We start from the raw sequence: 144179 nt of genomic DNA on the forward strand, positions 1-144179 counted from the left end.
ACATGGTCGCTAATGGTCGAAAGATTATGACAAAAAAAGAAGTGTATGAATGAACAAGCTAGCAAGGACGATTAAAAATATTTGTCACAGGATGAATGTGCAGGGTCGACTAGAGCAGCCGCATGCTCGATCAGCCATTTGGTGTGTTCGTTCATTCTCTTGGTCGTCACATGCTCTTAACCTACTCGATCATTTTACTGGTTGTGAGACGAACGTACGTTGAGCCCAACAGGGTATTCATCTACTGGAAAATTTTGTCGCAGACTTACGTCACGTTCGCAACCTAGACCTAAGTTTGTATGCAGAAAGAAAGGGTGGAGAAAGGAGCGAACGAATGTTAGGGTTTATATGCAAAAAGTAAAGAGAGCAACGAACAGCGGCACTTACCGTAAACGCTCATGCTGATCTGATCCTGCTCTACTGGTATGAGCACCTCTGCTGGCGATGACTCTTCTCGTGTTAACGCTGTCAACAAAGACGGGATTCACTTAGGGTTCGAACGAATTCCCAAAACTATGGGAGCAACACGAGCGATTGAAGCTAACGCTCGCAAAAAAAGATAGGAAGGAATGAAGAGACTCTTACCTTGCTATCGGCGGACGATCAGTGACGAAGCTGCTAATGGTGGTTGTGAACGAACACCAGTTGCTACAGACGAAGCAATGACGAGCAAAAGAAGAGACAGGGTCGATGCCCTTTTTATACACGCTTTGAAGAGTCCTAATGAGGGAAGGATTCCTTCCTTGTTTCGGACATGAAGAAGGAATGATGGTCCCGCCGCACCATGCCCCATGGCCGTACCAATGCCGTTCAACAAGGCCTCGTCACCGACGGTTAACTCTTCCCGGTGAGTTCATCTCTTCCGTCCCTATTCCGTCTCATATGTCACCATCCATTGCTTACCTCGCAACAATGTCACTGTTACGTGCTAAGCAGGGGACTTAATGTTGAAGGTGGTTTTTAGTACAGGGTCAAAATTGTAAAACCCTGTATTTAAATCTGTTGTCATCCTGCAAAGGAACATAAGCTATTTGAAAATGACGAGTGCTAAAACCTCTTTACTTACATATGTATTGAACAACTCAGTATATATATATGCGCGTAGTAGCAATCCCAAATACTCTGTGAATTCTATCTTATGCCAGCATTCTTAATTAATGCCTGATTTTCCCGTGCTATGTTCCCAGCCGAACTCTTATTACTGACATGACATGACGATGAAGTGTTCACTCTCAACAGATTAGCATGAATCTCCCGAAGTGCCAGTATTGAGATCTGCATAAAATATTCATACGGCAAAGAGATCAATGCGTCCACACACTTTAGTTAAAGATAGCATGATGGAACACATATTTATTCTTAAAGAAAATCTAGACTGTTAATGTCATTCTCAGAACCAATCACGGTCATGCAACTTGGCTGCATGATTTAACAAACATAGCTTACTCCTAGCAGGATCAGGCGATCACCGCAACAACCACCGGCGGGCACACCAGTCCTCTAGTTGATCGATCCCCATGTTGCTCATTCACGAGCACTTCAAACCTTGATCCAAACGTGAGCGACTGCGCTGCGTAAACCAAGCTCTAACGAGCCAAGACCGTAGAAAGCGGTCTCAAAAGCTATCATACCCGTCCAACTTCGCCAGCCTGGTTGGACGGATTAGATCATCCCTTGAATGATTGGAAAAGCGCTAATACACACGTTGGCAGGCCTACTCTACCCTTACTCAATCGATTTGCTCACGGCATGGTCATGGAGCAATGAACGTTTGCTCAAAACATGGCAAGCATGATGCTTTCAAGGGTCGCGGAAGTCCACTAGTGTCTTAAATCGATCACAACCATCCAACTTAGCCAGCATATTTGGATGGCTTAGATCGCTCCTAGGACCATCAGGAAGGTGCATATGTTCACCGTCAGCCCGATGTGGACCCCACACGATCGGTCTCTCCAAAGGAGAAGCACAGCTCGCCAAACCGTTTGGCCAAAGTCACGTGTACGTGACTGTTTCAAGAAGGGGAGGCTTGCACGACGGAGAGCCATCTTCACGCATGCCCAAACGATCCACCCAAAATTGGCGCCCATGTGTGGATTCGGTCAAGCCAAAGAGGGATGTTTGCGCACCTCTTAAAAACCCTAAAATTCCATCAACAGTCGCAAATATATGCCGTAAACCATCTCGTCCGTCCAACTTTGCCAGCTTGGTCGGACAACCTAGGTTAAAAACTAGGAAACCGATGAAGCACCTCAATGATCATCGTCCACCACTCTTCCACAGGGAGTAATCGACCAGGGGATGGCTCGTCCATGTGGCCCACAAACGATCACTCGGAGATGGTTGGACATGATGTTGTTTTAAGACGCTTAATCCACGACTTATTCAGTCAAGCTTTAAAACAGCGATGCTTCATGCATATCGATTGTTTTGATCTGCGTGCTTGAAAACTATGCCTTACATGCATCGAGCATACACGATATTTCATGAATATTGATTCCTTAAATAACTTAGTTATTTAACTTAATAGCGCCGTATGCTATTCCCTGCGGTGGGTCCCACGATCCGCTCGTTCGAGACGTCAAGCATGTCACAAGCTGGGGGATACTTACTGGGGTATTGGTCTGGCGGTTTACAGCGTGCAACGCGCCATTACGAGAACGTGTCTGGAAAAGGTGGACAGTTAACAGTGATAAGGGAAGTGGTAAAATATGTGATCGTTTGACAATCATCATACACGACCCCACTACTCCATCACTTCACCTCCTACACTTTCTACGAGATGAGGGTTGCGCTCAATGACTTGTATAAATAGGTTCTCCGACCTATTTTCAAACAACACAGAGAAACCAAGTGTTGTCACAGTATCTAGAAAACACCCAGAACAGATAGCTTACATTGTGCAAGCCATTTCAACATTATGATACAAGTCATAAACAACCAACACCTTCACAATCTCAACACCTTCTTCGCTTCCCCCCCTAAGATCAACCCTTCTCCTTCACCTTGTGACCGAATTCAATCTGGAACGACCATTTCTTGGTTTAGGACAGAGTCTTACAGATTGATTTCTCGAACCTAAAAGCATTCCCGTGCAATGCATTTGTTTAGGGTTTGAACTCGTTTCTCATCAACACACCCCAAATTACCAAAAAATAGCAGTATCAGTTTTCACCCATAAACAATGACTTATTCATAAGTTGGAGGCGTGGGAATACAGACGGAACTAGGAGAACTATAGGTTTAGTTGCTTGGTCTCAACTATACGAAGTTAGTTTTAATTTTGTGTAGCGGCTTAATCATGAGAGTATTCAATTCTGGACAAGGTCCCAGAGTTTTTCTGCATTTGCGGTTTCCTTGTTAACAAAATCTTGTTGTGTCATTTACTTTTATTTTCCGCATTATAATTATTTTATTATAATTAAAGTAAATTACACAAAACGTTAAGTCCTATTTACTTGATAAGTGATCCCATTGTGTTTGGTTAAGTCCGAACCTTTTTATCAAGTAAACATACTTCGTTGTTGTATTGTATCGATCTCGTATCCATAGACGATCACACGAAGTGTGAGCCGATTAGTTGCATTGTCTCAACTCAGTCCATAGACAATCACTTTCGGAGAAAGGACTTATAGGTAGGAAAAGTTTTAAATTGAGGTATATTTGGGTACCCTCGTCTTTTCAATTGGTATCAAAGCAGGCAAACACGAAAAGATCTAACAATCTGTGTTTGGTGCGATCCAACCTATAAGAATGAACTCGAGTTCTCATGAATCAACTTCAATTAACGTACCGCCAAGATTTGACGGAACAAACTATCTATGGTGGAAATCTGCTATGATATCTTTTCTTCAATCACGAGACTTTAATACATGGCTATTAGTCAACGATGATTATATTCGTCCAAAGATAGAAAATTCGGAAACTGAGTTTAAACGCTTAGTAGATTTTTCGAACGAAGAAAAGGCACTTGCAAAGCAGAATTCAGATGGTTTGAATGCTATAATACATGTTGTAAGTCGTGATCTTAAACATCATGTATCAATATGTCAAACTTCAAAGGAGGCTTGGGATAATATTCAGATAGTATTCGAAGGAAATTCATCAGAGAAAGAAGCTAGACTTCAAACTCTTGAATGAGTGAAAGCACAGACTAAGGGGGAGTAACATATCATTAATTGATATAACAAAGACGTGCAGATTGAAAATCTACCTATCTAACCTTTAGGGGGAGTATTAGCTTTGTTATTATAATGTCAAAAATGACATTTTTAAGGATTGAATGTATGCAGATTACCGTGCTGTTGAATTCGGGAATCAAGCGTATGTGTAATGAATTCTTATAATTTGTTTATCCATATGATGTAAGAGTTTTGTCACTAAAATTGACAAAGGGGGATATTGTTAGAGCATATATCGGTTGAACCCACCAAGCGTTGATATGTCAATTTTGGTTGTCATATTTTAGTGAATCAAAACTCATGTTAAGAGTCGCTTGATTATGTACTAGAGTCAACTTCGTATAGGTTAGCTTGAAAGTATTAGGATATGAGACTTTACAAGTATTGCGAAGACTTGAAGATGTGAATAAGCAAGGAGCTACAACGACAACATCATCCTTCCACTTGAGGTTAGTGATATTTGACTTGAACTGTCTCATTCCCTAACGTATCTTTCAAGTCGTGCATATTGAAAACAAAACTGCGAAGCATGATTGAACTCTAGATAGACATAGTATAAAGGAATACAATACGAGGTTTATTGCTTAACCATTAAACTTTTTAGATAAGACATCGAAATAATCGTTTAAATGCTATTGTGATTATGTATGGGTATGAGGTGAGGATTTCATCATAGGGAATAATGTTTTACATGTGTTCTAAGGAAGTAAATTCATTAACTTGGTTTGTGAATCGAAAAGTAAATTTACAGGTGTTATTGGTATTGTTATTCATTGCATATCTTTTGAACAACCAATATGTGTGATTAGTATAACCGTTCATGACTTGTTTGTGTTCTTGGTAAAACTATTCACAAGGGCCTAACTTATGTATTGGTATTACTTTTATTAGTGAAACCGATCTTAAGTAATCACATGAGATGGTATGATCGAGTTTGTGATTTTATGTCTGACCAAATCTGGGTAAAGGGGAACCGATCCTAGTAAGAGGTGCAGTACATCACAAAGGGGAATCGATCCCTATATAAGGTGCAGCAAGTTAATAGCTGAAAAAGTTGGGGTACAACAACCACACCCAATATTTCGCTTAGCAATCTGTATGGACAAACTCCAATATATTTTCTAGAGAATCAACTAGACAGTCAGACTCAATCTAGATAAAAATTATATCAAAGAGTTTATATCTCAATCTCTCGATTTGATTTATACTCAAGCAAATAGAAATCTGCGAGTCTTTATCAAATACTAGAGAGATAACTTGAACGGTACCAAAGACCAATGTTCAAGTATCAAATCAATTTCAATCAACAACCAATGGTCGTATTTCCAATTGATTGATTCTAACGCACAACCTGTGATATTTCAATTATAAAGATAAACAATATAATGCGGAAATAGAAATAACACAGACACCAGAATTTTGTTAACGAGGAAACCGCAAATGCAAAAAAAACCCGGGACCTAGTCTAGATTGAACACACACTGTATTAAGCCGCTACATACACTAGCCTACTACAAACTAACTTTGGTATGGACTGTAGTTGAACCCCAACCAATCTCACACTGATCCAAGTTACAGTTATGCTCCCACGTCTCTGATCCCAGCAGGATGCTACGCACTTGATTCCCTTAGCTGATCTCACCCACAACTAAGAGTTGCTACGACCCAAAGTCGAAGACTTTAATAAACAAATCTGTCTCACAGAGAAAAGTCTATAGAATTGAATAAATCTGTCTCCCACAGAAATACCCAAGAGTTTTTGTTCCGTCTTTTGATAAATCAAGTTGAACAGGAACCAATTGATAACCCGGACTTATATTCCCGAAGAACATCCTAATATTATCAATCACCTCACAATAATCTTAATCGACACGGCGAAATAAGATATTGTGGAATCAAAAACGATGAGACGAAGATGTTTGTGACTACTTATATATCTTACTTATCGGAGATATCAATCTCAAGCCAATCCTTACGATTGCACTCGTACGATAGAATATGCAAGATCAGATCACACAACTACGAGAAAGTAGTATCGGTCTGGATTCACAATCCCAATGAAGTTTTTAAGTCGTTAACCTGGTTTAGAAGAATAAACCAAAGGTTAAAGAAGAATCGACTCTATCTTACACAACTAGTATCACACGTAAGGTGTGGGGATTGGGTTTCCCAGTTGCTAGAATTCTCCCTTATATAATCTTTCAAATCAGGGTTTGCAATCAATGTTAGCTTGGTAACAAAGCATTCAATATTCACCGTTAGATGAAAACCTGATTAGATTCAAGCTAATATCTTTCAACCGTTAGATCGAAAACTTAGCTTGTTACACACAAATGAAATGCACGTTTCTAGGTTTGTGTAACCGTACCCAAGTATGTACGTTTGTTGGTTTAACAATAATTAACTAAATGGTTAGCCATATGAGCATTCATATCAACCATATTCTTCTTCACCATAACTAGTTCAAGTGACTCAAATGAACTAGTTAGAGAGTTGTTCAATTGCAAGGAAATCTTATGTAACTACACAAGACACAATCGAAGAAAAAACGATTTGATTCACTCGAATCGGTTCATGAATTTTATATCCACGGTTTGCAATTAGCATTCCTTAGTTTATATAAACATGAGTTCACAAACAATCTTCTTTAGATATAAACTAACTCAAGTTCGCGGACTGGGTTCGCGGACTTAAGTTCTCGGAAGGAGTTCTCAAACTCCAGCAGATTTTCTCGGGTCGAGAACTTCCGCCAGTTCGCAGACTTAGTTCATGGCTCTTGTTCTTGATCAACAAAGTTCGCAAACTTCGGTTTAACGAATAAGGACTTATACATATATGCGTTTCCACAACAATGCTTATATCCATCATTGGTTATATAATCTGAACTCTCATTTCAATCATTGAAACATTCTCAGAGGACGTTATATAATTGTTATTCACGAACCATTTTTGGTCAGAGCAATTTTCAAAGTGATTGAAACATGACATGACTTTCGTCACTAAGTAAAGATGAACTTGGTTAAAGTGAAAGCTTACCAACACATATTTCGAGAAATAGATAGGCGAGATTATCTCGGCTCGAAATACCAAATGTGTATAACCAAAGTCTATATGTCAAAACGAGTTTTGTCTCAAGATAGGAGATAGAGTAGATAGACTTTTGAGTGATAGATAAGTTCAAGTCTCCACATACCTTTTTGTCGACGAAGTTCCACCAGTTCCTTGAGTAGTTCTTCGTCTTGTATGATAATCCTCCATGGAGTTCTTGAGCTCAACTACACTTTATATCCTAGTCCGAGACTTAGCTATAGTAGACTAGAAATCAAGACTTATAGTTTTGATCACTAACATTGACAAACATGCTTGAGATAGCAAAGCATGCGAGTTCGACCGAGCAATACTCTAACAATCTCCCCCTTTGTCAATTTTAGTGACAAAACTATCAATACATATGGAATACAAAAAAGATAAAGATACTTAAGTAGCTCCTATTGTTAGAACATTGCTCGGTCGAACCCGCATACGTTGCTATCTCAAGCATATTTGTCAATGTTAGTGATCAAAACTATAAGTCTTGATTTCTAGTCTATTATAGCTAAGTCTCGGACTAGGATAGAAAGTGTAGTTGAGCTCAAGGAATTCATGAAGATTCATCATACAAGTAGAAGAACTACTCAAGGAACCGGTGGAACTTTTCGACAAAAAGGTATGTGAAGACTTGAACTTATCTAACACTCAAAAGTCTATCTACCCTATCTCCTAATCTTCGAGACAAGAAGTCGTACGCTATATATATAGACTTTGATTATACACATTTGGTATTTCGAGCCGAGTATACCTCGTCTATCTATATCTCGAAATATGAGTTGGTAAGCTTTTCGCTTTAACCAAGTTTATCTTTACCATGTGACGAAAGTCATGATATGTTTCAATCATCTTGAAAATTTCTTTGACGAGAAATGGTGTAACAATTGTATAACGTCCTCTAAGAATGTTTCAATGATTGAAATGAGAGTTTAGATTACATAACCAATGGTGGACATAAACATTGTTGTGGAAATACATTTATGTAAAAGTCCTATTCCTTGAACCAAAGTGTTTATGGTGGTTTTTAGCTTAGGTTTAAAATCGTAAAACCTTAGTCAGACAGTGACGTCACACTTGAGTAATAATGTCGCCACTAGCACATTTATTGAACCATTCAAAATATCTGCGTAAAATTATCGGGGTACCTTTTTTATATGCCATGCTCCACGGCAGAGCCCTCGGTACTGAATGGCATCATCTCTGCACATGTCAGCCGCGCATGCTAGCCAAACATTCCAATCACGCGTGCCACATATTTTAAACAAGGGTTTCGACACGCTAAACCCTAATAGCCATATATCCGCGCCAAAGGCATGCCAACCATGCCATCCGCACCACCGTGCCAATGACATGCCATGCCATCCACATCTCCGCGCCAAAGGCATGCCAACCATGCCATCCGCACCGCCGTGCCAATGACATGCCATGCCAGCCACATCTCCGCGCCAAAGGGATGCCTACCATGCCAGCCGCACCATCGTGACAATGGCATGCCATGCCAGCCACATCTCTGCACCAAAGGCATGCCAACCATGCCAGCCACACTACTGTGCCAATGGCATGCCATGCCAGCCACATCTCCGCGCCAAATGCATGCCAACCATGCCAGCCGCACCATCGTGCCAATGGCATGCCATTCCAGCCACATCTCTGCGCCAAAGGCATGCCAACCATGCCAGCCACACCACCATGCCAATGGCATGCCATGTCAGCCACATCTCCGCGCCAAAGACATGTCAACCATGCCAGCCGCACCACCGTGCCAATGGCATGCCATGCCAGCCACATCTCCGCGCCAAAGGCATACCAACCATGACAGCCTCACCGTAAATCCAATGGCATGCCATGCCAGCCACACCTCCGCACCAAAGCCATGCCTCCATGACGCTGGCTTCCAAACGAAGGGTTGCAACAATCAACGGCCGCCCTTTCTTCTGAGTTGCAAATCTCAGCCGTCCAAATTCGCCACCAAACGCGTGGCAACTTTTGGACCAATGCCAAGACCAAATTTTGGCCGCGCCTAAACTATGCCAAAACCCTAATTTTGGTCGCGCCTAAAACTATGCCAACATCCTAGCTTGGCCGCGCCTAAACCATGCCAAAAGCCACGTCGGCCATGCCTCCATGCCGCTGGCTGCCAAATGAAGGGTTGCAAAAATCAACGACCACCCTTCCTTCTGAGATGCAAATATCAGCAGTTCAAGTTCGCCACCAAATGCATGGCAACTTTTGGCCGAATGCCAAGCCCTAATTTTGGCCGCGCCTAAACTATGCCAAAACCCTAATTTTGGCCGCGCCTAAAACTATGCCAAAATCCTAGCTTGGATGCGCCTAAACCACGCCAAAGCCATGCCGGCCATGCCTCCATGCCGCTGGCTGCCAAACGAAGGGTTGCAACAATCAACAACCACCCTTCCTTCTGAGATGCAAATCTCAGCCGTCCAGGTTCGCCACCAAACGCGTGGAAACTTTTGGCCCAATGCCAAGCACTAATTTTCGCCGCGCCTAAACTATGCCAAAACCTTAATTTTGGCCGCGCCTAAAATTATGCCAAAATCATAGCTTGGCCACGCCTAAACTATGCCAAAATCCACGCCGACCATGCCTCCATGCCGCTGGTTGCCAAACGAAGGGTTGCAACAATCAACGGCCACCCTTCCTTCTAAGATGCAAATCTCAGCCGTCCAAGTTCTCCACCAAACGCGTGGCAACCTTTATCCCAATGCCAAGCCCTAATTTTGGTCGCGCCTAAACTACGCCAAAACCCTAATTTTGGCCGCGCCTAAGACTATGCCAAAATCCTAGCTTGGCCGCACCTAAACCATGCCAAAGCTATGCCGGACATGCCTCCATGCCGATGGATGTCAAACGAAGGGTTGCAACAATCAACGACCACCCTTCCTTCTGAGATGCAAACCTCAGTCGTACAAACTTGCCACCAAACGACTTGTGGCAATCTATTGGCTACGGTGCCAACTCTTGGCCATGGTGCCAAAACCCTAATTTGGCCACGGTGCCAAAGCCCTAATTTAGCCACGCTAAAGCCATGCCGGCCATGCCTCCATGCCGCTGGCTGCCAAACGGGGGGTTGCAACAATCAACGGCTACCCTTCCCTCTGAGATGCAAATCTCAGCCGTACAAGCTTGCCATCAAACGACTTGTGGGAATCTCTTGGCTTTGGTGCCAACTCTTAGCCACGGTGCCAAAACCCTGATTTGGCCACGGTGCCAAAGCCCTAATTTATCCACGGCGCCAAATCCCTAATTTGGCCATCCTAAACCATGCCGTCCATGCCTCCATGCCACTGGATGCCAAACGGAAGGTTACAACAATCAACGGCTATCCTTCCTTCTGAGATGCAAATCTCATCCGTACAAGCTCGCCACTAAACCAAACGACTTGTGGCAACCTTTGGCTACGTTGCCACACTAGTACAAATCTTCACATTCGCCACGCTTAATCACCGTGTCCATAGGCGTTTGGTCATGGATTTTTTTCACTCCAAAAATGTGGCATCAGGTGTCGTGACAAACAAGTACCTTTATGGCTACAGACATTTTGAGTGGCTATAAAATATGATTTACCATGGTCATAACTCTAAAACCGTGTTTATATGGTACTCATTATTTTATTATTGTAGTTAAGCATTTTCACTATCACCATGGCCATAGGATCCTTATAGACACACAATTTGATTATATGTGACTAAAGTTTACCTTAAAGTCACGTGAATTTTATTTTAGCCGTGGCCTTTGTCGTCAATTGGACACGCAAAATTCATTTTATCATGGCCAATTCATGAGTTGCAGTTACCTTAGAACCACACTAATTTTTCTTAACCATGGCCATCTCTATCATTTGGACACACGAAAAATAATTGAACATGGCCAATACATGACTTGTAGTCACGTTTAATCTATAGTACCATGGTCATCCATATTTTCGGACACGTGATAAATATTTTACATGACCAATTAATAAGTTATGGCCACTAAAATTTTGTAGCACCGTGACTAAAAACTTTCCAAAAACACATCAAATGTTTTCAATGTAGCTGTTGTTCACCTTTGCGACACAAAAACTACGACAAACCATGGCGATAAACTTTATAAAATGACACAAAACGTATTCAACGTGGCAAGTATTTTTTTTTGCCACTCGAAAATTGCAATTTTCATTACTCAATTTATTCTTTGGCCATTGTTTAAAATCTAAATAGTGGCCGTATTTTATATTCAACCCCAGTATTTGCCACTATATCAAGACTTCAGGGACATGTCGACCACTTCTTTCTATCATGTGTAGCAAAACTCACCTTAATCACACTACAATTAGAATTGAACCAAAATAATTAATCACACTACAATTAGAATTGAACCAAAATAATTTTTATTAACCATATGATAAACTCTCAATATCTGACCAATCGTGCAATAACCTTAAGATAACAAAATTTCAAAGGGAGATTTACAAGTTTAAACATCCAAATTCTACAGTCTATTTCTCTTAATAATTAGGCTGCAGTCTTGAGTCTTTTGCTGGATCTCCGAGACTTCAGTTCCCCACTCTTTGTATCTGAAGGTTTCTTGTTCTTTATCTTCTTAGTGTTTGAGTCAGCATCATGTTCATCAGGGTCTGAAAGTGGCTGGCCTTGCAGCAAGCAAGTGGATGTATAATTAGGGAACAAACCATGTTAACAGTTATATGCTCAGGATGCATAAGGTAATAACTTAAATGTTCTCTGTTAACTGCCTCAAAACATATAAATAGTATTATGCTAACAGTTATATGCTCATGTGCGAATTGTGGGAAAATATGTGCAGCGGGGACAAAATACAGTTATCTCATATTTGCTAGTGTTGGTTTCAAGCCAAAGCTAGAATACAGAAAAATAAGTAATTGGACCCAGGTATCACACAACACACAGCATTATAGCATTAAGCTACATTACAACAAGCATGTACATGGTTCCACATATTTGTTATAACAGGTAGACTAAATTAAGGAATAAAGATCACAAACTCTGTAGGCCAAGCTCAGTGCCTGCTTTTTTCGTCAAAGTTCCATCTTCCACTTCCAGCTGCTTATCAAACTCCTCCTGCACAAAAAAATTAGGGGATTAATAGTGTTAATCAATTAAAACAAACTTATTTGCACATTTACTCAAGCACAAGACAAATATCTAGGTAGTTTCAGTCGTGTTACAAGCTGTGCTGCCTTTTCCCTAACATCATCGCCATCGTATTCTCCATTTTTGTTTTGATGTGCCTTCCTCCACAGTAAAGACCGTGAAAGATTTTCATCTTTCACGAATCTCTTTTTCTTTAATCTAGTAATTAGCAAATACACAAGCCAAATATTAGATACATACTCTTCATATCGTTAGATGTACTCTTTAATTAAGCATACAAGCTAGTTAGATATATTCTTTAATTAAGCATACAAGCTAGTGAGATGTATTCATATGGAAATAATACTAATTTTTGATAAGAAACTGGACTTACTAATTTTTCCAACAGCTATCACCAGCGGAACTGGTGCCACTACCATCGCTATCTTCGTCTTCATCCTCTGACTCTCCTATATTCTGCAAGGCTTGAGCCTCCATGGCTGCAGTCTCATTGTCAGCATACTCATCATCATCATACTCTGGCTCCCATGGCTGTAGACATATCAGAAAACTGCATATACATATATGATTCAATCAAAGATGGTCTGAATTGAAGCACAGCTTCTTTTCAATCAAAAGTCAAAAGTTATTATTATTAAACTATAACAATCCCATGTAACCTAAGTTCAATTCTGTTTTAGTACCACTTACTCTTCGCCATTTGGCTATGGGAATAAGGAATAAGGATAGTTTACCTTGCAAACACAAATCGATAAAACATAACCCGCAATAACCAACCGATAGGGTATTAAGTGCTAAGGACAGAAATAAGCAACTTGACCACTAAACAGTCCCATGGAACAAAATCGTTTTTCATGTTCATTCTATATTAACTTCTCAAGTATGATGGTATTTATCTCCAATTCATAACTTCAGCGCACTTGACAAATATAATCAGAATAAAACATTCAAAGGAGGAAGCTTGAGTTTTTTAGATCAAAGAAACTGAAAAGCATGAGCCTGAGAATGAAGCCCTACGAATTAAATTAGCTGAGGGAAATTCAAAAGCATCACCACAATCCATTTTAGTACAGCTTACTAATTGCCTAGGGATTAAAGTAACAATGCTTCTGGAGATGTTAGGCTAAGCATCAAAGCACAAATGATAAAATGCAACCCACAAAATTCACCACCGTCAGGTAGGTTATGAATGAATTCATTCAATGATGGTCTGATTTGAAACCCATGCATCACAAGATTGTACACAAGTTCAGGTTCAATTACAGCACTGTAAAACAAATAAAAAGATAATCATACATTTCCTTGGGATATTATTACATTACGCATGTAAGCACAATGAGGCCAGGCCTTAGATTGAAAAGAACCACTTGATTTGAAACAGGGTATGCGACAAAACCCATATAGTAAAATTAGACATAGAGCAAATTTAAAATTGAAAGAGATAATAATGCTACATTGTTACAGAACCCACAAAATATAGGAGAGCCTGAGATAAAAAAGCACATGCAAGTATGAACGCAACATGGCATCTTAGCATTTGAAATAAGAAATGAAATATCTAGTAAAAATCATACAAAGATATCAACCTCTAAATGAACAATATGGAAGGTTTTAGATTGAACCCATTCTCCACAGGCAATAGATCATGAAGCCTATTTAACCCAAGTTCAGATTCAATCAAAAGTATGAACTTATGCATCTTTCCAATCAAAAATAATAGAACTAAAAAGGATATACCTTGGATGTTTTTGATATCTGAACTGATAATACCCCAAAACAGATATATCTCTTCACATCTCTGAACTGATTTTAGGATTGAACTCAAAAGAATTTTCTTTTGATTTCATCCCCACAAATTGAGATTGTTAGGGTTCAAATCGAAAAAAGAATTGACCGAGATTATTACCGCTAGATGTTCTTCTTCCATTCCTTGTCAAGATATTCTTGTTTACATCAGATTTTCATCCTACGACGATTCTGAAACATTTCCAAATTTGCAGACCAAATCTTCTCTGAATAACAACTAATTTTCTGCCAACATATCAGATTTCGAAGAATTTTTTTTTACCAAAGATAAACATAGTGATAAAGTGAGGAAGATACGCTAGAATAACCCCTAATTTTCTGCCAAAATATCAGATTCTGAAGAAATTTTTTTACTTAAGATAGAGATGGGAATGAATAGAGGAAGATAGAGATAGGAATGAAGATACGCTAGATCTTCTTTACATCGTTGACATCGTCTTTGTTTTTTTTAGTAGGCGTACACGCCATAAGTCCACGACTTAATAGCAAGAAAAAAAAGAAAAAAAAGTTTTAAGCAGCTCTGACTAGGGTTGACCGACCCCGATAAAAAAGTGTAACGAATTTTTGGCAAATTATTTTGTGAGTATAATAAAATTATTTTTTTTATATCAAAGCTAAAGATTTAATTTATTTTAAGTAACATTTTTTTAATGATATTGGACACGAGATTGTTTTATTTAAAAATCATACAAAATTTTTGTTGGTAGCCGAGCAACAAGCTGAGTCACAACTCCCTTTTGAATAGCGACACACAAATTATATCGCCACACAAATTTTATTAAAAGTAGAGTCTTGTAATATTTTGTAGTCATTGGGATAATTCCTGGTCTCGCGCTGCACAATCAAGGCGGTCTTTGGTCACGTAATATTTTCTAGTGGAATTGCAGTGAGATGTTGTCGGTAATCAAAATAGCACAATTTGTATTAAAAATTTATTATAGTTAAATGGCATTCACAATCAAAACAATTTAGCTAAATGGCATTTTTCAGTTGTCTGGGTAATTTTCGAGCTTCCAACATACTTTCATTATTAATATGATAGTAATGAAAACTCGTCTTTTAATTATATTAAATTGATAATTATTTGAGTATTTATAATGCAATTGAAAATTTAATTACATAATCAAGATTCGACACTTCAATTGAAAATTTGATCGAGTTGGAATGAGTTCGAGTAAGACTGAAGAAACTGGAACTTCATCCTTTCGAATTCATGCGATTTGCGTCAAAATTTAGTTACGCAATCAAGACTCGACACTTTAAAAATTAAAATTTTCATCGAGTTGGAATGAGTTCCAATAAAACTGAAGAAACTGGAACTTCATCCTTTCGAATTCAGGCGATTTGGGTCAAAATTTAGTTACCTAATCAAGACTCGACACATCGATTGAAAACTTGATCGAGTGAAAACAAGTTCGAGTAAGACTGGAGAAACTAGAACTTCATCCTTTCGAATTTAGGCAATTTGCGCCAAAATTTAGTTAAATAATCAAGATTCGACACTTCAATTGAAAATTTGATCGAGTTGGAACGAGTTCGAGTAAAACTGAAGAAACTAGAACTTCATCCTTTCGGATTCAGGCGATTTGCATCAAAATTTAATTACGTAATCAAGACTCGACACTTCAATTGAAAATTTGATCGAGTTAGAACGAGTTCGAGTAAAACTGAAGAAACTGGAACTTCATCCTTTCGAATTCAAGCGATTTAGGTAAAAATTTAGTTACCTAATCAAGACTCGACACATCGATTGAAAATTTGATCTAGTGGAAACGAGTTCGAGTAAAACTGAAGAAGCTAGAACTTCATCCTTTCGAATTTAGGTGATTTGCGTCAAAATTTAGTTACATAATCAAGATTCGACACTTCAATTGAAAATTTGATCGGGTTGGAACGAGTTTGAGTAAAAGTGAAGAAACTGGAACTTGATCCTTTCAAATTCATGCGATATGGGTCAAAATTTAGTTACATAATCAAGATTCGACACTTCAATAGAAAATTTGATCGGGTTGGAACGAGTTTGAGTAAAAGTGAAGAAACTGGAACTTGATCGTTTCAAATTCAGGCGATATGGGTTAAAATTTAGTTACAAGATCAAGACTCGACATTTCAACTGAAAATTTGATCGAGTTGGAACGAGTTTGAGAAAAATTGAAGAAACTGGAACTTGATCCTTTCAAATTCGGCTATTTTGGTCAAAATTTAGCTACAAGATCAAGACTCGACACTTCAATTGAAAATTTGCTCGAGTTGGAAGGAGTTTGAATAAAATTGAAGAAACTGAAACTTCATCCTTTCGAATTCGGGCGATTTGCGTCATGATTTAGTTACATGATCAAGACTCGACAATTCAATTGAAAATTTGATCGAGTTGGAACGAGTTCGAGTAAAACTGAAGAAACTAGAACTTCATCCTTTCGGATTCAGGCGATTTGCATCAAAATTTAATTACGTAATCAAGACTCGACACTTCAATTGAAAATTTGATCGAGTTGGAACGAGTTCGAGTAAAACTGAAGAAACTGGAACTTCATCCTTTCGAATTCAAGCGATTTGGGTAAAAACTTAGTTACCTAATCAAGACTCGACACATCGATTGAAAATTTGATCTAGTGGAAACGAGTTCGAGTAAAACTGAAGAAACTAGAACTTCATCCTTTCGAATTTAGGTGATTTGCGTCAAAATTTAGTTACATAATCAAGATTCGACATTTCAATTGAAAATTTGATCGGGTTGGAACGAGTTTGAGTAAAAGTGAAGAAACTGGAACTTGATCCTTTCAAATTCAGGCGATATGGGCCAAAATTTAGTTACATAATCAAGATTCGACACTTCAATTGAAAATTTGACCGGGTTGGAACGAGTTTGAGTAAAAGTGAAGAAACTGGAACTTGATCCTTTCAAATTCAGGCGATATGGGTTAAAATTTAGTTACAAGATCAAGACTCGACATTTCAATTGAAAATTTGATCGAGTTGGAACGAGTTTGAGAAAAATTGAAGAAACTGGAACTTGATCCTTTCAAATTCGGCTATTTTGGTCAAAATTTAGCTACAAGATCAAGACTCGACACTTCAATTGAAAATTTGCTCGAGTTGGAAGGAGTTTGAGTAAAATTGAAGAAACTGAAACTTCATCCTTTCGAATTCGGGCGATTTGCGTCATGATTTAGTTACATGATCAAGACTCGACAATTCAATTGAAAATTTGATCGAGTTGGAACGAGTTCGAGTAAAACTGAAGAAACTTGAACTTCATCCTTTCGAATTCTGGCGATTTGCGTCAAAATTTAGTTACATAATCAAGACTCGACACTTTAATTGATTATTTGATCGAGTTGGAATGAGTTCGAGTAAAATTGAAGAAACTGGAACTTCATCCTTTCGAATTCAGGTGACATTGGTCAAATTTTAGTTACATAATCAAGACTCGACCCTTCAATTAAAAATTTGATCGAGTTGAAACGAGATCGAGTAAAACTGAAGAAATTAGAACTTCATCCTTTTGAATTCAGGCGATTTGGGTCAAAATTTAGTTACATAACCAAATGAAAAATTCCTCTCAAAAATCACTAAATCATAGTCATTATAGGTGATTATACTCACCATGTGTGTTTCCATCTAGTTCACTCGACCAGAAATGTTAAATAAAAAAAAATCAAATTTCTTTACTTAAATTATTAGTTTATAAATATATTTTTTCGGCTTTTTTTTCTAATAAAAATCAAGTTGCTTTTCTTAAATTATCATTTTATAATTTTTTTTTTGTTTTTTTAAAAAGAAATTAAATAAAAAGAATTTATTTTCTTTTCTAAATTATTAGTTTATAAATATATTTTTAATAATAAAATTATCACTTCTATAACAGAAAAATAAATAAAAAAATATAAATTTTAAAAAATTTAAGCTTGTTTTTAGTCTGCCAACCAAAATCTTGTACGATTTTGCAGATTGATTTTCTTAATCATAAATATGTTTATATAAATTTCTTTTTTTTTTTTTAGAAAATATCACTTTTTTTTTAATAATGAAATTGTCCCTTCTGAAATGCACCAGCGACACGGTCTCTTTTTGTTTCCTTAACGCTAAACCAGAAACAAACCGGAAACAGTCCCCTCTTCGTTTAACAATGGAGAAAAAACACCAAACCTAACCTAAAACCCCTTTTACACGCAAAAAATTTCACTCTCTCGCTCTAGATTTCTCTCTTCTTTCTCGATCACCATTGCGAATCTTCATTATCAACTGTGTAAGAGTCATTCTTAATTTTAAAATTCAACAACATCTGAATCTTCAATATTTGTTGATTAATGTATATTTTATCTGCAGGGACTAAAATTAAAGAAAGAAAAGTTGAAGAAATTGTTGATAATCAATTAGATTCAACCAAAATTTCGGGAAAAAAGGTAAATTTAGTTTTTGATTTACAACTTTGTATTCGATTTCAATCAATTTCTCTGCAAAATCCTGTTAAAAAGTTAATTATTTTGTAGCGCTGTATTAGAAGCTCATAGACTATTCATCTGGGAACAACCAGTAATACAGACATACTCAGCTAAGCTCAACAGCATTATTACCCCTATTCTTTGAGTCATCTGCAGACCAAATGTACAGTTATAAGTGATAGCCATTAGCTAGATAGTTTAGTTATAATATGAGTTTACATGACTGAATATATTAGATAATGTTATGCCTCTTATGTGTTAGAAATTGATTCGAGTCAACTCTTAAGGTTAAATTTGAACTGGAGCTTCTCTTATGTCTCTGGTGTTAGTTGATACTCTATGATAAGTTAGTTCTAGAGCATGGAGATTTAACTAACTTGTTGGATATACTCTTGCAGGAAAATCACATGCTATTATTCATAAGTGGTTTGGACAGATTTGCACAAGAGCAGTCAATTGCGCTTAACTGAAAAGTATAACAAAGGTGGTTCTTTATCGACTCAATAATACTCATGTTACTGTTGTAGTTTATTTCTCTTTTTCATTGTTCAATCATACCTAATGAACATTATTAGATTTGGTGTGAGTATATTGGAAGGGGATGGTCCAAGTAGCAATGTGTCACTAGTGTCCAACTGAAAAATTAGATTTGGTTGACGCAGTTTATATCGACAGCTTAGGAACTTAGGATTGAACTGTTACCATTCAATTTGAAATCTTCTCTATCGTTTACAAATTTTACAGCATTTGGATAGAACGGGAAGTGTTGATTGCTTAAAACATTCATTAGCAACTTTTCAATAGATTTATTGCAAGAATACCAGCTTTGTCAGGGATTACATTCAGATTATTTTCTCCTGCATTTCGAAAATGTTGTAGAGAAATTTCTGAATCATGAATGCAGTTTTCTGTTAGGTGAGTATAGAGGCAAAGTTGTAGAGGTTACGAACATCTTAAATGGCATTGTTAAGGGTTACTACAACTCTCCTAAAACTGAGAGGGAACAAGCTAAAATACTTTGGCCATGGGCATCTTGTAATGAAAAACTTGGCAGAGCGAAGAGAACCCCTGTCAAGAAGAAATAGAATGCCTCTTTCTTTGTTGTTCGTTGCTGGCCTACGTTTGGTTTAGGCTTGGGTCTAGTACTTCAGGTTATTTTTTTGTGTTTGAGTTTACTTTTGGTTATGGGTTTGGTGTTTTTTTTTGACTCAAACAGAAAACAAACCGGAGCATGCATCAACTATCTTGGAGGATGCAAAATTTAGAGTGGAAGACAAAGGTCCGTAGTATTTGAAATTGTTGAAGTGTACAATTTTTTTCTCATTTAAAGTATCATCCTTATGTGGAACTTTTGAAGTAGTACTAGGCACCATCACAATATATATGATCTGAAACAAGTTATTCTTCCAACTCATCCGGTCACGTATCTGATCTATCACTCATACTAGATGGATATGATGTACCATACCAGTACTGTATGCTAAATAATTTTTAGTTACCAACTTAACAAAATTAAGGCACTACAATGACACAAAGACCTTTGAGGTGCCATCCTTTTTGTTTTCTTGAATTTTTATCTGTTTTTTTTTTGTTGTTGTTGGTAACTAATTAAATGAAATAAAGTGTGCTGTCAGATTACACTCAACATTTGTCGTGATCCTGTTATCACTCCAAGTGGGGTTACGTACGAAGAGAAAATATTGTTTGCATTTTCTCCAATAGGTGATTTTATGATATACCTCTTTTCATTCTTGGTGGCTAACTTCCTGAGATGGCTAACTTTGGTTTCATGTTTTTCTAAATATCGTCTTTGGAGTTGTCCTTAGTGTTTTGAACTTTGTTATATATACAACCCAATATCCCGACCCTTTCAAAGTTGAATGCTCTTGATCTAATTTGTATACGGTATATTTTTCTTGCTCATATATGTCTTTTTCACTCTACTGATTATTGTTATGTATTGTTCGACAATGGAGTTACATGATTTTGATAGCAATAGAAAGAAAAAGTTTAAGACTGCTCATGTAATCTTACAAAAACTATCTGTGTCATGACTCATAATCCAGTAACTATCTATCTAAAAGTGTGAATATAAGATACAATGAAATTCAAGAGTTTGAACTGCAACAAAAAGATTAATACAAAATGTTCGTTAGGTGGCGTACTATCTTTCTCTCAAACTGTAACTCAAACCTTAGCAAAGATCAGTACTGATTATTGTTATCTCCGTTCCACCTAATCTCCTTCACATCCATTACGAAATATATCAATGAGTGATTGCGGATTTCCAATAGTGGAAAGAAACAATCCTGCGAGAATTCAGTGTTGTCGCTTTTGTCATTTTCTTTTGTAAGTAGATTTGTCACTGTCTCTTTGATTTGATTTTGGTAGTGAATTCTTGCATCCATGGTACTTTAGACCTTTCAATGTGGTTGATTTTGGTTGATGGAAGTGTTGTATGGTCTCTCAAATTTATTCGCACAGTTAAAGTTTGAACGTTCATGTTTATTCAACATTCACCAACTATATAGTCATGAATATTTCTGAATTGATTCATTAGTTTCTGCTTTCATTGAAGTGTAGCTGATGTAATTGATCTACTGGATATATGTTCGTAGTTTTCCTCTTTTTGCTACTGTTTGAGTAAATGCATTTATACAGTTTAGACTTTAGAGGGACAAATGTGTTTCTTTTGTTGAACTGAAAACCCTGTTTTCATGTTGTAGGTTTGGGCTATTCACACGGTACACTATCATGGTCACTAATCTACCGTTGTTGCTCGAGTTGATATAGTTGTGGTGTGAATTATTGATCTGTGAATGTATCGTGCGCTGATTTCAGCAGCCCTGGAAGTGTAATTAGGACCCAAATGTATTTGGCAGTTACTGCAGTTGTATAAAGTTATCTGTATCTGGAATAATGAAATGTTGTAGTATGAGATTTTTTATAAATTTAAGATATGTGTCGGAGTGGTTCATTGTATTGTAAGAAGCTTGTCTTCTTCTTCTTCTTCAATTTTTCATAAAATTAAAGCTCGTTACTTACGTATTTTAGAGAATGCACAGGTCATGCACACATCAATATGCATCAGCAATAAGTTATAGTAATTGAGGTTCTCCCCAGCCAGGTGGTATACATTCTGTTGTGGCTATAAAGTTGCCAAACACTACCTTTTTTTTTCCTTTTTTTTTTGAAGCAGCCAAACACTACCTGTTATTTGTTATTCCTGTACAAAATTGACATTTTTTTCTTCGAGCTGACATTTTTTTGTTATATTCGTTAGTACAATGTGAGCACATGGTTCCAATATTGCAAAAAAATTGAGAGTTTACCCACGGTGTGGTTGTACTTTGATGAAGTTTGGATGACCGGAAGTCCACTTGTAACACTAATCCTAACAACAAATTTTCAGCAAATTTCCATGGCTCTAATGAAGCTCCGAGGACCGGCTAATTTGAGGTTCTAAAGTCCTTGTCCAGGTTCCGCTAACTAGAACGCCTATTGTTACCCCGACTTGGATGGTCATGTAAAAGTTTTTCATCTGGATTGCAAGATGTGCCTAATGATCTGAAGGCTATGGTCACATAAACAAAAATTTTGTGACCATCCTCCCTGGAAAAAGTGGTGTAGCCATATGTTAATATTTTGTCATGTTTTTTAAAATGTGTCAACTTCTTAACATGTACATGTCTAAAAAAATCATATATTATGGACACATAAACAAAAGGTGGCTAAATAAATCTCTTTTCGTCACAGGTTAATAGGTGTGTCTATAGCCAGCCTACACATTCGACACATACATAATTGTTTAATGTGGCCATATTCGCATCTACGGCTACATGTGATGAGATTAGACGGAAGACCATGACCAAACGATTCCCTATGGCTACAGTTGATGGGTTTATAATTAAACCCATGACCAAATGGTGCACTATGGCTATAGGGTAAAAAAAATGTGGCTATAGTTATACTGATCACCAGTAGCCACGCAAAAAAGCCAAAACGTGGCTAGGCTGTAAACCAAAAAACGTGGCCTATGTGAAGGTTTGTACTAGTGCCAACTATTTGTCCACGGCGCACACTTAGCTATGCCAATTATATGGTCACGGCACCAAACCCTAATTAGCCACGCCAAGAGCATGCGTAAGCCATGCCAGTACCGTGGCCAGCCCACTGGCTACCAACATAAGGTAACCACAATCAACGGCTAACCTTCCTCTCAAGATGCAAAATATCGACCGTCAAAGGTCACCACTGAGATGGCAAGCCTCCCAATCTCAACTTTCCAAACAATAGAAACATGCTACACAAAACACTCGAGACATCAAAACATGTCACAAACTAGGGGATGCTCATCAGGGTATTGGTCTGGCGGTTTACATCGTGCAGCGTACACTACGCCCGTTACAAGAAAGTGTCATAAGAGTGATGCGGTTAGTAAATACAAGAAGTAATGGTGAAACGTTTCCTTCATTTTGGAAACATCAATTCCAGGCGTTACCCGTTACCGCTTTCTTCCATTTACTCAACCATTTCCACTTCTTGCGAGACCATGGTACGTTTCGTTGTGACTTGTATAACTAGGTATCACCTATTTCCATTAAAGGATAAGTTTTGGTCAGGAGAATACAACACTCAGAAATCACTTGTTAGCTTTCCAATCTGTTAGCTTTCCACTTTCTGATACAATTTGTCAAACAACTACTCTTCAGAATCAACTATTCTAGTTTCAACACTCTCTTCGTTTCCCTCCCTAAGACCAACCCTTCTCCTTCACTTTGTGACCGAAGCAAGTCTGGAACGACCATTTCTTAGTTTAGGCCGGATTTGTACAGATTGATCTCTCGAATCAAAGTACTCCCTTGCGGTACATTGTTCAGGGTTTAGACTCGTTTCTCACCCACACACTCGAAATTACCGAAATCGGCAGAAACTGTTTTCACCCCTAAACAATTGGCGGTCACAGTGGGATATAAATCTCTCGGTTGCAATATCGATTTCAAATTTCCAGTTTCACCTTTTAATTCCAATTTTAACATGGTAGAACTCAGATCCGGGTCAACAACAAGCCCTTAGAACACCAGCACGGAACCCGTCCTTGGTACTGACACTCCTTCCTGTGACATCAATACGTCACCTACTAATCTCAGAAGAACGGAAAGCGCTCCTCCAGGTGTTACACCACCAATCACCAGAGCCAGAGATGCTTCCGCCCCTAATGTTTCTACGCAGCCTGTTAATCCCAGCAGCACAGAAAGCGCTCCTTCAGGTGTTACACCACCAGTCACCAGGGCCAGAGCTGCTGCTACTGCCCTTAATGTTTTGTCGAGTATGGAGCCTCCAGTTACTCCGCCATCAGGACGAGAAACCGGAGGAGCCAGAGGAAGCCGACCCCATCACACCATCGCTGATTTGATGGAAAGACAGGAGGTTCTTGCTAGATCCCAGACAGACATGGTTGCGACTCAGAAAGAGGTACTTGTCTTTCTCAAGACCCTAACGGAGCGTCTACCACGGGAGTCTCGACATCCAGAGTCGATGAGGAACACTTCCAATACCCCTGGCACCGGCACCTCAACAGGGCACACCTTTGCAGACGAAGACACTCGCGCTAGAACCCCATTGGAGAGAAATCAACCGTCCAATTTTGTCACGCGAGAAGATTTGTAGAAACTTCTTCGGAATCGAATCAAAAGTGATGATATAGACATGCACCAGCATCAACCCCCTTACCCGCTTGAAATACAAAGAATTCCTCTTCCAAGAGGATACTCTTCTCTTCAATTCACTTTATACGACGACACTGGGAATGCACGTGTTATCTCTAGATTCCTGGAGTACCTAGGCGAACATGAATACAATCACGTTCTTCGTCTGAGAGAGTTTTCGAAGTCGCTTACCGGAGGAGCATATACGTGGTACAACAACATCACACCAAACAGCATCCCCAACTGGGCTGGCATGTTTACGGCTTTCTACAAGAAGTACTTCTTCGTATCTGAGCAATTTACCTTCTCGGATCTATGAAGGATGTTCCAACGAGATAACAAACATCCATGAGGCAGCCAAACGATCGGCCACGATAACACCAACATTGTTAGAAAGAACCAGGCCAACCAGAGGCGAAGATGCACGTGAAACTCGAGGAAGTAGGCGCTCGTCAACAAGCAATACAATGCCGGTCCCTCATCTGTGAGCGTAATAGACGAAGGAGGAAGGCCCCAGCGGTGGACCAACAACGTAAGGGCGCGGCACCAGCACGACGGTCGGCTCCGCCACGGAGGGACGCCGCCAAAGCTCCCATGCGTCATCACGAAGCTGAAGAAGATGTCCTGGATTTCCCGTTCCCGATCGAGGAGGTGATTGAACTTTTAGAGGCATGGATCCAGGATGAATTCATCAGACTACCACCTCCCAGGCGCCCACCGATCGAAGCCGAGATGGAAAACCCCAAATACTGCCGCTACCACAGGTTTGTTCACCATCCGACCAGTTACTGCAACACACTGAAGCATATCTTCAAGGAGAAAGTCGAAGCAGGGGAACTTCAGATGGGAAACGAAGGAGTACATAGAGATCCACTTCCAGTCAGGAATTGCGGGATCCCCGGGGACTCCGTACACGAGACTGTACAATCCATTATGCAGGATGTATGCAAAATTCTCTACCTTTCCAAGGCACGACGTCAAGATATCTTTACAGCCCTCAATCGTGTTGTGTCAGGCAAACGACTTTTTCTTGTTACGGAAGCCACGCCAGGAGCCCAAGCTCTTTCAGGAAACGATGCCGAAAAACTTAACTGGGAACTGCTGATCACGGCCTATCTAAGAGGCGCTGAGCTCGACAACGCACTGATCGACACGCCCTCTGACTTCAATGTCGTTACCATCAAGACTCTGAGAGCTGCAGTAATTTTGAAACAAGAGGCTACCCACTCCCCAACCATGGTCAAGAATTCGGAAGGAGAAGCAACGAACGCATACAACTACATTGACCTCGAGATCAAGGTGGGAGACGTTATAACGTATAGAAAATTCCACATTGTCAAAGAACTAGGTTATGACATGATCCTGGGGCACTCGTGGGTATTTGAAAACGAAGAAAAATTGGGAGCATGCCCTCTGCCAGTGTCGACACCCGAAAGAGTTTCCAACAAGCCGTCCAACCTGCCGCCGTATCAACAACTTACCAATGGAACTCGATCACCCGGAGAAATCCCGCTGACGCTCGTTCATAGATTCCAAACACAAGTAATTCTGGTCAAACAACCTTCTCTACAACCAGTCACTTCTTCTCTTAGCCTGTCATGGGGACTTGGTCCGATTATCAGTACAGACACTGTTAAGAGATGTGAGTGGGACGCTGGGCCTTTCAAGCGCTTCACCAAGAATTTGGAAACTGCAATCGAAGATGACGAGACCAAGAGTCAAGCGGTTACACGACGCCCAAAGTTTTAAATTGGAGACATGGTAGTCAAGGCAACCTCATTTCAAGTCGGAAATATAACGGTGAAGATAGCTATTAGGACTGATTCACCCAAAGAAAAGGAAGACGAGCCATATCTGGTGGCAGATGTTCTTTTAGGCGGTTACTGCAAACTCATCAACACTGATAAGTTGGAAGGCATAACAGTTCACTCGCGATGGCTCAAGCCCTTCAATACCTAAAGCACGATGCTCTTCTTCCTTCAGCGTTCTTCCTTTAGTATTTTCTTCAGCGATTTCCCTTTCCACTCAATATTTGTATCCCGTTCAAGATGAATGCATCGCTTGCATTCTCAATTAGGTTTCTGATTTCTATTTGAAGCATACTTTTCCTTTCAAACGATTTTCTGGATCTCAAAAAAAAAAAAACAAACAAATAAATAAATCCCGAAACATCGTGAAACCATTACCCATCAAATCACGACCAGAAAAGCCGAAAGCCTGCAAAAAATACTTTACTCGAAACTTTGAAGGGAAGAATATACAAGGAATCATCAAACGACAAGAAAGGTATGGAATATCAACCAACTTATTTTGATGAAGGTTTTGGATCCTTTCGAAAAAGAGGTTTTATTCAAAGAAGCTAAATAAGCGGGATGTTATTTGGTGAAACCCTAACTTCGCCATGAATACAAAGAAGATAAAAATGAGTCTGTGAAACATCAAAGCGGCTACACGCCAAAGAGAAACAACAAAAAGGGACCTTGGTCATCGAAAGTAGACGCCCGGATCGCCAAAGCCTCTGTCAGAGCCCTTTCAAGCGCTTTCCCCAACAATCTTTCGGACAACAAACGTTCCATTCAGAAGCCGCCTCCGTAACATCAACTCCAACATCCCACCCGAAAACCGCCTCAGCAGCAACAATTTCCGCCTCCTGTCCAACACCCACTTCGACAACCGTCTCAGCATATGCCACCACAACTTCTCCAACGTCCCTGACAGCAGTTTCGGCATCCACTCCAAAAGCTGCTCCAGTTTCGTCAACCACAGCGGCGTCTTCCTCGGAAGCTTTTTCAGCGGGCTTTCGAGGATGTCCTGGTTCATCCGCACCAGAATCAAGGATTGTGACACCATCTCGGGCAGGGAAATTAAGTTGGCTCTCCCCTAGAAGTTTCACAGACTCAGTCTTCCGCCGTTTCAACCGAGAGGCGAGTCTTTCAGCCCTAGCACTGGGCTGTGAAGAAGTTTCGTCGCCCTGAGGTATCTCAACATGCTGGGATGCTTCACCATCTCCCCGCTTTTCCTCCATGTCCACCAGAGTCATGAAAGCCTGAGCATGCATCCACACTCCACATAAATAGGTGAAAGGCATGTCCTGAATAATTTCGCCAGCTTCACGAAACAGAGAATTAATTCTGTCCAATGCCTCCTCATGAGAAGAAAACCAGTTTTCGTCGATCCCAAAGCTTCTGTCCGAAGAGTCAGAGGTACGGTTGTCACTGTAAGATCCCATTATGTACTACAAAATCAAAAGATGGGATAAGTTTTCGCCCTATCTGCACCAGATATCTACATGAACAAGAAAACAGAGTGAGGAACCAGGAGAAAGCACGAGACAATGCCTGTAAAGAGGATAGATGTGATTTCAAGACGATCTGTACGAACGAAGGATTCAAGATCGCCTCTTATATTCAGCAGAGCGATGAAATCCGAAAAAGGAAAACTTCCTACTAGTCGTGAATTAAGGCGTGATATCGGCTGGAAAAGATATTTTTCTATGCAAGTCAATTAGGGTTTGATAAAAAAAGCGTAGAAGTACGTGTTTGGAACACGCTGGCCTGCATTATCGCTTCTGCTCCACTGCTAGCCCCGGAACTTAGAAGTGAAACTGGCAGTATAGCATGAGGAGGAGAGCTAACACCTTTCATATGGACGTGATACTTTGGGATATGAATAAGGAAAGGATTTCCTATCTGAGCCACGCATGGAAAGAGGCAACCAGACCTGCAAGCGACGCCAAAAGCCCGCGCCACGCAAAGCCAACATCCCGCGCTACGCCAAGCCATCACTGTGCCAAGCCAGCGCTCATCCCAAGCCGATCCAACGCTAACGGCTCCATTCCAATCCGACCAAAGCCAACGGCTCCGTTTTAAGACACACCATGCCAACGGCTTGCCAAGCCAAGCCAGAAACGCCAACAACTCCGCGTTCCCCAGCCTAGCCAAGCTGACGCCAACTGTTTGCATCCCGAACAACAACCACCATTACCACTCCTCGGCCTAGCTAGCAGCACCACGAGCAGAATCTACGCAAAGCCACCAACACAAGAATCACGAATTATCCTTACCTCTCGAAAAGGTTAGACGGATCTTCCTGACCATCTTTTCATGACTTTCCATTTTGATTTTGTCCTTGTCTGTCACCATCTTATGCTTACTTCGCAACAATTCCCCTGTTCCGAGCTAAGCAGGGGACTTAATGTTGATGGTGGTTTTTAGCTTAGAGTTAAAATCGTAAAACCTTAGTCAGACAGTGAAGTCACACTTGAGTAATAATGTCGCCACTAGCACATTTGTTGAACCATTCAACATGTCTGCGTAAAATTATTGGGGTACCTTTTTTATATGCCATGCTCCACGGCAGATCCCTCGGTACTGACTGGCATCATATCTACACATGCCAGTCGCGCATGCTAGCCAAACGTGCCAATCACGCGTGCCACATATTTTAAACAAGGGTTTCGACACGCTAAACCCTAATAGCCATATATCCGCGCCAAAGGCATGCCAACCATGCCAGCCGCACCACCGTGCCAATGACATGCCATGCCAGCCACATCTCTGTGCCAAAGGGATGTCTACCATGCCAGCCGCACCATCGTGCCAATGGCATGCCATGCCAACCACATCTCCGCGCCAAAGGCATGCCAACCATGCCAGCCACACTACTGTACCAATGGCATGCCATGCCGGCCACATCTCCGCGCCAAAGGAATGCCAACCATGCCAGCCGCACCATCATGCCAATGGCATGCCATTCCAGCCACATCTCCGCGCCAAAGGCATGCCAACCATGCCAACCGCACCACCGTGCCAATGGCATGCCATGCCAGCCACATCTCCGCTCCAAAGGCATGCCAACCATGCCAACCGCACCACCGTGCCAATGGCATGCCATGTCAGCCACATCTCCGCGCCAAAGGCATGTCAACCATGCCAGCCGCACCACCGTGCCAATGGCATGCCATGCCAGCCACATCTCCGCGCCAAAGGCATTCCAACCATGCCAGCCGCACCACCGTGCCAATGGCATGCCATGTAAGCCACATATCTGTGCCAAAGGCATGTCAACCGTGCCAGCCGTACCATCGTGCCAATGGCATGCCACATCTCCGTGCCAAAAGCATACCAACCATGTCAGCCGTACCATAGTGCCAATGGAATGCCATGCCAGCCACACCTCCGCACCAAAGCCATGCTAGCCATGCCTCCATGCCGCTGGATGCCAAACGAAATGTTGCAACAATCAACGACCACCCTTCCTTATGAGATGCAAATCTCAGCCGTCCAAATTCGCCACCAAACGCGTGGTAACTTTTGGCCCAATGCCAAGCCCTAATTTTGGCTGCGCCTAAACTATGCCAAAACCCTAATTTTGGCCGCGCCTAAAACTATGCCAAAATCCTAGCTTGGCCGCGCCTAAACCATGCCAAAAGCCACGCCGGCCATGCCTCCATGCCGCTGGCTTCCAAACGAAAGGTTGCAACAATCAATGTCCACCCTTCTTTCTGAGATGCAAATCTCAGCCTTCCAAGTTCGCCACCAAACGCATGGAAACTTTTGCCCAAATACCAAGCCCTAATTTTGGTCGCGCCTAAACTATGCCAAAATCCTAATTTTGGCCGCGCCTAGAACTATGCCAAAATCCTAGCTTGGCCGCGCCTAAACCACGCCAAAGCCATGTTGGCCATGCCTCCATGCCGATGGCTGCCAAACGAAGGGTCGCAACAATAAACGGCCACCCTTCCTTTTGAGATGCAAATCTCAGCCGTCCAGGTTTGCCACCAAACGCGTGGAAATTTTTGGCCCAATGCCAAGCCCTAATTTTGGCCGCGCCTAAACTATGCCAAAACCCTAATGGCCGCGCCTAAAACTATGCCAAAATCCTAGCTTAGCCGCGCCTAAACCACGCCAAAGCCATGCCGGCCATGCCTCTATGCCGCTGGCTGCCAAACAAAGGGTTGCAACAATCAACGACCACCCTTCCTTCTGAGATGCAAATCTCAGCCGTACAAACTTGCCACCAAACGACTTGTGAAAATCTCTTGGTTACGGTGCCAACTCTTGGCCACGGTGCCAAAAACTTAATTCGGCCACGGTGCCAAAGCCCTAATTTGTCCATGCCAAAGCCATGTCGACCATGCCTCCATGCCGCTGGCTTCCAAACGGAGGGTTGCAACAATCAACGGCTACCCTTCCCTCTGAGATGCAAATCTCAGCCGTACAAACTTGCCACCAAACGACTTGTGTAAATCTCTTGGCCACGGTGACAACTCTTGGCCACGGTGCCAAAACCTTAATTTGGCCACGGTTCCAAAGCCCTAATTTGGCCACGCCAAAGCCATGCCGGCCATGCCTCCATGTCGCTGGCTGCTAAACGGAAGGTTGCAATAATCAAAGGCTATCCTTCCTTCTGAGATGCAAATCTCAGCCGTACAAGCTCGCCACTAAACCAAACGACTTATGGTAACCTTTGGCTACGCTGCCAACTCTTTGGCCACGACGCACACGTAGCTATGCCAATTATATGGTCACGGCACCAAACCCTAATTATCCACGCCAAGAGCATGCGCAAGACATGCCAGCACCATGTCCACGCCACTGGCTACCAACGGAAGGTAACCACAATCAACGGCTAACCTTCCTCTCAAGATGCAAAATCTCGGCTGTCAAAGGTCACGACCGAGCCGGCAAGCCTCCCAAGCTCAATTTGCCAAATAATAGCAACATGCTACACAAAACAATCGAGACATCAAAATATGTCACAGACTGGGGGATGCTCATCAGGGTATTGTTCTGGCGGTTTACAGCGTGCGGCGTACACTACCCCCGTTACAAGAAAGTGTCATAAGAGTGAGGCGGTTAGTAAATACAAGAAGTAATGGTGAAACGTTTACTTCATTATGGAAACATCAATTCCGGGCGTTACCCGTTACCACTTTCTTCAATTTACTCAACCATTTCCACTTTTTACGAGACCGGGGTACGTTTCGTTGCGACTTGTATAAATAAGTCTCATCTATTTCCACCAAAGGACAAGTTTTGGTCAGGAGAATACAACACTCAGAAATCACTTGTTGGCTTTCCACTTTCTGATACAAGTCGTCGAACAACTACTCTTTCAGAATCAACTATTCTGGTCTCAACACTCTCTTCGCTTCCCTCCCTAAGACCAACCATTCTCCTTCTCTTTTTGACCGAAGCAAGTCTAGAATGGCCATTTCTTGGTTTAGGCCGGATTTGTACAGATTGATCTCTCGAATCAAAGTACTCCCTTGCAGTACATTGTTTAGGGTTTAGACTCGTTTCTCACCCACACACTCAAAATTACCGAAATCAACAGAAACTGTTTTCACCCTTAAACACAAAGTTTGTGAACTTTGTTGATCAAGAGAACCGGAAGAATGGCATGAGCCAAGTCCGCGAACTCAGTCCGCGAACTGCCGAAGTTCTCAAACCGAGAATTTCTGCTGGAGTTTGTAAACTCTTCCCGGTAACTTAAGTCCGCGAACCTAGTCTGCGAACTTGAGAAGGTTATATATCTGAAGATGATTTCTGAACTTAAACTTAAAAATACTAAGGAATGCAGTTTGTAAACCGTGGATATAAAAGTTCATGAACCGATTCAAGTGAATCAAATCATCTTTGCTTCAATTGTGTCTTGTGTAGTACATGAGATTTCCTTGCAGTTGAACAACTCTTTAACTAGTTCATCTTGAAGTCATTTGAACTAGTTATGGTGAAGAAGAACATGGTTGATATGGGATGCTCATACGGATAATCTTTGGTCAATTATTGATTGAAACAACAAGTGCATACGTTTGGGTACGGTTAAAAACCTAGAAGCGTACATTGTCAAGTGTGTGTAACAAGCTAAGTTTTCGATCTAACGGTTGAGAACTATTAGCTTGAATCTAAATCAGGTTTTCATCTAACGGTGGATATTGATTGATTTGTTACCAAGGTAACTTAATTGCAAACCCTGATTTGAAAGACTATATAAGGGGAACTCTAGAATCTGTGCAAAACTAATCCCCACACCTCACGTGTGATACTATTTTGCATACTAGAGTCGGTTCTCCTTTAACCTTTGGTTTTATTCTTCTAAAACCAGGTTAACGACTTAAAGACTTCATTGGGATTGTGAAGCCAGACCGATACTAATTTTATCGTAATTGTGTGATCTGATCTTGCATCTTCTATCGTACGAGTACAATAAGATTGATTGGCTTGAGATTGATATCTCTGATAGGTAAGATACAAAAAGTAATCACAAACATCTTCGTCTCATTGTTTGTGATTCCGCAACATCTTGTTACGCTACCATACGATTAAGATTGTTGTGAGGTGATTGATAACTCTAGGCTGTTCTTCTGGAATATAAGACCGGATTATCAATTGGTTCCTGTTCACCTTGATTATTATCAAAAGACGGAACAAAACCTTTTAGGGTTTATCTGTGGGAGACAGATTGATCCTTTGATAGACTTGTCTGTGTGAGACAGATTTGTTTATTGTCAAAGCCTGCGATTTTGGATCGTAGCAACTCTTAGTTATGAGTGAGATCAGCTAAGGGAATCAAGTGCGCAGTATCCTGCTGGGATCAGAGGCGTAGGAGCATAACTGTACCTTGGATTAGTGGTAGATTGATTGGGGTTCAACTACAGTCCAGTCCGAAGTTAGCTTAGAGTAGGCTAGTGTTTGTAGCGGTTTAATATAGTGTGTGTTCAATCTGGACTAGCTCCCGGGGTTTTTCTGCATTTGCGTTTTTCTCGTTAACAAAATTTCTGGTGTCTGTGTTATTTCAATTTCCGCATTATATTGTTTTATCTTTATAATTGAAATAATACAGGTTGTGCGTTAGATCATCAATTAGAGTAATCCAACCTTTGGTTGTTGATTGTCATTCATTGATCCTTGGATATTGGTCTTTGGTACCATCCAAGTTATTCCTTGTATTTGATTAGAACTCGCAGTTCTTGCTTGAGTAAATCAAATCAAGAAGAGAGAAATAAACTCGTTGATATGCCTTTAATTGATTGAGTCTTGTTGATTCTCTTAAAAGTATATTCGATTTTTTCCATACAAATTGCTAAACAAAATATTGGGTGGTGTTGTTAGAACCCCGCTTTTTCAATTAGTATCAGAACAGGCAAACACGTTCAAGACCTTACAAGTCTGTGTTTGTAGCGATCTGACTCTATGGACAAGAGTACTATCTCTGATAAACACGTTACCGAAAATAAAAGTTCTATCTCGTCTAACTCTATTAAAGAGAAGGGTTGTACAATATCGAATATAGATGAACCTTCTATACTGACGAGACATACTAACACTGACATGTGTACTTCCGATTACCCTTCAAATGTGAGCCTCTCCATTAATGAACGGGATTCAGCTGAAGAGAGTGAATTGATTCTAAATCTTGTTAGAATCCAAGTTGATAGATTCAATCGGTTGAAGCACCATGTCAATGTTCTACTTGGTGTAATAAGAGATTGCAAACCCAAAGGTAATACTGAAGTTCATTCTTCGTGTACGTCTCTTGAAGCTAGCTTTAGAAGAGATGCCTTGGAAATTGAAAATCGCTTGAGTAAGCTCTCTATTCAAGGATGCTCAAAGCAATCTAATATGCCAAGTACTTTTGATACAACTAAATGCTCAGAAGTAAAAACGGAAGCCCCTTCTAGTAAAACGGATGTGCCTGAAGTCACCATCACTCAAGGATGTTGCACATCAAATGGAGGGAAGAAATCTTCTAACGATGATATTTAGACTGTACTATCTAATCATTTTGATGATCAGAAAGTATGTCTTGCCTGTGAGACAAAGAGTTCTGTTAAACGAAAGGGAACCTCTAGGTTGAAGAAAAACTCTTTGGTTCAACTTCAATACACCTTAGATTTAATACATAAAGGTGTAACTAACATTCGTATGACTAAACCAATTGGTTTTCGTACCTACCCTGTGTATGTTACCAAGAAAGTCAGTTCAATGAGTTCATCGAACACTCAAGAACAAAACAAACGTCTTAATAAACATCGTCTAAAGGAAGATCGTGTCGTGGTCTCTGAAAATAACGTTGCTCCTATTGAGAAAGGAAGTTCAGAAGAAAGAAGAAAAATTGATGAAATGAGAGATAATCTGAAAAAGATAATTGAAGGATTTAAAGAATTCGTCAACAGGTTGTCTTCCTCCTCAAACCAAAATTCTTCTGGTAAGAACTCAAACTATGTCTCGTATTTTGATGACAGTAAGTTTTATGATAATTTCTCACATAAAAAGGAATCCCTCTCTAGATTCAGGAGGAAAAAGAGACTTGACCATAAACACAAATCTCTTGATGATCTCGTGGCTCATACTTGTGCTAATTAATCACAAGGTTTGAAGAGCTTACTCATAAAAACCCTGTTGAGTAAGATGTGTTAATAATCAGGTATACTTTTGGCATCTGCGTCTGTTGAGTTGAGATATCTTCTTTTCGTCAATAGCTAAACTATTTGATGTGCTAAAAGTATTGTTGCGTCTAAATTTGCTTCTCTTTTTCTTTAGGAAGTCCTCGTTTGAGTCTTGTTTCTTGCTACAACTATGCTCAAAATTGCTTTCCTGAGTTATGGAATTTTTCGAGTCTTTTGTTGCAAAAGTCCTTTTTGGGCTTTGTTTTTTGGGGGTCATGTTGTACTCAAACGGATACCCGTGTTCTGGGATGAGTCAACTGTTTAAGAAAACCCTAGAATCCCTTCCCTAAGAGGCCCTTAAATATCCACCTATTGAGTTACGAAAGTCACGTACGCATACTTTAGGTTGGTTTCTGGGTTGTCAAGAATGTCTTCTTCTTCATCTTGCTATGGTGGTTTTGCAAGAGGATTCCTTGACAAAGGTTGTGATGTTGAGTCCAAGAAGAAAATGACCCTTGTATATGAAGATCATCCTAATGCTTCATGTTATTTTGCCTATGTTCATGAGGATGCTGAAAAGGATGATATGATCTCTGCTGAAGTTGTTCATGACTTTCTTAAGTACTTTGGGGAAGCAAAACAAGAGCTCATTGTTACTCTGAAAAATCTTCATGCATTGAAAACTGAGTTGGAAAAGGTTACTGCTGACCTTGGTCTCATAAAGTCTTACATCAACGATCTTCGCAAAGAGAATCACCTCTCTAATGCTGCAATAAATGTTGTTGTTCACAAGCTCAAAGACCCTTTGTCTCATGAGGATTCTGAATCGTTCATATGATCTTAGTTTGTGTTCGGAATAGCACTGGAGTCTTTTTTCCTTTAGCTTGTTTTATTTATTTGTTTCCTAGTATGTCTTCTTTTTGATTTAGTTGGAAGAATGACTAGTGCTTGGAATATCAATGATTGTGACTACACATAGCTATTATTTTTCATCTTCTTGTTCTTTTTAGGTTTATTGATTTAAATTCTAAAAACTTCTTGGAAGATGATGTTTTTGCAGTATTAATCTTTATGATTTGTTATATTTCAACTTGTTATGGGATATTGGTGTTTACGTCCGTGAACTATGTTTGTCCCATACTTAGTCAAAAGTAAAGTCGTTCGTGATCGGTATTCACGTACTGGTAAAAGAATGAATGGACTTTTGACAAATACAAAAATTAAATCTATATTGTCAAATATTTTATGGAAGATAGGTTAAAATCTTTTGTTTTTCTTTCTGGTCATTTCCTGAATGTTCCTATTTTTTTCTTTCTGCAAATCCATTAGCTTGAGGAGTAATGGGTGGTGAGTATTGTTGAATAATCCCCAGTTCGTCACAAAATTCAAACACCTTAGTGTCCTTGAATTCAGTTTCACGGTCGCTTCTAATTTTCTTTAGTTTGCGACCTTGTTCGTTCTGGATTCTTTTAACAATAATCTTGAATTCATCAAGGGTTTCATTCTTGTGAGACAGAAACGCAACCCAAGTGAATCTGGTGTAATCATCTACCATAACTAAAGCATACTTATTACCAGCAACCGTGGGTTGTTAAATTGGTCCGAAGAGGTCCATACGAATTAAATCAAGTGGAGCTTTAGTGAGAATATCTCGAGATGCTTTATGGTGAACTTTCGTTTGTTTACCCTTTTGACAGACACCACATACACCTTCAATCTTTTCATTGATTTTGGGAACGCCTATAACAAGTTCTTTGTTAATGATCTTAGTTAGAAGACGATAATTGATGTGACTAAAACGCTCATGCCAAAGATGTGTAGATTCCACCTCAGTCAAATTGCAACAGTTGATGAACTGAGTATCGAGAAGATAAAAGTTGTTTTTACCACGAGTTCCTTGAAAAATTAATTTCCCAGTTTTTTCTACAATATCACATCCATTTTCATTGAAGACAACTCGATGGCCTTTGTCACAAATTTGACTAATAGAAAGAAGATTTGTAGTCATACCTTTTACGTATACTACATCATGGATTTCAGGTACGCCGAGTAATTTGATCGTCCCTTCTTGCTTATGTAGCAGCAACCCCCATCTCCAAATGTTACTGGTCCACCTTCATAGTCGTCAGAAGAAACAAACCATGTGAGATCACCTGTCATATGTCTTCTATATCCACTATCAAGAAACCACTAAAAGGGTGATGTTGATTACAAAGAAAAAGCATCCATACTATCAGTACTTTTCTGTTTAGGATTTCCTGATAATTATGTATGTATTTGTAGAGAAGCAATAAGTTGTTTAGTTTTCTTATGAAGATTACTTGCAACTTTCAGACTCTTTTGAAAAGACATACAAACATGTTGAAGGTGATTAGAGGAATCACAAAACAAACATGGGCCAACACCTTTAAGCTTTTCTGAGAAGTTCTGAGTCATATCAGTTTTCCCAACATCTGATCGATGTTTATTATCTGACTTACGACTGTTCTTCGGAGAGGAACGACTGGAGTTACTCAGATCCATCAAAAGATTTTTAAAAGATTTCAAATCCTTAAGTATTGGAATTTCTGCAACAAGATAAGAAATGATCCAGATTTGTTTATCCAACCTTTTTTTGGAGAATAACCAGTTTATCAGAACTTCTTCTACGATTGGTTTTTAAATCTGGTGAAGCGTAACTTGAGACTTTATCGTCCATAGAGTCAGATCGCTACAAACACAGACTTGTAAGGTTTTTAGACGTGTTTGCCAACTCTGATACCAATTGAAAAAGTGGGGATCGAAACATAAATAAGTTAAGAATCTTTTAATTAAGGTTATTAATTTCATTTTTAGGAAAAAAAGAATTAGTAATGTGCATTTACTAATTAGAGATTTTCCAAGAGATTTCGATCATTATTTTTGGACAGAGTATTTCTAGGAATTATGGGAACCGAATTTGTGCCTTAATGAATATCTTGAGAATATTTTCGGTTTTGGAAATTCCTTGGTGTCCAAACTTCCTTGTCTATAAATACTGAAGTTTGTATTTATAGCAAACTAATCTTTCGTAACAGCAAACTACCTCTTGTTGTGCTGCTACCGGTGAAGCCTCCTATTCAGAGAGGAGAGTAACCTAATTAGGCGAAATCTCTTACGGCCGCTCGTTTTAAAATCTTCCTTGGGATTGAGAAGCACTATTAGTACCGTTGGTGGGAAACTAGATAATTGTGTTTTATCTTTTGTTTTCGATTGATTTGTTTGACTAACGGAGGTTGAACTTTGATTGCACCTAGTTTGTTTATGCTTGAGGATCTTCTCTTCTGATATAAGATTCACTCAAACTAGTTCAGAGTTTCGACATGAATCTTTAGACTGTTGTTAGTTCTAAAGATGATCTTGTGAAAATCCATTGTTAACAGACTCCGTTCTGTGCGTGATTGATCAATAGAGATTCAAGTGATTGTGTGCAGGTGTTTATTGAAGATCTAAGAAGATTTGAAGACAAAGAAGATATTGAAGATTTTTGATTTGAGGTTCATAATCTTTGGTGTGCACAATACTTGTTTCGGTAAAAAAGAGGATCCAACTATAATCGGTTTTATCCTTGTGATAGAATTGGATTGATTAGTTGAGTAGATCAGCATCAATACAATTCTTTGGATTAAGAGTGTTGATTGCAAAATCATAACGATTACTTTGGTAATTGAACATAAAGATAGATCTAAGGACATGACGAAGGAGTTTATTTTAAGATAAACAGAAGAGCCTTTGTCCAACTCATATCACTTGGTTGAAGAGAGTTGATACCAAACAGATTTGTTATTGTTTTACTGTTTGGAATACGAACCAAAGGAATTGTTCCAAGTACGTGACTTATTCATAAGTTGGAGGCGTGGGAATACAGACGGAACAAGATGAACTATAGGTTTAGTTGCTTGGTCTCAACTATATGAAGTTAGGTTTAATTTTGTGTAGCGGCTTAATCATGAGAGTATTCAATTATGGACAAGGTCCCGGGGATTTTCTGCATTTGCGGTTTCCTCGTTAACAAAATCTTGTTGTGTCATTTACTTTTATTTTCCGCATTATAATTGTTTTATTATAATTAAAGTAAATTACACAAAACGTTAAGTCCTATTTACTTGATAAGTGATCCCATTGTGTTTGGTTAATTCCGAACCTTTTTATCAAGTAAACATACTTCGTTGTTGTATTGTCTCGATCTCGTATCCATAGACGATCACACGAAGTGTGAACCGATTAGTTGCATTATCTCGACTCAGTCCATAGACAATCACTTTCGGAGAAAGGACTTATAAGTAGGAAAAGTTTTAGATTGAGGTATATTTGGGTACCCTCGTCTTTTTAATTGGTATCAGAGCAGGCAAACACGAAAAGATCTAACAATCTGTGTTTGGTGCGATCCAACCCATAAGAATGAACTCGAGTTCTCATGAATCGACTTCAATTAACGTACCGCCAAGATTTGACGGAACAAACTATCTATGGTGGAAATCTGCTATGAGATCTTTTCTTCAATCACGAGACTTTAATACGTGGTTATTAGTCGTCGATGATTATATTCGTCCAAAGATAAAAAAAAATTGGAAACTGAGTTTAAACGCTTAATAGATTTTTCGAATGAAGAAAATGAACTTGCAAAGAAGAATTCAGATGGTTTGAATGCTATAATACATGATGTAAGCCGTGATCTTCAACATCATGTATCAACATGTCAAACTTCGAAAGAAGCTTGGGATAATATTCAGATTATATTCGAAGGAAATTCATCAGAGAAAGAAGCTAGACTTCAAACTCTTACTTGCGATTGGGAAAACCTTCGAATGGATGACAATGACACTTTTGAAGAGTTTCATATTAAACTCTCTGGGATAATTAATGTTTCTTTCTCGTTAGGAAAGACTATTTCTGAAAAGGATATAGTATGCAAAATTCTTAGATCGTTGCCATCAAGATACGATTCTAAGAAGCATGCAATCATAGAAGCACACTCGTTGGTAAGTTAAAGATCTTTGATCATGAATCACATTCTATTCAAGGTAAAGTATTCTTTGGGATTGAGAAGCTCTATTAGTACCGTTGGTGGGAAACTAGATAATTGCGGTTTATCTTTTGTTTTCGATTGATTTGATTGACTAACGGTGGTTGAACTTTGATTGAACCTAGTTGTTTATGCTTGAGAATCTTCTCTTTTGATATAAGATTCACTCAAACTAGATCAAAGTTTCGACGGGGATTTTTAGACTGTTTATAGATCTAAAGACGTCTTGTGATAATCCATTGTTAACAGACTTCGTTCTGTGTGTGATTGATCACAAGAGATTAAAGTTGATTGTGTGCAGGTGTTTATTGAAGATCAAATAAGATTTGAAGACAAAGAAGATATTTGGTTTTATAATCTTTGGTGTGCACAATACTTGTTTCATCTGGAAAAGGATCAACTATAATCGGTTTATCTTTGTGATAGATTTGATAGATTAGTTGGGTAGATCGGCATCAATACAATTCTTTGTGATTCAAAGTATTGATTGCAAAATCTTGACAATTACTTTGGTAGTTGTTATTGGATAGATTTAAGGACCTGACAAAGGAGTTTATTGGGATAAACGGAAGAGCCTTTTGTCAAACTCATATTACTTGGTTGAAAAGAGTTGTTACCGAACAGATTTGTTGTTCCTTTACTGTTTGGAATACGAACCAAAGGAATTGTTCCAAGTGCGTGACTTATTGCAAGTTGGAGGCGCAGGTATACATACAGACTTAGGTGAACTATAGGTTTAGTTGCTTGGTATCAACTATACGAAGTTGGTTTAGATTTTGTATAGCGACTTAATCCTGAGAGTATTCAATTCTGGATAAGGTCCCCAGTTTTTTTTTTTGCATTTGCGGTTTCCTCGTTAACAAAATCTTGCCATGTCTTTTACTTTTCTATTCCCGCAATTATAATTGTTTTATTATAATTATAAATAAAATACACAAACGTTAATTCCTATTTACTTGATAGCAATTCTATTGTTTTTGGTTAAGTCCGAACCTTTTATCAAGTAAACATACTTCATTGTTGTATTGTTTCGATCTTGTATCCATAGTCAATCACACAAGTTATCTTGTTGTCATATTGTCTTGATCTCGTATCCATTGACGATCACACGAAGTGTGAACCGATTAGTTGTATTGTCTCGACTCAGTCCATAGGAAATCACTTTCGGATATAGGACTTATAGGTGGAAAAGTTTTAGATTGAGGTATATTTGGGTACCCTCGTCTTTTCAGCTTATATTCTCATAAAAGTATACAAGACACAATTGAAACAAAATCGGATTTAATTCAAGAGAATCAATTCATGAACATTTAGCCACGGTTTGCAATGATTTCATTCCTTAATATATAAATGTATTTGTTCATGAGTATGAAATCAACCGATTTTAGAATTTAAACCAACTCAGTTTGCAAACGGGTACGCAAACTTAAGTTTCGGACTTTGGTCACGTCCGACAGTTCGCAAACTGGTATGCATACTGTCGTCGCAGACCTAACTCAGGTAAAACCGTTTGCATACTGGTACGCAAACTTGGTACCCGGACTTCGACAATTAAAACCGTTCGCATACTGGTATGCAAACTTGGTTCCCTGACCTGAATCATATTACAACAGTTTTCATATTGATATGCATACTATGCTATATCCAGAAAATGGTTATTTGTTCTAAACTCCCATTTCAATCAATGAAACATCCTTAGAAGACGACAATAGCTGTCTCACACAAACTATTAGTTTATAAGTAATTTTCAAGTGATCGAATGATCAATACGAAGCATTCTGAGTCCACGTCAAATGACTGTCTCACACAAATCATGTAAGATGTTTCAAGGCAATTTTCACATGATCATCTTTTGACTCATTATTTAGTTTCCAACAAATAAATTGTTTCCAACTAAACTCGTCAAGAATAATGGTGAACGTAGCTAAAGCAAAAAGCCTCCAACACATATTTTGAGAAAGATATAAGCGAGTTAAACTCAGATTGAAACATCAAATATGTATAATGTAAAAGTCTATATAGCTATACGACTTAGTCTCAATAGGAGATAGAATAAAATAGATTTCTGAGTGAAAGATAAGTTTTAGTCTCCACATACCTTTTGTTCATGAAGTTTCTCCAAGCTCTCATCATTATATCTTCGTCTTCAATCGATGAACGCCGTGAAGTCAAAAGCTCAACTACACATTCTATCATAATCCGAGACATAGCTATAAGTAGACTAGAAATAAAGACTTATAGTTTTGATCACCTAAACTTGACAAACAATCTTGAGATAGCAACGCTTGCGAGTTCGACCGAGCAGTGCTCTAACAATTACCATACCAATAAATTAGTTAATAGAATGACTAATTGTTTAAAAAAGAGCAGACAATCCAGTAACATTACGATTTCTTAGGTTCCCCATTCCTGCAGCGAATATTGCAAAAACTTGTTCCCAGAAAGTCGTTTGCGCAAAAATGGTAACATTGTGGATATTATTTCTTGTTTGAAAAACATAAGATATGCAAATTGCTAAATCTTACCAGCCCAAAAATTTATCAGTAAATGGGTCATATTCCCAGAAAGTTATAAAACTTAGTTATGATGAACGGGTAAAATTTTCGCTGGTGAAATGGACGAAAGCTTTTTAAATGTAAAAATAACTACAGTCGCCTTGAACCTTGCTCTCTATTTTCGTTAGACCACCTCAAATCTATTGAATATATCTTCTATATTTCTCCACCATCTCTCATATTTCTTCACCAATAGAAAATACTCTACCACCGGTACGTTTTGTTTCTCCACCATCCCCACCATATTAATCACCACCACCAGAAACCATCAAATTCACTCTTTCATATCTTTATTAACCACCACCACAAACACCAAAAAACCTCATCAATTTCCTCTCTTAATCACCACCATGGCCACTTCAATCGGAAGTTTCTATCACCATCATCAACAAAAACACCAAAAACCCTAATCAATTCTCTTTAATCACTACCATGAAGAGGGTGATTACACTTTACATCTATTAATTTTTGGTTGTCTCGGATTTTTTTTATTATGAAATTGGTTTCATCTGGTGTTGATGATGGATTTTTAACAAAGGCTAAAATTTTAAAATCATAATTTTGCATATATCTGACCTAGCTTCAGACGAGTATGTGAAATTCATATTTTATAATTTAGACATGAAAGCTTATGTCACGATAATCTCCAACTGAGTGTATACCCTCTTCAGATCATGCTTAAATACACAATCATTAAAGCTTCTCAGCGAGCTTTCAATATTTTGCATATTTCATCAACAATACTGAGAAATTCCAGTATTCACTTCTATATAGAATCGAGAATGATTGGACGACTCCCAGATGGATTGACCACCAGTATAGAGCAATAACGTTTTTAGAATGTCACAAATGTTCTCTGACTATGCAGAATAAACATTCTGAACGAGTATGATGCTTCTACTATCCCATACCTTGATTCTCGAATAAATATAATGCTCCTAGACATATTGCCTGCTAGTTTAGAGCCATCAATTATTTACTTATAGTGCAGTATTTATCAATTGAATTCCTATAAAATATTATATTTTCATCATAATATTTTATTACTTCAATTCACGGCTTTTCTCAGCTGAATTCATGGGGATATTCACTTTTAGGGCATATGGGCCACCACCGAGTAAGCCTCGAGAAAACGGTGCGGGTGTACTTAGAAATAATGCACGAACGAGCATCCAAAAATATGGATGAATGTGGAAATATGGTGACTTATGCAGAATAGGAAAATGAAGTAAAATAAAAATTATGGGGGTGCACGGACCGGGGCAGCCGATCGTACTGCGGTCGTGGCCGGTCCCATACCTCCTCACTTTTCTTTATTTTATTATTGTTATTATTTATTCCATAACTCTTGATTTCCCATATTCATGCAAACTCTTAGTTTTCCATATTTCTTCTCAATCCTTCAAAAAGCCTACAAAAGTCAAGTGGTCCCACGACCATCAGGCCTTTTCACCAATACATAATATTCTAAAATATTGGATGTGCGAGCAAAGTCCTACCTGCTTATTCATGCAAAAATTGAGGATTTCAGTCAAGATCAAACTTTTCTGAAAATCCAAAATATTGCACAAGTGTTCAACAAAATACCTAAAACTCTCAGGAATAGATGCACGTGGGACATGGTGGCCCTTGCACCACCATGGTCGGCGGTCCCACACTTCTTCGTTATTTTTGGAGAATCCTCTGTATCTTGGATATTTTTCAATATTTTTGGTGAATTTTTTTCTGGGAAATTCTCCAAACCGTTCAACCGTTTATCCACCACCAATGGCCGGCTCCCCTGCCCATTAATTGGTAGATATTTCCTCACCCACATTGGACAACTATCCATCTCTAAGATCCAGAGTTCTCCAAAATTAGGGTTTCAGATTTATGATAATTCTGATAAACATCAATAATTTTCATATTGATCCAGCTATCAGTATTTTAATTAATATTTAATGTTCGATCTTGCTACCAACATTTTTGTTGCTCGAATTTCTGAGAGCAACATGATTTGGAGGGCCATCCACTCAGCCGATCATCCAATATTCAATTGGACAGCTATCAATCATTCAATATTTATTAATACTCTATTTCCTACTTTTTCATTCGACAATTCATGACATATTAGATTGGTAATGAGCACTCTACATAACCCAGCAATATCTGATTTTCTGTCAAATGCTCGACATACCATAATAAGTCCATGATCGAGCAATCTCATTATACCAACGCTCATCGATCCAAAGTATCAGAATATCATTATTGCCTCAACTGGTAAAATGATACATCGTAATTCATCAGACTCGAATATGTATATTAAAACTGTCCCAGCATACACCCTATGCTCAATCCATGAGTCTCAGAGCATATCACATTCATCCATTGTGCTCGACTCATCAAGGCTAAGACTCATGGTCTATCCAAGTCAATAATTGACCAATTAAATACGCATATGCCTTGCAGACTCCACATTCATGAGACATCAGTCATGTCACATGGGGGATATTCACTAGGGTGTTGGTTTGTCGGTCTACAACACAAGCGTACATCCACGATGAGAAATATGAGTAAGTTGTGCAAGCAGTTGAAGGAGTTAGCAAAGTACTGGATGTACAATCAACTAATTCTCTCACGTCTGTGGAACTGGTTAAAACACGATTTCCACTTCTTCATTCTTCCACTCCTCTACAACCGTCACACTTACTAGAGATCACTGTGTTAACTACTTCTGCAATATAAATAGATTCATCAATCTATGATTAGATAACTTAACTGAACTTATCTTATCTAAACACAACTTTCTCAGTCGAATCTTATCTGAAAAAACTCAATTAATCTAATCAGAACTCACTGACATTCATCAAACTTGCAGAAGTCTCCAACACATCCACAATCCTTCAATCTCATTGAGCTCACACGATTCTCAGCTTCCCTCTTACAGATCAACCATCATCCCTATTTGTGACTGAATTGACTCTGAAATGACCACTGTCTTGGTTTAGGTCGGAGTCTTACAGATTGATCTCCCTGCAGCGCATCTGTTAAAGGTTTAGGAAATTTGCTCAATTGAGGATCTACCTGTTGTGCAATAATCCACTTTTCCTAAAAAAAACAGCAATTTGTTTTTATCCATCAAAAGATTGGCGACCATAGTGGGAGATTAATCTCTCCGTTGCAATCCCAATTTGTCAAAGATGGTCGATCTTAGGTTAGGCTCAGTTACAAACCCTAACCTTAACACAAACAATGCTAGAACTAGCAACAATAGTGGTACTCCAGTCACTCTTCCCATTTACAACTGTGGTGCTACTGATGCTACCCTTCAAACCAACAATACCGGTGTCCATGCTGAAACTAATACCTGTACAGGAAACAATTCTCTCTCTGGGCGGACTCTTGAATAAGTAAGGAGTAATCCTCCTACCATAGCTGTTCCTATGGAGACGGAAGAGACCTTGGCCAAGACTTAAGGAGATGTGACATCAGCACAAAAATAACTTCTCACTTATCTGAAGATCTGACAGAGCAACTGTCGTCTGAAAAACGTCGACAAGAGAAAGGACAAGCTAAGGAAGTTCCCTCGGCACTAATCCTGAAATACACAACACTTCGGATAATCCATAAGAGAAGGATCAATCAAGCTTCATCACTCGTGAAGATTTGGAACGCTTTTTAGAGGATCGTGGGAAGGATAAAACATCCTCGGTATATCGTCACCAGCCTCCATATCCTTCCGACGTAAAAAAAAGTTATTCTTCCCAAAGGTTACTTACACTTATCGAACGTCTCAAGAACACGTTTCACGATTCTTGGAATCAATGGGAAAACATGAGTACAACCATGTTGTCCGTCTGAAGGAGTTTTCTAAGTCTCTGACAGGTAGCGCATACACATGGTACAACAACATTGCATCAGGAAGCATCGCCAGTTAGGGAGAAATGATTAATACTTTATACAAAAAATACTTATTCATTTCAGAACAAGTCACCCTCTTTGTACTCGGAAGGATGTTTCAGATAAACAATGAACACCCCAATGATTATGTGAAAAGGTTAAGAGTCCAAGCTTTGGATTGTCATGATCCAAATATCACTGAATAGCAAATCATGAAAATATGTTAGGAAGCCTTAAATGATGATGCAAATAAAGATCCAATTGCTCAAAATGAAGACACCAATCCTCAAAATGAAGAACCTGAAGATCAAAACAATCATGTAAACTAATTATACTCTTCAAATTGTCTAGATGGTGCTCTAAGTGGTCGAATCATAGACATTATGTTACAGCACAGAGAAAGAGTCGTCAATGTCGTGAGGTGTATACACTAACGACTCTGCAAAGTCGTTAATGAATTGACACTAAAAATGACGACTCAAACCTGCAACTTTTCTAGGTTATGAAAAATCGTCAGGGTAATATGATATACCCTGACGACTCTAACTAGCTTGGATAAGGAAGAGTCGTTATTTTTGTGTATTTATACCCAGGCGACTCTGTAACCAAAAACTCTGTGTAAATATAACACACGGAGTCGTCAAGGGGCTATTCATATGCAATGACGACTCTAACCTACCATTACAAATGTTATATAAAGTCGTCATGATCGATACCTAACGACTCTTTCTCTGGATAACGATTTTCAATTTCATAAAAATCATTTCATTGAATCTTAAAAGGCATATATGTTGCATAACGTTACATCGAAGGAAATGAAAGACAGTAGATAAGAACGTTGCGCTTAAACACTTAATCATATAGGTTGTAATTATAAGTAGTATTTTCCAAGATACGATAGCAATTATCAAGCTCAAACTTTTTCCCATGGATAGTCTCATATCCGGCAAGAGTCATCCCCCACTGAAAACACAAAGCAAATATATATAAGTTAGTTAGTTGGTTTCGTTCAAAACTCGAGATTATAAGTGTTTCTTTGTTGAAAGACTTACTCTTATAGCACCCAACATATTGGGTCTGGACTCCTTCACAACTTTCAATCCTTTTTTGAAAGCTTCGTATTCTTCGAATATCCCCTCGAACCTTTCCTTAACGGGTTTCAAAGTCCTTAAATTACAATTTCCGTGTAATGCCACAATAACTATGAATACACGGTTCCACCAAGTATCTGATGTTTGATTAATATGTTTTTCTAGATCTTTGAAGTGTTATTTGAGTATCACCCAAGCTCTCACAGTGGCACAATTTTCTTCGTAAGTGTAAGGGCTAGTCACGGTGTTTTATCTTCTTTTTTTTGGATGATAAATAGACGAGTACGAATGTGAAAGTTGAAAATTATGGTTTGGGTGAGGAAGAGATGAGAGAATGGTCTCTATTTATAGAGATTGATGACCCAACATATAGGTTTTTAAAAAAAAAATCAGCTAGACGACTCACGTGCCCTTATATCTAAGTAGAACTTTTTCACCATCTCAAGGTTCACTTCTGGTTTTTCAATTATGAAGACGTTCTAACTGCAAACGTTGGGGGTATGTCTCACGCTGGGTGCAATTCAGACTCTATCCTCCGCCTGTACCATCAATGACGCCTGCGGGCGCGAGTTATCCTCTTCATCCTCCTCCTCTTCACCACCACCACCACCACCACCATTACCAACATTACCTTCATCCTCCTCCTCTTTCTCATCACCACCACCAACACCATTACCATCATCGTCGTCATCATCATCACCACCACCAGAACCACCTCCACCAGACCCACCAGCACCATTACTTTCATTACCACCACCACCTCCACCAGACCCACCATCACCATTATCTTAGTACGAGCCATTATAGAAAAGCCAATTATCGATTAAAGTTTCTGAATCGACGATTACGCGATCAATCGATGATTATTGTTTTTTCTTCTTTTCTTTTGGGGTCGTTAGGTTAGATCAGGAAGGAGAGAAAGAAATCTGATTTTTTTGTTTTTGTTTTGTAATGGACATGAATTAGGGATCTTAGGATTAAGGGTTATTAAAATAGTATTTTCACCCCATTTTGGACCCCTATAACGTTTGGAGTGGGTATAATTTGGTCGTGTCCTCCGTTTAGAAATCAGGGCCCCCAGCTAAACGAGGAACAACAACCAAAAAAGAGTAAATTTGTCAAACCAAAATGAAAAGAGTACATTCGTGTCTTTAGTTGGGTTATTGATGGTGATTGATTATGAGTGTTCTTGATTAGAATTAAAAAATTGTTGTTATTAATTGTTTAGGTTTAATCTGATAGAAGGTAACTGAGATATTTACTATACCCTAGGACACCCCCTAAACAATCCCCTAGTCATTGGTATTATGGAGAAGCCCCTAGACTAGGCTTCTTAGACAGAGGGTTCTGCCCTGGAAGGGTTCAGGATAATCATGTTCACACCATCACAAGCTTATACTATAATTGCATTCATTAATCATTCTCTCCTACCTACATCTCTTCTTTTTCAGGTAAAGAGTCCGCTAAGGTAAAATAATGAAGTAATAGTTACTAATTTTTCAATCCTTGAATAATAAATGAAGCACTTCCCACTTCTGCAGAAGAATTTGTTAGATGTCAGATTCCAACGCTGGGTAAGCTTGTATACCACCGACATATGTGGCCTCAACAGATGGTGCTATATCTGTTTCCAATTCATTCCATGAGTTGGTGGAAAGCACAACAAAGTCTGCAAACTTTCCAGGAGATAAAGATCCCAAGTCATTGTCAAGGAAGCTGGCATAGGCAGCTGAAATTGTGGACCTGACATATAAGATAAAAATCTGATTTAATGAACAAGAAACACTAAAATTTTAATAGTAAAGCATATAAATGTTGAGCGTTGAAGGATTTAAAAGACAAATGAAGATACTGAACTGATTTGTTACTTTTGTAAGATAACTGACCAGTAGCTGGACTTAACTGCCATATAAGTACAAAAGTTGTCTCATATTGTGCTAGATTGAAACCAATCACACAAGCTTAATGAATCTAGTTTTACCTGGTCCGGAGCAAACATTGAGAAAATTAAAATTATTACAGACCTCATAGGTTCAATTGGTGGATCCAAACAAGAAACTTCTTGATTCATTGACTCAGAGAACAGAGCTAGAGAGATCAATCAGATATACTCAAACCAGAGAAAGATTGACACATTCATTATGAGTTGCTAGCGTAAAACTTCCAATTATATCTGCACAAACAAGCTTGATTTTACTGAATGTGCATATGGTATCAAAACCATCATTTTATGTTGATGACAACATAGGGGTCTCTATGCTTGATCGTTCACAGTGAGGAAAAGGTTAATCATAAAATATGCGATTATTGCACAATTTCAATAGACACTATTGAGGAGTCATCGAACTAGACATGATTAATGATATCACAAGAAAAAATTGTTGGGAACTATAAAACAGGAATACAGCTCATGGCAATAAAAATATGGAATAGGATAAGTTTCCTTACGCTTTTAAAGCATCGGTTAGGGTAACACACTCCGATGGAATCCACGGATCTTCCCAACCAGGAGGTGTTCTCTTCATTGCAGTTTTTATTGCACCCAGTGGATTAATCTTTTCCACCTGCAAGAATGGAGCTTAGCAATATTTTCAAATGAATAGCAAGAAACCATTATTACAGAGACGATATTCAAATCGCCAATTTGGAGAGTATCAGCAACTGGATTAGAAATTGAAACTCACTGGCCAATCAGAACCAAAGGCTAGAATTGTGTTGCCAGCTAAGAGTGACCCAAACATATATGATCCTGTTACAGCCCTTTCCAAACCAAGCTTCTTCTCAGCAGAACCGGCGTCATCCAATAGGTGATCTGGCTGTTGAGAAATATTATTCAGTTTATGTCCACAAAGCGTGGAAGAGAGAGTGGCAAACTAATAAAATTGTCATTTATCATTTCAAATTTTGTGAGAAGAATAGGCAAGATAAAGGAACTTGCATGATATATTGACATCAATGGCTTTGATTAAATCTAATTTATATAAACTCGTAACTGTTGGAAAAGAAAGTTTCACTATCAATTGATACACGAAGAAATAGAGTAACTTGACCTGAACTGAAGCAATGATCCTTTGTTCACCAAATCGGGCGGCTGTTCCAGGTACCAAATGTTGTGCATGTTCGACCTGAAACAAATTGGTTTTCATAAACTAAAGATTTACCCTGAATCAAAGAGTTATATAACAACTTGACAGATGTTGGACTTCAAAGAGTTAGCCATTTAGCAGGTGGACTTACCCTGAATCTTCGGTCTCTCCTTCCATTTGAAGATGCCACTGATTCATACAAGTCTAATATCATATCATTTGCTCTATCACCAATAGCATGAACTGCAACCTGATATTTTGGAGAAAGTTTCAACTTTCAGTAATGATATTCGATTCAGATAAATAAGAAATTTAGATAACATGAGTTGTAAGTTGAGTAGGAAAACCTGAAGTCCTGATTTATCCGATGCCAGTGTCATGTTGTAAGGAGAATCAATTTGTGTCACTTGGAGACCATAAATTGTCAGGTTCATTCATGTAAGGCTACACAAATAATTGTGAATCTATTACGATAGTGATATAACATTTAAAGTATAAACTAATAAAACTGCAGAAAAATTAAGGCATAGCTGATGAACGAAACTGCTACTTAGAAGAACTGAAACTAACAAACATTCGAATGAAGTAACAAGAAAGAAACATACACGCTAGCAAGAAGTTGTGCTCAATGGAAGAAATATACAAAACAAATGGACTAATGAAAGTTGATGAACGGTCCACGTAAGACTTAGATTGTTTCGGAGTCTATGCATGTGATTCTAAGTGCATCAAAACTTATATGAAATTTTGATGAGCAAGTCTACGAAAGATGGTGTTTTTCTTTGTGTTTACCTGACGACAGAAATACTTATTCTTTTCTTGACAATTTATGATCCCAGAAGAACACAAGATGAAACTTACTTGTCTATATTTAAGCTAAAACAAAACCTTTTGCATGCGTGATAAAGAGGACGTATGCAAGATAAATAAAGACATATAATTTCTGTGAATCACCTCATGGAAAAGAGCACTGTTGGAACCCAAGGACCCATCAGAAAAAGTCTTAACACCAGCTAGATATATCCATTGGCTTAAAACCCGACCTGTTCTGTTGATAAGATCCTAAATGATGAAAATGAAAAATAATTAAAAAGATCAAAGAATGTTTAGCAGATAAATATTATAAATAATGAGGATGATCTATTTAAAGTTTCACTCAGCAGAAGTCAGAAAACCATCCAACTAATTAAGTAGTCTTAGGTAAAGAAGATATGGAAGTTCTGGATAAATAATTTTAGACTTTTGATTGTGAGGTCCCTCTCTTTTAGGAGGTTGCTGTAAGTAAGAAAGACCTAGAATAACAGTTGCTTACAAAATAGGGTTAAGATTCAACAAAATAGTAAACGAAGGGAATTGGAGGACTCCCTATTGATAAAACTTATCTGACATTAGAGATAAAGGGAATGAACTATGAAATGGATAGTGACGTGGGAGAATTTATATCAACTGAATAAATCTGTAACTTTCACATATTTCAAAAACCTACTTATCTACAATGTTCATTGGGGAAGCTTCAACAATTCTAGAGTGATATGTAGTAGTCTAACCCTGGGCTGTCATTAAAGCTTTCCAAATAAACACAGCAGATAGGTCATGAAGTTACAACTGAATATTTTGGCTAGCCAAGACAACCATACTAAGTCCTATTACCATCAAGATGATATATATGCACGAAATGAATGCGAAATTAACAGGAGAACAACTAAGAATGTCATACAAGTAAACGTGACCATGTCTCCATTGGAAAAAATAAGCAAACTCGGATCAGCATTTTCCCCTTAAAATCTGCCCATTGATATACATCTGTGAACATCGAGAAACTGTAATCACTATGTGAACTTGTATAAAGGTCAAACAAGAAGAAGAAAAGCAAAAAACTCAAATTTGAGGCATTGAGCTTAAACCTGTAGAACAATAAACAGATAAATAAAATACTTTATAACTTCAGAACAGAATACGTTATAAAACAGAAAAAACAAAAGCGTGAGATAAATGAAACCTGACAAATCATCCCAAACATTTTTTACTTCTGCTCCAGGAAAATATCTCCCAAAATCAACAACTGTTGTCACTCCTCTTGTAAGTGCAAACTTGCTCGCTCTTACCAGTGCATCCCTCCTATCATCTACTGACACCTCAGGAATAACTGACAGAAGAAGCTTCATTGCAGAATCAATCAACAAGCCTGTTGGTTCTGCAGAAGATAGAAAGGAATATATAATTTTATCAAACAAATTCTAGTAAAAGTTCAATACCGAAATTGTAAACACACTTTTTCTATGATTCTGCTGATTGCACACGACTGCGAAACTTTTCCTTGCAGAAAAAGAAAACAACATCCCATAGGTCACTATGAGTAGATTCAGTACGAATCTAACTAGTACTACGCCTGTTATAATCAAGAAAATAAAAATGAAATAAAATATGATTATTTTTATGTAGTAAAAATGACAAAATTTAACACCATCATGAAGGCCTTAAGAATACAGTTATTTAAGGTCAAAAATTGCAATAAACATGCATATCTTGGACAAGCAACGGATCTGTATACTGCCAATCTATGTAATTTTTCTAGCAGCATAACCTAGGACCTCATACGACGCTGATAGAATAATTTGCATATCTGGAACTCATTCAAGTTTTCAACACTTAATCCGTTTATCCAGTTGGAGTTCCGAAGAATATCATGAGTTAGTACCAATATAGTCAAAAACAAGGCTGAGATGAGATCAGATTTTACCTCCATCAGCAGTTTTCACGACAGTTCCACCCACTGGATCTTGTGTGTAATTAGTTATTCCAGCCATCGTTAGAGAAAATGAATTTGCTAAGCCCATATGACCATCCATGCGTGACAGCCAAACCTGCAATCTAAAGCATTATTAATTGATAGCATTTCATTATTTTAATCAAATTTGGTTTAGCTTAATGTCTCACGGGATTGTTAGGTGTAATTTCATCAATCCACCGTGCAATCGGCAAATCCCCTCCCCACTGGTCGTTGTTCCAACCACCACCTAATATCCATGAACCTGGTTGTTTATCTGGGGAAAAGTAAAGTAATGAGTTGTTTAAAATATGTAATTACAACAGAATGCTCATATACTACAATGTCGAGCCATCTCTTAACTTTTCACGTAGAGCTCGTAAAGTTTTGTACAGATACAATCATTGAGAGACAGGAAGCGCAACAAATATGAAATATTTTTCTATTCCGCTAGGATATGTGTTATGTGTATCATACTATAGCCTGCTTAAATCTATTGGTTTCATATGTGATGTAAGAACAGAAGGCTAAATAGGCTTTCTTGGGGCTTTGTCCATGCCTCCTGAACTGAACATAACATAAATTGTGCCAAGCACAGAGACTAGCAGTAATGCTGAACATCAATAGCTAGGTCTCAGGTGGTACTGTTGAAGCTATCACAAAAGAAAATCTTGGCAAGTTCGCAATTCACGGTGCTTTTTTACTGTTTATTGTACTATTTGGTATTTGAGAGACACATCAATCGTTACTTGGTATATACAGAAATCTCTAACAGCGTCACTGCTCTCAGGTTGCAACAAATTTGTCTCAGTCTGGAGACAATTATATGGCCAACAAAATAACATCAGATAAAGTGATCCTAGGTCCTTGCACAAGCTTGAGACAACCAATTTCAGAAATTTTTGTCTTTTACACCTATATTTTGTTGGTTATGTAACGTAACTAGCATACTGAAGAAAACTTACCTCGTACAGCTTCTTTAATCCTTCGAATAAACTCGTCTTTGCTATTGACGCCATAGAGTTCAACTTGCGCCATCTATGTCTCAGTGAACAATATTCCAAATAACACAAGTTACATTTCAGAAAATAGCACTAAATCTATTTGACTTACAAAAGACAAACCAAAGCACAGTTGTAAAGTGAGTTTCAAATATTGCATCATTATGTTTGGAGATGGAAGTGAAAAATCCTATCTAGATGAGCAGTATTATCATCCAGGTTTCGCCCTTCAAATGACAACTTTTCCCATGGAAAAGCTCATATACATGATTCTCAGTTATGAAGTTATCTCTAATGTTCTAGTCTACCGGATATATAAGCAATTTGATTCATAGCGACTATTTTTTGTCTTCTTTGTTAGGTCCAATCTCAGATGGGGTTCAATCAACATCCAGAAGCCAAATAGAAAAGCTAAACACATTCAGTTTCGGCTTTAGTCCACAGTGCCAGATTGCCCAACATTCCATTTTATAAAAAAAAAGGTATATCACCACCTCTGGCAGGTTTTTGGTTGAGCTCATTAGCTTGGGTTTTGAGCCAAACAGCTTCAAAACCATTAGTTTAGATGCCCTTTTCGTATTATTAGTCATTCAGATTTGAGACGGTGTCATTGACACTCTTGATCAAAACCCACACTTTACAAACAGAATTATCTAAATTCAAGTTAAGACAAACTAAGTTAGTAATAAAAGATAAAGAGTAGCCGCTGCACCTGTAAGCCTCCAGAAATGAAGTGCACACGTGAATCTATAAAACCTGGAACCACAATCTTTCCATTAAGATTAATCTCTTTAGTTCCATGTCTTAGTAAATCCTGCATTGTTACAAGTGCATTAGAAAAGGGGAGAAAGTCATAACATATATTTTTTTCAGATAGAAGATCATTCTACAGAAACCTCAACAAAAAACAACATCCTATTCCGTCGAATTTTCATATCACCAGCATCAGGAGCCAAGTATATTACCAGTACATCGACCACTAAAAGAATCAATTAGTACTTATCAATAGACCAGTTTTTTGCAATGCGAAAGGACCGCATGCCTGAATAAGAGATTGACATCTTTTGTAACTAATACCTGAACAGAAGAGTGAGTACCAATTCGGATAAGGCGACCATTGCGTATAGCCATAGCTTGTGCAAACGGAAGTGAGAAATCACTTGTGTAGATAACTGCATTTGTTACCACAAGATCAGCAACCTCCAAAGAAGAAGACAACCGTGATTTCAAACTCCACCACCCTGGAAAACAAAAACAAACCAACAAATTATAAAAATGACCAATTTCTTGTAAAACTTAGGCTAAGTATTACTTTCAGTAGTAGTTGTTGGAATCAAGAAGACAGCAAGAAGTGCAGCGAGTAACGCTGATAGGAAGATAAGCAGATTCTTCATCGCCATGGATCAAATTAGGGCACGGAAATGAAAACTACTTTTTCTTCCAGCCGCCCAACTGGATAACACTGTACTACTGCTACCCTCCTCTTCTGTAGAGATTCTATAAAGCAACGAGGAAAGGGAATCTGGTAAATATACGTCATTTTGTTTCACCCGGATTTGACGTGGGTGAACAAAATATACCCACATCGGTCGTTTTAATCCAATAGCCTGCAATTAAACCCCCAAATCCACATAAAACCCTTACTTATTGTCTTCCTCGCTTAAACCCTGATAAAACACCGTCGAAAAAAAGAAAATCCTGAAAACTTAGTATTTTTCTGATGGCGGTTGAAGAAATCAGAAGTCGACCAGCTTTAGTTCACCCTCCTAGAACCCTAAATGTACAAAAATTTGTGGAATCCCGAGCTTCTGAGTTGGAATCACTGCATTCAGTAGCTTCAAATCGATTAGACAACGATTTTAAATCTCAGCGGAACAAGAGAAGAAGAACTAGAAGTCATGATAATCGTCTAACGAAGAAAAAATCTAGAAAAAGGAAAAAAATAGGGTTAATTGATAAAGTTGAACCGGCAGAAGAAAATGGGAACAAGAAGGTTCCTCGTCGAATTCGTCGGAGACTTCAATTATCAAGTAATCCAGAGAGAGGTTTCTGTGCTTCAGGAGATGGGACGAAGAGGCTTAGAACACATCTTTGGCATGCAAAACGGTTTCGCATGTCAAAACACTGGGGATTTCATCTTCCTGAAGGATTGCATGGCAGGTGAAATACTTCTCTTGCTTATAACTTTTACTTGTTCTTTTTCCTGTTCTTTAGATCAAATGTAATGTATGATGGTGGTTTATGGGTTAATGAGTTGCAGTGGAAGAGGTTCAAGGGCTCTTTTGAAATGGTTTAAGCGTGGTACAGTTGTACATGATGCGAGCTACCATCGTCCTGTCCAATTGGAGGGTCCAGAGGTAGGCATTCCCCTTTTCTTTAAACTTTCTTGGAAATTTTGCTTGTATGCATAGCCATGTGAAATCTTTTCTTTTGATCATTACAAAAATACAACTTTTGACTTGGCCTTTAAATTTTTTGTTTATTGTACTTCGTATATTCGCAGGATTCATTAATGTCAATTTTAAGAATGGTTTTGGTCCCAACCCCTTCAGAATCCACTTCTGTACTTTCAGGAGTTTGTTATGGAAGTTCTATGGTAGGTCATTTGTCTGGTAAGGACTCTGTTGTCACCTTTCTCATGTTGGAAGGATATCATATGTTTGAATATAATCTTACCATTTTTTGCAGCTATATCACGTTGGAGCACCAATCGCGCCAGTAACATACATGTGGCGACCTGTCACTAGGAAAAATACTGAGAGTGAATCTTTGAAGGTCTCTAGTCGAGCTGAATTTGAATTCACATCAAACTCTGCGCGCGGTTCTCCATTTCGTCAACTGTGGGTGTGGATACATGCTGCTGCTTTCGCTGAAGGATATGATGCTCTTACAGATGCAACTCAAAAACAGGTACCTATAAGTGAGTTACTCAAAAAAGAGCTATGACAATTCAGCCATTTCTGTCGATATATCCATGTGGGACTGAGAGGTTGATGTCAATATGCTGTGAGAAAGGTAGGATAAAGGTACCCCTACGCACCTTATGTGATTTCGTTTTCATTGTCTCTATGGGTGGCAGAATAGTAAAGAGATGGGTATCTGTGTCAACTGCTTCCCGCTTGACGGCCACCTTTCGAAGCTGGAAATTATGGGTTCTAAGGCAATTCAAGTTCTTCAAAAGATACTACATCCTGTTTCTGAGTGAGTCACATCTTTGACATGTATTTACTAGTCAAGTTAAGACGGCGCATGTGTCTCAGTAGCTGCTTGGTTGTGCAGGTCTTTGGACACGTCTTTCCATTTGACAAAATGTATAGATACCGATAGTAACACTGGAAGCCAGATTTCAAAATCTTACATCCTTGAACATGCTGAGCACCTTCCTTCTGGTGCAATTCTATCTATGACAGTGAAAGACCCTCGTGACTTGCCCAAAAAGGGTATTGAAGGTGTCATGGATGCGCATTCTGGAAAGATTGACGCACAAGAAAATTGTCTCGATGGATGTGCTACCTTGGGTAGGTCACTGGACAAGAATCAAGAAATCATATCATCACTGTGGTCCGAAGCTGAAGCAAATAGTGTTTTACTATCTGACTATGAGGACATGTGGCGCAGTCGGAATTCTTCAAGTCTTCCGCTGGAAGAGAATCTTCTGTGCATGGAGAAACATGAAAGACGCATGGCTTATTTTAATATGAACGGCACAAGTTCAAGGGTATCAAGTTCTGAATGTATGCCACAGTCATCTAGATCTTGCCCTGTTTTGCTTTTGAAGGACAATGACCAACGGAGCTCTTATGCAAGGTCTATCAACCGTCTTTTTTGAGTTCTACTGTTCCTGTTTCCTATATATCTCAAGCTTATATAGTTCTATAAGATTCAATCAGTCTTCATACCACGAAAATAGTGATGCTATTTCTTTTTGAATTCAAGGTTTTTCTGCTTTATATTCTCGACAAACCTAACTTCTGCTTTTTAACTTTTTTATAAATTGTTAGGTGGTGTATCATTCTTCCATTAAGTTGGGTCAAGGCCTTCTGGCTTCCTCTCGTCTCCAGTGGAGCTCGCGCTATTGGCTTTAGAGAGAAGCACCAGATTGCATGTGATGTAAGTACATCTCTATGGAGTCACTAGTTTGACAAGTTTTCAAATCTCGCCATTAACGAACTGTTCACTTCAGGTTGGGTTGCCTTCTTTTCCATTTGGTTTTCCTGATTCCAAGGCATACTCATCCTTCAAGGCTGAAGAAGCTGCTGTCTCTGACAAAAAATTGGAACTCCGTCCTCCAGCTATGAGGCCTCCAAGGGTGCCCATACCACCTCCATGGAGTATCATCAAGTTTTCTGTCGAAGGCTCCATTATTAGTGAGGGAGGTATTCAAGCTTCCTGTAAGAAATCTTCTAGTACAGAGATAAACCTTGGCAAGTCATGTGCAGACTTAGGCAACAATATTCATTCATCATTACAAGAACAAGACGAGTCTTTTTTTGAAGGATCTATCGCAAGGACATCCGATATGTTACGCAGTTACATGAATGAAATCCATGGAGATCATTTACTTTTATTCCCTGATGCAGAAATGAGGTTGAAGGCTTTCTCTGAGATGCTGAATAGTGAAGGCAATGTCATACAGACGCCACAACTGGCTAATCCAAGACCTGCTAATTGGAAACCGTGTTTCCTTAGGGTCCATATACGTGCCTACAAAGAAGGTGTTTTCGAGGATGGAGCTGTTGTTTGTGTACCCCGCCTTAGTGATTTTTCACTGTGGATATCCAGGTTTATTATTCTCTTTATCATTATCTTTGTGTTTGATATCTTTTACTATGAACTCATTTTCTGTGGTCTTGATTTTCAGCAAAAAATAAAATAAAATAGGTGACAACCATAACCTGGTATTAGTATGAAAATGGTTGGAAGATTATTCCGTTAATGACGACTTTCAACTTTTGTTGAATGTTACAGTTAGAAGTAATCAATTTATCCCAGTCACCTTCACTAAACTTAGAAGCTATTTATCCTATGTGCAGAAAAAAGCAGAGATGCACCTATTAATTGGGTTACATGGTATTTGTTTTTAAGATTTACTTTATAAGTGTGTTATTGGGTTGTCTATTACTGCAGATCAGACGATCAAGAGGAACGACTTCAAATTCCAGAGTCATATATAATAAAGTCATGTTATGTTCAAAGACCTTATGGTAAATCGGAACTTAAAACACCAGAACATTCCGCAGAGAGGGACTCTTTTAGGTGTCCGATTGGCTTTGTAACTGCTGGATTTGTTCTAGGAAGGTTAGTGTATATTTCTGTTATCATACCGATAAATTTACTCTGTCCCTCTTTAGAATTTTAATTTTGGTAGTGTACTGGTTGCAGTGTGAAACCAGTAGCTGAAGCATTCTGTGAGTCATATTTGCTTGCTGAGCTGAGAAGGGAGCAGTGGGAGAGCATGCAGGAAAAGCAGAAGAAAGAGCAGGAGATATTCGTGTTGGTTAGGAATCCGAGATCTGTATCCTATAGACTTGCCTTGGCCACTATCATTCTTGAACAGAAAGCAGAAGACGTCGAGTTCATGTGAATTTGCTCTTTTTATATATATGGTATTGGATAAGTGATTGTAATTCTATTCTGTGTATCATGGGTTGAGAAAAGAAAAAACGAAAGTTGAAAATTATGTCCGTTTTGGTACAAATGTAATTGATTAGGGTCTGAATTTCTTTAGGTAACTAATTGGATCTGAGTATTTTTCTTTTTAAAATTTTGCATCTATTTGGATAATTGGATGTTGTATGTTGCTCCTGCCAGCACAAAATTATTGTCTTGAACTTAACTAAAGCATACAAGAAAAGGAAGCCACCGATGGAAGTGCAGGTTAAAATGGGATGCAAGTTACGGAAGTCACGCCACAAACTACACTTCTCCTCATTGATATTTAATGTGTGTTCTGTGCAATCAATCTGCACAGTAAAAACTTGATTTCTACAGTATTTGTTTAGAGAACACATTGTAGGATTCCAAGTTTTCAACACTTCGCAAGATACAACAGAAATCAAAACATCCATCTTTAACCAACAACTTTGTGTTACCCTTTTGTCATGTTCCATAACTGAGCAGTAGATGGGATATTATTAACTCGGAAGCTGTAGCTTATACAAGTCATCACAAGAAGTTGTAGATGGAGTGATAGGGCTAAACCTGACCGAAAATGAATAGGGTGCTGGAGGAATCAGATACTTATCATGTACACAAGGGGTCCAGCTATCATCTCCGCCTACACCCATGTGTTTGTGATCAAGGTGCACCTGTTGATTACCACAAGATCATAAAATTACTGTTCAGATATAAAGAAAAATAAGGAAATGATTAAACCAAACTGCAGTGGATCTGAGCCAAATCCCATCCTTCGAAAAACACATTTTAGAACAGGGTTAAATTATTTCATGTTTTTATTCCAGTTCTCTAGGTTATGTGAACTTTTAAGCCTAATTTGAGTAGAGCAGAGAGGTTTACGCAACTTTACGAGCGGTGTCAGACTAATGTCCTTATATCAAAGTGAAATAATTAGTTGGATTAGACCTTTAACTTATTGTTGATGTTATACATAGAGCGACAAACATTTAAAGAGCGCTTACCTCTATGGTATCTCCTTTGACAAGCTTTTCATTGTGTGTCGCTCTGTCAAGCTCCATAGTGCCGTAGTTACTAGCACTCATTTGCATTGGAGGAGAGCTGCCATACATGGAAGCAAAAATGCCATACCCGACACTGTTTCGAAGTGCAACCCATCTGATATCAGCTCTACCAGAAGATTCCCCAGGAACAATGTACGGCACATGCATGTCACCCACATTCTCCTGATATACCCCGACACGGGCAGCTTCTTTCCGACGGATAACATTCAAATGGCCCTCTTCCATACCAATTGATTTGGTCCAGAGATTTATCCACATGAAATTCAACTCCAACGCGTGGCAATGGCGGAAGGTCAGTGCTTGGGCATACATTGCATTCTAGAATTACATCTCCGGAACCATATATTGTATACATCATGTCAACTTTAAAAGTAGTATTAGATCTTTCAGAACTGGAAAGGGGGGTTCCTTGATCTTTCGGGATGCCAAAATAGACTATAGCAACCTTGACACTGCAGTCTGTCATATTCTGTATAGAGCAGCTCTGAACATGGAAGGACAGGTTACCCAGAAGGGCAGCCCTCCATTTGGAAGCGTAGCTAGTTTCACCTCCACCTTTGTCGTTGTCTGTAGGTGCCCTCCAGAAGCACGGAAATATGCCCTTATTCATCACCGAAACTCCTTCAACCTGTCAGCATGATAAACTTTCACAAAGTTTATATATGACCAGTACATTCTATAGCGCTGTTTATCAACGTGAAAGGTGCCGTTAAGCAAAGAAAAAAACAAAACTTGGAAGATGTCAGAAGGACGATAAAAATAACACTGTTGCTTCTAGTTTTTTCTTTTTTCTCCATCAGGAGTTTCATTGCACAAGGAACCCAGTTCCTTGGCTATTGACATTTTCTTGGTCTTTCGTTTTTGGGGAAAAGCTGATACACTCTACTAGATCTCAAAAAGGTGGCTGAATAAACGAACTCCTTCTGAGAAGCTTACAAGTAGAAGCAACACTATGATAGTAAGAAACCTACCTTCCAACTCTCAATTGTTCCCGTCTTTGAATTAATTTTTATCTCCCAAGAATCCTGCTTGCTGACTCTGATAGTGTCACCAAGACATTCGCCAAGAACTGGACCATCTGTGGCTTTGATTACCTGAAGACACATGTATTTCCTCAGAACTGTAAATGATAGTATTTATGTATTATAGACATCTCGTTAAGGTAGGAAGAAAACATACATGTGGCCCGCATTCTTGTTTGGTGGGCAACTGAAGTTGTGTGGAAGCAAGGATATGACCCGCTACAGCCCAGCGTGTCGAATTCGAGAGTTTGACGGTGATTGTTAAAAATACTTCTGTTGCCGGTGATGACGCCCACAAAGAATACCATGGAGCAGATACAAATTCTATATCATAACTGCTTTGTGGTTTTATGACAGGGAGAGGTAGTACCCCAGATCCAAGGAGGGATCCATCCCCATGAAGTGCCCAGCTGAACTCCAATTCTTTTGTTGTGTCAAAAAAATGTGAGTTTAATATCTGCAAAGTACCATCTTACTGTTATGAAAAACTTCATATGCTTGTAATTGCATTTTCCAGATAGGATATTTAGTTGAAAGTTATTACCTTGAGGGCACCATCCTTGGATAAGACCCTTATTGGCTGATAGACATATTTAACTTCTGAAAGATAAAATAACTGAAAGCTTGAGTAGATACACACCCATAATGTCACAAATAACATGTCTATAAATGTCTAGCGTGATACATATGAGTACATAATTACTATCGAGTTACCATTTAGTGCAGGATGAGGGGTTCTATCTGGCCATATAAGACCATTTAAACAGAAGTTCAAGTCATTGGGAGTATCCCCAAAGTCCCCTCCATATGCCCAGTGCTTACAACCATCTGAACCTTCCTTCAGCAGCCCCTACACAAAGTTTGCAAAGGTTAAATTACAGAAGGCAACAAAAGAACAAGATAACATAATAATGTCAAACATGGTACAGTCCCGTAAGTTCTATCCTAACAAGAGTTAAATGGTCAAATGCTTTGAAAACAGTAATTATCATCTTCATAATCCCCTGGCGCCGTGGTCTTTTCATGCTCCCTTTTTCAATTTCTAGACGCCAGAGACCCGCCAAAAATTGATACTATTTGTCCATCTTAGCAAATAGAAATCTGTAGAGGTAATGCAAAACTAACTCTGAATCGCCAGGTAAACAAAATTTATGAAAACCAAGAACCATCCTAAACACCCAAGAAATAAGATTTTCCGTTACATGGATATATTGTTATAAAAGAAGAAAATTTATTTTGGATGCAACGGAAGGTGGCCTCTGTCAATTTTAAACTTGTTTCTCTAAGGTTCCTCAGTGCTGCTTCCAAATAGAACCACCCTCACTTTATTATACTTTTTTCACAAAACGGAAGAAAATGGATAAAAGCACGGAGAACCCGATGAGTTGTTTTCAAGTAACCTCAGGTTCTGGCTCTCTACAATCCAAACCTGAGGCTGGGTTGGGCCCAGATTCAATGGCTTGAAGCTTTTGCTGCATTTGGGTTGGTCTTATCTGACCAGCTGCCCAAGTTGCTCTTTTAATCTGTTTATAGAACAAAAGCCTTGACATTTCAACCCACCTGATCAACCCAATCCCAGATAAAGCCTCCTTGAAGACCAAATGTGTTATCAATTGCCTCCCAATATTCATGAATATTTCCGTTGCTATTCCCCATTGCATGAGAATACCTTCAAAGAGCCGGGAGTTACAACTATGAATAAATTGGACAGATAAATGCAGCACAGAGGAGATGAAAGGCATGTGTGTATGGTAATATGAAGACAGAAAAAGTAGGAGACATACTCGCATAAAATTACTGGTCTAGTTTCATTGGGATCTTTTGCAATCTTAACTATGTCCCAGACACGCATATACATCGGGCATATTATATCTGTTGATGAAGTTCTTGATCCACCTCCTTCGTAGTGCACTATCCTTGAGGGATCCCTCCCTCGAATCCAACCTAAAGCCCCAAATGGTTAGTGGCATAAACCTAACAAAAGAATGATACAATAATTGAGCAAATACATGTTCAAGAAAACAAAAAATTACCAGCTAACGCAGAGTGATTAGGTCCATATCCGGCCTCATTTCCCAAAGACCAAGATATAATGCATGCATGATTTTTGTCCCTTTCCACCATGCCTATTACATGATCTAGCATAGCAGAAGCCCAACTTGGTTCTAGTGTAGGGTGTTTTATATGTCCACAGTAATCAAATCCATGTGTCTCAATATTAGCTTCATCTATCATGTAGAAACCAAATAAATCGCACAACTCGTACCACCGTGGATGTTGGGGATAATGGCTGTTCCTCACAGCATTGATGTTGTTTTGCTTCATTAAAATCAAATCCTAAAGACAAGGATAACATAGAAATCTCAACAAGATGTACATTTCAATATTTCATAAATATGAGCACAACGAGCATTTCACAGATTTTGCACGAGTCAGATATCAATTGCTACTGGATAGAGAGTAACCTTAACCATGCAGGACTCCACATTTGTCTTTCCTAGACGTGGATGATGTTCATGTCTATTGACACCCCGTATAATTACTGGATGTCCATTAACCAGTATCTCTTTTGTTGCTTTTGATATTTGCCGAAAGCCTACTTGGCATGACTCGCAGTCCACCTGTTGGCCAGATGCATCTTTAAGGATGATAACCAGCGTATAAAGGTTTGGCTGTTTATGACCCAAACAGACAAATTCATTAGAGAAAGATATATTCAATCCAATCTTTAAGAAAGCTAATAAGAATTGCAAAAGGAAAAGTCATTTGGCAGAAATAATAGTTCTGCCAATCTATGTTGTAAAGGGCGAGCGCCAAAGGCGCACTAAGCGCTGGGCAGGCGCCTGGCAAAAAAAGGCACCCAGGCGCCAAAGTAAGCCTGCAAGGTGAGTTTTCCATTTTTTACGCGGCGCCTAGGCGCGCCTTAGGCGCTAGGTTTGGCGCCTCACCTTGCCTAGTGCCTTTTACAACATAGATGCCAATGATGAAGGAAAAGGAGAGTAATAACCCTCGAATAGTGATTGCACACAAAATTGGGGTAACAGATACTCAGTTTTAAGTATCAGTTACATCTCAGAAGTACTGTATGAGATATTTACTCTGCTAGAATTACAGGGTGAACACATAGTTCATCCACTCACATCATATCAAGCAACAAATTCACACATCATTTAACTCAGATATACGAAGATGAAATGAATAAAGTCAGATCCCAGACCTGTTCAGCAGACCAAAGCTTTGGCGATTCAAGTTTTCCACCAAGTATATATCCATGAAACCCAAGAACTGGATTGGGGACTTGATGAAGTTTCAAATGAGCAACAGTAGATGCAATCAAATCAACTTTCCCATCAAATTCATACCAACTTGCAGTGTCGTAAATCACAGCTTCTAGTGAGAAGTTGGTAAGCAAGCAATCGCTGACAGGTTCAATTTTCACTTCAACCTGGATATTTTGGAAAAAAGGCATCTATTGTTATGGTTCTCCAGACAAGTATAGTTATTTACAACAGACACTGGCAGGTCTTACATTTTTCACAGGTAATAATTCCAACTTTTACATTTACAAAATAGCCAAAGGATAAAAATGAAGTCCATGCATACGCAAATGCTCAAATAAGATAATGAACCTGACTCGGCAAAAAACGTAGAGAATGACATGTATAAAGATGCAAATTTTATCATCAGCAGAGAATTCTTCTTACAGTTCCATCTGGTAAATAAAACACCAACTAGCTGACTTGAAATCATCATGCATCTAATACTACTATAATTGAATATTCGATAAGGTTGTACAGTATCTTTTTAGCATTATAGTTTAAATTAAAAACTGCATGTAATCTAGATTTATGATAATAGACCCCTTAGGGATTACAACTGTCTCTCCAAATAATCTGAATGAAGACAGATTTAAGACGTTTAAGTGTTGAATATCTGATCATATAATCACACTTGGATCGAGTAGTTTTTATATTTGTACGAGTACAAAATTGTATTAGATGAACGATTAATTAAAAATTTGAAAAATGTGGAAAGATATCGACCAACTATCAAAGAAGATAATGAAAATTGTATTTTGTTGTCAACTTTTAGTGGGGTTTACGTATTAGTTCTCTATACCTGTATATCTGCAAAGGAGAAATCCTTACTCAAGCTTGATTTGAAAAAGTGATCTGCAATGAAAACCTGTAAACAAATCATTCCCTCAACTAAAGATAATTCATGCTTACAAGGTCCACAATAAACCAGACAAGATGCAAAAATAAAGATTAAGCATAGAATATATGAGTTTGTATAACAAGATTTATCATATGTACAAGGATATAGAATTAGGGAGCTGCGTATCTCATCGTTTTGTTGCTCAGCCCAGAAACAAAATACTTTGGATAGCGAAGAAATTCTTTATTCAAGCAAAATCCAATAATCTATAAATGTTAATGCAACTATTGCACAAGTTTTGTCCCTGCAAATGCAATTTTGTGCTTCTTCTAAAAACACATAATATAGTGCATATCCAGTACACAAAAATCTGAAATTCAAAGTTCAACCGGATGTAGTACAACAATGGAAGCCTTGCCTCTTACTGAACTTGAGGTCAGACACTGCACATCATACCGTAAGACAATGAAGATACCGAAATTCCAGATTAGGTATATCCTTTTCTTGTGGTTAAACGGAGTTCATGAGCTTTATTTAGTACATTATTGTACCTAGGGTTCTTCAAGCGTTCCTTACGCTGTATTTGTATAAGATAAATATTCAGGGTGGGATAACTACAGTTTCTCTTTGTACTGGCATTTAAGAACTTTTAAGATGGATAATACTAATCCCACTTGATTTCATTATTCACACTCCATTTCTTTGATACTCTATGTACACCAGTGCTTGGCTAACATCGGATTGATACAAAGCCGCGTGCCAGCACTATGATAATTAAGGATTTGGCATAAAGAGTATCTTGAGACACTCAGGCTGCATATGCAAGATAATCATCTGAGTAATCAGGAGGTTGTCAATCCCTTTTAAGAGAATAAGCAACCACAAAGGAGAACCAAAATTCTTCCAAGTTCACAGAGCAGTCTGCCTCTGCCAAGCTCGTTCTTAATACATGTCAACTGAGACAAAATAAAAACTGCACGAGAAATAAGTACCAACCTGTGGCTTGGAAAGAAGAAGAACATCCCTGTGAATACCAGACAACCACCAATGATCTTGATCTTCAAGGTAAGAACCATCACTCCACCTCAACACTTGAACAGCAAGTAAATTCTTCTTATCCGATCCTCGAGGATGGCAGAAATCACTGATATCAAATTCAGCAGGAAGCCTACTATCCTGACTGACCTATGTATTAAAGTTACGTTTAACTTTTGTTAAACTACCTGGTAAAAACTGAAATACAATTAAAACATTTGTATCTGGGTATGTTTCAGGCATCTATTAATAAGCAGAAACTTTATTGCACAATAAACAAAAGCACTAGCTAGATTAAAAAGAAAATAATCAGATGTTCAGTAGTTAAGCCTTTCTCTATGTAAAGTACAGAAAACCCCCGCACCAAAAAATAAAAATAAAAATAGTACATAAAACCCTAGTTCTTCTCTATACATCTCTTCCAAATGTTCTCTATGTCACAACACCGCAACAGGACTTAGTCTCTCACAGAAACTGCTAATTGTTATGAATAGACAAGAACCATACAACTGTTCGATAAAAGAAGAAATTCCATACAGTGGCTGAAAAAGTAACATACGAATACATAATCACTTTATTAACGAAAACATCATAAAATGGAGTGGACAAACCTATATCCAATAGGAATCCCGTTAATCCAAGCGTAAAATGCAGAATCAACAGCTTCGAAGTGCAAAAAGATGCGACGATCTGACAAATGTCAACAGATGTATATAATAAGAGGTCCACCGAAAAAATTGATAGTGCAATCTGAATTTAGTGAGAAGTTACAATGAATCATTAGCATAAGAGAAATTAACCATACTCTTCCATTCTTCGGGTATTTCGAAGTATGTCCTGTAACAACCAGTGGGGTTCTCAACAGGAACATTAGGTGGATCTAGTGGAAATGGATACACAACATTTGTATAAATTGGTCGATCAAATCCATGCATCTGCCAATTTGAAGGAACTGTTTCAATATCAATGCAAAACAAAAACATATGAGTACGCTCCCAGAAAAAAGTTAAGACAAACTAAAAACAAAATTCAGAGAAATTAAACAAGGAACAAAAAAAGAGAACATCTGTTTAGGGTATACATACTAGTGGATACAGAAAGCTACATAGGGTAACAAAAGGAAGGGAGAAAAACATTAACCCAAGCTTCTTAGTGCTTTCCATTTCTGCCTTCAATTAAATTTGCAAGGAGTGAGATTACAGCTCAATAGATATTCCCCCTTCCAACAAAAAATTACTTCAATTCATGTTCACTGAGTTCAATGTACGAATTTCCTTGGCTCGTATCCACCAATCATATTTCCTCGGTACAGGTGCTCATACCATAGATGGTCAGGGAACACAAAAACCTCTCACTAGTGTCTCTTAGATTATATACATGCACATTCCAGAGTATTATATACTCCAAGTCCCACTTGTGCTGAAAGCACATGGTAATCTATGTTTCATAGAAATACAACAGTTCCTCTAAAAACACCATTCTTTTGTTAAGATAGTCCAGAGAGCCATTAATTTCTTAAAATTGTCATTTTTGTAATCTTACTTTTGCAAGTGTCAAAGATTAAGGATTGAAACAAGTAACTAACCAAAAGTATAAATCAAATGTTTACGATAACTATAAAGTAGTTAAAGAAAAAGCAATGAACAAAGAACTAGTAGGAAAGGAAAAGGTATAGAAGTCCTTACGGGGCATGAACTATAAGATTATATATACTTTACCTGGCAAAGCTTCCCAAGAAGAATCTTCGAAATCGCTATCATAGAAATTTGTAGGGATACTTGTCGGACTTGGGGAGAGGAAAAACTTCCAATAGCCAGACAAGGACTTAACAAAAGGCAACCCCTTCACCCAGAAAGTTGCGCTGTCTAGGGCTTCAGCTACAGCATCGTCATTCCAGACAGCAGGTTTCGATTCTAGAATGCCCACCTTGTTGCGATCATACCAATATTTGAGAGAACCTATGGAGATACAAAATATGCGAAGCACATCAATTGCAGAACTGCTTTGACTCTCACGGATCAATTGTTAGAGAAAAAAACATAATCATTCGTATAAGACACCGATAAAGAATGAGCCTAAATGAGTCTCAACAAAAACAAGCTGGAAAAGAAAAAGAAAAAAAGGGCAAAGTGAGGAAAGGCATGGGGTACAACAAAGGCAGAAATAATAGAAGCATTAGCATTATGATAATGATGATACAAATACGTTTGAAATGTCCAATTGTGTGATTATGGTTGTGAAGGCGTAACTTTACAATTTAGTACCAATTTGTGAAATGCAAAATGGCACATCACCAGACTCTTCTAGATTTGCATCAGTTTTTTTTTAAGATCCATACAGTTGCATTTAAGGTTATGTTGATAAACAAATGTAATGAGTTCTTTTAGTAACTTGGAACTTTATGTTTGACACGTGCATAAGGTCTGTGGTGCCGCAGTATAGAAAAAGAAGAAGAACTTGATGCGATAATAATTACATAATTATGAATTTGGTAGTTGTGTGCCTTTGTGGTGTAAAAGGATCCTCAGATCATATATGAGATTCTAAAGAACAGTCAAATGCAGAAATTAGACTGAGAATGATGTCTACTGCAGTGAGTGAAAGAAAATGAAACACAAGAACTAGATTCTTCACCTTCAACTGATTCATGGCAGTGCAAGGACACATGAGAATCCCTCTTTCTCCATTTTATAAAAGATGGATCTTCCCATACTCTACGAGCAGGATCAATTGAAGAAACAACTTTTCCAACCAAAGAAGCCATCTTTTTCAGAGAAGCTACAGATTCTTAAATATAGACTACACCTGCAAAATCACCAATCTTCATATTAATTAAGACCAAAAATAATTCCATCATGAAGAATGATTATGTAAATTGCTGCAAATAATAAATATATCAGTCATCTTCTACAACAAATAATTCATTCTTCACTGTGTTTTCTACACAAAAGGGGTTCAAGTTACCTAAGGGAACCCCTCAATTACATGCCTAACTTACACTTGTTTGAGCTGATTAGGTTCCCATTGATTCAACTTCAATTAATGAAGCATTTTTGTGTGAGCTAAAACTGAAGGTGGGAGGATGCTTAAAAATGAAATTAGAACTGTGGATAAAAATCACAATGAAGATCAGATCTTCATTGAATTTTCAATTCTCATTGGAATTGGAGTTGGAAATTGGAATATACCAGTCCAAAGACTTTTTTGGGTTTTCTTTTACTACATGTGTGTTTTTCTTAATTGTATGCAGATATACTCCTGAAAAGGGGAGACCATGTTAGTTATATGGATCAGAGTTTCATAGTGTTAACCATCTTGGGCCAACTTAGAGCTTCATCGTTAGGGGTGAGCATGGGCCGGTATGGACCGGTTTTTACCACATCCGCATCCAATCCAATCCACTATGGATTTCAAATTTGTCATCCGCATCCAATCCAACACCCGATGGATTTGCATCAAATGGATGCATGGATCAACGAATTGGATGCGGATAATCCAATGAATTTGTGTTAATTAAAATTTGTAATGAAAAAATAAAACCAGAAATAATACCAATATAGATGACTTCTTACAGAACCTACACATTTTATATATGCATATAAATATTGAAGTGATATGGACAATACTCCAAACAAATATCTTAAAAATTCCAAAATTATCTATATATCTTCTATAAACTATATAAATGCCTTCATCTAACGGATATGGATGTCCAACGGATTTTCAATGTTCCATCCGGGTCCAATCCGTAATCCGTTGGATTCCAAAAATCTCATCCACGTCCAATCCATTAGCGAACGGTCCGGGCATCCATCCGTAAAAATGCGGTTGATCCCAGTTAAACCCGCGGATTACGGATAAAATGCTCACCCCTGTTCATAGTGTTAGGCCGGTTCCTATGGGTGCATCCACAATGGAGCTGGCAAACAAGCAAATTTGCCACTTAGGAAGGCCAGGTCAAGTTTCTACAGACTCAACCGCTCGGTGTAGAAAACACTGTTAGGTATAGTTTCCACCACCAGCAGTCTAGACTCGACCGCTCGTATCATCTCATCTAACGGTCATAATTTCATCATCATATAAATACAATATCAAATCTCATTTCAACTCACACCATTTCTTCAATATCCATTCTTTCACTCCACAAATCCAACATGTCAGTTCGAGTTCGAGCTCGCAAATTTAGCATAGCTGAAGATGAATCCATTTGCAGGCATTATGTTTTTGTTATACAAGATATGGTCAATAATGGACAACATCAACATCAAGAGTTTGTATGGAGTCGCATATTTCAGAGATTTCAAGAAGAAACATTGAACCTCAATAATCGAAATGCAAATGAATTGTGTCATCGCTTCAGAATAATCAGCAAGGATGTGAAGTTGTTTGTTGCTGCACTTACTGAAGGCTATCGAAACCGACAAAATGGCCAAAACGCATTTGATGTGGAGCAAATGTGTCGGCTCGAAGGGCGCAACAGAATGGGAAAATATTTTCAATTTGATGGTTGTTATCTTATCTTGAGGGTGTTTCCCAAATATGATGAGTTTAGATTAGCTGCCCAAATATGATGCATCTTTCATTTGTATGATGCATCTTTCATTTGTATCAAATTTTAATTTTAAGATTTTTTTTTTTGAATCATGTAATTAATAACAAAACTAGGAGGAAATTACACGAGGGTATCTAGTACCCATGGAGTCGCTGAGTACAATTTGACTAATGAAATTTGGGAATGTATGTTCCCAAATTTTGGTTCCAAGATTCCCGTTTGGCTTCCATATGCTGCGTGATTAGCAAGGTCGTCCGCCACTTCATTTCCTTCTCTGTAGTTATGCTGGATGGCTCTGTGTGGTATCTGAATAAAATGGTGTTTTATTTCCTTTATCATTCTCTTTAAATACCAATGTGGTGTTGTAGGGGATGTGACAAAATGCATAAGAGTTTCAGAATCTGTCTCGAAAAGTACTTTCATCCATTGTCTATCTGTTGCAGTTCTTGTAGCCAGCAGCAGCGACCAGGTTTCTGCTATTAAAGCAGTAGTAATTCCTAGAGGTTGCGCGAGAGCCATGATGACTTTTGCTTTCGAGTCTCTGCAGATGAAGCCTGCCCCTGCCAATCCGAGGTGTCCTCTGGCAGCTCCGTCTGTGTTGATTTTTATCCAATCTGAACCAGTATAGGACCATACTACCAATATTGTTGTCGTCGTTATGTTTCCTCTTGACAGAGTGAAAGTTGGTAAGTCGCCTGGAAGAGTAGGGGGACTGAATTTTGAGCCCATATGTACTCTTGTTGTTGCTTTAGGGTTGAAAATAAAATGCCATTTGATGTTGCATGTTTCTTACGGTAGACAAAGACATTTCTAGTCAACCAGAGTGACCAAAAAAGATAACAGAAAGAAGAGAGTACTGTGGGAGGGACCGGTTGTTGTAGGAGTTGGGAGATGGTTGTTTGAGGTGTTATTGCATTTGGGATGATAACGGGGGTATTTAGGGTGTTGGTGAGTTGATTGAGTAGAGTGTTCCAGGTTGTAATCGCTACCGGGCAGCGTAAGAGTAAGTGATCCGCTGACCTGTATCAGAATTACAACGAGCGCATATGTTGGAGTTGATGAGATTGATTCGGTTTAAGATAGTGAAGGTTGGTAGGCCTTCATTGATTGTTTTCCACAAGAAAAACTAAATTTTTGGTGGACATGGTAAGGTCCAAAGAAATTTGGTTGCGGGTAGGGGTTCTGCTGAGGTTTTGTTCCTTGGATTAAGCATTTGTAACCAGAGCATTAGAGCATTGCTCGGTCGAACTCGCATGCGTTGCTATCTCAAGCATGTTTGTCAATGTTAGTGATCAAAACTATAAGTCTTGATTTCTAGTCTATTATAGCTAAGTCTCGGACTAGGATAGAAAGTTTAGTTGAGCTCAAGGACTTCATGGCGATTCATCATACAAGAAGAAGAACTACTCAAGGAACCTGTGGAACTTCTCGACAAAAAACTATATGTGAAGACTTGAACTTATCTGTCACTCAAAAGTATATATACTCTATCTCCTACTCTTTGAGACAAGAAGTCGTATGCTATATATATAGACTGGATTATACACATTTGGTATTTCGAGCCGAGTATACCTCGCCTATATATATCTCGAAATATGTGTTGGTAAGCCTTTCGCTTCGATCAAGTTTATCTTTACCTAGTGACGAAAGTCATGATATGTTTCAATCACTTTAAAAATTTATTTGACGAAAAATGGTTTGTGAATAACAACTATATAACGTCCTCTAAGAATGTTTCAATAATTGAAATGAGAGTTTAGATTATATAACCAATGGTGGACATAAACATTGTTGTGGAAACACGTTTATGTATAATTCATATTTCTTGAACCAAAGTTTGTGAACTTTGTTGATCAAGAGAAACCGGAGAATGGCGTGAGCCAAGTCCGCGAACTGCCAGACTTCTCATCCCGAGAAATTATGCTGGAGTTGACAAACTAGACTAGTCCGCGAATCCAGTCCGCAAACCCAGTCCGTGAACCGACGAAAGTCTTTGCCGAGATTTTCTGCTGGAGTTTGTGAACTCTACCAGTTGCTTAAGTCCGTGAACCTAGTCTGCGAACTTAAGAAGGTTATATATCTGAAGATGATTTCTGAACTTAAACAGACTAAGAAATGCAGTTTCCAAACCGTGGTTATAAAGTTCGTGAACCGATTCGGGTGAATCAAATCATCTTTGCTTCAATTGTGTCTTGTGTAGTACATGAGATTTCCTTGCAATTGAACAACTCTCTAACTAGTTCATTTGTGTCATTTGAACAAGTTATAGTGAAGAAGAACATGGTTGATATGAGATGCTCATATGGCTAACCTTTTGGTTGACTATTATTGAACCAACATTTGCATACGTTTGGGTACGATTAACAAACTTAGAAATGTGCATTGTCAAGTGTGTGTAACAAGCTAAGTTTTCGATCTAACGGTTGAGAAATATTAGCTTGAATCTAAATCAGGTTTTCATCTAACGGTGGATATTGTTTGCTTTGTGACCAAGGAAAAACCCTGATTTGAAAGACTATATAAAGGATACATATAGTATTGTGCAAAAATAATCCCACACCTTACGTGTGATACTAGTTTGCGTACTAGAGTTGATTCTTCTTTAATCCTCTGGTTTTCTTTTCTCAAACCGGGTTAACGACTTAAAGACTTCATTGGGATTGTGAAGCCAGACCGATACTACTTTTATCGTAGTTGTGTGATCTGATCTTGCATCTTCTATCGTACGAGTACAATCAGATTGATTGGCTTGAGATTGATATCTCCGATAGGCAAGATATAAAAAGTAATCATAAACGTCTTCGTCTCATCATTTGTGATTCCACAACATATTGTTTCGCTACCATACGATTAAGATTGTTGTGAGGTAATTGATTAATCTAGGTTGTTCTTCGGGAATATAAGACCGGATTATCAATTGGTTCATGTTCACCTTGATTATTATCAAAAGACGGAACAAAACCTTTAGGGTTTATCTGTGGGAGACAGATTGATCCTTTGATAGACTTGTCTGTGTGAAACGGATTTGTTTATTGTTAAAGCCTGCGATTTTGGGTCGTAGCAACTCTTAGTTGTGGGTGAGATCAGCTAAGAGAATAAAGTGCGCAGTATCCTGCTGGGATCATAGGCGTAGAAGCAGAACAGTACCTTGGATCAGTGGGAGATTGATTGGGGTTCAACTACAGTCCAGTCCGAAGTTATCTTGGAGTAGGATAGTGTCTGTAGCGGCTTAATACAGTGTATGTTCAATCTGGACTAGGTACCGGGGTTTTTCTGCATTTGCGGTTTCCTCGTTAACAAAATTTCTGGTGTCTGTGTTATTTTAATTTCCGCATTATATTGTTTTATCTTTATAGTTGAAATAATACAGGTTGTGCGTTTGAATCAATCAATTGGAAATCCGACCTTGGTTGTTGATTGATATTGATTGATCCTTGGATAATGGTCTTTGGTACCATCCAAGTTATTCCTTGTATTTGATAAAAACTTGCTGATTGTTATGAGTTTGAGTAAAGATCAAATCAAGAGAGAGATATTAACTCCTCGATATGATTTAATCTAGATTGAGTCTGGCTGTCTAGTTGATTCTCTAGCAGAGTATATTGGAGTTAGTCCATACAGATTGCTAAGCGAAATATTGGATGGTGTTGTTAGACCCCCGCTTTTTCAATTGGTATCAGAGCAGGAAAACACGTTCAAGACCTTACAAGTCTGTGTTTGTAGTGATCTGACTCTATGGACAGAGGTGTTATCTCTATTAACGTACCACCAGTCTTCGATGGCACAAATTACTTATGGTGGAAAATTGATATGCGAGCTTTTCTTCAAGCACGTGATTTTCAATCATGGGTATATGTTGTTAATGGATATGATGCTCCCGTTGTGGCAGATGGAGATGTAAACGTTCCCAAGAATATTGGTGAATACAGTCCTGCCGAGATACTTGCTGCAAAGCAAAATTCCGACGGTTTGAAGGAAATCATACATTCCATTACCCCAATCTTCAGCACCATGTGTCAAATTGCACTAGGTCTAAAGATTCTTGGGATATCTTAGAAAACGTATTCGAAGGAAATACCAGTGAAAGGGAAGCCAGAATTCAAAATCTGAATTCCAAATGGGAAAATCTTCGGATGGCAGATAATGAATCAATTGATGATTTTTACCACAAAGTGTCTGAAATTGTTAATGCATCGCTTGCATTGGGTAAGACCATTCCTGAAAAGGACATTGTGATGAAAATCTTCAGATCGCTGCCATCAAAATACGATTCTAAGAAGCATGTCATCATTGAGGGAAATAACCCTAATACACTTTCCAAGACTTCACTTATTGAAAAGTTAAGGATTCTTGATCAAAAGACAGGCAAGACGTTCACACTCAACGCTGTGAACAAAATTGAGACGTCCTCCTCTCACCTGTCCTGGGATGATGAATGTGATCATTCACTAATAGTCAAAGAGGTCAAGAACCTAATGAAAAGGAAGAATATATTTGCAGGCTTTCCATCCTCTCTGTGTGCTGAAGATAATTCAACAGAAGACATTCCTTCTCAAAGCAACTCAGAAGAGTCTAACCGGTGCAATGGATTTACTTCCCTGAATTCAACCTCTGATTCAGAACTTGAAATTAACACTGAGTTGGTTGATCTCCTGAATAAAGAGATTCTTCAAGAGAACCTTCGTCTTAAAGCCTCCTTGAGGAATGTTAAATCATCACTCCAGACGAAAAATATTGAGATATGGCATCTTCATATTAAATTCGTCAAAACCATGTCTCTGAAGGAAGAAGAAATTAATTCTCTCAGAGATGACCTGCAAAGGATGTCTGGAAGTTCTGACAAAATTTCAGCAATGTTGTTTGGTCAGAAATCCTTTGGAAACAATCATGGTTTAGGATTCAAAAGAAAAACAGCAAAAGTAATGGATTCTGCAAATCAAGATACAATGGTTGAAAGTTGTGTCAAACAGGAAAAATTACATGGAGACGAAAAATCCACATTGATATGCTCCTTCTGTGGTCACTCAATGCATGATAAAGATACCTGTTGGAGATTCAAGAAAAGCAACAAAAGAGTCACCAAACTTCAAAAGAACATGCAAAGAGTGAGTCTGGATAAAAATAAGCAAGGTAAATTTTCCATAAGAAGTAAGAAATCTATTAGCACAACCAACAGTGACAAGCCACGAAAAAACAAGGGAAGTGGGTGTTTGGCCCGTCCGATCACCAACTGAATGGTGATGTTTGCCTTCTCATCTTTAACTTGGGAAAGATGAGAAGTGTCTGAGAAGTGGCTCAAGTCAATGTTCGTGAATTTCAATCTGTGTAAGTAATCTTATTTTCTAGATTCATTGAAGACTGTGTCAAAATGATATAGGGTTTGACACTTATAATTATCCTTTATTGTTTGTTTCTCCTTCTTTCAATTACGTTCTCATGACTCCTGTAACTATAGGTACTACTAAAAGAGATGCGGTAGAAGCATTCAATGTACATATGTGCAAAGGAATCACTTTCTCGAGAATGATAACGAAGAAGTCAACAATCAATGGAGAAGGTTCTTCCTCTATTTGTCTCTTTTTTGTTTGTCGTGCTAGAGACATGGTGAAAGTTTTCATCAACAAGAGAAATGATTTAAAATCTCAAATCATTTCTTCTTCGGAAAAATAACTCACTATGAAACTGATATTTCTGAAGACTTAGAGGAATTGAATGATCCCATAATCAATGTGTTCTTTAATAATGATAAGGAATTCTCAGTAGAGGCCTTGAGAAATCTCTATGTTGCCTAGTATGTCTTCCTTTTGATTTAGTTGGAAGAATAACTAGTGCTTGAATAGCAATGATTATGACTACACATAGCTATTATTTGTCATCTTCTTGTTCGTTTTAGGTTTATTGGTATTAAATTTTAAAAATATTTGGAAGATGATGTTTTTGAAGTATTAATCTTTATGATTTGTTATATTGCAATTTGTTATGGGATATGTATGTTTACGTCCGTGAACTTGAAGGTCCCATATTTTGTCAAAAGTAAAGTCGTTCATGAGTTAGTATTCACGTACTGGTAAAAGAATGAATAGACTTTTGACAAACACAAAAGTTAAGCCTATATTGTCAATTCTTTGATGGAAGATAGGTTAAAATCTTTTGTTTTCAAAGATTATGTTTAGTAATATCGTTATGCATATAGTGATTGAAGATAGAATGAATCCTTGTGTATTCCGCAGTATTGATCATCCTTATCCATATTTTATGTATTACTGTGAGGCTCCGTAATGTGTCTTATGTTGAGCACGATACGACCGAGTTGATTAATCTCTTATTAGCTTTGTTGGTTGTTCCATAAGGTACTTTATGTTGAGCATTCTTGAACTAAATTAGTCATCTTGTTTGGTTATTTAGTTATTGTTCCGTAAGATTTCTTATGTCGAGCAAAACAAATGACAATTGAATTGATTACTTTTATAATTAGTTTGGTTATGTATTCCAATTAGATTAATTATGGGTTCACTTGTAATTAATCTAGTTGAGTATCTTCATACTCCGTAGGATTCCTCTTATGTTGACTATATGAACGACTATCCTATTCATTTTCTAATGATTATGTTAGTCGTATGCTCCGTAAGTTCTCTTGCATCGAGCATAATCAATTAAGTTGATCACTTTTTGTGTTTAATTTGATTGTGTATTTCCAATTAAATTAATCATGGGTTTACTTGTGATTAATTTGATTGAGTTTTTGGATATAGAAAATCATTCTCATGATTTTTGGTGTCCAATAAAATCCTTATTTTCTTTTGAAATTAAGGTCGCTCTTGTTGTTCTTTCGGGAATGACATCAAATGGGGGAGAGTTCTTTTGAACTTGTGCTTAATAGTAATATCTTGAGGGGAGTGCGGTTGTGGAATATTAGAGGGGTTATCTTGTATCTTTAAACTCCTTGATGAATTCTATTAGCTTTGGCTATATTATTGCATCTAAATTAGATGATATGTATTTTCTTTTAGTCATGAAATGTCTCTTACGGAAATTTCATTATGATCCCGTTCTTGTACCTTTGCCAATTTTATTGACAAAAAGGGAGAGAATTAATATGTATTTCACACTACAAATACATATGGTTTTTGGATCATTGTGTAAGGGGGAGTGGTTTCCATGTGAGATGGAGTATTGACTAAGGGGGAGTGATACATATCACCATAGTATTATTGTTGAAGTTGTGATACAATTGAACTTTGACACTGTGTAATAATACTATGACATTGTATAAAAATGATCGAGACTGATGCTTTCTCATTGTTATAGCTACGGATCTTCAAAAACAGTGATACTAAACTTACAACCTTTGGGATCATTGGAGTACTTGGAAATGACGAAGATTTCGAGGAATGTTGAAGATTAGACACGTGGAATAGGAGCTACTAAAGTTTCTTTATTTTTTTTTTGTATTCCACATGTATTTATAGTTTTGTCACTAAAATTGACAAAGGGGGAGATTGTTAGAGCATTGCTCGTCGAACTCGCATGCGTTGCTATCTCAAGCATGTTTGTCAATGTTAGTAATCAAAACTATAAGTCTTGATTTCTAGTCTATTATAGCTAAGTCTCGGACTAGGATAGAAAGTTTAGCTGAGCTCAAGGACTTCATGGCGATTCATCATACAAGAAGAAGAACTACTCAAGGAACCGGTGGAACTTCTCGACAAAAAGGTATGTGAAGACTTGAACTTATCTGTCACTCAAAAGTCTATCTACTCTATCTCCTACTCTTTGAGACAAGAAGTCATATGCTATATATATAGACGGGATTATACACATTTGGTATTTCGAGCCGAGTATACCTCGCCTATATATATCTCAAAATATGTGTTGGTAAGCATTTTGCTTCGATCAAGTTTATCTTTACCTAGTGACGAAAGTCATGATATGTTTCAATCACTTTAAAAATTGCTCTAACGAGAAATGGTTTGTGAATAACAACTATATAACGTCCTCTAAGAATGTTTCAATGATTGAAATGAGAGTTTAGATTACATAACCAATGGTGGACATAAACATTGTTTTGGAAACACATTTATGTATAAGTCCCATTCCTTGAACCAAAGTTTGCGAACTTTGTTGATCAAGAGAAATCGGAGAATGGCGTGAGCCAAGTCCGCAAACTCAGTCCGCGAACTTCCGAACTTCTCATCCCGAGAAATTCTGTTGGAGTTGACAAACTAGACTAGTCTGCGAACCCAGTCCGAGAACCGACGAAAGTATTTGCCGAGATTTTCTGCTGGAGTTTGTAAACTCTACGGGTTGCTTAAGTCCGCGAACCTAGTCTGCGAACTTAAGAAGGTTATATATCTGAAGATGATTTCTGAACTTAAACTTATAAAGACTAAGAAATGCAGTTTTCAAACTGTGGCTATAAAGTTCATGAACCGATTCGGGTGAATCAAATCATCTTTGCTTCAATTGTGTCTTGTGTAGTACATGAGATTTCTTTAAAATTGAACAACTCTCTAACTAGTTCATTTGAGTCATTCAAACTAGTTATGGTGAAGAAGAACATGGTTGATAAGAGATGCTCATATGGTTAACCATTTGGTTGACTATTACTGAACCAACAAGTGCATATATTTGGGTACGGTTAACAAACCTAGAAGTGTGCATCGTCAAGTGTGTGTAACAAGCTAAGTTTTCGATATAACGGTTGAGAAATATTAGCTTGAATATAAATCAGGTTTTCATCTAACGGTGGATATTGTTTGCTTTGTGACCAAGGAAAAACCATGATTTGAAAGACTATATAAAGGAGATATCTAGTATTGTGCAAAACTAATCCCCACACCTTACGTGTGATACTAGTTTGCGTACTAGAGTCGATTCTCCTTTAAGCCTCTGGTTTTGTTTTCTCAAAACAGGTTAACGACTTAAATACTTCATTGGGATTGTGAAGCCAGACCGATACTACTTTTATCGTAGTTGTGTGATCTGATCTTGCATCTTCTATCATACAAGTACAATCAGATTGATTGGCTTGAGATTGATATCTCCGATAGGCAAGATATAAAAAGTAATCACAAACGTCTTCGTCTCATCGTTTGTGATTCCACAACATCTTGTTTCACTACCATACGATTAAGATTGTTGTGAGGTGATTGATTAATCTAGGCTGTTCTTCGGGAATATAAGGCCGGATTATCAATTGGTTCATGTTCACCTTGATTATTATCAAAATACGGAATAAAACCTTTAGGGTTTATTTGTGGGACACAGATTGATCCTTTGATAGACTTGTCTGTGTGAGACAGATTTGTTTATTGTTAAAGCCTGCGATTTTGGGTCGTAGCAACTCTTAGTTGTGGGTGAGATCAACAAAGGGAATCAAATGCGCAGTATCCTGCTGGGATCAGAGGCGTAGGAGCAGAAATGTACCTTGGATCAGTGGGAGATTGATTGGGGTTCAACTACAGTCCAGTCCGACGTTAGCTTGGAGTAGGCTAGTGTCTGTAGCGGCTTAATACAATGTGTGTTCAATCTGGACTAGGTCCCGGGGTTTTTCTGCATTTGTGGTTTCCTCGTTAACAAAATTTCTAGTGGTCTGTGTTATTTCAATTTCCGCATTATATTGTTTTATCTTTATAATTGATATAATACAGGTTGTGCGTTTGAATAAATCAATTGGAAATCCGACCTTGGTTGTTGATTGATATTGATTGATCCTTGGATATTGGTCTTTGGTACCATCCAAGTTATTCCTTGTATTTGATAAAGACTCGCTGATTGTTATTAGTTTGAGTAAAGATCAAATCAAGAGAGAGATATTAACTCCTCGATATACTTTAATCTAAATTGAGACTGACTGTCTAGTTGATTCTCTAGCAAAATATATTGGAGTTAGTCCATACAGATTGCTAAGCGAAATATTGGGTGGTGTTGTTAGACCCCCGTTTTTTCACAGAGGCAGTGGTGTATTTCCCAGATAGTGCGGCCAGATGATATCATCCTCCGTGTCGCTAAGAAGGAGGTGGATGTTTCTAATTCTTTGTGAAGCAAGGGGAGGTAAGTTGTTTAGCTTGTCATGGTTCCAATTATGAGAGATGGGATCAATGATATCTGTCACCATTTGGATGGGGTAGCATTGTGTTGGATCTAGGTTTGTGAAGTGTGGGATCTAGGTAGCCTTAATAGGGGTTGTCAAACCGTTTCCTATTTGGTGGAAAGTATGTTTTTGGAAAGTCGGTATGAGGGATGCTAGTTGTTTCCAAAGTGGGCTGGCTGAAGGTGCAATGGCGATGGCTCCCTGAAGAATCGGATGATTATTGAGGTATTTCTCATTACATAGGCTTGTGTATATGGAATCTTTCTGGTTATGTAAAATCCATATCCTCTTCATAAGTAGAGATTTATTGTGGTCACTACTTTTCTTAATGCCCAACTGATAGACACATTTTGTGTCCGATTTGTCTCGATTTTATATATTGTTAGGGCTCATTTTTGTACTTATTATGGTGTTTTATTTATTTGTAGGTATTTTTGGCCGATAAACATTTTTGGAAAAAATTGGCTCGAAAAGTTGTCGGAAACCACCCGGAGGACACTTGCTATTCGGACCCCCGGTTTGGATAAGGGGCACCCCTAGAACACCCCTTAAGGCAGCTTCTAAAGGCACCCATACTCTGGATAGGGGGCGCCCCCCCTTTCTTCCCAAATTCAAATTTCAAATTTGGCGGTAAAACAAACCAGCATGCATGCAGATTAGGGTTCGCATTCTTGGGAAGATTTAAGGAGATTCAATCTCGGATTTTTGTTGGGCTGGACTTCCTAGAGCATAGCAGGGTCGGTATATGTGATTAGATCGAATGAATTGGGTTAGATCGACCAGGAGAAGGAAACAGAGGTGTTATGGTCACGGGTTGCTATTGGAGTATTTTTCGACAATTCAGGGAGATTAAAGGCTATAAAAGCTTCCCCAACATTCGTAGATATCTAATAAAGAGTTTGGAAGTATTGGGAGAGGTCAAAATACGCGTGAAGAGAGTTTGGTAGAAAGAAAACTCTGAAACTTGTTGTGGAGATAAACCAAGATTTAGAGGGAGATTTGATCGAGTTGTGTCCTATAAAAGGAGAGGGGATAAGTCATATAAGAGTACGAAACCTTAGGCGAAGTTTAGAGGAGAATAGAGAGCTCCAGAGATCGAGTTGCAGGAAAAATACAATATTTTGCTGCTGCTGCTGAAGAGGAAGAACACGAAGAACATATTACACCCAATAGCAGTCGTTATATTACAACAGCAGATCACTATCGTTGTTTAACAGTCTTAGAATCCTGTAACAGTGATGTTTGTAACACACTTACGGCGTTGCAAATCTCTGTGTTATTACCTTCTCTTCTTTTTAATCATATTTTGAGCCATAATCAATTATTTTGAGATCATGATTAATATGAGGAGCTAAACCCCATTGCTGAGGCGATAGAGGAAGCTATTTTTCCAGCAAAAAGTGGTACAATCTACTATATTTAATTTATTGCAATTATTATTATGATTATTTGCCTTGAACTATTATTGAATATGATTTTTTGAGTGATTGTGATCTATTTTGATGGAGTATGCTTAGTTTATAGACTCTTGATGCTTCATACTTGGTATTTACAATTATTACTTTTGAAAATCTATTAGTTGCAATATTTTAGAATCAAATTAAACGAGAAAATTGCATGAATATAAATATTTGGACCAAATCACTTTGAACTTGGAAAATAGTGGAATCTTAGCCTCAGTGTTCTTTTAATATTGATACCAACTTTGTCAGTGTTTGTTATAATTATTAGTGAGTTTTCTATTTAGTTTTGAATTTAAGTCTAAAGTAATCCTTCACAAGTTCGAGAATCGAATCACTTTTTACCACTATCTACAAATTTCATCAATTTTTGGCGCCGCCGACGCGGACTTGTTTTTAGGGTTTTAGATTTATTTTACTTGTTTTTTTTTGTTTTTTTATGTATTTGGGTATTTATCTTGTGTCTACAGGTTCTGGATCATAAAGAAAATTGAGCCAAAGAGTTTGGTGATTTCATAAAGACTTGGAGCTAAAGATTATAGCAAAAAGAATATAAAAGAAGACAATTTTATTTTAGATAATTTTAGTTTAGGGTTTGTTATTTTTGTAATTTTTCTTTTCTTTTTGGACTTTGGGACATTATTTTTTATTACCCTACGGAAGGGTACTTTAAATATAAATTGTTTGCGGAGAAGGACGACAATTACGATATTTTCTCTGCATCTTGGGTTCGTACACTTGACATCGGAGTCAGTGGCCCGAGTCGACTACAAAGGTTCATCCCCCGTCTGGTACGGGAGGTAAGTTTGTCGAAACACTCGTGAATCCCCTGTCAGCAAGTTAATGTCTTCCTTCGTATGCATATATGTTGAGGACTTGAAAACGGCTGCTTTAATTTCTTAGTAAAGGGAAAGGACTGGCCATACAAGATAAGGGTTCGGATTTCATCACCGTTCTCTTCTTGCCCGACTTAGGAAAACGACACCAAACGCGAACCTAAGCCTAAAATTTTGACTAGAACGAGACCGATAGGGTAACCAGCTTAACAGGAAAGTCCTTCGAAAAATATTGGTTACTCTTTTAAGCATACTTCGAAGTTCTTGACGGTTTCTGTAAGTTGAATGCGTGACTGCGCCTCCTTGTAATACCGGTGAGGCCTTGGGTATCAAAGATCCACCGAGCTTCTCTCGCCTCTATTCAACTTACTTTAACTCGGATTGATTCCAGAGGGGTTTGCTTAAATTGTAACGAATTCCCGTTCGAAGGATTATAAGCTGGTCTAGAAACAATCTAAGTGGAGCCATCATGCTTTTTGTTTGCGAGAAATCAGTAGGTTTGTTGTGGTGGAGTCAGCCTTGTTTGTGTTTGCATAGAACATCCCTTCCTTTTTAGGACTTTTCTTTTTAATTTTGTTTTTCTAGTGTATGCCCGAAGTTTTTAAACGGGCTTGGAAAAGAAACACGTCGTTTGATTAGTGACAAACCTAGTAGTTCTTCTTGTGAAGGCGGGGAGCTCGAAGACTCTTCTTTTGAGAGCCCCGTTTTTGGAAACTTCAGCTTTGAGAATCTGTCTCTTCGTGAAGAAAGTACCCCTAGTACTCCTAGTCCTTTGGTAGTGCCAGAAATGGCAACTTTGAAAGCTTTGCTAAACCCAACTAGGACCTCTCGTCCGTCTTGTATCAAGTTAGCTGACACCGAGGCAAATTATGAACTGAAACCTGGGACTTTACAGATGCTCCCAATGTTTTTAGGGAAGGAGAATGAGAACCCCTATTTTTATGTTTGGGAATTTGAGGAAGTTTATAGTACTCTGAAAATTAAAAACCTAAGTGATGATGCGTTGAAACTTAGGTTACTCCCCTTTTCCTTAAAAGATAAAGCCAAATCTTGGCTGTATAGTTTGGACTCTGAGTCAATTGAAACCTATGACCAACTTACTTCTGCCTTTATACATAAGTTTTTCCCAAGGCATAAAACATCGTCTATTAGGACACAAATATGTACTTTTGCCCAACAAGAGGGAGAATCTTTATATAGGTACTTAGAAAGGTTCAATGACTTGATATCTCAATGTCCTCATCATGGTTTGGAGAAGGTTAGGTTAGTTCAGATCCTCTACGAGGGTTTAGATTATTCAACAACAACCATGGTTGAGTCCTTATGCACAGGTGGGTTTGAGAATAAAACTGTTGATGAAGCGATGACATTTTTGAATGAAATCGCCGATAAGACCCAACAATGGGAAAATAGTAGGGAACCCCAGAAAACAATTCTTCTAAGTAGAGGAAATGTTAATAGGGTAGAAGGATCTATGAGTCAGATGCCAAAATAGCAGCTATAGCCAAAAGGTTAGAAGCCTTAGAATTAGGTCATTCTAGTGGTAGTAGTGGAAGAAATGAGCCTTTTTGGGAAGGCCATGTTGAAGAGCAAGCCAATGCTCTTTATACAACACTAGGTTTGATAACCGACAGAAGTTTGACCCATATTCAGAAACCTATAACCCTGGCTGGAGAAACCATCCAAACCTTTCTTGGTCCAAGGGCCAGAATCAAGGTCAGTCTAGTAATGCTCAGGTTCCCCAGGTTTTGGCTATACTAAGAATCCTTCAGCTCCGGCACAGTTTCAGAACCCTTCAGATAAGAAGATTATGAGTTTAGAAGAGTCTCTTGCTGTGTTAACTCGTAACACTGTGCAGTTTCAGCAATCTGTTGCTCAAGGTTTAGAAGAAAATAAGAGAATAGGTCAGGCTAACTCTCAGGCTATTTCCGAGTTGAAAACCCAGGTTAGTCAGATAAATGAGTCTTTAAGAGAAAGAGGTAAGTTTCCTAGTCAGACTCAACCCAACCCTAGAGGAATTAATGAAATAGGTGAAAGACCATCTGATCATGTGAATGCTATTAAAACCCTTAGGAGTGGTAGAGTGATAGACAACAAGGTTTCCATGCCTGATAGTGAACATGCTGTAGTTCACCCTTCTGAACCAGAAACTGAGGAGACTGATAGAGTCTCTAAAGAGACCAATGAGGGTCATATTGATCCCGGCTTTGTCCCTAGAGCCCCATTCCCACAGCTGCTAGTTCCAACTAAGAGGGAGTCCAATTTTAATGATATATTGGAGGTTTTTAAGCAGGTAACTATCAACCTTCCACTACTAGATGCAATTAAGCAGATTCCCTCTTATGCCAAGTTTCTCAAGGATATGTACGCGAAAGCGAAAGCTTAATGTCCAGAAGAAAGCCTTTCTAGCTAGTCAGGTGAGTTCTATTCAGAATACCACTACTCCTAAGTATAAAGACCCAGGGTCCCCTACCATTTCTTGCACAATAGGTAAATACCGTGTTGAGAAAGCGTTGCTTGACTTAGGAGCTAGTGTGAACTTACTACCATATCATGTGTACCTTAAGCTAGGACTTGGTGAGATGAAACCTACCCAGATGACACTTCAGTTAGCTGATAGGTCCGTTAAAATTCCTTGGTGTGATCGAGGATGTTCTCATAGAGGTCGACAAGTTTATTTATCCAGTGGATTTTGTTATCCTAGATACCCAACCTGTCCCTGACCCAGAGAACCAGATACCGGTAATTTTAGGTCGCCCGTTTTTAGCTACATCCAATGCGATCATTAACTGTCGAAATGGTATTATGAAATTGTCTTTTGGTAATATGACTATTGAGCTGAACATTTTTAATATTAGTAAGCTACCCTCTGAACTAGATGACTCGAACATAGAAGAGGTGAACATGATAGGAACATTAGTCGAGGAGTCATTACCAAACACTTTGTTAGAAGATCCATTAGAGAAATGCCTAGCTCACTTTGGGATAGATTTTGATGATGATAATGTGATTAATGAGGTGAATGCTTTGTTAGATTCAACCCCTTTGTTAGATACTAGTAATGGATGGAAACCTAAGTTCGAACCACTACCAGTTTCTAAGTCTACCCTAGTTCCTTCGTTAGAAGAGCCTCCTAAGTTGGACCTAAAACCATTGCCAGATTCCCTGAAATATAGGTTTTTAGGCCCGTCTGAGACTTTACCTGTGATTATTTCTTCCGTCTTGGATAGTGACCAGGAAAGTAGGCTAGTAACCGTCCTTCAAAACAACAAGGAAGCTTTAGGGTGGACCATAGCTGACATTAAGGGTATAAGTCCCACTGTTTGTATGCATCAGATCTATTTAGAGAGATACCAAACCTTCTAGGGAGATGCAACGTCGACTAAACCCTAATATGAAAGAGGTAGTTCGAAACGAGGTCCTTAAGTTGTTAGATGCAGGCATTATCTACCCCATTTCAGACAGTAAGTGGGTCAGCCCCGTTCAGGTTGTTCCCAAGAAATCCGGTATTACTGTAGTCCAGAATGATAACAATGAGTTAATCCCGACCCGAGTGACCACGGGTTGGCGTGTTTGTATTGACTATAGGAAATTGAACAAGGTCACTAGGAAGGACCACTTTCCCCTTCCCTTCATCGACCAGATGCTAGAGAGATTAGCTGGACATAGTCACTACTGCTTTTTAGATGGCTATCTGGATATAATCAGATCGTTATTGCCCCAGAAGACCAGGAGAAAACCACTTTTACCTGTCCCTTTGGTATAGACGCATGCCTTTCGGGCTTTGTAATGCCCCTGCGACTTTTCAGCGTTGCATGATGAGCATATTTTCTGACATGGTAGAACGGTTCTTAGAGGTCTTTATGGATGATTTTTCAGTGTTTGGTTCGTCTTTCGATGAGTGCTTGCATCATTTGTCACTAGTGTTGACTAGGTGTAAGGAAAAAATTTAGTGCTTAATTGGGAGAAATGTCACTTCATGGTTCGTTCAGGAATTGTTTTAGGGCATATCGTATCTTCTAAGGGTATAGAGGTAGATAAAGCCAAAGTTGACCTTATTAAGACTTTACAGGTCCCAAAAACCGTAAGAGATATTAGGTCATTCTTAGGGCATGCAGGTTTTTATCGTCGATTCATTAAGGATTTTAGCTAATTTCTAGACCTCTTTGCAATTTGCTTGCAAAAGATGTTAAGTTTGTCTTTGATGATGCTTGTTTAGAGGCTTTTGAGAAGCTTAAGAATTTACTCACTACCGCCCCCATAGTCCAGGCACCCAACTGGAACCTACCCTTTGAGATCATGTGTGATGCTTCAGATTATGCTATTGGTGTTGTGCTAGGTCAGCGAGAAAACAAATTACTTCATGTGATTTACTATGCTAGCAAAACTCTGAATGATGCCCAGTTGAACTATACCACTACTGAGAAGGAACTGTTAGCCATTGTGTTTGCCTTAGACAAGTTTAGACCCTATCTCTTAGGTTCTAAGATCATCATATATACTGATCATGCTGCTTTGAAATATCTTTTGTCTAAGAAGGATACAAAACCTAGATTGATTAGGTGGATCCTTTTGTTGCAAGAGTTTTCTCCAGACATTAGAGACAAAAAGGGTGCCGAAAATGTTGTAGCAGACCACTTGTCTAGGCTAGTTGTTAGTTCCCCTGATGATTCCCTTCCTATAAGGGATAGCTTTCCTGATGAACAATTGTTCTTTGTTACCCAATTACCTTGGTATGCGAATATAGTGAACTATCTTGTTACTGGTCGAATGCCCCAACATTGGGGTAAACAAGATCGTTCTAGGTTTTTAGCTGAGGTTAAGCACTTCTTTGGGATGATCCTTATTTGTTTAAGTATTGTCCAGACCAGATTATTAGGAGATGTATACCTGAGAGTGACCAGTCCAGTATTATTTTTTTGTCATGATCATGCTTGTGGGGGTCACTTTAGTGCTAAGAAAACTGCTGCTAAGATATTGCAGTGTGGATTCTATTGGCCTTCGTTGTTTAAAGACTCCCACAGTTACTGTGTGACTTGTGAACGTTGCCAGAAATTAGGAACCATTTCCCGTAGGAACATGATGCCCTTGAACCCTATTTTAGTTGTGGAGGTCTTTTGTGTGGGGTATTGACTTTATGGGTCCGTTTCCTAATTCTTTTGGTAACTTATACATCCTTGTCGCTGTAGACTATGTCTCTAAGTGGATTGAGGCGTGCGTGTAAAACCAATGACCATAGGGTTGTGATTGAGTTCTTGAAAAATAATATACTTACACGTTTTGGTACACCGCGAGCTATAATTAGTGATGGAGGGTCGCACTTTTGTAATGGACCTTTTAGGCTTTTGATGAAAAAATGGTATTACACATAAGGTAGCTACCCCGTATCATCCACAGACTAGTGGTCAGGTAGAAGTTTCCAATAGGGAGATAAAACGTATATTAGAGAAAACAGTTAATCCTAATCGGAAAGACTGGTCGTCTAGGCTTACTGATGCCTTATGGGCTTACCGACTGCGTTTAAGACCCCCATTGGAATGTCACCTTATCGACTTGTTATGGCAAGGCATGTCACTTACCTGTTGAGTTAGAACATAGAGCTTATTGGGCTGTTAAGCAGCTAAATTTTTCACTTGACAAGGCAGGAGCCCATAGGAAACTCCAGCTCAATGAGTTGGAAGAGATTCGTAGAGATGCATACGATAGTGCTAAGGAGTATAAGAACAAAATGAAACTTGTGCATGATAGAAATATCTTAAGAAAGTCATTTTCTCCAGGTCAAAAAGTTCTTCTGTATGATACCCGCTTGCATCTTTTCCCTGGGAAGTTACGTTCTCGGTGGACGGGTCCTTTTATTGTTCGCACTGTCTTTCCTCATGGAGCTGTTGAGATCGAGACACCGGATGGTAGTAGTTCTTCGAAGGTTAACGGTCAGAGATTGAAACCCTTTTTAGAGCCCTTTCCTACAGGATATTGAGGAGGTCCCTCTGGAGGACCCTGTTTACCCTTGATTGACCATCGAGGCGATTGTATGTTGTATATTAGTTTTTGATTTCTCTCTTCACCCAGGTACTATCTTTCCGACTTCTCTCTTTACTAATTCCTCATGTTACTTTACTGTTTGGTATTGCTCTTTCATTAGAAACATTGAGGACAATGTTAGATTTAAGTTTGGGGGTGGGAAGAAACTTTTTGTTAGCTTTTAGTTGCAATAAATAAACTCCAGAGCCTAGAAATTTATGCCTATTAAGGATGGCACTAACCAATCTAAGTGGATGGAAGCATTTGGTTATAGGAGTTGAGGAACCAATCTGATAGATGGAAACATCTAAAGAGTCTATTCATAAAAGCACAGAGCTCAGGTGTTAGAAAAACATGGTAGTTTCACCATATCTCGTTGAGTCCTTTTCACTTCTGTTTTTTGTTTTTTTTAAATATGTTTCTCTAAGTGATTAGGTGGGGCTCACGATTCAAGTTGTTACCAATGCTAGGGTGAATAGAGTGATTGAGATACAAAAAAAAAAAAAAAAAAAAAGAGACCAGACCATTAGACCAACTGGAATAAATTCAATAAAGTCGACCACTGGAACCCTTGTATATGCCAGTTGTGTTGACCTAGAGTTAGGATTATCGACCACTGGTACCCTTGTATATGCCAGTGTGTTGATATTAGTCAGACCGGTATCTCAGTCCATTAGGATAGGTTCATTTTGGCAGGCCTTCAGACAGATATGAGAAACACCGTTCACCTAGTAAACATCAAAACCATCTATGTTTTTCTATATCCATCTTCTTATCTATCCATGTGATTGTTTTGACTCCGGTTTGATGCGACTATCTGAGTAGAGCTCTGTCACTTTATGAATTTTAGTATGCTTGAGTGCAAACTCGTGTACAACAATTGGAATTTCGCATCAGGGTACTTCCTCCTGTAGTCAATAAGTATGCCAACCAAGGAGATTCTTTAGTGCCTTCCAAGGTTCTGTGTAGATAGCTAGGGTCTGGAGTATAAAGGTTTTGTGGGTATACCTCTGGTAAGCCCTCCGGAGACAACACTCCGCCACTAGAGACACCTAGGGGTTTAAAGGCTTATTGCATACGCCAAATGCAATCGACGATGCCTGCGACAGTGAGTTAGGATTTTATTTCTATTATTTTTGCTCTAGGACTAGCAAATAATAGGTTTGGGGGTATTTGATAGACACATTTTTTGTGTCCGATTTGTCTCGATTCTATATATTGTTAGGGCTCATTTTTGTACTTATTATGCTGTTTTATTTATTTGTAGGTATTTTTGGCCGATAAACATTTTTGGAAAAAATTGGCTCGAAAAGTTGTTGGAAAGCACCCGGAGGACACTTGCTATTCGGACCCCCGGTTTGGATAAGGGGCACCCCCAGGACACCCCTTAAGGAAGTTGCTAAATCACCCCTACTCTGGATAGCCCCCCCTTTCTTCACAAATTCAAATTTCAATAAACCAGCATGCATGCAGATTAGGGTTCGCACTCTTGGGAAGATTTAAGGAGATTCAATCTCGGATTTTTGTTGTGCTGGACTTCCTAGAGCATAACAGGGTCGGTATATGTGATTAAATCGAATGAATTGGGTTAGATCGACCGGGAGAAGGAAACAGAGGTGTTGTGGTCACGGGTTGCTATTGGAGTATTTTTCGACAATTCATGGAGATTAAAGGCTAGAAAAGCTTCCCTAATATTCGTAGTTATCTAGAGTTTGGAAGTATTGGGAGAGGTCAAAATAAGCGTGAAGAGATTTTGGTAGAAAGAAAACTCTGAAACTTGTTGTGGAGATAAACCAAGATTTTGGGGGAGATTTAATCGAGCTGTGGCCTTTAAAAGGAGAGGGGATAAGTCATATAAGAGTACGAAACCTTAGGAGAAGTTTAGAGGAGAATAGAGAGCTCCAAAGATCGAGTTACAGGAAAAATACAATATTCTGCTGCTGTTGCTGAAGAGGAAGAACACGAAGAACATATTACACCCAATAACAGTCGTTATATTACTACAACAGATCACTATCGTTGTTTAACAATCTTAAAATCCTGTAACAGTGACGTTTGTAACACACTTACGGCGTTGCAAATCTCTGTGTTATTACCTTCTCTTCTTTTTAATCATATTTTGAGCCATAATCAATTATTTTGAGATCATGATTAATATGAGGAGCTAAACCCCATTGCTGAGGCGATAGAGGAAGCTATTTTTCCAACAAAAAGCGGTACAATCTACTGTATTTAATTTATTGCAATTATTATTATGATTATTTGCCTTGAACTATTATTGAATATGATTTTTTGAGTGATTGTGATCTATTTTGATGGAGTATGCTTAGTTTATAGACTCTTGATGCTTCATACTTGGTATTTAGAGTTATTACTTTTGAAAATCTATTAGTTGCAATATTTTAGAATCAAATTAAACGAGAAAATTGCATGAATATAAATATTTGGACCAAATCACTTTGAACTTGGAAAATAGTGGAATCTTAGCCTCAGTGTTCTTTTAATATTGTTATCAACTTTGTCAGTGTTTGTTATAATTATTAGTGATTTTTCTATTTAGTTTTGAATTTAAGTCTAAAGTAATCCTTCACAAGTTCGAGAATCGAATCACTTTTTACCACTATCTACAAATTTCATCACCAACCCTCCCTCGCTTATTGGTTTGGTTAATTTGTCACTACGTAAAGTATGAAGTTTTCTAACTGAGGAGCCATGCCCCCAAAGAAGTTTCTGTTGATCCGGTTTATTTGTTGGTGCACATGTGCAGGGAAAAGTTGGGTTTGCATAAGATGGTTTGCGGTTGGTGTGAGAGAAGTTTTGATGAGAACTAACCTTCCGGCAGGTGTTAGGAATTTGGTCATCCATCCTTTCGCTTTTCGTGCTAGCCGTTGGAGGAGGGGTTCAAAGATGTGACGAGAAGCTCTTCCCATCTTGAATTGGACTCCCAGATAAATAGGGGGTTCCGATGTGGTTGGCATTCCAAAAAGTTGCTGAAGATTGTCTATTTTATGTTGCTCCAATCTTGGATGATGAATTATTATTGATTTTGAGGTATTAATCACCTGCCCTGCTGATGAACTGTAGGATTGTAGCAGACTCTTTAGATGATTGCAACTTTCCGTAGAAGCTTTAAACGTAATGGGGAGGTCGTCTGCATACATCAGATGCAGAATTGGCAGAGACTTTTGAGATATGCGTAGTCCCCCCATGTTTTTGCTGATTTCTAGGTTCCCAAGGTTGGTGGAGAGAATTTCCGCACAAATTATGGAAACATAGGATGAGAGCGGGTCTCCCTGTCTAATGCCTCTTGTCGGAGAAATATATCTGTGGGGTGTGTCGTTGATGTTGATTGAGTATGTGACTCTGGTAACATTATGTACTCCACAAATATTGCTGGGATCCGAGTCTGGTGAGCGCCATTTTGATGAAGCCCCAGTCTAAACTATCATAAGCCTTCTGAATATCTAATTTTAATGCAATTTTTGGATCCTTTGTGCGGGTGGAGGTTCTGATATGGTGAAATAATTCTCCCGCTATTGAAATCTTATCGTGTACCGATCTTTGGGGAACAAAAGCACTCTGATAGGGGCTTATCAAAAAAGGGAGCAGCGGTCAAATTCGATTGACTAAAATTTTGGCAATGATCTTATATGTGACGTTATAAAGTCCTATAGGTTTGAATTGTGATGGTTTTGTAGGATGTTCTATTTTGGGGATTAAAGTAATATTGGTATGGTTCATGAGTGGGTGAATTGAAAAAGCTGCGGACCATAGCAATCAACTGTGTATGTGTAGTATCCCAAAAGGTTCTGAAGAACTTACTAGTATAACCATCAGGTCCAGGGGAAATTTCCGAATTTATAGAGAAGAGTGCTTGTTTGATTTCCGCTTCGGTTACTTCTGCAGTGAGAGAATCGCATTGCCTAGTTGTCAGTCTGGGATTGATTTCCGCAAAGAGGTCATCATCGATCGTTGTGCTGGGAGATGTATATAGGTCGGTGTAGTGGTTTAGCAGGAGTCTTATCACATCATCTTTGTTGTTAATCCAGTTATCTTGTGAGTCTCGTAGTTGTTGGATGTTGTTGTGACTCCGATGAATGGTTTCTCTGGTGTGGAAGAAAGTTGTGTTGTTGTCGCCTGATTATAACCATTGAATTATGGATCTTTGCTGCCAATAAGTTGCATGATATTGGATAAGGGTTGTGTGGTGATTCCTGAGTTGATTTTCTTGTTCCAACCAGTATTCAAGCTCATTGCCCTGACTAATTGCGCATTGGTTTCGCGCAGATTTTATTTGGGTTGTTGATTTTTTAATCGTTGTGGGGAAGTGGCTAGATGTCTGCTTATTCCAATCCAAAAGAGTTTGACGGCTTTGATAAGCTTTAGTTGAAGGTCAAGAGAAGGCTCTGTATCATGTTGTTGGATCCATGCGGCTTCTACCACTTGTCTGAGTTGAGGGTGAGTTAGCCATAGATGCTCAAATTTATAGCCATAGATGCCACTTGAACGTTAATGTTGTTATTCCACATTAGGCATAATCCTCCTCTTCTTCCGATTTTAGGAACGGTATAGTGGCGTTGGAATTGTAGCATTTGTGCAAGGCCCATCATATGATTTCCGTTTGCTAGAGTTTCAGAGAGAAACAAGATATTGTTGTATTTTAATTTTAAGATATTATTAATATAAAACTAGTGCATCTTTCATTAAAAGTTTAGAATTTTAATTTACATCAGTGTCTCTTTCATTCATCTAGATAATGCCATAACTTACAATAAATACTTTAAAAGTAAAAATTTGGGACAATGTTCTTCATCTTGTTTATCTTCTTCATTTCACCAAACTTACAATCAATGCGCTCATGAACGGAGTTTCCTTTGTTTATATTCTTCTTTGTCTTCAAATTTTCCTTCCCTTGAACGTTTCTTTTACTTTTCTTAGTTGGAATTTGGTTGATATCCAAAACTTGTAGACTTCTTTGGTTTTTACCTATTTCTTTATAACCTTCACATATCTTACTAACGACGGCTTCAAGCACCACTCCAGGAAAATCAAGTTGGGTATCCAAGTCAAGTTGGGATTCAAACTTTGCCATTTTGAAAAATAAGATAGATAAAGATAGAATTTTTTTGTGTAAAAAATTCAGTGTAATTTTTGAATGTGAATGTCACATTTTTATAGCGGTGGATAAAGAGCCGTTGGAGGTTTAAAACCAACCGAAGTCTCGACCGCTAGCGGTGCAGTCTCCACCGTTCGGTTGAGACTCGATCGCTTAACGTTTTTACCATAGTAGCGCGGCCAGTTTTCCAGGCCATCTGGCATGACAAATGGGTGGGTTAGCCAACCCCCATAGAATTCGTCCTTAACCGTATATGGATGTAATCCACAAATGGTATGCGTTACAAAATCTCATGTAGTGCAAATTTACTAGGCGATAAAATGGGGATTTTGCCTAACTATCATGTAATGCAAATTTACTATGTGATCAAAGGGGGATTTTTCCTCAATCGTTGAGTGTGTCCCCTGGAGCATCCAAAATCATGACAAATACCAAGAGTAAACCTTGATCCTCCATAAGTAAAAAAACCGTGAGGAGAGAGAAATTGTGAAGTGGTTGGTGGTGGATTTTTGTCGGTTTATTTTATTTTACTTTTTTGTTATCAGTGTCTGTCTCCTCCGTCGAGTGGTATGGAGGCTACTTCTCCACCACTCTTTTCGCCGCTACCATCCATCTCTCAGGGGTAGTTGGCTCATGATTGAGAAATATTCATGGATCTACTAGTTCATCAGAACCTGTGGTGGTTAATGCGAATCCTCTGGTTGATTCACGTCCTTTGATTCAATCGACTTCTGTGAAATCATGGTCTTCTACTTTGTTTTCGGCGAAGAAAAATGTCTCTCAAGCTGATGTTATGAAGTTTGTACCTACTGGATTGGTTAATGGAGAAAAAGTTGTTGTTGTTCAGGGTGCAGATCTTGATTCTAAAATCAACAGATTGAAAACTTGGTTGTTGGTGTGTTTGTTGGGAAAAAATTGTCATATACCATGGTTAAAAGAGTTGTAGAACGTGCTTGGAAGCTTAAAGGTAATTTTATGCTCACTATTCATGGTGAATCTGCGTTTATTTTTTATTTTGTGGATGATGAGGATAGATCTACTGCTCTTGAGCATGGATATTTATATATTTCAAACCAATTGTTCCTAGTGCAACCTTGGCATCCAGATATTGAAAGTGAAATTGCTGAATTGAAATCGGTTCCGATTTGGATAAATCTTAGAAAAGTTCCTTTGCATTTCTGGGATTCAGATGGATTGAGTAGTATTGCTAGTTATTTGGGAAGGCCTGTTAGGATGGATAATCAAACTTTGAATAGATCTAGAATAAGTTATGCTCGTGTTTGTGTTGAAGTTGATGTTATGTTTGATTACCAAGCCTCTATTCCGGTAGTGGTTGATGATAGTAAGAGATTTAATGTGTATGTTGAGTATTCATGGAAACCCCCTAAGTGTATGCATTGTCATGTGTTTGGTCATAATCGTAATGGTTGTTCTAAGCTCAAAATGGAGAAGGCTGCAGCTGTTATAGCTGCAATAGATAAGAAGAAGCAACAAGTTAAGGAAGTGTGGGTGGTTAATATAAACAAACTAAAGTTTCTAAAAGATCTAGATACCCCAATATAGAGGATGAGGTGGAGGTTACTGATATTACTGATTCATATTCTATTTCTAATATGAATGATGATGAGAATCATGTCCCAATTGAGAATTTAGAGAAGAATGTTTCTTTACAAACTAGTAATATGTTTGAGGTTTTTAACTCCAACAGAGATTTGATGGATATCACAAAAAAAATACAATGGAACTGAAGGTGGTGTTAATGTCCCAATTCACTATAGTTTTAACGACAATGGTGATCCCCTTTCTAGCGTTTCAACTAAAGCTCAATTCAATAATAAGTCCTCTACTTCAATTGCTATTAATCAGGGATTGCAGATAAGATCTACTGACCCTAAAAAAGTCAGTAGAGTGAAGAAACCCCATATTCCTTCTCTTAAAGATGTTTAAAGTTGATGCTTGGAATATAAGAGAGTTGAATGATCCTCTTAAACAAGTGGAGATTGGTAGATTAACTAAAGATAATAAGTTGTCCATTTTGGGCATTCTGGAAACTCATGTCCAGATTAATAATAACAATAATAATAATATAGTTAGTATTAGAAATAAGGTCCAAGTTGGTTGGCATTTCTTAGATAATTATATGATTTAGGGAGGATATAGGTCGGATGGAATCCTACTGAAGTCTTTATTACTGCTCTGCATACTTTTTCTCAAGCTATATTTCTTGATGTCTCTACTTCTAAGGGTATTAACTTTGTTTTAACCTTTGTTTATGCTTCCAATGATCATAGGCAGAGACTTATTCTTTGGAGTGAACTTTCAGTTTTTGCTAGCTTTAATAATATACCTTGGATGCTGATGGGTGATTTTAATTATATTATTTATGCTCATAAAAAGGTTGGAGGGGATGCGGTTAATTCTAGTTAAATGACAAATATTCAAAATTGTGTTAATGATACTAGTTTGTCTGATCTTCACTATTCTGGTTGTCTTTTCACTTGGTGGAATCAACAACAAGGTCATCAGAGAATTGCTTCTAAGCTTGATAAAGTTCTTGTCAACTTGGAATGGATTAACCAATTTGAGGACTCTAAAGCTGAATTCTTAACTTAGGGTGCTCTGATCATTCTACAGGTATTACTATGATTTTTGAGAAAATAAAACATGGTCCTCCTTCTTTTAGATTTTATAACTTTATTGTCGAGGAACATGATTTTCTTGAGTTAGTTAAAAATAGTTGGCAGCATAAAGTTCAGGGTAACCTTATGTTTGCCTTAGTTACTAGATTGAGAAGACTTGAGCAGTTACGTATAAAGTGGAAGAAATAAAATTTCAATACACATCTGCTAAAGTTGTTAAAGTTTTAGAAGCTAAGAAGGAAATGCAGAATGCTCACTTTCAAGTTCAGAATTTTCCTTTATGTCCCCAGCTTGCTAGAAGTGAGATAGCAGCTGTGCAAAAGTATGCTACTCTAGTAAATATGAGGAGTCTATGCTGAAATAGAAGTTTAGAGTGCAGTGGTTGGATCTTGGGGATTCTAATTCTTTTTTCATCTTTAATTCAGTCAAGGAAAGAAGATCTACAATTAATATTTTGACTTTAACTTCTTTTTCTGGTGATGTTCTTGAGGAGGATGAACAAATTTCCAGAGAGTGTACTGATTTTTATTCTGAGCTATTTGATGAGCAGGACTCTAAATCCTGTAATGTTGATTTGATTGATAAGTTGCAGTTCAATTCTCTGGTTTCTGATTCTGTCGCTGAAAACCTTATTAGAGATGTTAGTAGAGATGAAATTGTTATTGCTCTTTCCTCTATTAGTTCAAGTAAAGCTCCAGGTCCAGATGGATTTTCCAGTCATTTCTTTAAATATTGTTGGACTATCATTTGAGATGATTTTGTGGCTGCCATTCATAATTTTTTCAGAAAATCTAGAATTCTAAAGGATATTAATAGTATATTTTTTAGCTATGCTTGATGTGACTATTAATTTTCCCATACTCTACGTAATGTATACAACTCAGAGAATCTGGTACTAAGTGGTAACGATGTCTCAATTGAACTGATAATGCTAAGTAACAAAAGGTACTCAAGATAACACTAATAACGAAGAACTCAAATGTAACGTAAATGCTATTAAGTTATCACGAGACACAAGAGATTACATGGTTCGACTTTCGTCTACGTCCACGGGGTAATGAGTGATTGTTTGTATTAAGTTCAGGTTGTTACAAAGATCTTAAATGCTTCCCAAAGTAATAGGGATAACTCAAGTTATAGTAAATACTTAAGTTCTAAACATTAAAGAGGTATAAGCTTAAGACTATATCTTCTCTCCTAGGTATTGAATGCCTTTCTTTGTCGGTGAAGCTTGGTATTTATAGCCCCTTCTGCTCCAGATATATCTTTACTGTCTTTGGGTCCATTGTATCCTGATATATCTTATGTACCAATGGTACCTTCGTTCACCGCCTCCAGTCGGACTCTGCCACCTCAGCTGACCCACGTTCCTTTGGGAACTACCCAGCCTCAGTACAGATTGTACCTTCGTTCACCACGAGCCTTCGCCATTCAGATTGTGCCATATCACCTCTCTCCGCGTGCCTTGGTGAAGCATGTAGATAAGAGCTCGCTGCATTAAATACTAATTGGATATGTCGGCTACCTTTGTCCCTTCGCCAGCTACCATCTCCATAGACTAGGGTTACTTTACCATATAAGCCGTCGAGGTATGCTTCCTCGAGATGGGATAAAGTGGATCCAAAAGGGATCTTCTGCTCCTCAGGCTCCTGTGTATCGAGGGGGTACAAGTTATCTTGTATGCGACTAGGCCTGCACATCGGCCGGTCGGCCCGGGTTTTTGGCGATATCGACCACCGAGACGACCAGGTGCCAGTTCTCAAATTTGAAATCGTGGCCGAGCCGACCATCACTCGGTTCGGTTTTAAACTGATTCGAGTCGGCTCAGTTCGGTACCGATCTTAACTGTGTCAGAAGTGTAATAATTGTTCTTGCAGTTTTAGACTTAGTGTTTTACAAAATACAAGGCATTTTCCTACAAATCCTGCTATTTTTCCCTGTTATTCCCTGCCGCACCCATGCATACTAACATAACAACATAAGCATAATTAACATAAGTTCTTTAAAAAAACAACAACAAAGTTACTGATTTTTGAATCTGACATAAACTGATAAAGATTGTTCAAAGTTACAGAAACTAGCCAACTACTTAAGTTCTTCAAGACTTTAACTAACATAAGTACATAACATAACCGAAGTAAAATATTGAGATGTTCAAAGATTAACATAAAGTGTTAAAACCAACACTTCCATAGTTCCTTTCCATGTCTGCATCAAGATATGAACTTCAACAATCATTAATCAAGCATCATTGGATCATCAAACTCCTCTGGTACTGGATAAGCACCCAATATTGTTGCAACAAGCAATACTTTAAGTTAATAACAACTTCGAACTGACAAGTAAAGAAACAAAGAGAAAAAAAAAGAAGCAACAGATTACAATGTTACATTACCTTCCTCAATGCTTGAGCAATCATCTGGTATATACTCCGATATAAGATCAAGAACAATAGGATTTTCTAGCCAGCTTTGTGTGTATAGCAATGCTTCAAATGTCCTAGGAGATAAAGATCTTCTCCATGCACTAATCACACGTTTTCCAGTACTGAATGCTTATTCATAAGCAACAGAAGACACCGGCATGGCTAGTATATCCTTCGCCACCAAGCCAAAATTTCAAAATCAGTTCCACCTTCTTCTTCGTCAAATTCCTATAACAAATACTCCTCCAACTTATTTAATTCTTCAACACCAAATTGGTTCCTTTTATGCCTTTTATTCCTTGAGTCAAGCATGGCCTCAATGCTTTGTTCTTGCGCAACAACTGGAGCTTGAACTACAGCAACTCCACTAGTTGAACTTTCACCAACAACTGCATACGAAGACTTATACTCTTCAAAGAGTCTGACCATATCTTCTTTAACCTTTTTCATAACTCTATCAACTGTGTCCTGATTTTTCTCGTACAAACACTCAAGAGTAAATTCCAACCGCTTCTCTTTCTCTCGTGGATCCAACAATTGTGCAAAGAATAAAGCAGAATTTATATCTTCATAAGCACCCCAATACTTATTATATTTAGCAAACATAATTTCAACCATATTTCTAACAAAAGAGTCAGCCACAATATCTCTAAACTGAACCAACTGTTCATGGATGAATAACTGAAAGTTAACTCTTCCATGGAATTAGCTAGCACAAGAAGATCATCATGACTAGGTAAAGCAACAGACTCAAGTTCTTCAAAAATGTACTTGTTCCTATAGTCTCTATCATACTTTTCTAACCTTTTGAAAGCTCTTTCATATTTTTCAGCAGCCTCTAACATCAAATATGTGCTATTCCATCTGTCTTGACGTCTAATATCATTCATGTCTTGCAATCAATCTTCTCTACTGCACAACAATGCTTAAACTTATCCCATCTAGCAGGAGAACTAGTAACATACTTGACAACTAACCTGATCCTTGCGATCGACTTGTTATAAAGTCTCACTACATCTTTTATAACCAAAGCAAGAACATGGGCAGCACAACTTACCTATTATAAGAATGAAAAAATAAGAAATATTAGCAATTGCAATTTGCAGGATCGTTGAATACTTGAATTAGCAATGAAATCATTTAAATTTAAACTACAACAAAAAAGAAATCTTATGTGCAAGTATTCAGTCCTTTCAACTGCTCCTTTCCAACCAATCATAGTTTCCTTTAAATAGTCGATCACAAGTGTATTAGCACTTACATTATCCAGAGTGACACCAAACACATCTTCAAGTCCCCAATCTAACAAGCACTTCTCCACATCTTACCTATTGCAGTACCTGTATGACCTTTCACTTGGCAAAATAAAATTATTCTCTTTTGCAACTTCCAATTCTGATCAACATAGTGAACTGTGACACACATACAATTAATATTATTAGATGAAGTCCATGTATCGGTGGTCAAAGAAACCCTCTTTTTGGATGCCTTAAAATAATCTTTAATTTTTTATTTTCTCATCCCTATATATTATCCAAAGATCCCTATAAATAGTCATGTGGCTGGGGACTTTGAATCTAGGTTCCAACATCTGACTATAAGCCATAAACCCTTAATTTTCTACCTTGCTAAATGGCAACTCAACTTTGATTATAAATTCAACTAAAGCCCTTCTACACCCTTCAGGATTATAAATAGAAGCAACTAAGTTACCATCCTGACCTGGTTTGGGGGGAGGAAACAACAAACTTTTCTGTCCTTTCTTCTTCTTATTTGGGTTCCTACGGCATCTATCCAAATGACCCCACAATCCAGAAGTTCCATTTCTTCTCGTGTTAGCAGCAAAGGTGCGTAAATAATGATGATATTTAGCTTTCTCTTCACTTACCCTTGTGAATTGTAACCATACCTCAGATGTAACTTTAGACTTCTCTTTGTTTCCATCATATGCTATAATTGTAACTTCATTTGGAGATATATATTGAGCTCCAACTCCAGGTGTAGATTGAGCTCTAGCTATAGATTGACTAGGTATATTAGATGATCCAACTCCAGTTTGAGGTGTATGTGCGTCTTGACTAGGTTCTTCCATGGTTCCTGTTACAAATAAAAAGCACAATTAAAAACAAAATTGATGAATACAAAAAGGGTATTCAATAAAAACATCTCTAATTCAGTAATTCGTGTTCATAAACATGGAATCGATAATCAAAATGTATTACCAACAAAAAATCAAAACAAAAAAAAATCAAGAAACCCTAATATTTATAAACCTGGGGTTTCATTCAAAACCCCAAATCTGATTTATGTATAACAACTAACAAGTTACAAGCTATGTAGACTTAGGGTTTCATTTCAAACCCCAAATCTGATTTATGTATAACAACTAACAAATTATATAAACCTAGGGTTTCATTAAAACCCCAAATCAAACTGTAATTGATATCATATGATCAATTGGCTCCAACAAGTAACAAATAACAATCAAAAAAAGAAAAGAAACAAACATCAAATCAAACACTCACAACAATCAACACATATATGAAGAAGACAAGGAAAAGAAAAAGAAAACAAGGAAAATAATTAGATTCTTTGACTTACAGTTGCTGTGTTCGTCGGTAACTTGGTGGTGTAAGATCATGAATGATGAATCATGAGTGAGAGTGAGAATACTGAGAAGAAGAAGAGAAACAGCCGCTAGAGAAAGTGAGAAACTGAGAGGGAAATGAAACTGAAAAAGAAAAGAAAAATGAAGTTTTGTTGTTAGGGTTAGTAGAATGGAGGGTTAGGATGAGGGAGGTATAGAAATTGAAGGCTAGGATTGCTTCAGTTGTAATTGGCTCGGCTCGGCCGGCTTCTTTACTCATAAGTCATACCGTGCACCGAGTTGAGGGATAGCCGATTACGTATTTAGATACCGTCACCGACCGTGGGGCAATCGGTACGGCGCGGTTTCGACACGGTATCTCGGCACCGCCGGTTTCCTGTGCAGGTCTATACGCGACCACTAAAAACGTGACACGTGCTCCACAGAATATTGGTATTCACAGTTTGCCCATTTTCTTTCATATTCTACCGTTTGGTAAGATTGGAAGAAAAAACTTCCATAAGCGCCATTTTTTGCACATACGGTGGGTGGTCCCATGTGTCCTTTCATGCAATAACTTCCCCTTGAATTTCGGGACAACCAAATTTTTAGATTCTTCGGCCTCCTATAAGAAGAAGTTTAAGGAGTGATATTCATTATCTTCCTTTTTCTTCTACTACTATCGCTCTCTGTCTCTTTCACAGAGATTTCTTCTTCTTTTCTCTTTCATCTGTTGGTCTTCTCTTCAATTCCAAAAGGCTCTTCGTTCGATCTTCATCAGCAGGTTAGTAAACATTTGTTGTTGGTCTACTATAGCTTTGTATATTACCATGCTTGGTTCGAACTTTTTCTCCTTTTGATTGTCGATATTGTTGTGGTGCTATAATTTTGATCTCCATTTCGCGTTTCCACCATGATTATGCCATGATTGTTCTCCGTCTGCAATTTTGATCATGAGGGTTAATTGTTCTCCCCTGTTTTTTATGGTGTGATTTAGTAGTTTCCTTCTTGCTTCCTTAGGTTGGTTTAGTTAAACGCATGCCCAAAGTACATTGTTTTTACCCCAACTGAGTTTTTGAGTTGGCTACAAATTTTGTCCGCCATTGTTGATGGACTGTTTTTCCTGCTGGTGTTAGGAAATATGAGGCTTTCGAAGAAACCTGCGCGTAAAGATCCGAGGCATAAATCCTCTATTGAGCCTCCTCCGCATATGGATCATTCTGATGCTACACCTTATCCTCCTCCTGAGGGTACTGAGGTACCTGAGGTAGATGAGGATACTGAGGCACCTGGGGTAGAAATAGTTGCTACTGAGAATCTTCCTCCACCTCCACCGCATTATGAGTTGCATAGGTTACAATTGCTTGACAAGGATAGCTATTCCGGTTGGTTCCTTGCTGAGATTTCTAAGTTCTTTTGTCTGCACAATTTTGAGATCTCCTTTGTCGATGCCTCTGATTTTCTTACTGAGTCTCTGATTCAGAGCTTTCCTTATGATGGAAATAACCTTTTGATCAGCGTAGGCCAATTGGCCGCAGGTTTGCTCCTACCTTTGTATAGTATGAAGGATCCATTCTACTACGATGTTTTGTCCACCAGAGATGACCTTGTGAACAAGACCCAGGTCCGAGGGGTGATGCAGTACACCGGTAATTATTGACGTGCCCTTCGTGAATGTTGGTATCACAACAAGGGTAAGACTACTCTGGAATCTTATGACCCTTTTGCTCCTGGGAGGTCTAAGAAGGAGGATTACACCCTTGCCAACTTCAATGCTACATACGTTGATGCCATTCATAAAAGCAATATTCTTTCTTGGTGTGTTGGTCCACGTCGCATTCATGTTTCTGCCAAGCAGATTAGGGAAGGAAATAACATTCGTTTATTGGAGGAGATTGATAAGACTAGGTTGATTGTTATCCCTTACTCCGCTAAACTTTTCTTGCTGAAGTATGATCGTATTCGTCTTGATCATGATAATCATTGGGCACGTACTCCTCTTCGTGTGGTTGGTCCTTGGGTCCCGATTTACTACTGCAGATCCCAAAGTTCCTCGTACAACTTCGTTTTTACATTCTAAGTATGATGGGTATCAGCCTTGGGTTTTTAACCCTGCCGCTTATGATGAGGTAAAGCTTCATTGGAATTACTTCAGTTTCTCCGTCTTTATTGTTTAGCCTTCTGTTAATTGTTTTAATGCTTCTCTTTTGGTAGCCTGCCCCTGCTTCTTCTGCTGGGACTGCTCCTGGTTCTGCTGGTAACTCTGTAGCTACTCAGACAAGGAAAAGGAGGGCTTCGATTGAAGCAACTAGGTCTACACCTGCGGAGGTAAGGATTATAACCCTACCTTAGTGTTTGTAGATACCTTAGTATTTTGCCCTGATCCTTAGCTTACGCATGCGTTCTTGTATGGTCTTCCAAGAAGAAAGGCAAGTTGAAAGTTGTGATCGATGTTGAAGAATCTCATGAGGATCCCAAGGTTTCTGAAGAGAAACACGATGATGAGGACATTGAGGATGTTGAGGATACTGCCCTTAGTCCTCATTTAAAGGATATTGAGGAAGATTTCTCAAAAGAGGATCCTAGTCCCATTCGTGGTGGTCCTGTTGAAGGTGATAATCTTCAGGTTGACGGTGGCTCTTTGCCGATGAGCCAAGTGAATCCTCACGTAGCTGAGTCCCCTGCTCTTTTATTGAAGATGCCTGCATTTCTGCCCCGAGTGATATGCAACTTGTTGCTTCGGCTATCACTAGTGTTATGATGTTGTCTTCTAAGGGAACTCCGTCTTCTCCTACCACTTCACATCATTCAAGTGGTTCGTTGGTGAAGGGTGCAGTTCTAGTAGTAAGGGTCAGTAGTTCGGATTCTCAGCCGAAGAAGAAGGTTGTGATTTCTCTTGGAAAGTGCTCAGTCTGTTTCTACTGCCCCTGTCAGCAAGGTTGTTGGGCCACCGCCTTCATCACCTGATTGGACCGTCCTGGGTAATCTTCCTTCTGCCGGTGACATGGATTTGGGTAGTTCTTCTAGCCAGGTATTTGCATCTGTTCCAAACTCTTCCACTATGCCATCCCTTCGTCGTGGTGAGGATCAAGTATTGGTACCTCATGCTCGCTCTCAAGCGACTGGTGGGGTTTTTACTGATCTTGGGAAAGGTAAGTTACCTGAGAATTTGAGCATTGGTAGTTATGACAATGCCATCCTTGAAGCATACTGCGGGATTCTAAGGGCCCCTTTTCTGATGAGGTTGATCGTCACCAGTTGAATGATTCTTAGGAGATTGCTTCTAAGCCGGGTACTCTGACGACTCAGTATCGAGTGGCTAAGGACTTATTCTTTGATCATGACTTCCTTCATTCTAGCCATAGCTTTGGTGAAATCCGCAGGGGTAGCATAAAAGAGATGGAGACTTTCATGGATACATATGCTGACTTCCTTCCTCGTCTTTTCTTGTTCTCGGTAAACGACTTTTCTTTCCCCTTTTGCGCATTGCTTTGAACCTCCGTTTGTTCTTATACTCCGTTGTTTGCATCTTTGCAAACAGATCAATTTTGGCTGCACCTTATTCAAGTTCTATAGGGCTAAGTGTACTCACTTGAGTGCTCTTTTGGAGCGCGCTCGCCAAGATTATGCAATCGTTAGTGCACATCAATCTTCTTTATCTGATGACACTTCTTCTGCTAAGATATCTTTGTTGGAGAACGAGTTGAGAAAGACTCAAAGGTCCTTAGAAGCTTGTATGCTAGCTCTTAAGAAAGCCAATGATGTTACAAAGGTTGTTGAAGAGGGACGCAAAGCGGCTGATTCTGCTTTAGCTTCTGAATCCTCCAAAGTTATAGGCTCGCTCTTTTTCCCTTTTAGATTTGTTTTCATTTTTTCCTGGTAGCATGGTACTGAGAGTACCTACGCCTGCCAGTTGGTAGCTCTGGTGAGCTTAGATACCTTCGGGAGAAAGTAGCCAAGTTGACCTCTGATGTCTGGTATTATCAGAAGAAGTTTGATAGGTAAATGAACGTGACCGTCCATAGCGAGGCCCAAATATCCCTTGAGTCTGCTCATAACTCAGACCTTGTAAAGAAAATGGCTCTTCTTTGTATAGAGTGTGACGAGACCCTTAGGTGGAAAGATAATTTCATAATAAAGCAAAGGAGGAAATTGCCTTAGTTGAAAAATGTCTCTCAGCTCAAGAGATTATCCGCAAAAAGTATCATGCAGATTTTGAAGATTCCTTCGCTTCCTTAGCTAAGGTTACTGCCGAACGCAATGTGTTATTCTCTTAGGTTCGTTCCCTTAAGGAAAAACTTAGTGAGGTTTCTTCAGTATCCACATCCACATCTTATGCATCCATGGTCAAAATATTTGAAGAGTTAGAGGATGTATACCGAGTTTTATCCTCCGAGAATGCTTAACTCCAGATAAATGTTGAAGATCTCCGGACCGAACGTGATACCTTAGATGAGGATCTTAACGCTGCTGATGAAGATCTTTCCGAAGCCCAACATAGTTTAGAGGATTCCCTTAGCCATGCTGGAGGTAGCCTCCGTTGTGCCTTATATCGTTGTCTTTTTGTTTCTTACTCATACTTCGTATGCCCCCAGGTATTTAGTAACAACTTGTTGGCATGAATGTCAAGGTCAGTCACCTTGAGAGCCAAGTATCTTCGTTTAAGATAACCCGTCAATTTGATACCGCTTCAAAGTTCAAGGCTGAGGCGCTCCAGCAAGCCAACGACCAGCTAAGCGCTCAGATGATGGAGCTTCATCAGAAATCAACTTCTGATTTGGAGGCTCATGCTTCTCGGATGAAGGTGGAATTCGAGTATTCGGATATTGATCATATCAATAACGCCTTTGCTGAAGCTGAATGCCAAGCTGATAGAGTTGTCTTTGATCGTCTCCCTTATCCTTAATTTTGTTGTTTGAACTTTGTTTAAATAAACTTCTTCTCGTTGTTCATGTCCTCAGCTGAGGTGTCTTCTTTAGCTGAGATGTCTCCGTTCTTTTAAACAATGTCTTATGGTTGCTTGAACCTTTTTTGCCATCCTCCATATAACTTTTTAAGAAACGTTAGAAATAGTTTAGTAAACTTATCATTTCACCTATATTTTTGCATGAATTTTTCGTTTAGACGTAATGTGTCTAACCGTTCGCACAATCAAGTCATCACAAGGTGCTAAGGTATGTTTAACCTTTGGTGGAACATTCAACATCCTACCAGGATATCCTTTGGCCAGAAGGTACCATGGTGGCGAGGGTCCCTACATGGGAAATAATTTTCCTGTAACCCTACGCGTTCAGCGCGAAGGCTGCTTTATTTCAACAGGTTATCTCTATAGGGGATATCTTTTTTTTTTCTCATGTCTCACGGAAGTAGCCATCGCCCCGAGGATCCGAGATTGACATATGCGCAATTATGCCTTTCCTTGCCTCATCGCCACTCCTGACGGTGGGTGTTTATTTTAACCCAATATGTATCAATTAAAAGTGTCTTTAGTAATTAAAGCTTCTTTCATTGATTAGTAAGGTTTATAATACCTTCTTTTCAGGGATAGAAATGGTGGGCTACCGCCCATACCTTTCTTCTCCTGATTAATCACCATTCTCTTACGGGTAGTACTTTTTTAGGTACATCACATTCCAAGGGTGCTGTAGCACTTCTTCTTTTACGGTTCTTAGGTAGTAAGATCCTTTCCCGGCGATGTCGTGTATGATGTAGGGTCCGTCCCATGTCGGAGCTAGTTTTCCCCACTCTTTCTTCCTTTGATATGGTGGTATCTGGTGTAATACTCCTCAACCACGAAATTCCATGGGATGACCTTTTTGTTGTATTCCCGAGCTAGCCTTCGTTGATAATTCACCATCTTTTGTAGGGCTACCTCCCTTCTTTCCTCAAGGTCGTCCAGTTTTTATAACATCAAGTATGTTGTTAGATTTTTCTCCCAAGCCTCCATCTTTGTTGTTGGAAGTATAACCTCCATTGGGATGGCTGCTTCGGCTCCGTAGGTTAGAAAAAATGGAGTTTCTCCCATAGCTGACCTTCTTGTTGTTCGATAAGACCATATGACGTTGTGTAGATGTTCACACCACCTCTTTTTGTGCACGCCAAGCTTCTTTTTTAAGTTCATTGCTATGGTCTTGTTAGTTTCCTCCGCTTGCCTATTGCTTTTAGGATAAATCGGAGTTGACTTGTTCTTTTGAATGTTGAAGGGTTAAACAACATGTCAATGTTCTTTCCTTGTAGTTGTTTGCCATTGTCTGAGACTATGGCAGCTGGTATTCCAAACCTGCATATGATTTTCTCAAACTAGAATTTGAATACACCGGTGTCTCTAATTATTGCCAAAGGCTTTGCCTCCACCCACTTAGTGATAGTCCGTAGCCACGATGAGGTATTTCTTAATGTTCCTTCTATCGAAGGTCCGACTATATCACCCCCCATTTGACGAACGGCCAAGGGCTGATAATCAAATTATGCTCCGTTGCAGGTGCTTTGATCTTCTTGGCTAAGCGTTGGTACCTTTCACATCGCTTAGCCATGTTCTTTGAATCCTCGTCCATGCTTAGCCAGCAGTATCCTTACATTTTGGCTTTAACTGCCAGTGATCTTCTTCCGCTGTGGTTGCCAGCATCTCCGCTATGTATATCATGGAGTATTCGTTTTCCTTCGGTTTGTGAGATGCATCACATTAGGGGTCCGAGAAATAACCTTCTATACAATACTCCGTCACGAAGGCTATACATGGCTGCCTTTGACATGAGTTTTCGAGCTTCTTTTATGTCGACTGGTAATGTACCTTTGTCAAGGTACCTGTGAATTGGAATTCTCCAATCATCTTCTTCCTCGTTTCCCTCGCCTTTTTCTGGCATGGTTTGATCTTCGTCTAACTCTTCCGTTTTTTCATCAGATTCCTTCATTTCCTTATTTGCTTCTTTCATGGCCCGAGTGTGGACGACTAATGCCTCTTTTGTGCCTCAGATTGGTCCTTCCGATTTGTACGGAGGTGGTTCTTTGATCATTTAGCATAGAGGATATAAATGCTAAGGCATCCACGTGTCTGTTGTCCTTCCGGCAGACATTATGAATACCACGTTGCTGATTTCGAATGCATATTCCTGAGCTAGCTTCAGATACGAAGATAGCACCAGATCCAAAGTTTGGTATTTGAGTTCAATTTGTCTGACCAACTGAAAGTCACTAGTCAACCCAACATTCCGTGCCAAGCGTATACCATGTATGACCGCCTCGTATTCTATGATGTTATTGGTATATTGTTTGAAAACTTGAATGCATAGATGAGTCGATCTCTCGTAGGGGTAGTAATTACAATCCCTATGCTTGCACCTTCTCCGTTGGAGGAGCCATCTACGAAAATTTACCTAGCAAAAAAAAAAAAAAACCATCTACGAAAATTTCCTACCTGCGTAGGTTTTGGGGTTCGAGCAAGTCCTCCGAGTATTCCTTATCTTCATCCATTCCTGGGATATAATCTACCCCCGCTTCGTCGCTAAGAGGTAAGTCTGCCAGAAAGTCTGCCAAAATCTATGATTTTTCATCCTTCCTTGTTTCGAAGATTATTTGGAATTGCTTGATCATGGCATTCCATTTTTCCACCCTTCCTATCTTCTCCGTGCTGTTGAGGATTTGACCTATTTGAGCCTTTGTGAAGACTCAGATGGTATGTGAGTCGAAATATATCCTTAGTTTATGTGTTGCCACTACTAAGGCATATATGAGTTGCTCCACCTTGGTGTAGTTACGCTCCGCTGAACTGAGTGTCTTGCTGATGTAATAGATTGGTTTTTCTTCTCGTCTTTGGACTCGTACCAATACTGCGCTTACAGCGTAGTTGGTTGCTGCTAAGTAAATATTGAGTACCTCACCTGGCTCCGGTTTTTGCAAGATTGGCACGGAGGCTAAGTACTGCTTGATCTTCTGGAAAGCTTGTTCACATTCTATAGTCCACATGAATCGGCTTCCTTTTCTCAGCGTATCAAAGAATGCTTTGCATTTATCCGATGATCTTGCTATGAATCCTCCCATGGAGGCTAAGGTTCCGTTTAGTCTTTGGTGATGGCATCTCCATTATTGCTCTGACCCTTTCACGGTCTACTTCTATTCCTCTTTTAGTTACCAAGTATCCTAGGAATTTTCCTGAGGTTACTCCAAACGTGCTTTTCTCCGGGTTGACCTTCATGTGAAAGTTTCTCATGGCTTTGAATATCTCCCTTAGGTCTAATAGGTGATTTTTTTATTCCTTGCTTTTAACAAGCATGTCGTCCACGTAGACTTCCAGTATCTTACCTATCCATTATTTAAATATCTTGTCTACCAATCGCTGGTATGTTGCCCCCGCGTTCTTCAGTCCAAAAGGCATCCTCGTATAGCAGTACAGGCCGCGTGGAGTGAAGAACGCAATATGCTCCTTCTTTGCTCAAGATGTGGGAAAAAGTTGTGTTTATCTTTGCGTAGAATTTATCTACAAATTCCTCCCGTCCTTTTCCTCTGCCTTTGCCATCTCCGTACTTTGATCGCTTGTCCCGTGAGCTGGTTCTGCCCCCAGCTTCGTTTTGTCTCTTAGGCAGCTCCAGAATTGGTTCCAAAGAGTTGGTTCGCTGTGGAGACGTTGTTGCCTTAGTTTATTCCCTGGGTTGTCATTCTGGATTTCTTCAAGTCTGATGTAGCGATCCTGGATGACCCGAAGCTCCCCTTTCGGAGTCGAGGGCTCGGTTGTGAAGCTCCACAAAGATAGTTGAGGTTCTATCAAGTCCGTACTTATAGCAATTAATGCTAATTTATGGATTTACTTTCCCGATTGCCTGACATGTTTTTTTCACCTGTCCGTGTATTGCATTAATGTTTCTTGGGGTCCGATACCTAAAGCAAATAGTCTATCCAACCCTGCCTTTGTGGACTTGTTGTACATGTATGTCTCCAAGAACACAGTAAACAATTTCTCATAGGAGTCAATTGAATTTGTTGGTAAGTTATCATACCACGCCAATGATAATCCCGTCAAGCTTGCACGAAAGTACCTACAGAGTACCACCTCATCTCTTTCCCAACGGGCAAGGACACGAGTATAGTACCGTAGGTAAGCTGCGGGATCTGAGGTACCATTGTATGCCTGAAACATAGGCACCGGGAATTTTGCAGGGATGGGCTCCCTCAAAATGCGGAAGGACAACAGAGATGTTGTTGCTTCTTGAAGTACCTCCTCTAGCCTTGCGCATGCGTGGACAGTCTTCAATCCTTGTATTTCTTTCCGCATCTTCTCCATTTGCTCCATGACCATTTCCACATTATTAGTATCTCTTAAAAGTGTCTCATCATAATAAAACGGAGAGGGCTTATAAGTTGGATCCACCTCATTTGGGTCGTGCCTTGGTCTCCTAGCTCCCCCTGGTGGGTCAGCCTTTAGTGGGTTAAGATCCCCCCTTCGTCTTCCCGAGATAACTCCCTGATCATGCTTCTGTAAATGAGGGTGAGTTTGGGAACCTTCGATCTATACATCCAACATATATTTTAGGTTCTGGTTTTCTTGAGCCATTACGTGCATCACATCCTTATGCTCCTTGTTACGTAGTAGTAGAGCTGCTACCTGCGCTGCCATTTGTTCTTCATTGTGGATTCCACCTCCCTGAGGAGTGATATCATCCGGATCTCAGAGTCATCCACTCCTTCTTCGATTATTGGAGCATCAGGATCTAGCTGGATTGGAGTTAGGTTTCCCAACCCTCGTCCCGTAGGAAACAAGGTTATGGGTAACCCTTCGTTTGCCTCAGGTGGCTTCGTAACACGAGCAGTTTCCAGTGATGGCATGCCATAAGGTAGTTGTGCTCCTGATGTTTTCCCCATCCCCTCAACAGGAATAGGTGGTTTTTTAGTAGCCGTTTTTCTTGCTAGTTCGCTTTGACCGTTTTCTGCTCCGCTCCTTTGATTTGTTCGAGACGGGTTTTGAGATCTTCCTCTTGTAACAGCTGGTCGTGAACTTGATGGTACATCACTTGGTTTCTGCATATCTTATGCCTTTGTTAACCTGAGATCACAGAGAAAAAATGACAAGGTTTGCTACTCGTGTGCCTTCATTAATGTGAATACCAATATTCCGCTGAGCACGTGTCACGATCTCTGTGGTCGTATACTAGATAACTGTGTAGCCCTCGCTATACAAAGAAACCTGAGTAGCAGAAGATACCTTTGCAGATCTACTTTATCTTATCCCAAGAAGGGATACCTCGACGGTCAAGATGGAAAAAGTAAAGCCGTCTAGGGGGGGCAGCTGGCGAAGGGACAAGGTTAGATGACGCATCTGTGAATACCAATATTCCGAGGAGCATGTGTCACGATCTTAGTGGTTGCATACAAATCCAACTATGTAGCCTTCGCTGGACAGAGAAACCTAAGTAGCAAAGGATACCTCCGCAGATCTACTTTATCTCGCCCCAAGAAAGGAGGCCTCGACGGTTGAGATGAGAAAATTAAAAGCCTAGTCTACAAAGAGGCAGCTGGCGAAGGGACAAAGGTAGATGACGCATCTAATCAGCATTAAATGCACAAATCTCTTATCTACACGTATGAATCAAGGCACGTGAAGAGAGAAGGCGTGGCAGAACCCGATTGGCAGAAGCTGGCGGTGAACGAAGGTACAACCTGTACTAAGGTTGGGTAGTTCCCGAAGGAACGTGGGTCAGCTGAGGTGGCGGAATGCGACTGGAGAAAGCATGTGGTGGACGAAGGTACCATTGGTACGAAAGGTATATCAGCAAACGATAGACTCAGAGATAGCAAATATATACCTGGAGCAGAAGGGGCTATAAATACCAAGCCTCACCAACAAACTAAAGGCATTCAATATCTAGGAGAGAAGATCTAGTCTTAAGCTTATACCTCTTTAATGTTTAGAACTTAAGTATTTACTTCCACTTGAGTTCTCTCTATTCCTTTGGGAAGCATTTAAGGTCTTTGTAACCACCTCAAAATTAATACAAAACAATCACTCATTACCCCGTGGACGTAGACAAATGTCGAACCACGTAATCTCTTGTGTCTCATGATAACTTAGAAGCTTTTACATTATATTTGTGTTCTTCGTTATTATTGCGATATTAGATATCATTTACTACTTAACATCATCAGTTTAACAGAGGTATCAATACTGCTTAGTATCAGATCCTCAGAGTTGTATACATTACGTAGACTAATGGAAAACGAGCAGTCACAGTTTGGCGCCCACCGTGTTTTGCTTACGAACCTGAGTTTAGACAGAGTTTTACCTTTAACTTATGCATCTTCTGAAACAAAGGGATCTGTGTTCCAAAGCGATGAATCTCACTCTATAGTGATCTGTTCATCCATTGTTTGTGTAGGTTTTTTGAGTTCATAGCCTCGAAGAACGTACCATGTTACAAATCTATACAAAATTTTTCAAAAGCGTACTCAAAAACGCCAAAGTCTTTGTTTTATACTAAAACAACACTTTTTTTAACAAAGCATATTTCAGATCTGAGAACCTTTGATTGACAGAGGAATCTCAGTGAGATTTTAAGGAAGAAAGATCTTCTAAAAACATTTAATAACCTTGTTTTTCACGAGATCTGACACCCTTTTTTATTGGTTTTCAACGTTTAAGGTTGTCTTTTCCAAGGGTGTCATGAACATTTAATACCTGTCTTTCAAAGACATTATTCCAGTCCCTTTTTTTGAAAAGCTGCTTAGCCGTCTTCTGTGTCAGAGCATTAATTGCTAGTTTTAACGAAGGTACCCAAGTAGCAGATTTCTTCTCCTTTTCTGTGAGCACGGGATAATAAAAGCCGAAGGCATGCAGAAACCAACTGATGTACCAACAAGCTCACGACCAGCTATCACAAGAGGGAGATCCCAAAAGCCGTCTCAAGCAAACCAAAGGAATGAAGCGGAGGACGGACAAAGCGAAATAGCAAGAAGAACAATTGCTAACAAATCACCTATTCCTGCCGAAGGGATGGGGCAGACTTCTGGAGCTCAACCAATTTATGGCATGCCGTTACCGGAGCATGCTTCCACGGAAAATCCACCTGCGGCAAACGCAGGGTTACCCAGAACCTTAGCTCCTACGGGAAGAGGGTTGGGAAACCTAACCCCAATTTAGATAGATCCAGACGCGCCAATTGTAGACGAAGGAGTGGAAAACTTTGAAGATCCAGCCGACAACACTCCTCAGGGAGGTGGAGCCCACAACGAAGACCAAATGGCGGCACAAATAGCATCTTTGTTACTCCGTAACAAGGAAAACGAATATGTCATGCACGAGATGGCCCATGAGAACCAGAACCTCAAAGGTACGCTAGACATACAAATCGAAGGTTCCCAGACTCACCCTCCGCAACAGGGGCGTGAAAACAGAGTTATCTCAGGAGAATGAAGGGTGGATCGCAACCCAACAAAGACGAATCAACCTAAGGGAGCAAGGAGAGCGCACCATGATCCAGACGAAATAGATTCAACATACAAGCCCTCCCAGTCCTACTACGACGAGGCATTTTCCAAAGATGCTCACAATGTGAACATGGTCATGGAGCAAATGGAGAAAATGCGGAAGGAGATCCAAGGCCTAAAAACTGGCCACGCAGGCGCAAGACTAGAAGAAGTGCTATAAGAAGCAACCACGTCCCCATCATCTTTTCACATTTTGTGGGAGTTCATCCCTCCGAAATGCCCGGTACTTACGTTCCAAGCATACAACGGTACCTCAGATCCGCAGCCCATCTACGGTATTACACTCGTGTCCTTGCCCATTGGGAAAGAAACGAGTTAGTACTTTGCAGGTACTTCCGAGAAAGCTTAAAGGGATTAGCACTGGCCTGGTATGACAACTTACCAGCGAACTCAATTGACTCTTCGATCAATTGTCCACGGTGTTTTCGGATACATACATGTACAATAAATCTACAAAGGCAGGGTTAGATAGGCTATTTTCTTTATCTATCGGACCCCGGGAAACACTGATGCAGTACACAGACAGGTGGAAAAAGACATGCCAATCAATTAGGAAAGTCAATCCAGAAATTAGCATAAACTGTTATAAGTATGGACTTGATAGAACCTCAGCCCTCTTCGTGGAGATTCACAACAGAGCCCTCGATTCCAAAGGTGAGCTCAGGGTTGTCCAAGACCGTTTCATCAGACTCGAAGAAATCCAGAAGGACAACCCTAGGGCACAAGCAAAGACAACAACAGCTCCACAACGAACTAACTCTATGGAACCAATTCCGGAGGTACCTAAGCGACAAAACGAAGCCGGGGGCAGAACCAGCTCTCGAGACAAGCGATCCAAACACGGAGATGGAAAAAGAGGCAAAGGAAGAGAAGAGTTTATGGATAAAGTTTATACGAAGTTGAATACAACTTTCTCTCACATCCTAAGCAAGGAGGGATCAAAACCAGGCTTTCCTTACCCTAATACTAGGGGAAAGCATCCAAAAAAGATGAAGGAAGCTAAGGAGTATTGTGCGTACCACCAATACTACGGACATACTACTGATACATGCTACCACCTGCGCAACGTGATCCAAAGATTCATCGACCAAGGCAAATTCATGGAGTACGTACATCTACAGCCAGCGGAAACTGAGGAGATCCCAAAGAAAAAAGTATAACTACCTCAGGATGGCAAATACATCAACATGATCACCTTCTCTAGCGGAGGTCAAGAAGAAATGCTCGAAGATATCCTAGAGTTAGCTCGAAACAGAAAGAAGATTGAATCCCATGAAGTATTCAAGCTAAGTGGACCACCCACTAACACTTGGGAGGAATGGATGGCCACGCCATTAACCTTTTAGACAAAGGACGTCAACCAGGAGGTTGAAATGCAAAACGATCCACTAGTGATCACTTTTCCAATACACAGATGAAATGTTACGAAGATCCTCGTGGATTGGGGTAGTTCGTTAAATGTGTTATTTTACGAACCCTACCTATGCATGGGACTGACAGCAGAGCAAATAGATTCTTCCACTTGCACAATATATGGTTTTAACGGAGCAGTATCTAGACCAAAGGGAGAAATCGTCTTGCAGGTACATGCAGGACCCTTAGTAACCAATACACGCTTCTATGTGGTGGAAGCACCTTCGCCCTACAATGTGATCATGGGCAGGCTATGGGTCCATAGATTGCGAGAAACAACTTCGACATATCACCAATACCTACGCTTTCCTAAACCTATGGGTGAAATGGAAATAAAAGGCGACCAGCAAGACGCAAAGCTATGCAATTTAGCGGAAATCAGACTCAACGAAGAAAGAACTACTGCTCAACAACACAAAAGAAAGAGACGCAAGGCAAATACCAAGGAAGTGCAGGACGCAGCCCCCTTAGAACCCAGAGCCGTCTCAGCCCCGGAGACAAGCACCTCCTCCACTCCAGGCGCAGATGTCTCCGCCAAATGACAATTACATAAAATCACTCCTCAAATCTACTTATCGGTGGAACCAACAAAGAAAATCAACATCGGGACGGAGGTAGAACCAAAGATGCTCAACATCGGAACTTTGCTTGAAGAAGAAGAGGAGATGCAACTACAAAGGCTACTAAAAGAATACGCAGATGTCTTTGCGTGGTCAATGAAAGATATGCCAGGAATTGATCCGAATTTGGTCTTACACCACCTTCGGCTCAAACCGGAGATACCACCGTTCAAACAGCGCATACGTAAGGTGGCGGACATCTACCACGAAGGGGTAGAAAAAGAGTTGCAAAAGTTACTTAAAGATGGATTCATACGAGAAGTCAAATATCCCACGTGAATATCCAACATGGTCATTGTTCCTAAGAAGAAGGGAGGTGTATGCATCTGCATCGACTTCAGCAATCTCAACAAAGCGTGCCCCAAAGACAGTTACCCATTGCCAAATATTTACCAGCTGGTCAACGCAACCGAAGGTCACCAAAGGCTATCCTTCATGGATGGATACTCATGATATAACCAAATATCCCTTGCAGAAGAAGATCAGGAGCATACTGCGTTCTTTACCCCACGAGGCCTGTATTGCTATACAAGAATGGCTTTTGGACTAAAGAATGAAGGGGGAAACATACCAACGATTAGTAGAAAAAATCTTCAAACCATGGATAGGCAAAATACTGGAAGTCTACGTAGACGACATGCTCGTCAAGAGCAAAGAAGCAAAAAACCATCTCTCAGACCTAAGGGAGATATTTCAAGCTCTGAGGAACTTCCACATGAAGGTGAACCCGGACAAATGCATGTTCGGAGTTACCTCAGGAAAATTCTTGGGTTACTTAGTCACCAAACGAGGAATCGAAGTAGACCCTGAAAGGGTCAGAGCAATAATGGAGATGCCATCTCCGCAAACTCTAAAAGGAGTACAAAAGCTAAATGGAATTTTAGATTCCATGGGAAGATTCATATCAAGGTCGTCAGATAAATGCAAAGCATTTTTTGACACACTAAGGAAAGGAAGCAGGTTTACGTGGACCGAAGAATGCGAAAAAGATTTTCACAAGATCAAAGAGTACTTAGCATCAGTACCCATCCTGCAGAAACCGGAGCCAGGTGAAATACTCACCCTATACCTAAAAGCAACAAGCTACGCTATGAGCGTAGTATTGGTACGAGACCATGGGCAAGGAGAAAAGCCGGTGTACTACATCAGCAAGACACTCAGTTCAGCGGAGCGTAACTACACCAAGGTGGAATAACTCATATATGCCTTAGTAGTGGCAACACAAAAGCTAAGGATATATTTCGATGCACACGCCATCAGAGTTTTCACAAAGGCTCAAATAAGTCAAATCCTCGACAGCACGGAGAAGATTGGAAGAGTGGCAAAATGGAATGCCATGATCAAACAGTTTCACATAATCTTCGAAACCAGGAAAGCAGAGAAATCACAAATATTAGCAGACTTCTTGGCACCTACCTCTGAACGACAAAGCAGAGATAGACGACATCCCAGGAATGGAGGAAGAAAAGCCGGAACCAGAAGATCTCTTGGAACCACATAACTCGCGAAGGTGGGAGATATTCGTAGATGACTCCTCCAACGGAGAAGGTGCAGGTATAGGGATCGTGATAACAACCCCTACCGGAGACTGACTCATATATGCATTCAGGTTAGAATTCGAACAATACACTAATAACATCACGGAGTTAGAGGCAGTCATACACGGCCTATGCCTAGAACAAGAGCATGGCTTATCAGACGTTCGTTTGACTAGTGACTCACAATTGGTCATTAGACAAATAAAGCTCAAATACCAAACTTTGAATCCGATACTATCTTCGTACCTAAAGATAGCACAGGAGCATGCGTCAAAGATCAACAAAGTTACATTCAGACATGTCTGCCGAAAAGACAACAAGCACGCAAATACCTTAGCACTTATATCATTAATGCTGAGGGACATAAACACGACCTCGGTCCAAATTGGGAGAATTTATGAATCTTCGATAGAAGGACTAACCTCCGTCACCGAGGAAGCCTTAGCCGTCCAGACCAGGGGCCATGAGGGAAGCAGAAAAATAAAAAGAAGATGAAGGAATGGGAGAACTAGACAATGAAGCCGACGAGTCTGACAAAGACCAACCCGTGTCAGGCGAAAACAACGAGGACGAAGCTGAGGACGATTGTAGAATTCCAATTCACCAGTATCTTGACAAAGGTGCCTTACCCGCAGATGTCAAAGAAGCTCGAAAACTCGAGTCAAAAGCAGCAATGTACAGCTTACGAGACAGAATACTGTATAGAAGGTCATTTCTTGGAACTTTGATGCGGTGCCTCTCACAAACCGAAGGTAGAAGAATACTGCATGATATACACAGCGGAAGAAGGTATTTTCCAATCAAAGCCAAAATGCAAGGATACTATTGGCTAAGCATGGACGAAGATGCAAAGAACGTAGCAAGGCGTTGCGAAATATGTCAACGCTATGCCAGGAAGATCAAAGCACCAGCAACGGAGCTTAACCCGGTCATCATCCCTTGGCCATTCGCTAAATGGGGAGTTGACATTGTTGGACCCTTGATAGAGGGGACATTAAAAAGAAGATACCTTATCGTAGCTACAGATTATTTCACCAAATGGGTGGAAGCAAAGGCTTTGGAAAGAATTAGGGACACGGATGTATTTAAGTTATTGTTCGAGCAAATCATATGCAGGTTCGGGATACCAGCCTCCATAGTCTCTGACAATGGAAACAGTTGGAAGGAAAGAACATAGACATGCTCTTTAACGCCTTCAACATTCAGAAGAACAAATCTACTCAAATATATCCTAAGAGCAACGGAAAAGCGGAGGCCACAAATAAGACGATAACAATGAACTTAAAAAAGAAGCTGAGGGCATACAAGAAAAGATGGTGCGAGCAGCTGCACAATGTCATATGGGTTTACCGTACTACGAGAAGGACGGACACGGGAGAAACTCCATTCTTGTTAACCTACGGAGCCGAAGCAGTCATCCCAACAGAGATAATACTGCCAACAACGAAAACTGAGGCATGAGAAAAGAACCTGACAACGGATCTGATGCTAGAAAAGCTTGAGGACCTTGAAGAAAGGCGGAAAGTAGCTTTGCAAAGGATGGTTAACTACCAACTAAGGTTGGCTCGTGAATACAACAAACGGGTAATTCCTAGAAACTTTGTGGTTGAAGAGTACGTACTACGTCAAATACCACCATATCAAAGGAAGAAAGAGTAAGTAAAATTAGCTCCGACATGGGACGGACCCTACATCATACACGATATTGCCGGGAAGGGTTCATACTACCTAAGGAACCTCAAAGGAGAAGTATTGCAACACCCTTGGAATGCAATGTACCTGAAGAAGTACTACCTGTAAGTGAATGGTTATCACTCAGGAGAAGAAGGGAAGGGGCAATGACCCACCATGTTCTATCCCTGATCAAAGGTATTATAAACCTAACTAATCAATGAAAGGAACTTTTTGCTAAGAAAAAGTACATGTTGATTAAATACAAATTGGGTTAGAATAGACACCCTCCGTCAGAATTGACGATGAGGCAAGGCAGGGCATAACTGCGCATATGTCAATCTCGGATCCTAAGGGAAAATGAATCCCACTAAAAGGCAAATAATAAGCAATATATCCCACAAAGAGAGATACATTGTCGAAGCAAAGCAGCCATCGCGCTGAACGCGTAGGGTTACAGGAAATTATTGCCCACGTAGGAGCCCTCGCCACCATGGTACCTTCTGGCCAAAGGATACTTGGGTAGGATGATGAATGTTCCACCAAAGGTTAAACATACCTTAGCACCTTGTGATGACTCGAATGTGCAAATGATTAGACACAACACGTCTACATATATTCATATAATAACAAAGGTACCATAATTATGTTACCAAAATACGACTAACATGTCTTAAAAGTTGCAGATGACAAAGGTTCAAAACGTAACAAAGAGTTGTTTCAAGGAAAGGAGACAACAAAGGCCCCTCAGTTGGGGGCATAATACAACAAAGAAGTTCATTTGGAAACAAATACAGCGTAACGTGATCACGAGTAAGGAAGACGGAGATAGATCACTCCCTCAGCCTGGAGCTTGGCCTCCGTAAAAGCATCATTGATGTAATCAATGGCAGAACGCTCAAATTGCACCTTCATCTGTGAAGCCTGAGCTTCTATATCTGAAGCCAACTTCTGACGGAGCTCCATAATCTGAGCACTAAGCTGATCATTAGCTTGCTGAAGTGCCTCAGATTTAAACTTAGCAGTAGCATCAAACTGGCGAGATATTTCCAACGCAGATATCTGACCCTCAAGGCGGCTAATCTTAGCATTTGCACCCACCAACTGCTCCTGGAAACTTGCGGATACGAAGGGTATTAATAACGAGAAAAAGCAGTTGAACACACAAAGGATGCTACAGAAAAATAATTATCCTAAGCTACCTCCGGCATGGCTAAAGGATTCTTCTAAACTATGTTGAGCCTCAGCAAGATCCACCTCAGCCGCATCAAGGTCTTCCACAAGGTTATCCCTTTCCGTCCGAAGATCATCAACATCTATCCGGAGCGAAGCATTCTCAGAGGATAAAGCTTGGTACACATTCTCTAACTCTTCAAACCTTTTTACTAAGGATGCATGAGACATGGAATAAGGCATGAACCTGGCATCAACAAGTTCGTTTTTAAGAGAACAGACCTCAGAAGTTAATACATTATGCTCCGCAGTAACCTTAGCTAAGGAGGCACAAGCATCTTCAAAGACGTGATATTTCTTACGAATAACTTCTAGGGCTGAGAGACGCCTCTCGACTAAGGCAATATCCTCGTTTTGCTTTAAAATGAGACTCTCCTTCTATCTAAGGGCTTCGTCACACTCCTTACGAAGCGAAGCCATCTGCTTCACTAAGTCTGCATTATGGGCGGACTCAAGGGAAAGTTGGGCCTCATTATAAACAGTTACGTTCATCAGCCTATCAGACTTCTTTTGATAATACCAAACATCGGAGGTTAGCTTGGACACTTGATCTTGGAGACATCTAAGTTCACTAAAACTACCGTATGGGAGACGAAGGTTGTCTTAGGACTACGCAACCAGAAAATAAAGAAACAAGCCAAGGAGAAGAAGAAACAAACCTATGGCTTTAGAAGATTCAGCAGCCAAGGCAGTATCAGCAGCTTTGCGACCCTCCTCGGAAACCTTAGCAGCGTTATTATCTCTCTCAAGATCCAATAAACAAGCTTCCAGAGACCTTTGAGTTTTCCTCATGTCATCCTCCAACGAAGATATCTTATCCGTAGAAGTAGCATCACTCGACGAAGGCTGCTGAGCAACATCAAGAGCATACTCTTGACGGGCGTGTTCCAACAGGGCACTCAAATGAGTGCACTTAGCCCGGTAAACCTTGAATAAGGTATAACCAACATCGATCTTCTTGCAAAGCTGCAAACAAAGCAATATAAGAGCGGACGAAGTTCAAATTAAGAAGAAAAACAACAAGGTAAGAATCACTTACTGAGAACGTTGAAAGACGAGAGAGGAAATTCGCGTAGATATCCATGAAAGCTTCCATCTCTTGAATGCTACCCCTACAGATCTCACTAAAGCTTCGACTGGAGCGGAGACAATCAGGATCAAAGAACAAGTCTTTGGCAGCACGATACTGGGCAGATAACACGTCCATCTGCGAAGCTATCTCAAAAGAACTACCAAGATGATGATGATCAACTCCAACAGAAAAGGGACCCTTGGAATCCCGCAGGATGGCCTCAAGAATAGCGTCATCAGAACCGCCTAAGCTCAAGCTCTCTGGCAACCTACCCTGGCTAGATTCAGCAGCAGCACCCTCGTTTGTTTGCGCACGAGCAAGGGGAAGGACTGCTTAACCCTCACCATGATGAAGGGATGGCATGGTGGAAGAGCTAGGAACATAACGAGGAGCTTAAGAGCCGCCCAAATCCATGTCACCGGCAGAAGGAAGATTACCCATTATGGTCCAATTTGGTGACAAAGGTGGAGGTCCAACAGCTTTGCTAACAGGGGAAGTAGAGACAGACTGAGCGCTCCCTAGTGAAGTAGGAGCACCATTGAAGGAGATGTTGTCTAGTGAAATCACAACCTTCTTCTTCTGCTGATAATCTGAGCTACCATCCCTCGCCGTAGGGGCAACAACCTTAGAAAACGAATCGCTAGATTGAAGAGAGTTAGCAGGAGACGAAGGCAGACTCTTAGAAGCCGCAACAACAGCCCCAGCAGTAGCAGAAATAGCGTGTAAAGCCTTGCTAGGAGCAGAAAATGAAGGCATCTTCAAAGACAACATAGGTGCAGGATCCTGAACACTAACATGCTCGATCAGCTGAGCACCAGCACCAACAAGAAGATTCTCACCCTCAACAGAAGAAGCTCGGACTGGGCTAGGGTTATCCTTGGAAAAATCCTCCTCAATATCATCCAAATGAGGACTAAGGCCAGTATCCTCGATATCCTCCATGTCTTCGCTGGTCCCTCACCAGCAGCCTTAGGATCATCATCCAAAGCATCAAGATCAATCACGGTCTTCAACTTACCCTTCCTTTGGGAAGACTGCAAAAAAACACATGCGTCAGCTAAGAATCAGGGGCAAGGTACCAAGGAATATACATGCACAAAGGTATGGAAATGATCCTTACCTCCGCAGGCGTTTCGACCTAAGCCTTCCTCTTCCTAGTCTTTGTGGCCACATAATTGCCAGCAGAGCTTGGAGCAGTCCCAACAGAAGAAGCAGGGGAAGACTGCAAAAGAAAATCATCAGAACAAAGATATCAAATAAAAACGAAGGTATTAAAGTTAACGAAGACATCAAAGCAGATAAAGATATCTAAGCAAAACGAAGATATTAACAACAAAGGTACCTCGTGAGAAGCAGCAGGATTAAAAATCCAAGGCCGATACCCATCATACTTCTCAGGCAAAGAACGACCCGAACGAGGGACTGAAGGATCCGTAGTGGTGAAACCATAAGCCCAAGGACCAACCACACGAATAGGAGTACGAGCCCAACGATCATCGTGATCAAGACGAATGCGATCATACTTTGGCAAAGGCAGCCTAGCAGAATAGGGGATGGTAGTCAAACCAGTCTTATCAATCTTCTCTGGCAAGCGAAGGCTATTACCTTCCCTAATCTGCCTAGAAGTAACATGGATGCAACGAGGACCAACACTCTAAGGAATAATATTACTCTTTTGAATAGCATTAGCATACGTAGCATTGAAGTTGGCAGGGTTATAATCCTCCCGCTTAGATCTCCCCTCAGAAAAGGGATCATAAGACTCCAAGGTTGTTTTGCCCTTGCTACGGTACCAGCTTTCACGAAGGGCACGCCAGTAATTACCAGTATACTGGTAAACTCACCGGACCTGAGTCTTATTTGCCGGGTCATCCCTGGTGCACAAGACGTCATAATAGAAAGTTTCCTTTCTACTATACAAAGGAAGAAGCATACATGCGGCCAGTTGGCCAACGCTAATCAAAATATTATTCTCATCGTAAGGAAAATCTCGAATGAGAGACTCGGTAAGAACGTCAGGGCCATTAACAAAGAAAATCTCAAACTTGTGAAGGCGAAAAGACTTGGTAATCTCAGCAATAGACAGATGAGCAAAGTTGTCCTTGTCACGCAGTTGGAGCCTCTGAAGCTCATAGTGAGGAGGAGGAGGTGGAAGGTTCTCAATAACAAACTCTTCAGCATCAGGGTCCGCATCCTCCCCAGCGACCGTAGGCACCTCAGAATCCTCAGGAGGAAGAGATGGCATAGCATCAGGATGATCCATTCGCGGAGGAGGATCGGTCGACGAAGATATCTTCGGACCCTTGCGCGTAGGTTTCTTCGGAAGCCTCATAATGCCTAAAACCAACAGGAAGAACATCTCCATCAACAATGGCAGAAGAAAATTGCAGTCCATTAAAAAGCAAATTAAAGGAAAAAACTGGCGAACTTTGGGCATGGGTTTCACTTAACCAACCAAAGGGAGCAGTTTAAACATATTATGGGAGAAAAACAAGAACCATTGATCACATGATCAAAGTTGCAGATGAAGAACAATCATGGCGAAATCACCATCAACGGCCAAAATAGAGTAAAACCCAAGTTCTCATACGGAGCAAACAAGTAAAAAAGAACATAATTTCTCACATGCAAGTATAATGGCAACATCAGAGAATCTCCTAGTCAAAAACAAGACAACATGGGAAAGCATGAAGGAAAATCAAAACCAAAAAGCGAGTATCACTTACTTGTACGATCGACTGTGGATCCAAAGCACGCGGAGAATCAAAGGAGAAAAGGAGCAGTTAGCAGCAGAGAAGAATCTCAATGAAAAAGATAGAGAGCGACAGTTCGAGGAAGAAGGAGAAAGGGAGTTAATAAAATCCCTTCTCTTTGTCCTTTTCTTATAGGTGGCTGGAAAATCGAAAAAAATTTGGATGTCCCGAAATTCAAGGGGAAGTTATTACATGAAAGTACATGTAGGGACCATCCAATCGGTATGTGAAAAATTGGCGGCGTAGCGGAAGTTTTCTTTCACTTCTACCAAACGGTAGAATATGAAAGAAAAGGGGCAAACTGTGGATACCAATATTCTGAGGAGCACGTGTCACGATCTTAGTGGTCGCATACAAATCCAACTATGTAGCCTTCACTGGAAAGAGAAACCTAAGTAGCAAAGGATACCTCCACAGATCTATTTTATCTCGCCCCAAGGAAGGAGGCCTCGATGGTTGAGATGAGAAGAGTAAAAGCCTATCTACAAAGAGGCAGCTGGAGAAGGGACATAGGTAGATGATGTATCTAATCAGCATTAAATGCACAAATCTCTTATCTACATGAATGAATCAAGGCACATGAAGAGAGAAGGCGTGGAAGAACCCGATTGGCAGAAGCTGGAGGTGAACGAAGGTACAACCTGTACTAAGATTGGGTAGTTCCCGAAGGAATGTGGGTCAGCTGAGGTGGAGGAATGTGACTGGAGAAAGCATGCGGTGGATGAAGGTACCATTGGTACGAAAGTTATATCAGCAAATGATAGACTCGGAGATAGCAAAGATATACCTGGAGCATAAGGGGCTATAAATACTAAGCCTCACCAACAACCTAAAGGTATTCAATATATAGGAGAGAAGATCTAGTCTTAAGATTATACCTCTTTAATGTTTAGAACTTAAGTATTTACTTCCACTTGAGTTCTCTCTATTACTTTTGGAAGCATTTAAGATCTTTGTAACCACCTCAAACTTAATATAAAACAATCACTCATTACCCCGTGGACGTAGACAAATGTCAAACCACGTAATCTCTTGTGTCTCATGATAACTTAGATGCTTTTACATTATATTTGTGTTCTTCGTTATTATTGCGATCTAAGATATCATTTACTACTTAGCATCATCAGTTCAACAGAGGTATCAATATTGCTTAGTATCAGATCCTCATAGATGTATACATTACGTAGACTACGGGAAAACGAGTAGTCATAGCATCTAATCAGCATTAAATGCACAAATCTATTATCTACACGCATAACCAAAGCACGTGAAGAAGAATGACGTGGCTGAATCTGACTGGCAAAGGTTAGCGGTGAACGAAGGTACAATCTGTACTAAGGCTGGGAAGTTCCCGAAGGAACGTGGGTCAGCTGAGGTGGCAGAGTTTGACTGGAGAAAGCACGCGGCGAACGAAGGTACCATTTGCACGGAAGGTATATCAGGAAACGATGGATCCAAAGATAGCAAAGATATACCTGGAACAGAAGGGGTCTATAAATACCAAGCCTCACCAAAAAATTAAATGCATCCAATATCTAGGAGAAGGAGATCTAGTCTTAATCTTATACCTCTTTAATGTTTAGAACTTAAGTATTCACTTTGACTTTAGTTCTCTCTATTACTTTGGGAAGCATTTAAGATCTTTGTAACCACCATAACTTAATACAAACAAATCATTCATTACCCCGCGGACGTAGACAAAAGTCGAACCACGTAATATCTTGTGTCCATGATAACTTAGAAGTATTTACGTTATATTATTATTATTTTTTATTATCGTGATCTTAGATATCATTTATTACTTAGTATCATCAGTTCAACAGAGGTAAAATTACTACATAGTATCTGATCCTCTGAGTTGTTTACATTACGTAGACTATGGGAAAATTAGTAGTCACAGTTAAAGTAGCAATTAATGCTCTTACACAAAAGACGGTTGAGCATATTTTTCATAAAAAGGACTAAAGTGATGTTTGAAAAGATGGGTATTTAATTTCTTATGACACCCTTGGAAAAACGACATTAAACGTTGAAAACAATTGAGAACATGGTGTCAGATCCTCAAATATCCGAGGCTATTAAATGCTTTTTAAGATTTATTCTCCTTAATTCTCACTGCGATTCCCTAGTGTTCTGAGATACCCAGATCCAAAGGATACTTTGTCAGAAAAGGTTGTTTAGTACAAATCAAAAGTTTTAACGTTTTTTGAACACGTTTCTTTGAAAAAAAAACTTTGTACATATGTAAGATTGCAAGTTTTAGAGGAAATGAACTCAAAGAACTTATGTAAATAACAGATGAACGTATCACTAGAAAGTGAGATCCACCCTTGATATTCTTAGATCTCTTCATCCAAGAAGATGTGTAAGTAAATAGAAATACAGGAACATAAAATCTCAAGCTGGTGAGCAATTTTTCTAGCGCCAAACTGTGACTACTAATTTTCCCATAGTCTACGTAATTTATACAGCTCATAGAATCTGGTATTAAGTAGTAACGATGTCTCAATTGAACTGTAAATGCTAAGTAATAAAAGGTACTCAAGATAACAATAATTGTGAAGAACTCAAATGTAACGTAAATGCTACGAAGTTATCACGAGACACAAGAGATTATGTGGTTCGACTTTCGTCCACGTCCACGGGGTGATGAGTGATTGTTTGTATTAAGTTTAGGTTTTTTAAAAAGATCTTAAATGCTTCCTAAAGTAATAGAGAGAACTCAAGTTATATTAAGTACTTGGGTTATAAACATTAAATAGATATAAGCTTAAGACTAGATCTTCTCTCATGGGTATTGAATGCCTTTCTTTGTTGGTGAAGCTTGGTATTTATAGCCCCTTCTGCTCCAGATATATATTTGTTGTCTTTGGGTCCATCATATCCTGATATATCTTCCGTACCAATGGTACCTTCGTTCACCGCAAGCTTTCTCCAGTCGGACTCTGCCACCTCAGTTGACCCACGTTCCTTTGGGAACTACCCAGCCTCAATGCAGATTGTACCTTCGTTCACCGTGAGCCTTCGCCATTCAGATTGTGCCATCTCACCTCTCTCCAAGTGCCTTGGTGAAGCATGCAGATAAGAGCTCGCGGCATTAAATGCTGATTGGATATGTCAGATACCTCTATCCCTTCGCCAGCTGCCATCTCCCTAGACTAGGGTTACTTTACCATCTAAGCCGTCGAGGTATGCTTCCTAGAGATGGGATAAAGTGGATCCAGAAGGGATCTGCTGCTCCTCAGGCTCCTGTTTATCGCGGGGGCCACACAGTTATCTTGCATGCGACCACTAAAATCGTGACACGTGCTCCACAGAATATTGGTATTCACAGTTGCTAAATGTGACAATCCTACTAGAGTAACTAATTTTTGACCAATTCCTTGTTGTAATGTTATATATATAACATATCCTTTTAGTCTCTTACCCTATTTGTTTGCGTTTAGGATAGAAGTCACCTTTGAGAACTACAGTCGATGTTTTATGCATGAGTGCCCAATGTGTAACTCTCATTTACACTAGTCATCAGATGCATATATAACTCCTAGTTACATTAGTCAGATGCATGTTGATGTAGTTTTGAAAGTGGTAAGTAAAGTATCGTTCGCTCGGACTTGTAAAGACTCGATTCTATACTTAAAAATAAAGAAAATATATACACAAAAAAGTTGTCACAATATCGAGAGGTACTGAGACTCGGGATTTCACCAATTTTCACACTCATGTGGTTCAAAAATCAATTCTACACAATTATAACTCATATGATAAAGATTATTGACTCTTATTCTATGCCAAAGTAGATTCTGAAAGTAATGACTGTAAATCTAAAGCATGGGACACCAAAACACTTAAGCTAAGCATGACCCATCAATTGAAATCACAACCATTCAAGAGAAATCATAAATCAATTCAGTTTTAGTGCAAAAAGTCATATAAAGAATTAATAGAATTACCACAATGATGAAAAAGGGCTTCCTCCGTCGTCTCAGTGTTGGGGTTTAGCTCCTCATATCAAAAACAGGTCCAAAATAATAAATCATGGCTCAAAAGGTGTTTTTATTGAAGAAATTATACAACTCAACGAATATGCAACGCTTCAATGGCTCTACATAATTCACTGTTACAAGAAGTGTTGCTAACTGAAGATATGCGTGGCTATTGGACTATTATAGAACTGTTTATTATAAGACCTTGATTGCGACTGTTGTGCATCTTAATGTTCTTCAGATTAGGGTTCTTGAAAACGACACTTCTGTAGTGTCGTCTGCAACTCTTCTCCTTCTTCACCTGCTGCTACTTCTCCTCCACAGCGTTTCGTTCTTCACATCAACCACCCCAAACTCCCGATTCCCTTTATTTGGACTCGTACCAACCTTTTTATACACGGAGGGACAACTAAATCCCGAGAATAATTCTGTTTTTTTCCTCCTCATAAAGTTACGGGAATACTTCCCTTTATTTTCTCCTTTCCGCGGTTTCTCAGTTGCCAAAACCCTTCTCCAAGTTATAATTGGATCCTAGGATCAAATCATTTCCTTATCTTTCACAGCACTTCCAAGAATATCACAAAATTTCGACTATATATCTTTCCATGTTCCACAAATAACCATAAGGAAACTTCCTCTTTTTGCGCTTTTAAGATCATTGCCGAACCTTCTTGACCTAAACAGGCCTATCCCAATCCAATCCAGCGAACAAAACTGACCAAACTCTCCTCAAAATCGATCCAAAAACCCGGTTATATTCTTCTCCCCTGTTTTCTCGTGAATCCCTACTTAACTTATTTTCTTCGATTCTAGGTCACCTACAGTCCTTATCTAATCCAAACAGTCCCAAACTAAACTGAACCCACAAAGAAATCCGAGAAGAACTCATCATAATCTCTTCCCAAAACTACGCAGATGAAATCACTTTTGAAATTGAAACTCCCGCCAAAATGCATGTGAAAATGGGTTTCCCCCTAACCAGAGTAGGGGTACCCATAGCCATGGGTGTAAATAACACATATGGGGTGCAAATAACAGTGGAGTGCCCCTTATCCAAATTGGGGGTGTGAATAGAAGATGTCCTCCGGGTGGTTTACACAAGTTTTCGAGCCGATTTCGCAGCAAAAGCTCATTTCTCCAAAAACACCTACAGAAACATAAAATGCCAAAATAAATACGAAAATGGGTACTAACAATATAGAAAATGGAGAACAAAATGGATACACAATGCGTCTATCAAATACTTCCAAACTTATTATTTGCTAGTCCCGAGCAAATCAAATCTACAAAATAAAATCCTATCTCACTGTCGCAGGCATCGTCGATTGCACTTAGCATCTGCAACAAGCCTTTAAACCCCTAGGTGGCCCTAGTGGACGAGTTATAGTCTCGGGAGGGCTTACCAGAGGTATACCCATAAAACCTTTACTCCAGACCCTCGCTATCTAGGCAGAACCTTGGAAGGCACTAAAGATCTCCTTGGTTGGCATACTTATTGACTACAGGAGGAAGTACCCTGATGCGAAATTCCAATTGTTGTACGCGAGTTTACACCGACATACTAAAATTCATATATAAGTGACAGAGCTCTACTTAGATAGTCGCTCTATGAAAATCAATATCCGGAGTCAACAAATCACATGGATAGATTAAGAGATGGATATAGAGAAAAACATAGATGGTTTTGATGTTGACTAGGTGAACGGTGTTTCTCATATATGTCTGAAGGCCACTGCCAAAATGAACATATCCTAATGGACTGACATACTAGTTTGACTAATATCAACACTACTAGCATATACAAAGGAACCAGTGGTCGATAATCCTAATTCTAGATCAATTCAGTTGGCATATACAAGGGAACCAGTGGTCGATTTTATTGAACAATTTATTCCGTTTGGTCTGGTGGTCTGGTCTTAATTTATTTTTTTATTTTTTTTGGTATCTCAATCACTCTATGACACCCTAGCAGTGGTAACAACTTGATTCGTGAGCCCCACCTAATCACTTAGAGAAACGTATTTTAAAAAGAAAAACAAAATAAAAACAGAAGTGAAAATGACTCAACGAGATATGGCGAAACTACCATGTTATTTCTAACACCTGAGCTCTGTGCTTTTATGAATAGACTCTTTAGATGTTTCCATCTAATCAGATTGGTTCCTCAACTCCTACATCCAAGATGCTTCCATCCACTTAGATTGGTTAGTGCCATCCATAATAAGTATAAATTTCTAGGCTCTGGAGTTTATTTATTGCAACTGAAAAGTTTCTCCCATACCCCCATACTTAAATCTAACATTGTCCTCAATGTTCTTAGATAAAATTAAAAGCATGAACAAGGAGAAATTGTTACCATTTGAAGCAAAAGATTAAAGGAAAGATATTACCGTGTTGCATGAGATTGGGTTACCTCCCAAGAAGTGCTAAGTTTAACGTCTTCAGCATACATAAGAAAGAATTAATCACCTCGAATCATATAGCAATAACCGAAACAATTGTGGATCTTCTGCATAAAAAAATGTTACCACAGACAAAAGGAAATTGCAACAAACCAAGAAAGTGAATAAACATAGCACACCCTTTCCTAGTTTCCTGTTTAAAACAACTACATCTAGTTGTGGTTCAGGTTCAGGTTTAATAAAGGGGTCTAAATAACATATTTTCATGGGCTGCAACTCCTCATAAGTAAGATCTGCAATATCAGGTTGTAAAGTCTGCAAAAACTCAAATAATAATTTATAAGCACATAATAATAACCCGAACAACTGTGGATCCTCATAGTCAATCATAGTTGACTCACACATTTGACCAAAATGAGAGTGATGGTTGTTCTTAATCAAATGTGTCGATACTAATTTCCTAAAGTACTTAGGCTTAGTCTAAAAACTCAATAAATGACACATTTTAAACTTATAAGTCCCCGCAATTGGTTGAAAAGCTTTTGGTGGGAAAACAAAATCAATCTGGGTATCATAGCCTGGGTAAACCACATCAACCTAAGGATGGGTTTCTAACAACTGGGCTTCTTCTTGGACATCACTAGGTTCGGGAAAACGTGTCTGAAGATGATCTTGTAAAATGGTAGAGGTACATATGTCAAGTCCCAAGTGAGGGATATTTGTAAGAGCTAAAGGTAAGGCACATGGAGAATGATAATTACCCCCAAACTTAGAGTTTTGGGTGCCTCTAGATAGACTAGCTACAATTTCCTTAATTTCTAGATCGTCAGAATCCTGAAAGTAGTCAATTGCTTCTTCTAGGTTATACTCAGGTGATGCATCCTCACACATATTTAAAGGCTCTACGAGTTCATCTTCTTCGTCTAAGACTATTGTTTCTAAATCGGTAGACTCTAAAACATTATTCTCAGAATAAACTCGTTCCTCTAAAACATTATCGGCTTCGTAATCAAAAGGAAATTCTACATCGTCTAGAACGGTGGAATCTCTAGTCAAATCCTCGTCCTTTGGAATAGGTGAATAATTATTAAAATTATTTGGATTTGAACTAGAAATAATACTATCATTATAAAGCTCAATTGGAGTACAAATTCCTGATCACTATGCCTACAAATTTCAGATTCTTCATCAGCACTATCCTCATCATAATCATCATTATAATAATATGAAAATGGTTGAACCTCATCGAAACAAGTAGTGTTACCAATTCTAACCTCGTCATCTTGATTGTGCAAATAATTATCCTCATTTTCAAGGGTACTATTGGAAATACTATATTGGAGATTATTTCGAGCAGTTCTGTTCTGGGCCTCTAACAAAAGCTTTTGAATCGATTCACATGACTTCCTTATGGTATCGTGACTCGACTCACATGACTTCCTTATGGTATCGTGTATAGAAGGTTCACTCATGGGTGCATTTTGTTTATTCATTTCTAACACAAACCTATTTGTATTCTCAGTTAATTGTTTGAGAGACGCTTCTAGAGGAAGAACGGGTCCAGAAGGATCATAATAGGGACTAGTTTCCAACATTTTCATTATATTGTCCAAAGACGAGGAACTAGTACTATAATTTTCTTTATTTTCTTGCTCGTATGATCGGTGCATGTGTGCATAGTAATTAGGCTCACCATGGTATGACCCATAACCTTCAAAAGGTTGATGTTCCAACCACTATTCACACTATGGTCAAAGTAGGAATGTCCAATTTGAAACCCAGTCGGATATTCTTTGTATTGGCTATTGTAATACCAGTTCGACATTATATTGTGCACGTGCAAATTCAAGGTTGACTAAAATGGGTAAGCTCGGGTTACCACATCAAAATATACCTACAGTCAAAGACTGGTCAAAGGTACAAGGCTGAGGTTTGTGGACTTTCAGCTGGTAACTCCCATAAGGCCCAAGGCACGGGTTCAACTTACTAATCCACGAGTTTTCCTAAACTCGGTAGTCTGACGATGCAATTGGTGTGTGCACATGTGTCAACAAAATAAAACCCACTGACAGGGGATTCGTGGGTGGATAGAGTCTTACCTCCCGTACCAGATGGGAGATGAACCGTTGAAGTCGACTCAGGCCACCGACTCCAATGTCAGTGTACGAACCTGAGGGGCCAAGACAGTATCGTAACTGTCGTCCTTCCCTGCAGCAGTTTTATTTAAATCAACCCTTCCTTAGGGTTTTAAAAATAATGTCCAAGTCCAAAAAGAAAAATGTCCAAAAATAAAAAGAAAAATTACAAAAAATCAAACCCTAATACAGTTTCCAAGAATAAAAAGAACTAAAATAACTATATACAAAATCTTCTTCTTCACTCTTTTCGGATTCCTCTTTTCTTTCCTTGTTTGGAGATGCTTTCCTTTTATAGCGCTTTTTCTTTCCTTGTCGCTTCGCTCCAAATATGAAAAGAATAAAAAAATACCAAAGGCGTAAAAGAGAACAAAAAAAATCTAAAAAATAAAAAAAAATCTAAAACTTAAAACCTAATACAAATCCGCGTCGGTGGCGCCAAAAATTGATGTAATTTTGAAAGTGGTAAGTAAAGTATCATTCGCTCGGACTTGCAAAGAATCGATTCTAGACTTAAAAATAAAGAAAATATATACACAAAAAAGTTGTCACAATATCGAGAGGTACCGAGACTCGGGATTTCACCAATTTTCACACTCATGTGGTTCAAAAATCAATTCTACACAATTATAACTCATATGATAAAGATTATTGACTCTTATTCTTTGCCAAAGTAGATTCCGAAAGTAATGACTGTAAATCTAAAGCATGGGACATCAAAACACTTAAGCTAAGCATTGGTGGGCCCGGAGGAGTGTATAAAAATGAGCGTAATGAAACGCGGGCCTACAGTAATACCGCAAGTGCACGGTCGTCAGTTGTAGCTCATGCAAGTACGGGTCGATCCACAGAGACTGGGTGTGTTTGGAGTTTTCTAGTTATTTTGGGCTCTAAATGGCTATTGTTGGGCTTTGGGTACCAATGGACTTTGGGTACCAATGGGCTTTGATTAAGCTTCTGTTTTGTACTATGGGCTTGTGTGATAATGAAGTGCTTTGGGCCTTGGGCCTTTGAAGTGAACTGAGCCTTGGACTCAGTTGGTCGGGCTTTGGTTTAATGTACTGGACTGAGCCTTGGTAATGAATTGAATTGGGCTCAGTATTCTTTAAATGAATTGAACTGGGCTTGATAATGAACTTGGACAATTAATGGGCTCTTAGCCTTTAACAGTTTACAGTGGGCTTTTGCTGTGAGCCAAACTCAGTTGCAGCAGCAGCAGGGGAAAGAAAGCAGCAGCAGCAAGGAAAAGGCAGCAAGCCAAGGAAAGCAGCAGCAGCAACAGGGTTGCAGGGCAGTGGTGGCTGGCACAGCAGGAGCAGGTGCACAGCAAGTAGTAGCAGCAGCAGTGCAAAGGAAGAGAGGCACAACAGCAGCAGTAGGGAAGAGTAACAAAGATATAGTGTATCAAAGAGTGTCAGTGAAATGAAAACAGAAAAGAAACAGAGAAAGAAAACAGATGAAGTGAATAAGAAAGCAGTGAGACAAAAACACTAAAGTGACAGTGGTAAAGACAATGAAACAATGGAAGCATATACCAAGGCCTAAGCCAAGGGCAGGGGAGATGGTGAAGGTGAAATGGTGAAGGTGAACCTAGGCATACTACTAGAGTGGGAAGAGAACTAGTTTGCTCACAGTCACTAGTGAGCACTAGTTTCTCCCCACTGCTCAATCAATACAGTGCCTCAAAGCTAAACTTCTACCACTAACAGTGAACAAAACATGAATTTAAACACAATAACATAACATGGGAAGCACATAACAGTGAAGGTGAAATGGTGAAGGTGAAATGGTGAAGGTGAGCCTAGGCATACAACTAGAGTGGGAAGAGAACCAGTTTGCTCACAGTCACTAGTGAGCACTAGTTTCTCCCCAATGCTCAATCAACACAATGCTCTAAGGCTTCTAGCCTAACATTCCATCACTTCTTGACAGTGAATTGAAACAACAGTTGAGGAACTAAACCTTAAACACTAAACATAATAGTGAACAACAAGATAAACGGCAACAGAACAATACATGAACATTTAAACATTAACAGCACACATTAACAGGAACAGAGAACAAAATGGAGAAACTCAGAACAGAACTTAATATGAACAGCAAAAAAAGTGAACATTAACAGAACAAAGTTCTGGACACTGGCTATTCCAGCATAAAGTTTTACAACAACACCCACAAGGCTATTTATACCCACAGACCCCATTTCCCCAAAATACAAAATTAGGGTTCTTCACCCAAATCCCAAAATCAAACAACACAGAAATTAGGTATTTGATTCTACCTAATTTGATAGTACAATTTGAACCCATGTTTCTCTCTATTCGTCTCCAGGCTTTCCCTAACAGAAATTAGGGTTTTCTATAAAAATCCCCAAAAACCTAATTTGGACAGTTGAAATTAGGGTTTCGAATTTTACTCACCAAACATGTGATTTGACACTTCAATCGTCGACCCATTATTTTCCTTGTTCACCTGCTCCATTCCCACGCGCCAATTGCTTCATCTATCAACCTAATTCACCAAATCCAACCCTAACAGTGATGAGGATGGTGGAGTTGTTGAAATAGATTAATAGGTGATGGGGGTATTGAGGGATATGATGGATTGTGGTTGTTGTGGGGAGTTGTTGATGGAGAAGGAGGTGGCTATGGAACTGGTACGGCAGAGTAGGTGGTGGTGGTTCTGCAAACAGGGTATGGTGGTGAAGGAGAGCTCGATGGAAGAAAGAAGAAGGGGTAGTTTGTTTGGGTTATATGTTTCTGGTACTATGGTGTTAAGCGGGCGTATCGAGTTTGATGATCTGCGACGCTGAGCCGTGGGGTGTGGAGATGAAGATTGATCTAACGGATAAAAGTGAAGATGCTGGCAGCGACCGTTGGATGCAGATATACAACGAAATTAACGGCGCCATATGGAGTTAGGTGTTGTAGTGTTAAGCGGAAGTATCTGGGTTTGATGCGCAGGCAAAGAAGCGATCGTTGGATTCAACTACAATCTAATCTGAAGGCTTGGAATTTAGGCACTATGGTGTTTTGCAAGAGCTTCAGATTTTGATGCGCGATGAAGGAGCGACCATCAGATGATGAGATGGATCCAATCCGACGGCTGAAGATGGATGCGGTTTTGGTTATAGAAAATGGGTTTGGGTAAGGGTTTTGGGCCTTGGGTATGCCAAGCCCATATCTTCTTTAAGAACAATTCTTCCTTCTTGAGCCCATTCCTAGCTTTTTGGACGTGCGCTCCATTCTTTGCGGCTTCCTTGCGTAATTTCTTCCGGCTTTTCACCACTCTTCAACTCTTTTCCGCTCCGCAATTCATCCAGACTTTATTTATTACCTAAAAATGCAAAATTAAGTAAGAAAAATATTTATTCTTGAAAACAATGAAAATACAGAATATGGGATAAAATGTAGAATTAATGCACAAAAGATGAGTTAAATGCCAACAAAAAGGGATAGATATATACAATATTTGGCACTCATCAAATACCCCCAAACCTGAATTTTACTTGTCCTCAAGTAAAACAAAACTAAGGAAATCCTAACTATACCACTGTCGCTGGTCTCTCGAATGCATTTAGCGTATGCACTAAGCCTTTTAAACCACTAAGTGTCCCTAGTGGACGAGTTGAAGTCTCGTGAAGGTTTGCTTAGAACGTACCTACAAAGTTCTAGGTCAAAATATAAGCTCAGATTCCATCAAATGTGACATGTGCAAAACAGTTAAGCTCACAGCAAAATGGAGATGTCAATCTAGCTATGTAAGGCACAATCCTAGCACTGATAACAAAAAAAAGACATGTGATAAGAGTGTAAAGTGTATCTACACATGTGTAAAGAAAGATCTGAAGTTATGACTACTAATCACCAAGAGATAGTTTCTCAGGCTAAGAACCAAGGTCGAAATCTAGCTAGCTGTCCGGACTTTACGAGAATTGTGAATGAGTTGGAGGTATTTCACAATTACTCGCGTTGTACATCAATGGCATACACCCTCCTTGCTTATTACAATGAAACAACAAAATGACAATTTACATGACTCTTATTTACATTGACTATTCTCTTTTTATTTTTGGAACAAGAGATGATGGAATTGATAAATACTTGATTTTTTTGTATTTTTCTGATATTTTTTCTCTCTTTTTTTTTTTTTTTTTTTTTTTTGCATAAGGAAACACTTTTGATACATTACAAAAAGAAACAAAAAATTACATGACACTTTGCAAGAGGTAGCCCTTTTTGATGCACCCAGTTAAATTCGATGGTTGTCTTTCTTAATGTAACCTCCACCTTCTATCCCAACCAACCAAAGAACAAGCTAGTCAAGTTTCGTTCAGTATTCTAAAGTGATTGGCAATCGTAACTTCCTATCAAACACCTTGAAGATCGAGGCCATACATGTATTGGTAGATCGTGCACGTGCAAATTTCTTATCACAATGTGAATTGTGCTAGAATCATGGTGCCTAAATATCTAGACTAAGACTCCTAATAATTACATATTTGCACAAGAGTCAACATTTCAAGGTAAATGAGCTCCATTTTTTTTATGATTTTTCATTTTTTTAATTTTTTTGGAATTTTTCAATTTTTTCAAAAAGAAGAAGGAGTTCGTTTTCAATTATGGCAAATTATCATGGTATCTACTCTATACCCCCAAACCTAAACTAAACATTGTCCTCAATGTTTCAAAATATGGAAAGAATTAAAATGCAACATATGGAAAGGGACATGCTGAGTAGAGTAAAAGGAGAGAGAATACCCGATTTCGGCGAAAGCAGAATTAAAACTCCGTTATTCAAGGCAAAAATAAAAAATCCAACATATTTCAGCCGAGATCATATTGGATTAGCAAAATATATACAAAAGGAACAAAAGGGTTTTTAAGAAATTTTATCTACTGGATTATATACAAAAATTCACCATACACCAAAAGTCTAAAGAGTTGAGGATCAACCCAAAAGAAAAAGTGTAGAGACATAGAAAGTTTCAAAACACTAAAATTGGACTTAAATGGGAGTGAGAGTGAAAAACCGAATGAATCACCCCTAAACCAAAATTTTTCAACAGGTTCACTTTTAAGCACAAAATCTAACAATTTTAGGGGTTCAGGATTCAAAAGGTCTAACTCATAATGGACTGTTTTCGGGATGGGCAAAGAAATGCATTCCAACTGTGGCTCTTTAAAAGTGTTATATTTTGAAGCAAAATAGTCCAAGAGGACTTGGGAGGCACACAGTTCCAATCCTAGATTGGGAATCTTCAGAAAAGTTGGTTTAAAATTTTTGTTACAAACCAAATCTAGGTTGGGTGGAAGGCCATCAGATTGTGACTTAGGTAGAAGAATAGGCATATCATTATCAATCAAATCAAAATCTCCTAACTCATCTACACATGTCACATCATGCTCACAATCATCAATCAAATTGGCAAGATCACAATCAGAATCCTCAACATCAAACAGATTTATTCTCGTGTATCGGCACATCAGGGGAAACATCACATGGAATACTAGAAGAAATATCATGCATTAAGGTCGGGGCAGAGAAGCCTAATGTATTTGAACCCAAAGGTTCCATAACATTTTCAGTATAGACATGTTCTTCTAACATAACATCATAATCATCATCATCATCATGATAGGGATTTTGCAATCTAGGATAATTTTCAATCCTAAGGTCGGAGCTATTACAAGAATAAAACTCTAATTCATGGGGGTGACTCATATCATGTGGTGTTGTTCCTGTTTCCCTAACGGATTCCCATTGATGGGTTTTCTCTGCAATCTCGGCTAAAAAATTCCATGCATCATCCACAGATTTATCAATAAACTCACCATTACACATAGACTCAACCATGGTTCGAGATTTAAAGTCTAGTCCCTCATAGAGGATGACGACAAGTCTCCACTTCTCAAATCCATGGTGCGGACATTCGCTCAACAAATCATTAAAACGTTCGAAATAGTGAAAAACAGTTTCCTCATCCAATTGGACAAAACAATTGATACTTTGACGAATAGTGATGGTCCTATGATGTGGAAAGAATTTTTTGAAAAATAGATCTGTGAGTTGGTCCCAAGTGTTGATTGATTGTGGTCTCAAACCGTAAAACCATGTTTTGGCCCTTTCCTTTAAAGAAAATGTAAACAAACGCAATTTCAGAGAGTCTTCGGACATATGATCAGGTTGCATAGTCCGACAAATTTGTTCAAACTCTCTTACATGAGTATAGGGGTTCTCAGAATCGAACCCTCGAAATATAGGAAGTATTTGTATCATGCTTGCATTTATTTTAAAAGGGTTATTGGTTTGAGGTAATACAATACATGATAATGGAATTTTTATTGACGGATACATGTATTCATGGAGAGCACGAGGTTGGCCCATTTTGAAAAGACACAAAGCCCACTATTTTGGTTTAATGGGTTTTCAAAAATTTGGTTTTTTATGGGAAAATTTTGGTTTTGATGGGATGTATTTGAAAAAGAAAATTTGGTTTAAAAAATGGGAGCAAAGTAGAAATTTGGTTTTAAAATTGGGAGCAAAAGAAAATTTTGGTTTTTTTTTTTTTTTTTAAACTTAGCCTAGCATAAATTATCACACCCCACAAAAGAAAATAAAAACAACAATAAATAATTACAAGCCCATAAAAGAAAAATAAAAGAAAATAAAAGAAAATAAAAATAAAAATAATTATTACAAGCCCAAATTAAAAAAAAATAAAGAACAACAAAAATTATTACAAGCCCACAAATTAAAAATGGAAGCCCACAGGTTGGGTTCTCTTAATGGGTCTAGGCTTACCTTTGAAGCACAGCCCAGTTGGGCTTTGGATCATCCTAAGCTTTGGCTTTTCTGAGGCCCAGTTGGGTCACGACTTCTACTCCAACAGCACTAGCCCAGCCCAGATCAACAGATCAGCAGCTCATCAAGGCAGGTTCAGGCTTCAAGCAACAGTTCTGGCACCAGCAGTGTTTTGTTTAACTCAAGCCCACAGAACTGACTGTGTAGCAACTTCAACAGCTGCAGTCTTTGGTTCTCAGTGCTGCTAGCAACAGCTTCTCAAGTCCATTAACAGCTCCTCAGGTACCTGCACCAGATAGAGTTAATTAGTTCTTGCAACAACTCAAAATTGGCTCAACAGAGATAGCCAACATAGCACAGAAACAATGGTTCAGTGCACAACAATGGGAATGAACATAGAAATTGCAGAGATTGCAGTTCTTAGGAACCAATTTGAACTGGTGCAAAGTGATTATTGCATAGCCAAGAAGAACAAGATTCAGGTGCAGTGCAGCTACGTTACACTATGATACAATCAGATTTGTAACTGAGATGCTGCTGTAAGCAAGAAAAGAAATGGAGAACAGGACAAGATGCAGTGATGCAGTGATGAAAAGTATGCAAGTTATGATGCAGAACAATATGCAAAGAAGATGCAAAATGCAAATGCTACTAGAGCAGAGAAGATGAAGATGTAGTGATGATGCAAATGAACAGCAAGAGAAAAAGCTAAAAGATAAATGCAAGTACAGCTAAGAAAGTGCAAGAATAGCTAAGATACAAGCCAAGAAACTTCAACACACAACGCCAAGTCCCCGGCAGCGGCGCCAAAAACTTGGTGGGCCCGGAGGAGTGTATAAAAATGAGCGTAATGAAACGCGGGCCTACAGTAATACCGCAAGTGCACGGTCGTCAGTTGTAGCTCGTGCAAGTACGGGTCGATCCACAGAGACTGGGTGTGTTTGGAGTTTTCTAGCTATTTTGGGCTCTAAATGGCTATTGTTGGGCTTTGGGTACCAATGGACTTTGGGTACCAATGGGTTATGAGTACCAATGGGCTTTGATTAAGCTTCTGTTTTGGACTATGGGCTTGTGTGATAATGAAGTGCTTTGGGCCTTGGGCCTTTGAAGTGAACTGAGCCTTGGACTCAGTTGGTCGGGCTTTGGTTTAATGTACTGGACTGAGCCTTGGTAATGAATTGAATTGGGCTCAGTATTCTTTAAATGAATTGAACTGGGCTTGATAATGAACTTGGACAATTAATGGGCTCTTAGCCTTTAACAGTTTACAATGGGCTTTTGCTGTGAGCCAAACTCAGTTGCAGCAGCAGCAGGGGAAAGAAAGCAGCAGCAGCAAGGAAAAGGCAGCAAGCCAAGGAAAGCAGCAGCAACAGGGTTGCAGGGCAGTGGTGGCTGGCACAGCAGGAGCAGGTGCACAGCAAGTAGTAGCAGCAGCAGTGCAAAGGAAGAGAGGCACAACAGCAGCAGTAGGGAAGAGTAACAAAGATATAGTGTATCAAAGAGTGTCAGTGAAATGAAAACAGAAAAGAAACAGAGAAAGAAAACAGATGAAGTGAATAAGAAAGCAGTGAGACAAAAACACTAAAGTGACAGTGGTAAAGACAATGAAACAATGGAAGCATATACCAAGGCCTAAGCCAAGGGCAGGGGAGATGGTGAAGGTGAAATGGTGAAGGTGAACCTAGGCATACTACTAGAGTGGGAAGAGAACTAGTTTTCTCACAGTCACTAGTGAGCACTAGTTTCTCCCCACTGCTCAATCAATACAGTGCCTCAAAGCTAAACTTCTACCACTAACAGTGAACAAAACATGAATTTAAACACAATAACATAACATGGGAAGCACATAACAGTGAAGGTGAAATGGTGAAGGTGAAATGGTGAAGGTGAGCCTAGGCATACAACTAGAGTGGGAAGAGAACCAGTTTGCTCACAGTCACTAGTGAGCACTAGTTTCTCCCCAATGCTCAATCAACACAATGCTCTAAGGCTTCTAGCCTAACATTCCATCACTTCTTGACAGTGAATTGAAACAACAGTTGAGGAACTAAACCTTAAACACTAAACATAACCGTGAACAACAAGATAAACGGCAACAGAACAATACATGAACATTTAAACATTAACAGCACACATTAACAAGAACAGAGAACAAAATGGAGAAACTCAGAACAGAACTTAATATGAACAGCAAAAAAAGTGAACATTAACAGAACAAAGTTCTGGACACTGGCTATTCCAGCATAAAGTTTTACAACAACACCCACAAGGCTATTTATACCCACAGACCCCATTTCCCCAAAATACAAAATTAGGGTTCTTCACCCAAATCCCAAAATCAAACAACACAGAAATTAGGTATTTGATTCTACCTAATTTGATAGTACAATTTGAACCCATGTTTCTCTCTATTCGTCTCCAGGCTTTCCCTAACAGAAATTAGGGTTTTCTATAAAAATCCCCAAAAACCTAATTTGGACAGTTGAAATTAGGGTTTCGAATTTTACTCACCAAACATGTGATTTGACACTTCAATCGTCGACCCATTATTTTCCTTGTTCACCTGCTCCATTCCCACGCGCCAATTGCTTCATCTATCAACCTAATTCACCAAATCCAACCCTAACAGTGATGAGGATGGTGGAGTTGTTGAAATAGATTAATAGGTGATGGGGGTATTGAGGGATATGATGGATTGTGGTTGTTGTGGGGAGTTGTTGATGGAGAAGGAGGTGGCGATGGAACTGGTACGGCAGAGTAGGTGGTGGTGGTTCTGCAAACAGGGTATGGTGGTGAAGGAGAGCTCGATGGAAGAAAGAAGAAGGGGTAGTTTGTTTGGGTTATATGTTTCTGGTACTATGGTGTTAAGCGGGCGTATCGAGTTTGATGATCTGCGACGCTGAGCCGTGGGGTGTGGAGATGAATATTGATCTAACGGATAAAAGTGAAGATGCTGGCAGCGACCGTTGGATGCAGATATACAACGAAATTAACGGCGCCAGATGGAGTTAGGTGTTGTAGTGTTAAGCGGAAGTATCTGGGTTTGATGCGCAGGCAAAGAAGCGATCGTTGGATTCAACTACAATCTAATATGAAGGCTTGGAATTTAGGCACTATGGTGTTTTGCAAGAGCTTCAGATTTTGATGCGCGATGAAGGAGCGACCATCGGATGATGAGATGGATCCAATCCGACGGCTGAAGATGGATGCGGTTTTGGTTATAGAAAATGGGTTTGGGTAAGGGTTTTGGGCCTTGGGTATGCCAAG

General features: G+C 39.1%; 4 protein-coding genes, 1 long non-coding RNA gene and 2 pseudogenes across 7 annotated transcripts; 2 read left to right on the top strand and 5 right to left on the bottom strand.

Moving 5' to 3' along the window:
* Positions 1–11979: 11979 nt before the first annotated feature.
* LOC113323783 lies at positions 11980–12851 on the bottom strand. The gene is made up of 3 exons (XR_003347842.1): positions 12771–12851; positions 12472–12595; positions 11980–12364 (listed from the first exon to the last, which is right to left on the bottom strand). It is a non-coding gene; the product is annotated as an uncharacterized LOC113323783 (long non-coding RNA).
* A 35863-nt stretch (positions 12852–48714) lies between these two features.
* LOC113321375 lies at positions 48715–55655 on the bottom strand (annotated as a pseudogene).
* A 72-nt stretch (positions 55656–55727) lies between these two features.
* LOC113321374 (ribonucleases P/MRP protein subunit POP1-like) lies at positions 55728–59956 on the top strand. The gene is made up of 10 exons (XM_026569283.1): positions 55728–56332; positions 56433–56529; positions 56676–56768; positions 56861–57082; positions 57252–57373; positions 57452–57979; positions 58174–58282; positions 58356–58954; positions 59300–59470; positions 59555–59956. Exons 1-10 carry the CDS (start codon positions 55893–55895, stop codon positions 59754–59756), a joined length of 2583 nt encoding a protein of 860 aa, XP_026425068.1. The 5' UTR covers positions 55728–55892; the 3' UTR covers positions 59757–59956.
* Positions 59957–60076: 120 nt separating this feature from the next.
* On the bottom strand, positions 60077–70322 carry LOC113321373 (annotated as a pseudogene).
* Positions 70323–96090: 25768 nt separating this feature from the next.
* Positions 96091–97110, top strand: LOC113324246. Its single transcript, XM_026572567.1, has 3 exons — positions 96091–96668; positions 96713–96854; positions 97030–97110. The coding sequence occupies exons 1-3, from the start codon at positions 96091–96093 to the stop codon at positions 97108–97110; spliced, it is 801 nt and encodes a 266-aa protein (XP_026428352.1).
* A 2697-nt stretch (positions 97111–99807) lies between these two features.
* On the bottom strand, positions 99808–102949 carry LOC113323215. 3 transcript variants are annotated; one of them, XR_003347479.1, is made up of 5 exons: positions 102829–102949; positions 102137–102324; positions 101489–101639; positions 100198–101284; positions 99808–100077 (listed from the first exon to the last, which is right to left on the bottom strand). XR_003347479.1 is itself a non-coding variant. In XM_026571496.1 (3 exons), exons 2-3 carry the CDS (start codon positions 102317–102319, stop codon positions 101530–101532), a joined length of 480 nt encoding a protein of 159 aa, XP_026427281.1. In that variant the 5' UTR covers positions 102320–102324; positions 102829–102949; the 3' UTR covers positions 101291–101529. The 3 variants fall into 3 exon arrangements, 1 of the variants encoding a protein (XP_026427281.1); XR_003347478.1 differs by having other exon boundaries at positions 101489–102324; XM_026571496.1 differs by lacking the exons at positions 99808–100077; positions 100198–101284 and having other exon boundaries at positions 101291–101639; positions 101950–102324.
* Positions 102950–121334: 18385 nt separating this feature from the next.
* On the bottom strand, positions 121335–122967 carry LOC113324247. The gene is made up of 4 exons (XM_026572568.1): positions 122800–122967; positions 122420–122687; positions 121983–122038; positions 121335–121637 (listed from the first exon to the last, which is right to left on the bottom strand). The coding sequence occupies exons 1-4, from the start codon at positions 122965–122967 to the stop codon at positions 121335–121337; spliced, it is 795 nt and encodes a 264-aa protein (XP_026428353.1).
* Positions 122968–144179: the final 21212 nt, after the last annotated feature.

This window comes from Papaver somniferum, chromosome 11 (genome assembly GCF_003573695.1).
Source record: "Papaver somniferum cultivar HN1 chromosome 11, ASM357369v1, whole genome shotgun sequence".
Lineage (NCBI taxonomy): Eukaryota > Viridiplantae > Streptophyta > Magnoliopsida > Ranunculales > Papaveraceae > Papaver > Papaver somniferum.

Coding starts and splice junctions, on each gene's coding strand:
- LOC113324247 (XM_026572568.1), bottom strand. CDS start 122,967: ATGGACGTGTTATCTGCCCAGTATCGTGCTGCCAAAGACTTGTTCTTT. Junction 122,688..122,799: donor CTCGTCTTTCAACGTTCTCA/GTAAGTGATTCT, acceptor ACCTTATTCAAG/GTTTACCGGGCTAAGTGCAC. Junction 122,039..122,419: donor TGAATCTTCTAAAGCCATAG/GTTTGTTTCTTC, acceptor ACGTCTTTGAAG/ATGCTTGTGCCTCCTTAGCT.
- LOC113324246 (XM_026572567.1), top strand. CDS start 96,091: ATGGTTAAAAGAGTTGTAGAACGTGCTTGGAAGCTTAAAGGTAATTTT. Junction 96,669..96,712: donor AAGCAACAAGTTAAGGAAGT/GTGGGTGGTTAA, acceptor TAAAAGATCTAG/ATACCCCAATATAGAGGATG. Junction 96,855..97,029: donor AAACTAGTAATATGTTTGAG/GTTTTTAACTCC, acceptor GCTATTAATCAG/GGATTGCAGATAAGATCTAC.
- LOC113321374 (XM_026569283.1), top strand. CDS start 55,893: ATGGCGGTTGAAGAAATCAGAAGTCGACCAGCTTTAGTTCACCCTCCT. Junction 56,333..56,432: donor CCTGAAGGATTGCATGGCAG/GTGAAATACTTC, acceptor AATGAGTTGCAG/TGGAAGAGGTTCAAGGGCTC. Junction 57,374..57,451: donor ATACTACATCCTGTTTCTGA/GTGAGTCACATC, acceptor TTGGTTGTGCAG/GTCTTTGGACACGTCTTTCC.
- LOC113323215 (XM_026571496.1), bottom strand. CDS start 102,319: ATGGAAGAACCTAGTCAAGACGCACATACACCTCAAACTGGAGTTGGA. Junction 101,640..101,949: donor GTTTCCTCCCCCCAAACCAG/GTCAGGATGGTA, acceptor TGTGTGTCACAG/TTCACTATGTTGATCAGAAT.